Here is a 135961-nt window from a genome sequence, read left to right as displayed (position 1 = left end):
GAAACATTGAGGATCCTGGGATGGACCCCTATAACCGCAGGTCTGAAAAGGGGCTGTTGAGACTTCCATCGCAGCGGGCCGTGATGTGGTGGTTCGTGTTCCTCGTCTTCTCAGGCGCCACCGCGAAAAAAGAGTGAAACAGACGGGCGACAGAACGCGACCCAATGTTGACTGATCCGACGCCCCGTTCAAAAAGGAATATAGCGGTGATAGTGATTATTGACTCGTGCCCGGTCAACCATGTATACGAATGTATTTTAGCATGCTGGGATGCCAGTCCGTTCCGTCAGAATTGGGAGGGAACACCAAGATCTTACTGTAAGTGACAGGGGAAAACAGAAATCTAATTATCGAAAAACGTTTATTTCTTGGTTTACCGTCAAGTCGATTAACAATGCATATGCGGTTATCAATGCTTTGGGTCAGCTGTACTACCCATGCCCTCAGTTCAACAAAGGCAATGATGAAAACGATGACAATACTTCCAAAGTGAGATCGGTCCAGAAAGACATCAAAGAGAAAAGCCCAAGCTCGGAGATGAAGAAGAGAGATACATAATATGATGATTCGGAAAGGAGGCAAATCTCAATATTCGTCCATATTTGTAGCTTGGTTAAAAACACAAAATCCCCCGATTTACTCCCATTACCTGTGTCTCTTTCGGACGTCAAAGTCGGACCTCAAATTCTTTCGATGCTTACTATCAACCCGAATGGTCTTACTTGATGGAAGCATTGCCGGCGAACGGGTATCTTTTATTTTCTTTTTTTAAGCCAGACGCTGTTGAAGCTTTCATGGGTTTCATACCAATACCGTGTGCCGCCGGGTATCTCAATGTTTACTTATGGCCCACGAGGAGATGGAAAAAGCTATTAGGGGCCTACAGAATCACGAGAGAATCACCCTACCCCCTTGATAACCTTGTCTTACGTTATTGTGTCAACTATCTCGGCTAATCTTATCTGGAAGTCAGTATATCAGTGTCGTCGGATGAAGGATGGCAAGCCTTAAGGAACAATCCGAGTGCCTGGAGGTAGTTTCCAGTGTCAGTGTCCTCGTTATGACAGTACAAGGTGGTCGATTTATAGATACGCGGTTCCGATTTACAGCCCCAAGCTCAGCTTTAGTAACATAGAGTCCGTTGCCATGCTGAGCCTTAACATGGTGATTTCAATATATGGCGCTGTTAGCAATTGAGTAAGGAGCTTGCTCTCATCCTCATAAACAAAGACCTTTCTGGAAAACCACCGAGAAGCAACATCAACCGGCAAACAGTGCATGGCCCGCGCCATTTGCAGCTGGAGTGCATTCGGAGGTGAACGAAACTGGGCGCAGAGGTGTGTCTCCTCCATCTGTTCGTCAAGCCCTCAATGGCACAAATCCCAGCCCTGGAGTTTCTTTGCATGCAATGCGGCAGCAAGTGCAGTGGTTTGAAGTTCGCCACGCCGACTGCCCGGAAGGACGGAGCACGGCACTCTAGCGCCCGAGATAACCGGGCCCTCCAAGACGGAGACGGTCATCTCCACACTCTTTAGTCAGAAGCATCAGACCACACTCCCACCGACCTCCAACCGGGACTGGAAGCATTTCCGGAATCTCCATTCTGGTAGCACACCGCAATTGGAATAAGGGGGAAGAACACGCGTCCTCCCGATAGCCTTTCCGACAACGTGTGTGAGAGACAGAAATAGGGAGAAACACCCTGGTCTGAACGCGGCAACACATCACAACCACCACGTCATTGAAAAGCCCGAATACCCAAAAAGAATTCTTGCCGAAGGATCTGACGGTTGACCGAGATCCCAAGGCCTCACGGCCCGAGGATGGGTGGTTTCGGGTAAGCGTACGAAAAAGAGGGTGGCATACGGTGACCTAATAGCGCAGGGTGCTTTGTGTAGGATGTCTGAACCCGACGGAATATAGATGAGGAGGCGCCTGTCGCCCTTTGTCCGTACAGAACAGAGACTCAGCTCACAAGAGAGAGATCACCACATCTTCTGCGGGTATCTCGTGGTCATACTTGAGCAGGAAAACCCTCTTTCGGACGGAGTCGCAACAGTTGTCAAAGGCACTGCCGACCCGGAAAGCCACGACGTCGACCGAGATCGACAATCGTTTTCGAGTTTGGCAACGGGGGCGTGGGGTTATCAACGTCGTGGAGGGAAAATAGTCGAAGGATAGAGCAACAACGCTGTAAAAGACACGACGGGGACGGGGAGGCGAAGACATGAAAACGTCCACCTAGGCGAGTAAAGGCGAGACCTCGTTCTTGTCCAAAAAAACGTAGATCTTCGGCCAGAGCCCACCACCTCCACCATACAGGTCCGCGGAGGGAATCCTTTCGACAAGGAGGAATCTTCAAAGTATTTTCCAAGAACGTCATGAATAAAGATAAAAGAAGTGTAAGAAAGTGCCCTCCCACCTCGTGGGCCATCGTACGTTGGGGGGCGCGCATCTCCACACCACGTTTGCGGAACGCATAGGCCACAGCTGTGCCATGCCAAGCCGCCTCGCCCTTCTTCCCTTATTGGACGGCGGGACGTAAAGCCCCGCATCTGTCAACGACAGCAAGACCAAGAAGATGGGAGGAAAAGGCGGTATCGATAGAGTGTGGCTGCCTGCCTGCAGCTCGTGGCCATAGCAAGCCCTGTTCTGGGCGATCGATCACGTAGATGAACACGCTGTAAGCAAGCACGGGTGTTTGCGGGCAATATCTTAGGGGCCTGCTCTTGGGGGCCCATTGGTCTTGATGAGACTAGGACAGTATAGTACTTTTTTTGTTTTTATGAAGAATTAGATTACATGTCTCATGATGCAAGGCAAGGCAATACAAGTAAAGAGGATGTCCTCCTGTGCAGATGAGGCGGACACAGGAGGAAGAGGAGGGGGGGACTTTGGCAAAGGAAGAGAAACGGCCTCCACAATCGCTACATCTCCATTTCCGCGTGATCATTGCTGACTATGAAAAGGGTTTACAGAATGCCGCATTCGTGAAGAGAAGGTGGAAGGATGAAAGAGCAAAAAGGAAGAAGAGTCATAAGTCGTGAAAGAAGATGGAGAAAAGACCGTCATGCGCGTTAAACCTTTCCAGCAAGGTATAGGATGTTTTCCCTCACCGCATCCGTCACCTCTCCTTGTCCTGTATACACATAGGCGACGGTGTTGGGCCAGACCTCGGGATGGGGAAGTGGCAGATCGATAACGTCGCCCGCCGTAATATGACCAGAAACAATGAGAGCTGCCAACACTGGGAGTGAGGATCGGGCGTACTGGAGATCTGTGGATGGGTTGGGTGTTAGCCTTGGTCTCTGTGCTGCCGGGAAAGGAGAAGGCCGGCCTTGGAGGCTACGGCCAGAAAGGTCCAAGTCCGCAAACGTCCGTTCGGGATAAACTTAGGTGAGACATTACTTACGAATTGGCATAGTGGTAGCGCCTCGCGACGGGGCCACTCGGGCATCTCCAGATTTTAGCCCGCGGCTGTAAGGGAGTGGGTTGAGTGCTGCACTGCTAGACCTCCTTCGTGCGGCGCTTGGCCGAGGCGATGAGATCTTTGGTAGAGGTGAGGTCTTCAGAGATTGCAGAGAAGGCCGCCGCCTCTGGTCTACCGGGATAGAGCTTGGCAACGGGTCTGGGACAGTGGAGCGCAACTGCTCAATGTCGAAGGTGCGCTGGATGAGAAACGGCTTGCGTTCCAGGGCGCGAGGACGTACGCGAGCACGAATTGCCGTCTGGTGGGATGGTGTCGTCGGTGTAGGTGGCATGCTTGGGGGTGATGAGTCGCCAGTCGAGTTGTCCGAGTTCGTGCTGGCATCAGACTGCCGTCGGAGGGCCACTGCTTGGACAAAGACGTCGGAGGTTTTGGCATCTCCAAGATAAACGTGACCCCAAGCTCTGAGTTGTTCGAGATGAAGACGCTTCTCGGCGTCTTTTGATCTGGCGAAATAACTGGCTCCCGCTACTGACTGTCGTCGTTGTACTTCTTCGCCCAAGCCGGCGAGAAGCATAGATCGTGTCTCCGCTGCAAGCGTCTGTCTTCTGTTGCTGGCCGCGGGTGGTGATATGGGAGCTGCTGAAGGTGGAGGCCCCGGCCGGCGTGGACTCATGGGTCCGGCGGCCGAGTATCGCCTGGCATTGCTAGCCGAATGCTCCGCGAGAGGAGATAGGGGCCGTGGCCGAGTGGCAGACTTTGGCGGGCTAAGGTCGACACGTTGTGCTTGACGGATTCTGTGGCCGAGACGGTCGACCATGGCCCGCTCATGTTGTCTCATGGACCCATCGTTGGATGGGAATACTGGAGTAGGCAGACTTTTGGGTGAACGATCAGAAGGGCTGAAGTAGGAACTGGGGGCGGAAGGCCTGCCGGCTGAGCGAGGAAACCCGCCAATGTTATATTGAGAGCTCCATAGCGGATGGAGGCTGGGACGAGGGTGGTTGTCAACTGGGGTGGCCATTATGGTAGTCGTGGTATTGAAGTGAACACCACACAAACCTATGGCTCTTATCAAGGGTTTATGGAAACTATAAGGGGCCAGGCCAAACTTGGAGTAACAACGAATGGACCCAAGGATCGGGATGTGCAACCAAGCAAAAGGTATGGTATGTTGGAGATGGAAGCGAAAGTTTGCAGCCCTATAAGGATTTGATCAAGGGAGGTGGGCTTTCTTATGTCTGGATGGGGAGGGACAAGAGGGTAATTAATATTGAGATGAATGATAGGCTTGTTGTCTTGTCTGGATGTCTCTGGATTCTTCCAACCTGCTTTTTCCGCGCCTAAGAGAAAGACTTTTTGCGCCAACTGCCGGGATCGGGAAATGAAAGGATTGGTACACACGGCAGGCCTCTCAAAGAACAAAAGGACTTGACTAAAGATGCGAATGAGAAGGAAAAGGAGGGGGTCGACAGGATGTCGCCGACAGAGAGGAGGGTGTGAAAAAGAATGAGCCACGGCCTAGCAGGCGTCTCCTCCCCTCCTCCCCTTTGGTTTGCTAAATGGTGGATGGGAGTGTGATGAGAAATGTAGTCGTCGACGCTTATGCGACAATGGGCGGTTGCGGCCAACATGCATGCCCATGTCACTGTACGCGAGAACAAAGAAGGCGAGCTAGGCATGCGTGTGGGTTGCCAGAGCATACCCATGGGTGACGGAGGGCTTGAACTTGGGATTTCTGCAGAGGACCGCAGAAGAGAACAAAGGAAAGGCGGCTTGTCTGTGCCATGATTCGTCATGTTTCTGACCGCGCAACCTTGCATACGGTGTATCTCCTAGCATACCTTGAGGGCTGGGTGTACATTCGTCTGGGCTCGACGCAGAAGGACAGCCATTTCTCTTATGCCCTCTCTTATTGAAGAGTAATGAAAAACGGATTTACAAGTTCGGACCTGGTTGAACGGGAAGACAGGCAAGACATGAAGATAGAAAGAACGCAACACAACACTATTGGAGCTTGTGGGGTGCACTGGCACTTACACTCACACTCGCGCTTATTGGCCTTGGCGTGGCTGTATTCGTCAAGGTGACTGGATTTAGCCCTGTAGCTCTCTGTCGTGGACCTGTTCGAGCGTGTCGAAATGCTGTCTTCAGTTGCGGCAGTGAGGCCGAAGGCGAAGTGCGGAGGCGGAACATCAACGGCGTCGGTTGTGTCTTGGAGGATGTCTTGGACGTGTGCGGTCGTGATGGCGAATGGTGGAAACGGTGGAACAAGACAATGACAGGCAGCAATTAGGATTCCTGATCTTGATTCCTGGAGGGGCGAAAAAGAGCTGACAAACCAATGAACAGCTACCTAGAGAGATGGGGCAATGCCGGGGAGAGAGAGACAGAGACAGAGACATGGGTGAGTTTTCCCTGTGAGAATGGAAATGAGACAACAACAGGGGCACGGTGCCCGGAGTACACGCCAGGAATGTAAAAGTCTGTGACGTGTGTGCCTTTGGCGTTGCTTGGCTCCCAGCTGTCTTCAGAGCCTGTCCGGGGTCTCCTTTGAGGGGACGGAGGGTACGGAGGGTTCCACCGTCAGGTAGAGCTTCCTGTCCCCGTGTCTCCGAAGCTATCCTCGGGGTGGGTCCTCACGGTGCCGAGATACGAGCTTCTGATTGGGCAATCTGAATGACACCCCACCCCTTCGCTGTGTTTTCGATGGAGGAAGGGACCCTCGGGCATGGTATGGTGACCTGCTGCCGTCTGAAAAGCTAGGAGCTTGGACCACCTCCTCATGCTTCTGGCCAGAATTCATCGACTCGTTTTTTGGCGGGAACGACCGACGACGTTGCAATTGCAGCAAGGCGGAAGTTCAGAAAGACCACGTTATCGGAAGAGCAACAACGGGCTACTTGTTCTTTTCTCAGATCGTCGTCACAAGAACCGCTCATGCTCTTCAAAAACATCATCTTCTCTCAGGCCATGCTTTGAGCCTCCCCTTGTTTTTGCCAGAACCCAAGACCCCTTCCCTCTCTCTCTCTTCTTTGGCACACTCTTTTGAACCACCCTCACAAACATGTCCGACACTACAGGCACGAGCTACAAGAAGCTCAAGGAGGACTTTGTCTCCAACCTCTCCGGCGGCTCCGCTTCCGAGATCAACTACGTGACCGCAGTCGCTCCCGTGCGTAACTACTTCTTTGATCAAGAAACCCTGATCTACCCTCCTATACTCATCCCGACCTCCCTCCTACCCCCACGCGCGCGCATGCATCAGGACAAAGCAAGCTAACATGCACATTTCCCACCGCTTTAGGTCGCCGTCCTACTTTGGTCCATCCTCCAGTCCCGCCAATCCTTTTTTAAGCCATACAGCGTGCTTGGAGCTGCCGTCGATTACCTTCTCAACGTCACCGCCATTCTCCTCTCCACGACTCTCTACGCTTCCTCCCCTTGCTCCTGAGCGCACTCCTCCTAGCCCCCGCCGCCCTGGTCTACGCTTTCCCTCCCAACCTTGGTGCCCGTCGCAAGAAACCTGCCATACCCCCCAATGCGAAGTCCAAGGCCGGCGCCGCGGGGACCGTTGCGAGGCCGCTCTCGGTGTTGCCCGTCAAACCTTTCCTGACGCACTATCGTGGCAGCATGCTGGTCATCACCTGCATCGCCATCCTCGCCGTCGACTTCCGTCTCTTCCCCCGCCGCTTCGCCAAAGTCGAGACTTGGGGGACGTCGCTGATGGACATGGGCGTCGGCTCTTTCGTCTACAGTGCCGGCGTTGTTGCTGCTCGGCCCGTCTTGAAGGAGCGCGCCGAGGGTAAATCTACACCCCTGACGACGCGGCTGCTGCATTCGATGCGCCATTCTTTACCGCTACTTGTCCTGGGTGTCATTCGCCTGCTCAGCGTCAAGGGTCTCGACTACGCCGAGCATGTGTCCGAGTACGGTGTACACTGGAATTTCTTCTTCACACTGGGCTTGCTACCCCCTTTCGTAGCCATCTTCCAGTCCGCGCTCAAGATCGTACCCAGTTACGCCGCTCTTGCCATTATTCTCAGTGTGCTATATCAGGTCGCTCTCGAGAGCACGAACCTGAAGGCGTACATTCTGACCGCACCAAGGTTAGACCTGCTTTCCAAGAACCGAGAAGGCATCTTCAGCTTCTTCGGCTACTTGGCCATCTTCCTAGCTGGCCAAGACACAGGCATGTACGTCCTGCCTCGAAGCATCAACCCCAAGAGCGACAGCACTCCTTCCACACAGCGGAAGACGCTTCTCCTGACGATGGCGATATGGTCTGCCGTGTGGGCGGGGCTTTTCTTCCTAACCACAAGCTACAGCTATGGCGACGGCCTGAGTGTTTCGCGTCGTCTTGCCAACCTGCCCTACGTCCTTTGGACGGCAGCCTTCAACTCGACGCAGCTTTTGGCCTATGCGGTCGTGGATACTATCTTCTTCCCGGCGTCCTACAACGCTACCGATGCAAAGGCGGAGAAGGAGGCCCACGAGACAGCCACAAGCAGGCTCCTCCGCGCGTATAACCGCAATGGCTTATTCCTGTTCCTGATTGCCAACGTCCTGACTGGCCTGGTCAACATGACGGTGCCAACGCTACACGTTGGGCCGCTGGCGACCATGGGCATCCTGATCGGGTACAGCGGAACCGTTACGGGCATTGCCCTCGGCCTGGATGCGTACAACATCTCTATCAAGCTGTAAAGCACCTGAACATATCTAAATCTGTGTATATGCCAATCGATATCCCATTCTTGTGATCCGCGACCACCTGGTCAACAAAGACGAAAGAGCAGTAGCGGGAGAGTTTCTAGTATTGCGTCCCAGGGCCCTCCAGGAGCCCATCGTCTACATAAACCATGCATATTCGAAGGCAATAGCATAAATATGGACATGGTTTTGGGACTCACGTGTCAGCGACGCTTGGGGCAGACGGCACAGTCTCCTTGAATGATGACCTGGGTACCAGCAACAAACATTCAATGCTAACCCCAACAAATCCGGAGCGATACGTTACTGAATTGTACCTCGTTGGGAAACAGCTTCCATTTGGTCACGTACGACGGCCGTCCGTCGCAAAAGGAACTGTCCCCGAGGCTGATGTTGATTTTACAAATCAGCCTGCATGCCGGTTGTACGACTGCGGTGAGAGCTCATCAGGACATGAACAAAGATCCCACCCGCACAAACCTGGCCGACGTTGCTTCTTCCAAAGAACCAAAGATCGCATTCGAATTCGTCTAACGCTCGGTCCAACAAAGCCATCCACTCCACCGGGTTTGGAATCATTCTAGAAAGCAAGGCAGGACTGGGAAGGATGGACTAAGGACAACCAGGAAACACGAATGGCAGACCAGGTTCCCTGCCCAGTTCATCGGGAACACCGTTCGTCATCTCGCATGGCACAGACCGCGTACTCTCGCATAGTTGAGCGCGTCGGCTCTATATGTGCGTGCGTCTCCTCTACCTTGTGGCGCGGACGTAGATGCCCCGCAGAGGGACACAATGTCCGGATACGGTCCATGGACGATGAAATGTTTGCATGCCTACTGGGGTCGTCCCTGGAGTCCACGAGCTGGGCCGTCTCCATTGTATATTGATGTTGGACAACGTCTAATGGAAGACAAATGGGCGTGATTGGGGGTGGATAAAAACGCGTCGCGATTTTCGCGATTTTCTGGGACTGTCTAAGTGGGATCGCCCATATGGGTTGTCAAATGGGCCAGCATAAACATCTCCATCTCAGCCTTGTTAGTCGCAAGCCAACCAGCACATTCGGTTGTCGCCAGCGATACTCAGGCAGCCAGACGGCGATCCTTTCGAGTGAGGGGTCGTTACACTCGCCAAGATAAGCCCAGGGTCCAGCGGGCGATGAGCGACTATCATCGACGGCTCGGCCGGGTCAACAGCGAAACGTCGCATCGTCTGAAGGAAGGCTGGGATGATGTCACTGGATAACGCACGCCGCAGAGCCCAAGTGCCGAGCCTGGCTGGGTTGACCCGGGAAGATCTTCTCGATGGGGCAGCTCGCTTGATCCAGACCCGGGGAGACGAGTGTTAAGACTGTTTGATTTGATGATGGCGGTGACAGCCGGAATGGCCTGAACTGCACAGTTGGACACCATCAATGCGCTCCAATAGCCCGTGCTTTACAGGATTTGAGCAGCCTTGAGAGATGCGGCAGTGGATGCAACGGGACATGACTTGTGACCTGGCCATCGCACCACTTGATTCGCAAGTTGAGCCGGAGGGCTCTGAGTTGTCCATACTTTGAGCCCTGCGCCGGAGCAGGCTGACCCTTGTAGCACGCCGTGCGCCTCATCTCCGACATCAATGCTCGATCGACTTGACTTCCTTTCCCGGGCAGACTCTGCAGAGTCAACGACAGGCTCATCATTCTGGTCGTCTGCTATCAGTGTTGCTTTTGCGCGGGAGCAAATGGCCAAGGCATGCCGAGGCGCGACTTGAAAAAAGTACTCTCTTTTGAATCGTCAGCTCCGGGCATGCTCGAGCCAAGGTTGCATGCATCCACAACAAATGCCCGGCGTGGCGTTGGAACAGCCTAGGATGCGTCAAATAACAGGGTCGCAAAAGATGTCTCGTCTTACATAAGACCACCCATATAACGCCAGCTATAGCAGTAGATTGCTATGTTTCCCGCCAGTGGATCAGCGGATTCAAGACAGGCGAATGTTAAAAGTGTGACGGAGCCGTACGGGACGTGCAACACGGTATCACGGCCGCACGGATGGGACGATGGAAAGGCAAAGGAATGCAGCAGAGGTTAGTCGAGCGAATCAGGGATGCCAGAGAAGTTCGGCATGAAAGGAAGCGTTCGAAAAGAAAAAGAAAAAGGTCGAGGGATTTGTTGGAGACTTAGCTTGATGGCAAGTACGTGCGTACTTTCTCAGTAGTACAATAATTACCAGGTGACGCTTGGCAGACCATCCGGAGGAGTAAGATGAAGGCAACTCCATCATGGCAAGGGATGGTGCCTCAAGATCGGCCAATGTTGCGCGTAATTGAACCTCGCCTGATGTACAGTCTAGGCATTGAATCTGGCGCTTTAGTGCGCATAAGGCAGCCAAGATGAGATGGTGACAGAGCCGTCGAAATGGATGCGTGGGGAGGTCGGCAGCTGCACGACAGTTGCTGCGCAAACATGCGATCTGTTATTTGAAGGCGAGTGGTCGGCCGTCCGGTCTCGCAAACATTGGCTGCCAGCCAGTCAGGCTCTGGACGGTAATTGAAGAAATGCATACTGCCACGTCAATGCAGGGGACCTCGCTGCGGCCATGAGCGTGAGAACAAGCAAGCCTATGCCACTATGCCACAACAGACAGGACGACCCTGTTTTCGCATAATCGCGTCGTGGCTGGTGGAGTGCAGAGGAGACTCATCGGCTGCTGTGTTGTACGCGATTCACTGACTGGATGCGGCGTGCCTCCACCAATCCATCAACCGGTGACAGTCAGGATGGAAATGGATCGGACGAAATCCAAATTGTTGCGAACGGACGCTTGGGCAGGCTCTGGCGCTTGCAGCAACTGGTGCTTCTGATGATGATGATGACAAGCGAGAATGACAAGACCCCTGGACCATGTCCCCATCCTGGCCCCTGTCGCCTGAATGGCCAACGGACGAGCAGGGATGAGCGGCGTTTGTTTGAAGCTGACCCATTTGGATACAAAGGTAAATCGCGATGCGACTCTGTTGCTTCTACTCTTGCTGCTGCTGCTGCATGATCAGATGGCAGATATCCTCAATGCAGTTGGACGTGTGCCATAACCTTGAACTCTTCCATACTAGTCTCGCTAGCAATGAATCGTGGGGAGCTGTATTTCACGAGCTTGTGGGAGCCAGACCCATTTTCATTATGCATCGCATTACATTTCCGATGGTGTGCTGCACGGTAGGCTTGGAAGATGATGCGATGCTGCTGGATGACCCAGACTTTCACACCTCGAGATTCCACAGTTGACCAGTCCCAGGCGAGTTGTTTCTCCTTTCCTTGTCGTCATCAAGCAGGCTCTTGTCACACAAAGAAGGAGATGGTGACGAGAGAGCCAACGGGCGAGCGCCGGGAAGATTCGTTGCGTGGCCTGCGATGATCCTTGCTGGAAGGCCACCCGTTCTCGAAGGTTGAAGCACATGGGATCGGGCATGAAGTTGGATTTCCGCCGGGGCCTGTAGGGTGGGAACTGGTGAGTCTTCTCGGATGCGGTGGCCCGCCGCGTCGAGGCTTGATGCCGGTTCGCTTGACCGAGTTGACTTGGTGTCAAAAAGACTTTGCCGTCCTTTTTGCTGAGTTGGCGCCTTGGAAGACCGCGTCTAAGCTGTAAAGATCAAGCTCGAGGACAGGCTCGGACGCCGTTTGGGACGTTTGAGGCCGCATCCCGACGAAATAGAGGAACTGGGGAAGCTAGAGGGCCTGGCAGAAATTGAGTCGTGGAGACCGTGGGACGTGTGGTGAGGGAGATGACGAGAACAAATTTCTTGGAGGAAAAAGAAAAATGAATATTTCATCGACTGAGAAAACAGGTAGAATGAGGTAGTCTACCCGAGTAGTCGAGGCAGGAGTGCTAGCTAGTTTTGGGGCTTTCCGTATCTGCATCTCTCCTTCCTTCTCTCTCATCGCCATCCGCCTCCCCCGGTCGCTTCTATCCTGCCCTCCTTCCCTTCCATTTCCTTCTTGCCGGACACTTTCCTCCCATCTCTCCGCATCTTGCTCAAATCAACGACTGCCTTAGTCAACCGGGCTCGAAAGGTGGTTAGGATTGAATTCCAGAGGCTCCCTTCGACACTTACGAGCAGAACTCTCTCATTGTCGAACCCGAGGCATGCCAATCATCGGCGTCGAATAAATATAAGAAACCGCGCCAGCATCAGCCACAGCCACGTTTCCTTCGGTTGTTGTGCGACGCCGTCAGTCTTACACAAGTCACCTCCCAACTTACACAAGCTACTGCTTGGGCTGAGACCCGAGCTCAGACAAACCAGGTCGTAGCAAATTAGACTCGACAATTCCTACCTTCTGTGGACCTGAGTGGAAAACATTCATTGTTCGACTTGTCCATCACAAGCTGCCGCACCAGGCAGCCTGGCTTTTTTTCGTCCAGAACACCCGCTCGCCTGCCGATTCTCTCTCGTCTGTGACGAAAGGGAATATCAATCCATTCCGGACGCCAGTGCATCGAGGAAATTGTTCGAGAGGAGTAATCAATTATTAAATACCCTCGGGCGAGCAACACGAGCCAGGAGGATACGGAACCAAGCAATCGACCAAGCTGGATCGGACAACCCACCCACACCCTCCCTCCTCCCCTCCAAGGGAGAAAGGAAACAACAAGAGAAAGCTGCCCCCCCCCCTCCCTTTGCCTACGCCGCCCCTCCGAAAAGCCGTCGGTGGTGGTGCTTGGACAGCCGCAAAAGAAGATAATTTGAACGAGACGGCATCTCCCCATTCCTGATTGAGCAGTCTGAGCGGCAACGGTCAAATCTCTCAGTTGAAGCGGGAACACAGAGCCGATACCTTGTTACAGCGATACGGATCGAATGCAGCTTCCCCTGGTCTCCCTCTCCGAAGCTCAGCTCGACTCAATCTCACCTCACCTCACCTCCGCTACTCCTCGACGTCGTATCCTCGCCCTTTGAGCCCTTTGAGCTGCATATCCCGCTCCGAGTCTCTTGCAATCCTCCCACTTGCATGGCCGCCGGTGGATTGTCAGACTTGGCAGCAGCAGCAACGCTCCAACCTTTGAAGCAATCAACTACCCGTCGCAGTCGCGGTTGCATATCGCAGTAGTGGCAGCATTAGCGGATATCAGCGAGTATCTGGTACCTGCATCCGCTCCCAGGTTGCATGTACCGCAGCTGCTCCCTTTTCCCCGCTTTTCCCCCCCTTAGGCCCACGCACGTCTCCGCCTTCACTTTCTTTGGGCGGTACTTGCATTGCACCTCACCCCTGCAAGTACACGATACCCCCGAGGAGCTACCTTGGATTCGACCACGACGGGACCTGCTCTCTCCATCTGAGCAATTCATTCGCTCGCTCGCCCGCCCGCCCGCCCGCACGCCCTCTCACTCCAATCTCTCTCCCCTTCTCTGGCTCTGGGGCTCCCGCGCTCCGAGCTACTCTCTGCCTTGCTTTGCTGGGCTGCTCCTCGTCGCGATCCGCGTTGCGCTGTTCCAAATATCGGGCGTCCTGCAACCGGCTCGTCCCAAGTCTCATCTCGTCAATTTTACTCCAACGAGAACGCGGATAGTCTGACCGTTCCATTCGTTCTGCCTCCCTCTTTCTCCCTCGCCCAAAGCCAAGACAAGGGCTATTCCCAATCCCGCCTGTCTCACTCATTCTGGTCTGGCCGACTCCAATCGCCCTCCACATCTCGCCTCCCACTGCCTCTCGCTTCAAGTTGGGCCCTCACCCTCGCCTTATCCCACCCGTACCTGACCTTATAGGACGAAGTACCTCCTTCGTTGGTCGTCTGTGTCAGTGTGCCTTTGTGTTGTTTTTCCGACCGACGATCCAACTTCGCCCCGATAGTCTTGCCGCTAGCCTCGAACCCACGAAGGTAGAGACGCGCGCCATCGACAATTTTGCCCATCGACACAGGAGTCCAGACATAGACCAGGGTCCGCGCGCCCGTCCCTGTTGTCGCCGTTGTTATCCTGTATCGTGAGAGCCTTCTGCTACATGACCCAGGCCGGACGTCCTCAATTGGGCTGACAAAGGGGCTCCTGACAACATCTCGGCCTCCTGCCGCCAGATTCCGGCCAGCCTCCTCCCTTTGACCAGGGTTCACCTCACCGACACAGCTTTCCGCCGCCTCTACTCACACATACACACACACACACACTCTCTCTCTCTCTCTCTCTCTCTCTTCCTCCCCTCGCTCACTTATTCTACCTCCTGTCTGCAACCCCGTTTGGTTTCGGACGGTGTCAAGGACAAGGCAGAAACACAAGAGGGCACAGGTTCAAAGCTGCGTCGACTAGCCGCACAGCCGTTCACAACAGAGTGCGTGCGCTGCGCGACCACCCCTTGTCGCGTCTTTTCGCTGCAGCATTGACTCGAATCCCCTCCACCCCCAGGACGATCGTCGCCGACACCTTTCGTTTGGGTCAAGCTGCAATACCACAGTAAACAACAAATCGCAGCAGCCCTTGGCCAGGGAAGCAAACACAAGCGACCCCTTCCATCCGCACCATGAGATAGACTGGCCCAGTTCATTGGTACAGCAGACAGTCGACAACACGACCTACCCAAGGACCATAATACCTCCAATCGGGCTTGTCCGTCCCATCCCAATTCTGGACGAATTAATTCCTGCAGCTCAATAATTCCTGCGTCCTGAAACTTGGTGCCCAGCGAGCAACTTTCCTTCGCAGAAAAGGGAAATCTATCGCTTACGGATTCTTCCTTCGCTTCTCAAATCTCCGCCAGCAATCCAGCTAGCCAGCCTCCCTTGGCTCCTACTCAAAAAAAACGCACCAACATCGCAGACCGATATCTTAGCGATATCCGCGAAACAAAACACGCCAAACTAGGGCGACTCCCAGTCGGAACTCTATTTTCTGCGCGCTTGCGTTTCCAGTGTCGCAAGAGCATGTCCTCGGCCGCTTTGCAGCCTGCCCATCAATCACCAGTTTTAACATCACCGCCTTTACCTGCCGCCTCACCGAGCAGCCACCACTACACGTCGAACCACCCCTCCCCGACCCGCGAGGCGTACAATGCCAATCTGCAAAACAACTCTGCCTCTCCTGCATTGTCACAACGCCCCTCGAGTCGACCAAGCAGAACCGGCGCGTCTTTAAACAGTCCGCATCTAGTTTCGCCCATGACGTCCCGAGCTGCTCCCGCCAATCCCGTCGCTATTGCGCCTTCCTCCCCAGACTACCAGTCTTCTTCATCCGAACAACGCAAAAACATGCCTCCAATCGCCCCCCCTCGAACGTCTTCGACGAACTACTCGGGTGCAACGACCACCGCTACCACAAAAAGACGCGATCACGCTGTCGAGAAGGCGACTTCTTCACCGCGACGCGGTCAAGCAGATGGCACAAACGGCAACGCCGACTACACTTACTCAGACGACGGATCTGCCTCGCGTAGTAGACGATCACATCAGCAAATGGCACCTGATTCGCCTCACCGGTCGACTAGTAACCGACCCGGAAGCCAGCCAACCGTGATTCCTGTCCGATCACATGCACCACCCCAGACAACTGCATCTCCCAAGCAGCCCTCACGCGAAGCGAGTGAGGTTCTGAACAGGATGGTGGTCTCTCAGCCCGAAGTAGATGTCGCTCGCGAAAAGGAGCGACTAGCAGAGGCCCAACCTACTCACGTCGGGTCTTCACACGATGAGGCCGCACCACCCCCGACCATCGGCATGTCTGAGCACGACGATGGCAGACGAGGAGGCAGAAGCCGGCAAGACCACTCCGGGAAGCGCGAAAAGGTTGTCAGGTTCGGCGACTACATCCTCGGCAACACGATTGGCGAGGGCGAGTTTGGCAAAGTCAAACTTGGTTGGAAGAATGATGGCGGTGTGCAAGTAAGTGGACGACCCGCCCAACCCCTCTGCTGCAATTCTTGCTAACAAACCCGGAACAGGTCGCCATTAAGCTGATCAAGCGAGATAGTGTGGGCAACAACCCCTCTAGGTTGGCCAAGATTTACCGTGAGATCGCTATCCTTCGAGGCATTTCCCACCCCAACATTGTTCGCCTGCATGAAATGGTCGAAACCGAAAGGCATATTGGAATCATTCTCGAGTACGCTTCGGGAGGAGAACTGTTCGACTACATTTTGAACCACCGATATCTCAAGGACAACGCCGCGCGAAGACTCTTTGCCCAGCTTGTCTCCGGCGTCGGTTACTTGCACAAGAAGGGCATCGTCCATAGGGATCTCAAGTTGGAAAACCTGCTTTTGGACCGGAACCGCAACATCATCATTACCGACTTTGGCTTTGCCAACACATTTGACGCTGAGGAAGAACTTTCCGAAGAGGAGGAGCTGAATCTCGGCGACCGCGAGTTCGTCAAGAAGCTGGGTCTGGACAGGATCAAGACCAATGGCTCGAGGAAAGGCGACCTGATGCAGACTAGCTGTGGCAGTCCTTGTTATGCTGCTCCAGAACTTGTTGTCAGCGATTCCCTGTACACCGGCCGCAAGGTCGATGTATGGAGCTGCGGTGTGATTCTGGTGAGTATCTCATTCCGTGCACCGGTTTTCAGCAAACTAATTGGAACAGTATGCTATGCTGGCTGGCTACCTCCCTTTCGACGATGACCCGGCAAACCCAGAGGGCGACAACATCAACCTACTGTACAAATACATTGTCAACACACCCCTGACCTTCCCCGAATACGTAACTCCCCATGCACGCGATCTCCTCCGGAGAATATTGGTCCCCAACCCTAGGAAACGAGCGGATCTGTTTGAGGTGGCACGTCACAGCTGGCTGAGCGAGTACGCTCATGTCGTGGAGTTTATTACTAGTAGCACCACGACGCCGAGTGAGATCCAGCACACGACCGTACCTTCAGAGGACTTTGCGGAAGCACCCGGTATTGGACGTAGCGCATCGGTTCGCGAGGCGTCCAAGACGAAAGCCAGTGCCCCTACTTCGGTCGGAGGACTTGCGAGCAAGCATGCCAAGATTGATACGGATGCCGAGGCGGCCGCTATTGCGAAGCAGCACAAGGACAACAAGCGTCGTACCGTGCAGGTCGAGTATGTGGCCCCGACGACACAAACTCAAAGAGGAGAGGCCGCACCGCCAGTCAGCAAGTCGCGAGCGCGCTCGAACAGTCAAGGCCCAGTGGAGGTCGCGGATGGCCACACATCTCAGGAGAAGCCTCTTCCCAGAGACCCTCCCGTCTCGCGAGACTCGTACAGAGCTAGCCGGCAGAGCGCGCGCCCGCCAAGCTCCCATCGCAACACCGCGGCGCCACCTTCCAGGCCCACACGCGACACCCGTGCGACATCCGACAATGCGTTTGCATCCTCGACTCCAAGCGCGCCGGCGACCGGCAGACCTCAGACGGGGGGTTCGATGGCATCAGGTTCTATGGGACTGGGAGCTGGAAGCCGTGCATCATACGGTCAACCGATTCCCCCGGCCGTCGCAGGCACTAATGCTCACGGAAGGATCCAACAGCCCAGCTCCCAGGAGCCTCAGCCTATGGGGCGGCCCAGTGTCAGCGTGCCCTCGAAGTTTGCCCAGGTTGCCGGATTTACCCCAGAGCAGCAGGCCGCCCAGAGCCAAAGCCAGACCCAGACCCCGCCTCAGTCGAGCGACGGCAGGAGTCATGGACACAAACGTTCCAACACTATCGGCTCTCTGCTGGGTCGCAACGGGTCCATTTTCGGGGGTAAGAACCGCAACAAACGACCCGAGTCTCAGATCGCGGACAAGAGCCGTAAGTACCCTCCGGTCAGCATGCCGAACAACTTGCCGGCTGAAGGTCAGCCCCGCCCTTCGATAGACTCGAGGACGTCAAGACAATCCTTCTCCCGGAGTTTCGGAAAGAAGAGAAGCGGCAGCATTGCCGGTTCTCAGACTTCCCACGAAAAGCCAAACAGAAGGTTTTCATTGATCCCGCAGTCTTTCTCGTTGAGGGCCATCGGCATAGGCAGGGATTACGATCGGCCGCCGTCGGAGCCTCAGTCTCAGCCCGACCTGCCTATCCAAGACCCCCCAGAGGTTGACGAGCATGGACGATACGTGGATCAACGAGACCAGTCTCGGGATTATGATGTTGGCCACGATCAGGGTTACAGACAGCCTCCTGGGTCCAACTCGGCACCGCAACTCCAGCGCCAAGATTGGCAGAATCAGCAACAAGGCCACCACCAGCAGCAGCAGCACATGGGCCCAATTGGACAACCCAGCGCTGTGCCGGGCTACATGCAACAGGGTGCTGTTCTCAACACCGGTTCGGAATCGTCGTTCGAGAATGTCCAACAACAGAGAAGGCAGTCGAGCGCACCGTACCAAGGTGGTGGGTTTTCCGAGTCCCAAGACTATGACCGACAACAACAGTTCAACTCTTCCCGTGGGAATGGCCGGTCCGGTGTCTTGCAGAAGAACACTAAGAGATTCACGGACGCGGACTACGCCGGCCACCAGGGCAGCAGCGGGGCCGCCAAACGAGTCATGGATTTCTTCCGGAGGCGCGGCAAAGCGAGGGGCGGCGACGAGAGATAGGACACTCCCGATGCTTTTGACTGCTCACCACCCGTCATCTCGAGACCGAGGCCGTAGTGCGGTGCTCGGTCTTCTCAGATGAGCCTCTCTCCCGCTCGTCGAGTTGAGCGCTGAGATAACGGACACAATGCTTTTTTTACCCGCCCTCTTTCATTGCGAGGTTTGAGGTTATAATGTGTGAATACAAGCCAAGAGGAGACCAGGCTGGTCGCTTGGCATCATTGTCAGATGTTTATGGTTGTCTCAATCGCCTGCTGCATTGTTGGCGAACCGGCTTAGAATGGTGGAAGGAGTTTCTTTCGTGGGTTCTCTCTTCGCGTAATAGGGAAGCTTGTTGGTTTTATTGCGTCGGTTGACGACGGTTCATGGGAAGGGGGTTTTTTTCAATTTTTATTATTATTTTTGGTACAGACGGATTGGTTGTTTTTCTTGCCTCCCATACCGAGGCCTTTTTGTGGTTGGTTCAACCTGTCATTTCCCCTCTAATTTGATGGCATTACAGCAGCGGCCCAGGTTGCTTGCTGGCGGCGGCAAAGGCGTACTGAGGATACAGAAGAAGAAGAGGAAGAAGAAGAAGAAGAAGAAGACGAGGAAGCAGAATCAGAACGGACTTTTTGACTTGTGAAGCGCGTCGTGTAAGGCAGCATATTGTGTACAGAGTGAAGGCAGGCGACGGCCAGCCGTACTGGCTGGTGAGGGATTGTAGTGAATGGTATCAAACATAATGAGCTGTATCCAACGGCAAGGCAGCGAAGCAGCCCCTATGAGAATGAAGTCATGTTGTAATCATTTCCCTCCTCCAAGACAGCAAACAGGAAAGCAGTGCGAGGAGCCAAAGAGGTGCCCATCCGAGACCCTGATCGGATCAAATGCGCTGATGACGGGATGGCCCGCTGGATGTCTTGGCGGTGGCCAAGAGGACACCGATCCGTCAAAAGTCGGGATGCTTTTTTTTCTTTCTTTCTTTCTTTTCCTTGGTTCTCTGTTGCTGGACTCCATCCGCCACGTCCGAAAGCCATTGCGTCGCCTGCGCCCCGCGCCCCGCGCCCCCCCTCCCTCCTTGTATTCGTATTGTGGCTGAGCGTGGCGCGGTATTCGTAGTCGAGTCCGCACCAGGGAGCAAGCGAATCGCGAGCGCCGCCATGGAGCTTGACGTCACTTTCCGGCACGCGTACCGGCTTGGAAGTTTGTGGGAATCCCCCATTGGTAGGTATTCTGACTGTTTGCCCAGGCCATGTAGATTGATAATGCAAGGAACGTACTGCGCGCATCTGGCGATTTGCATGACCTACCTACCTAATGTAGTCTACATACCTAATGCGCTTGTTTGATGGAGGCCAGCAGACAGAGACAGAGACAGAGCAGGTTGAAGCTTTGAATTCCCGTATCCCTGCAATTCATGTCCCGTGGTGGTTTTGGGTGACGCATCTTTGAAGGTGCCCACTCACAGACTCGAGGGAACTTTGGAAAGAGGTTGTCAAGCAATGCATCTTTCTGAGGCCCCCCACCTCGCGAACCCAAGGGCTCACTCAGAAAGGGTGCCCAGACGGCTTTTTCGATTACTATTTTATTTTCTTTCGAGTCGCAGAAGTCGCAGACGTTGCAGAAGTTGTAATTAGGTTGTAGAAGCAAGGGGAACGAAACTAGCCGGATGGGAATTAAGTTGGATGGAATAGAGTGTTGCCGTGTTCAGGGGGGGAGAGGAGAGAGAGGAGGAAACCAAAGCAAGGCGGGAAACATTGTCTTCGGCCGGGAAAGCTTGGGAGACTTGGTAGTTTGGAGTCGTGGTTCCGTGCACACGTGCGCCCTGAGCGTACACTGCAGCGGACGGGACAGCGCGGTCATGACTCCGTCTCCGCGACCCCCTCCGCCCACCGCGGAGGTCGAGACTTCGCAAAAGGTGCGAATAGCCGGGCGGAATGCTACTCTGCTGCACAGCGTGCTGCAGCGCAAGAGGATCGTTTTCGCGTAGAGATGCCCGCAACACGTGTGGTATTTTCAGCGGTGTCAGGCCGGGGGGTGCGAGGGTGATCCCCGACCGATAAGCAGCGTGCCCCTGGGGAGTGCAGTTTCCGACTATGCCATTGTGGATTGCGATGTCTTCGTGAGTATTGACCCTTTTTATTCTTCTTCGATACCACGAGATGCTCGCTTTCGCCTTGGACGAGGCTTCTTACAGTTTTCCTCTCACGAGCAGAACAGAAACGAAAAAGAAAAAAAACGGGCAAAGGCATTGTCTGAAGAGGTTGCAAGGTTCTCGGAATCCGGTCTTGTTTCGAGATTTCTGTTCTCGCTGCGTTACGCCCATCATCTGGACTCGCCATCCTTGGCGATGCTTGGCGCACGTTGCGAGATTGGGGTCGGAAGGAAGATGAGGGCATATACCCGTTGCTCGCCGTTTTCTCTGTTTCTCAATGGACCGGAAGGTTTCGGGAGGGGGGGGGGGGGGGGGGGGGGGGGGGGGGGGGGGGGGGGGGGCACACTGCGCTCAGAAGCTCGGGCGGGTAGGGCGCTGGTGTAAGAGCCTGCTGCGCTTGGTTCTCTCGTCCGGTCGAAGCACCTTATTCCGGCCCATCGACCTTTTTCTCGGAGGAAGATGAGTTTCGAACAGTTCTGGTTTCCAGTTTTTGGGACGGTGGGCATCAATGTGGCGTAGGTTCATCTTCTCGCACGCATGGAGTTACCGCGGGCTGGTGCAAGAAAGATGGCTCGTCTTCGTCTCGGCCGCGCCCCGAGAGCGATGTTTGGACGGGGCGAAGTATACATGCACGATTTGTTTGTGGTGGCTCCCTGAGGCTCTGCTCGTGTGCCACGTCCGACCAGAGTGGAGGGAGAGTTTGTGAGGAAACCACACAGAGGGAAGGGAGGGATGAATGGGGGGTCACGGGGAGTACAGTACCTACATAGAATGGAAGGAATCCCATCCCACTTTCCGTCAAGCCAGTCTCCCCCTGCAGTGTAGGTTAATGCTTATTAGTGTCTGGGTCGCGTATCCACCGTGAGTGACTCTTCTGAGGCAGGGGTTGGTCGATTGACGAGACGGAGGACATTGAGGATGTTGCCGCTTTGGCAGTCGAGGCTCGAGGGGGGGAAGAGAGAGAGGGGGGCAGACGATATGGTAGACTGAATGGGCAAATCCCGAGGGCGGAGAGGCCTCTTCCCTTGCAGCGGATTGATGAGCTGTGATATCATATTTGCTGAGTTGGGGATCGTGTATGATGAAGAGGAGGAGGAGGAGGAGGATGATGATGATGATGATGATGAACGGGGGGGACGAGTGGCAGCAGCATATGTGTACAACCATGCATTAGATCCAGACCTTGTCGTACTCGGTATAGTATGGCGCCCGTCGACGTCTCTCGCGGGGCAGGATACCAAGACAGGAGAAGAGGTACGTACCGGTTTCCATGGCGAAAGCTTGGTGGGCTTGTTTGTGAACCCCCCCGGGTCCAGAACGCTGAGAAATGCTTGGCCAACCCGCCACGAACAGCTGTACGAGTACGTACGGTGTGCTCCATACTTGCGTGTTACGCTTTGTCCAACCGAATGACACCATTATGCCGCCCGCATTGCTGATTGCTGATCATCGGTTGTTCCAGCTTTCAGGGAAAAACAGGAGAAGCGTGGAAACAACAGCGGCCCCATCACTTGGTAAGAAGATACCGTAGGTAATGGAGAGAGTGAGACAGACGCACTGAGTGGAACCCGTCAGGAAGTGAGGCTAAGGGATGGAGAAACTGTGGGCGCAGCCATCAACCGCCTGAGGCACATGACCAGCGGCCACTTACTGGATTTGGCACTGAGCTTCGCCAGGGACCGGCGGCGGTTCATCCACTAGGACGTTTCGACGGTAGCGATTGGTTCCCGGGCATGCCAGGCGCGGCGACAGGGACTCCCTGCCGCCTTGTTTGTCGCGGCGCAGGCCCCAGCTTGTTTTGCGTATCTCTCTGTGTCTCTCTATCGCTCGTTCTCGGGGTGTAGTGTAGTGTAGTGTAGGGTAGGTAGGTAGGTAGGTATGTGCCTTACTCTCTCCTCTTTCCCTCGCCGCCGCCGCCGCCTCCGGTACGTACAGTGTACCTGTACGGTATGTGGCCGGTCGGCAGGGAAGGTGTTGGGACGGCGGGAACGGGGAAGCCTACCGCTGCAAGGTTAGGATAAGGTGTGCAGCAGACTCGTGCGCGTACGTCGTCCTGCCTCCCCCGGTCCGTGGTCTGCGACGTTGCCTTTACCTTATGCCCACCCATGTCTCCCTCTCCAAAGTACCTGCCTACTTGCCCTCTATCCCATGGCTTAGTCGAGCCTTTAAAGCATCCCTCATCTTCGTCGCGTCCGACCACAATTCCTTTTGGCCTTCTTTCTCTTTCCCCTTGTAGACCGCACTTCTTACTCTCCTCCCCGAAGCTAGTCTTCAACCCAGTTTTACCTCTCAACAACAACAACAACAACAACAACAACAACAAACACACTATCTCTCCCCCCTCAACCAAAGAGAACCCCCCGTCCATCGCCCTCCCACCGAGACACGAGTGTCCGGTTATCTATTTCGATGAAGAAAGCCTCCCCTGATCCCCCCAATATAGACAGCGTACGCTCTGGTGCACCCGGATCCGCGCATGGCGCCCCTCGCAGCCCCTCGAATCGATCCGACGACGCAGGTAGACCGACAGACATAATCACCGACCTCCCCCGCAACTTGTCCAGCAAGTCGTCCTCCTTCCTCGCGGCCCAGCGAGGTAACAACGCAACAACCTACACCACGGCTTCCACCGCCAGCAGAAATCATGGCGCCGCCAGCGGTGTCTCTCCCCATCACATCGCCGTCGCCGGCTCGTCTCTCGGCTACCCGGACGGCATCACCGACAAAACCAGCCCCCGCACCTTCGAGGATGTTGCCGCATCGAAGGAGGCTTCGCGGCAGGGGCCTCTCGTAGGCGACGGCGCCGTCTCCTCCCGGGAGACCAGTAACAAACCCTCCGATCAGAAGCCAAAGATACCCGTCTTCACCCGCTTCTACCTCACGTGCAAGATGATCCTGTTCCACAGCTGGGTCAACGTGCTCCTCGTCTTCGTGCCCATTGGCATCGTCGTCGAGGCCCTCCACCTCAACCCGGGCATCGTCTTCGCCATGAACGCCATCGCCATCATCCCCCTCGCCGGCCTGCTCAGCCACGCCACCGAGTCCGTCGCCAGCAAGCTCGGCGATACCATCGGCGCCCTCCTGAACGTGACCTTCGGCAATGCCGTTGAGTTGATTATCTTGTAAGTCTCTACCGCTCACCCGTCTTGACTTTCCCCTTTGTCAATCCTACCACAAGGATGGCGTTGGGGGAGCTCTGTTGAGGAGGGGCAAGATGCGGAAATTCTGGCGTGGCCCGCCTTGGCAACTGTCTTGGCCGTGTCGCACCCTGCATCTTGGCTTCGAATCCTCAGCCCTCAAATCTCTTGGCGCAGTCTTGGCTAATGCTTATTTCTGCAATCTAGCATGTATGTTACTACTGCCCCTCTGCGGGTGAGAAAGACGAGAAAGACGAGAGAAGTCGATTCACCAAGAAAAAAGACACTATCCCATCAATCGAGTCCCAAATCGTGCAGATGTTTCCTTCCTATCGTTGTCCTATCTTCATTGCCTAAGTTGTTTTTTTCAAGAGTAATAATTCGTTTCGGTATGACTGACATGGACATCTTTTTGTAACTATACAGCATCGCGCTTGTCAAGGTTAGTTCCCCCAACTCTCGGTTGACAAGGCACCCTCCGCTAATCTCCTAAACAGAATGAAATCCGCATCGTTCAGGCTTCCCTCCTCGGGTCCATCTTGGCCAACCTACTGCTCATTTTGGGCATGTCCTTTTTCCTCGGTGGCCTGCGCTTCCGTGAGCAGGTTAGTCCATGAATCTTGACGTTGCTTGCAATTTCGTACTGACGAGGGACGTTAGATTTACAACAGCACCGTCACCCAGATGAGTGCTTGTCTGCTCAGCTTGAGCGTCATCAGCTTGGTTTTGCCCGTATGCGCCTCGTCCGCCGACTGAATCTTTGCAGGCGCTAACAAGGTTGCAGACGGCATTCCACGCTTCTTTCCAGAACACTTTCAAGGCCGAAGACCAGACGCTGAAGATTAGCCGCGGTACCAGTGTGGTGAGCAGTTCACCTCGAGACGGTTTATCACAAGTTCTATGCTCATCATAAATAGATCCTCCTCCTGGTGTACATCTTGTACCTGCTCTTCCAGCTCAAGTCTCATGCCTACATGTATGAGTCCACTCCACAGCACATTGTGGACGCCGAGTCCGCACCAGGTCCGGCCATTGGCTTCTTCGACTCATCGAGTTCCGAAGACAGCTCGGATTCAGACATGGATTCGGACAGCTCGGGCAGCTCTGGCGGCACCGTCCGCAAGACAATGAGAAAGGTAATGCGCGCTGGTAGAAGGCGCAAGTCCAGTGTGGCCTCCGTCAACACAGACGGCCTCCCTAGAACCCGTACCCCTTCCGTTGGCACCTCTCACGGCTCCGAGGGGTCCGATAGCCGCCCCGCCATCCCCTGCTTCAATTCGGGCGGCAGTGACGAGGTTGTGGAGGAGAAGTCTCGCAAGCATCGCAAGCATCGAAAACGTCACCACAAGTACCACAAGAAGTCGAAGAAGAGCTCTCGCGGCGGCCTCGTCGACACCGACGATCACGAGCCCATTATCAGCGGACAGGCCGAAACCCCTCTTCAGACTGGTGAACCCCTGCGTTTTGACTTTGCAAACCAGGGTGTCGCACCTAAAGCTGAAGCTACCGACACCCCTCGCCCCAGCTCCCGCGCCAGACCCGCATCCGGCCTTCGCGGTTTATCTATCAAGAACTTCGCCCCGGCTGTCTTCACCGCGGGCTCCGATTCCCCATCCATGGCCCTCGCCCCCTCTGCCGGACCGGTTCCCCGCGTCCGCTTCGGCATCCGTCGCACCAACTCCCTGCCCGACCGCCTCAACCAGTATGGCGGTAACGTTCGCGCCCCCGGTGGTATGTTTCCGGCACAGATCCCCGTGGCCACGGTCAACATCGGCCTCGGCGTCAATGACAAGGTCGTTGACAACGATCACCTGTCCCGCACTGCCGCCATTCTCCTACTGCTCTTCTCCACCGCCCTCGTTGCCGTCTGTGCCGAGTTCCTTGTCGGCTCCATCAACGAGGTCGTTGAGACCAGCCCTCTCGGCGAGATCTTCATCGGTCTCATCATCCTCCCCATTGTCGGCAACGCTGCTGAGCACGTTACGGCCGTCACTGTCGCCATGAAGAACAAGATGGATCTCGCCATTGGTGTCGCTGTCGGCAGCTCCATCCAAATCGCCCTCTTCATCACCCCAATCGTCGTCATCATCGGCTGGGCCCTGGACCGTGACATGTCACTGTACTTCACCCTCTTCGAGACCGTCTGTCTCTTCGTCTCGACCTTCATCGTCAACTTCTTGGTTCTCGACGGAAGGAGTAACTACCTCGAGGGTGCGTTATTGTGCGCGACCTACATCATCATCGCCGTGGTGGCCTTCTTCTATCCCAACTCGAACGAGGCCAGCTCCATGGGCGCTTAAGCCTGTAGGATATGGTTAGGTGTTTTGGCTCTCTGATTGAGCCGGTTGTGTGGTTTATGGGGAAGTGGTTGTTGGTGAAGGGCAACTTACGAAGCTTCATGACTCTTTTCACTTCTACTTGGCTGTCTCGGCATCCACGTGTCGGACGGCTCTTTTGAACAGGGGACGGTTTAGGTTTGGGGGGTTCTTATTCTTCACAAAAGTTTGCAGCAATTCTGCCAAGCTTTGCAACGGCAGTAACGATAGTGGCAATTTTTCGTTTCACAGCGACCATAGTCCATTCAATGCCGAATATACATTTACTTTTCTCCATCAAAAGTGCAAACTCCCACACTACCTGTGACCATCATATTTGTCTCGACAGCTCAGTCGTCTGTCTAGCAATACTGGTACTATTGCGAAATCTACATTTATGAGCGTATCGGCGCTTTCTAAACCCCATACGGTTCGTGAGCAGGGCCCTCTAATAGCATCTTTTGGCGAGGTCTTTTGCTAAAAGTTGTTGCGTCAGCATAGTCAGGAATTTCCATCCTCACGTCATCGAAACGGCCTAGCGCCAACCGTAACTGGATGGATATGCTCATGTAGTTTGATCGTTTTGCCTGACACGTAAGCGGTCAATCTTCGAAGTAGTGTTCGCAAGAGTGATGGCAAGTTGTGCCCTTCCTCTCTGGCCGTTTGACCGCGCGCGAACGGTCGAGCCGTCCCGGGGGCATGTGCGAGCGACTGTTTCGCGGTCTGGCTTCAGCGTCTGGAAGGTTCTGTACTGTACTGGAACCTGGCCCAGCCGTGGACTCGCTGGGCGGGAGTTTAGGCTGGTCGGGACCAGTGTGCCCAGCATTGCCCGGATGGGCGATCAGCGTGGCGACCATTGGGATCACTCTCGCGGCAGGAATCGATCGGGACTATTCATACTGTCTGTTCGGTGAAGTCAAGTTGCCTTCCCACCAGGCCATGTAGGATGTCCATTGGGTACCAGTCAGACTCGAGCAGCGGATTACAACTACCGAGGCCTGATTAACCGAGACCTTTGAGGAGCTTTCACGCGGTGCTTCTCGGTGAGATTGATGTTGGAGATTTTGGCCCACCCGGTAAGCTTAAACGTTAGCTGCGCCGACCTCCCCACCAGTTCCCGCCCGGTTTAGCCGGTGATGTTCAGGGTAGGCGATCCGGTGGGCGGCCTCCCCGAAGCAGTGGCGGTGGCTGGTGTCTTTGTCCTGGACGCGAGGGATTAGCATAGCCGTTGGTTACACAATTCCTTCCCCAAACGAGTTTCAAGGGTGATAACACTGGTTGCCTTCAGCGACCTTGGCGAGATACTCGCACATTCACCTTGCAGCATGACAACCAGAAAACAGCACAAATGCTGAAGCACCAAAGCTGCTTGCATGTCGTACCTTCGTACATTTCCTGTTGCTGTGGGGAGCTGCATTGCTCTGCGGGGCAGCCAACCTCCAAGCTGAGCAAAAAGCGGGGCATCTTACCTATTGCGGACAGCTTCACAATCGTTCCCTCATGACCGGTCCAGTCTAGTTAGTGTCTGCCTTGAATCACTCAGCACCAACCTATACGACACAGCCACCCTCGCTTCTTCATATGACGCCTCAGTCGCCCCTAAACTGTATCATCGCTGCACCCCATCATCATTTGCGACGCTGAACGACTTCGACTTTTCCCCCCCTCAGTATCTCGCCCATTTGGCCACCCCTAGTCGCCTTAATTCCAAGCGTTTCGGATCCTAAAGCTGCGTCCTCAAGCTCGAGCTCTATTTTGACGTCAAGGCGTCCACCCCCACAGCATTGATTCCGACCCAGCGTTCCGCGACTCGTTAGCCACTTCTGACACTAGACGAACTGCATAAATCTCTTCCGAGAGCCTCAAACCTTTTCTTCTTCTCAAGATGTGTTTCGGCAGCAAGGCCGACAAGGATGATAGTCCTGCCCCACGTCCCGCGCAACGACCTCCCTCAGACCAGCAGCAGGACAGTAAGATGAGCAGCAATCAGCAACCTCAGTACGCGCCGCCGGCTGGTCCACCTCCGGGTCAGAGTTCGGCTGGTAACTATGGCCCTCCCTCCGGCCCGCCCCCCAGTCAGTCATATGCATCTCCGAGCGGCCCGCCACCGGGTCGGAGTGACGACTTCGCGCCTCCTCCCGGCCCTCCCCCGGCACATGGAGGATACGCTCCGCCGCCAGGACCTCCTCCCTCTCACCAGCAGAGCGATTTTGCATCGCCGCCAGGCCCTCCCCCTGCTCACAATGACTACACGGCTCCTCCACCGGGTCCGCCGCCATCGGATTCGAAGCCAAAGCACGACTGGGAGGCTGCGGTTCCAGACACGACTCTCTTCCCGCCGCCGCCCGCCTTCTTCAGCGGTTTTGATCGTTCGCCCGCGAACAACTCTACGGAACAGGAAGCCGAGGCGGGTGAGGCGTGGGTCAGCCAGTACCCTCTCGTCCAGCCCATCGACCTGGACCCCACCGCCTTGGAAGCCCTGCGCACTCACAGAATATGGCTGCTCCAGCCTCAAGGGTTCCGCGGAACAATGAGCCAGCCGGTTTCGGGCAAGTGGGAGGTCGCTACACAGAGAAACGCCCCGGATAGCACCATCATCGGGTTCCCGCCTCTCTACTCGGTCAAGACGCACTCCCCTCACGCCACGGGCCGTCCCTTCAAAATCTACTACGAAGTCAAGGTCCGCGGTTCGGCGAGAGAAGTCGACCTCGCCCTTGGCTTTACCGCACTTCCCTACCCCAATTTCCGACTTCCAGGATGGCACCGCGGCAGTCTCGCAGTCCACGGTGATGATGGACACAAGTACATCAATGACAGGTGGGGCGGCAAGACTTTTACGGACCCCTTTCGCCCCGGCGAGACGCTCGGTATTGGCATGTCCTTCACGGCCCAGGGTGGCAGCATGAGCGTCGACATCTTCTTCACCCGAGACGGCAGACTTGTTGGTAGCTGGAACCTCCACGAGGAGAGTGACGCCGAGCAGGACCTACCAGTCACTGGACTCGAGGGATACCACGACTTGAGCTGCGCCATTGGCACATTCCAGAAGAATGAGTACGATATCATCTTTGACCCGAACTTGTGGAAGTACAGGCCGTGAAGACATTGGTGGCTGTCTGAAGAATGGGGATGCTAGATACCGCAGCTCTAGGCTGCATGGGGAAACACATTTGATACCTCTCCTATTGTCATTTATACTCGGCTCTTACAATTAGCTATATCTTGGCCTTTATGTCCTTCTCCTCCCACCATGGATACGCACTGGGCGCGTCTTTCCCCATTGTTGCCTCGAAGCGAGGCGCCCGCTTCTGCATGAAACTTTCCATGCCCTCCTTACTGTCTTTGCCGCCGAACAAGTCAAAAAAGATTTTACTCTCCAGCAAGTGCGCTTCCTCGGGCGATTGAGGTGATCGCAAAATCATGTCCCGCATGACCTTGACGGCAACTGTGCTTACGTTCGCCGCAACGTCTTCCGCAATGGCGAGTGCTCGCGGCAGTACCTGCTCCGGCGCAACAATCTCGCTGAACAAGTTCCGTAGCAACGGACTGTCGGCCGGGTACACGGCGCCAGTCGTGACGAGATGCAGCGCAGGCCCCGCGCCGATGAGGCGAGGCAGGTAAAAGGACGAGCAAGCCTCCATGTTGAAACCCCTCCGCCCGAACACGAAGCCGACCTTTGCGGTCTTGGACACGACCCTGATGGAAGCAGGCAGCGTCATCGTGATGCCCACGCCGACCGCCGACCCGTTGATGGCAGCGACGACGGGCTTGCTGCAGTTGTGCATCGCCAGCGCCACGACGCCGCCCGTGTCGCGGTGCTCATCGCGGGTGCCCGGGAGGCTGACGGGCTGGTGGAGATCCATGCCGGCGCAGAAGGTGCGGTTCTCCGGGTCCGAGCCCGTGAGGACGATGCACTTGACGCGCGGGTCGCCGGAGAGTAGGGTATAGGCGCGGGCGAGAGAGGAGGCCATTGTGTCGGTGAAGGCATTGCGGGCGGAGGGGCGGTCGAGGGTCAGGACGATCACGGGGGTCGGCGTGGGCGAGGAGGGGGGGTGATGGGAGAGGCGGATTTGGGGAGGGTGAGGGTGTTGTAGCTTTCTGGGAGGTTGGACATGGTGATGGCCTGGGAAGTGCAGTTGAGTCGGAAATCTTTGGAACCACGAGCCGCTGTGTTCAGAAACACGGCAATTTTATCAAGCTTGGTGACAGAAGTTGCAAATTCGATGATGAGGCGTGACGATTACATGAAATTGAGATATACTTTCTTTTGATCGAAGCTTGAGGTTGGAGATGGAGGGGGAAACACGCCAACAACCGGATACCGAGGTCCGGCATGGTAATTAATGAACGCCACTTGGCCATGGAGCCCAGGCTTGTTTTTGACATTCACAACTTCCACGAGTCGAAAGCACAATGCTGGATGCAAACCATACAGACGGCCACAGAGGAGCTGCCTCTGCTCGTAGAATGCGTTTGTGTCAGCAGATCCTCACTTGAACCACCGAGGGTACCGTACTCTGAGGTCGCACTACGGGACTCCTGGAGCTGGGAGGAGTTTGAAAATGCCAGATTCAGTTGGCATGAATGTCGTGCAACTCTAAAATTTAGTGACTGAAGAGGATTTCATCGTGGATTGATTGGTATCGACAAGATATGACCTCAATGCAGCTGCCCAGCCATACAAGTGACCACCGAAGCTCACCGGCTTCACCTCGATAAGACCACGATAACAGGACAGTCCCCGCGCGACCGTGTGGACCATCTTGGCACAGTACGGCTGACCCAACCAACCACTTGCGCAACCTCGAGTCCCCACGATCCTCGACCCGAAACGCATTTGACGCCGATGCGCAGGTGTATTGCACATGAAAGAGCATGGTCTATGATTGGGACGCCCACGAGAAGCTATGTTTCCAGCTGTACATCAACGAGAAGAAGTCCCTCGAGGACATAATGGATTACCTCAAAATCCATCATAACTTCGCCCCTTGGTAAGTCATGCCAGAGAAGTTCTCGGGTCCCCCCCATCTCGTTCCTCCGCACTCCTTGGTTCTCTCGCCGGCCGGACCATCCGATCCACCCACCAAGCTTTCCTTCACCACTCGGGGGGAAAAAAAAGAAAAGGAATCTGGGGAAGGGCATCCTGGGCTAATCACGATGACGTATGCAGCAAACGAGCCTTCCAAACACAGTTCCGCAAATGGGACTTCCCTTCGAAACAGAACCCCGCCTACAAGAACGACCGCCTCGTCGCCCGCGTCAAGGAGCTATGGGAGCGCAACCTGTCACAAAAGGAGATGCTGGCAGTCTTGAAGGAGGATGGGTTTGACATCAAGAAGCGCGAGCTGATCCGTGTGAGGACCAAGAACCGATGGCTGTTGAAGGCCGCCAACGGCGAGCGGCCGAGGGACTCGCCCGATCCCGGCTCGCAGCCCCCACTGATGACGGACGATTCTTTCGAGAGCCGGGACAACGGCCAACGGCTTTCGAGTGGGGCAGGGAATATAACTCCGGATACCTTGACAGACCACGAGCTGCTTGGGACTCTGCCGAACGAGGTCGGCACTGCCTGGGACCAGGACAACAACAGGAGGAAGAGGCGCCGACTAAAGGCTTGGGGGGCTGCATCACAAGATGCGCCTGTCGCCCCGCGATTCCCTTCCGAAACCACCCTCGACGAGGCCAAAGCCATCCTCAGCCTGGCCAACGACGTCTATCGACAGGTGCGGACCACATTCGCGCGGCTCTGCGAAGAGTCGAATATTGTCAAGAAGACACTCGCGGGCCCCGATAGATGGGAAGCCGCCAAGAACCGCCTGATCCAAGAAATACCGCAGCTCCAAGCTGTGATGTGGCAGTCTAGTGACAACCACGAGTCCAAGGTGTTGGCGCTCGATGTCATCTGTACCGACATCACAAAGCGAGTGCGGACGCTGGATAAGCGCATCACTCTGGCAGAGGCGAAGAACATTATCGGGATCAACCCCGAGGAGGCCAGAGACCTCCGCGCTGCGTTTGATCAGATCCTGAGAGACGAGGGCCTCAGCTCCATATCGGAAGCTGGGTCTGCACAGTGGAACGACCTCAAAAGGAGGTGGGAGGACCGGTCAGACCTCATCCGGCGCATTCTCGCCCTCGGGGCCGGCGATCCTGCTTACGCTGAAAAGGTGCGAGCATTGGATCTCATCGCCCGGGATGTGATGAAGCGGTTGAGGGACGACATTTCGAGAAGGGACCAGCCGAGGAAACGGAGTCCCGCAAAAGGGGCCCGGCCGAACGGTAACGAGGCTCAACATGAACTGGACGTGCAGGCGGTTCAGACCACACAACCAGAAATGGTCAATGGTCTACAGCACCAGGCTGACTTGGGCGGCCAGTACGGCAACGCTGGCCAGGTATCGTCCATGGGAATGGTGCCCAGTTCGGGAGACAGTCAAGCCCAGATGATGATGCCCGTCGCCATGCAACCCCAGGCCGCTGCTGACCCGATGGGCCACTCTGCTGCACGGGTCTTGTCTTCCGCGCTTCTCGGGCAGGCGAACATGGCGCTCGAGTCGCATCTGGGCTCCTCTCTCCTGCTGGCCGCCAACGCACAAGGGGCCTTCGTTGACCAGCAGTACGCGCAGCAGTTCACAGCCGCGCAGCCCGTGTTCCATACACCGGCACACACGAGCGTGGCGGTTTACCTCAGGCTGCACCCGTCGTCTACCTTTGTGGTGAACGCGAACCTTTGGATCGCGACGCTGAGCTCGCACTCGGTGCAGGAGCTGCGGCACGTAGCGGCTAGCAAGTTCCCGGGGTCCATTTGTCTACGGGTCGAGGGCGTGCTCAGGGACGGGAAAGGCGGGGAGATGCCTTTGCAGATCGATCAGGACCCAGAGCTGGCGGCTTACGTAGCGCACCTGCAAGGCGCTACTCCGACCTTCAACGTGCAGCTCGTTCCCGGGTGGAAGGCTGGTTGAGGAATTTGCATCTACAGCGCGGTGGACGCTCAGTCGAACCGCATGCTACAACGACGACCGTAACACATGGAGAAGAACTCCGTTGAACTGCAATATGGGCAGTTTACGCCATGTAAGCGGGGGTATGGCCGGAAGTCGTTGGACGACCACGTCGGCAACTTAATCAGAGCCGAGACTAATTCAAACAAACAAATCCGTGACCGAGACCCAATCAATGCATCTCTGTTATCTTGACATGTCGCTCAAAGCAAGGATGCCCGCTCCGTGATCACGCCATCCGACTAGTTCACCAACCCTCAGCCTCGAAGCGGACGCGAGGGAAGAGTAAGCCACGGTGGTATGGAGTCCCACCGGCCGGAATGGACGGCGGGGGCCCATAGATTCCCCGCTTCAGGGCCGGCCAATCCTTATCCCCGACGTATTTGCAGGGTGCTCCTACTGCAGGCCGTAGCATGGATTCCATTTCACCATCTGAGCTCCAGAAGTGCTAAGACGGACGCAGCTCCACCCAGCTACAAATAATCTTTCCCCGACGTCTACTTGTCACCGCACCCTCCTCGCGATCATCCCCTTCCCCAGAGCTCCCCGACCTCGGATGGCTTGAAGCTGCCTCGCACTTTTCGATCAATTCGATAGCTTCAACCACTCCTCCCACCTAACCCGCACCCCGCTCCATTCGCTACCGAGTCGAACGAGCGCAATGGCGCACATCAGAGCGCGAGCTCCCCAGGCGGCTCTACAGGGCCTGAGAGCCGCGAGCCCGGCACCGCGGCGGCAATGCCTCGCCCTCGCCGGGAGCGCACGGCACATGTCGAGCGACCGCAAGCCCGCGACGAATGAGGACAAGCAAGGCCGATCGTTCCAGGGCCAGATTGTCGGCAGCATCACCCAACGTCTGGCACGAGAGAAGGCGGAGCGAGAGAGGTTCGCTGCTGAGCGGGAGAAGACGGGCAGCAGCAGGAACCTTGCCTACACCTTTGGTGAGTTGTGAGCCCTCCGACCTGGAACTGCTCAATTGGGCGTCAAGCAGCAGCAGTAGCAGCTAATGTCTTTGTGCGCCGGCAGTGCTACTCACCACGATGGGTGTCTCGTACTACCTCGGCACCCTCGTCCCCCCGAGCCCCAGCGAAAACTCGACACTGCCGCTGGCCAAGACGATCGCGCCGGTACACAAGCTGAACAAGGAGAACCTCGAGGCCGCCTGGGCCGACTTTGTCAGCATCGTTGGCGAGGAGCACGTCAGCACGATACCCACAGACATCGAGCTCCACGCCAACTCGGAGTGGTCGTCGCACTCGGCCAAGCCCAACGAGCGGCCCTTCTGCGTCGTCTTCCCCAGCTCCACCGAGGAGGTCTCGGAGATCATGAAGATCTGCCACCAGCGGCGCATCCCCGTCGTCGGCTACAGCGGCGGCACCAGTCTCGAGGGCCACTTCACCCCCACCCGCGGCGGCATCTCCATCGACTTTGGTCGCATGAACAAGGTCCTCCAGTTGCACCAGGAGGATCTCGACGTCGTCGTGCAGCCCGCCGTCGGATGGGAGTCGCTCAACGACCAGCTCGCGCAGACGGGGCTCTTCTTCCCGCCCGACCCGGGCCCAGGCGCCATGATCGGTGGCATGATCGGCACGGGCTGCAGCGGCACCAACGCCTACCGCTACGGCACCATGCGCGAGTGGGTTCTTAGTCTGACCGTCGTGCTGGCTGACGGCACCGTCATCAAGACGCGCCAGCGCCCGCGCAAGAGCTCCGCCGGCTACGACCTCACCAAGCTTTTCATCGGCTCCGAGGGCACGCTGGGCCTCGTCACTGAGGCCACCCTCAAGGTCACGACGAAGCCCCTGTTCACCTCGGTCGCCGTCTCGGCGTTCCCGACGATCCGCGACGCGGCCAACTGCGTCGCCAAGGTGGTCGCCGCAGGCATCCCGGTGGCGGCCGTCGAGATCCTCGACGACTTGCAGATGCAGTGCATCAACAAGGCCGAGATGACGAGCAAGGCGTGGGCCGAGGCGCCGACGCTCTTCTTCAAGTTTGGCGGCACGGAGACGGGCGTCAAGGAACAGGTGGCGCTGGTGAAGCAGCTGGCGGCCAAGGCCGGCAGCAAGACGTTCGACTTCGCCAAGAGCGAGGCGGAGCAGCAGGAGCTCTGGAGCGCGCGGAAGGAGGCGTTGTGGAGCACCATGGCCGTCAAGCGCGAGGGCGACCACGTTTGGACGGGCGACGTCGCGGTGCCGATGAGCCGGCTGCCGGACATCATCGAGGAGACGAAGGAGGCCATGGCCAAGAGCGGGCTGTTTGGCACCATTGTCGGACACGTTGGTGACGGCAACTTCCACACGATCCTGCTTTACAACGACAAGGAGCGCAAGCGGGCCGAGCACTTGGTGCACAACATGGTCAAGAGGGCCGTCGAGATGGAGGGCACTGTCACGGTACGTTGGTCTTTATCCGAGGTGGGCCGAGCGGTTCCGATGCTGACTTAAACAGGGCGAACACGGCGTTGGTCTCGTCAAGCGAGACTATCTCCCCCACGAACTCGGCGAGTCGACAGTCGACACCATGAGACAGGTACGTTGCCAGAGGATTCCGTAAAACCGATCTCGGACGCTAACGCTAGGTGCTCCTCAGATCAAGAAGGCCCTCGACCCCCTCTGCCTGCTCAACTGCGATAAGGTCGTCAGAGTCCAGCAGCCCAAGGCCGGCGAGGTGGGCGAGTGGTAAGTGGCGCGGTGCAGTGCGGCATAGACTCAGCAAGAGGGGTCGGATAATGTCTACATGCGTGGCTTGGTGTAGGATCAGGGGTGGTCATCCACAGAGCTAGTTGGCGTCGTTGCTCCTTGTGTACATATATATCTTCCTGCTGCGTCGGTCTGGCTGGCGCACAATGACAACATCCATTCAAAGTTGACGCAATTGGTCATTTGCGCAGAGTTCTCCCTCTTTTCTACTGCTCGAAGTCGGTCGATAATATTAGCAGAGTGAGCCTGAAGCAGGCTAGCCAGGCGTGGCATATTCTTGAATCAAAGGGTGTGCGATGTGACAACATGGAGAGACGGTAGTAGGAAGACTCTGCCTCGCCTACTCGACCGGAAGCTTAACAACGCTGGCTTCGACTCTGTATAGGGTGATGCACAAGACGGAAGACTCCCCGGGTGGAATTCTCGGCAGAAATGACAAGCAAGACCTGAGGAAATAAAACAACGAGAGTTGACATCAAGAATTGGATTGCCATGCGAAAGCTGCAGCGATGGAAAAAAAAAAGCAAAAGATGAAAGGGACGAGACTCGAACTCGCGCGGGTTGCCCCACCAGGAAACAGATGTTAAGCTGACCTTAACCTGGCGCCATAACCAACTCGGCCACCCTTCCTATTTGATGTAAGACCTCCCCGGGAAAACCTCTTATATACCTAACTCACCACTTTTGATTATGTCCACAAAGTGGTGTCTTGCTAGATCTTCTTTTCCTTTTCACGAAAATGTCCATTTTCCAGATTTTATAATTTGTCCCGAACGATGCGATGGTCTCGAGTTACATAAAGATCAGTCAATCCTTGCCTGGGATCATCTGTAGTGAAATCTTGATGTGCACAGCTTGGCTAATCCTCAGCATCCCCAAAGCCTCCTAGAGCTCTTGGATGTTTGTAGTATTCAACACTAGTGACGTCCCTGTCAAGGGCAAAGGGCGCAAGAGGGACTGGAGCTCTTGGAGTGTCTAGTACGCGGCAGCTAACTGCTTTCCACCGATCAAAGTGTAACGAATTTTGACAACCTTGAAAGTGTGCAAGTGATGTGTTACAAAGGCGTGCATTTCCCTGGCCTTTCTTGGCCGATGCCTCAATCTCGACCTTACAATTACACTTGGACTTCGCGGTTCAAGGGGGAGTGAACTTGCAGATAGCAATGTTGTTTCAAAGGATCCGCTATAGTGACCACAGGATATCAAAATAGTCGTTCTACAATACGGTAGTGTGTCGTAGACTTCTACAGCTTCTTTTTTGAGAAACGGGAGTGTGGTGGTGCGCTCGGTATCTACATGTGACGTCCCACACCTCCTGATGCACGACTCTGATTTAATTGCTTAGTCGTCGATACCACCCCATTCTCCTCCATCGCCCCCGTCTACCCTCTTGGCATGCCTCATCCTCTGCTTGCTCGCCGCGGTGGCTCCCTGTCTATTCGTCTCCTTACGTCTGTCCCACTTGCTCTGAGACGAAATCATAGCAGCTCCGTGGCTGCGTCTAGCCTCGACACCTTTCTCCTTCAGTATCTTCTTGTCCGCCTTGCTCACGTTCGGCAGGGCGTCGAGAAGCCACTTCTGGACATTTGCCTCCTCGCCCGTCTTGCCGGCCTGCTTCTCGCTGGCGGCGATGACGTTGGCGACGCTCTTGACAAAGGGAATATCGTCCGTCGTGTAGAATGTGACGGCGACACCGCCTTCACGGCCCGCGCGACCTGTCCGGCCCGCGCGGTGGACGTAGGCGGCGCTGGACCCGGGGACGTCGTAGTTCACGACACCGTTGACACCCGCGAAATCCACACCGCGGGCAAGCACATCCGTCGTGATGAGAATCCAGACCTCGCCGGCGCGGAAGCGGCGCATAATGTCTGCGCGGGCCCTGTCTGTAAGGCCGCTGTGCAGTGCGGCGATTCTGGTGGGGCCGCCGGCCGCAAGAGGGATGTCGTACTTCAGCTCCTCTTCGAGGGCTGTCGCACGCTCGATGGTCTGGGTGAAGACCAGGAAGGGTGGTCGCAGCGGCGGGCCGGAGTCGTCTCCTGCTGTGGGGTGGAGGAGCTGGCGCAGACCCAAGAGCTTTCCCTTTTCTGTTGCCGTGTAGACCAGCTTGTGGGTGACATTGGGGACGGCTGTGTCCTTCAGGCCGACCACCAAACGGATCAGGGGCTTGGACTCTGGCCTCGCTGACTGCGCCTCGGTGACCAGAGTCTCGATGTTGGAGCCAAAGGTTGCAGACCAGAAGGTGGTCCTCAGCTCAGGGTTGGGGCATGCGGACCAGATGGCCATGGTCTGTTCGCGGAAAAGAGGGTCCAGGAGCACGTCGGCCTCGTCGAGAATCAACGACGTTACCGTCGGAAGCTTGCGGTTCGTGTTTGGCGACCCCGACGTGAGGAAATTAAAGAAAAGCGCCGGCGTTGTGACGAGGATGTCAACCTTTACGACAGACTTTGTTCTGGCGGGCTCCGTCTCGCTGTCCTCGTCGTCATCGTCAGACTTTTCGCTGTTTTCCTCCTCTTCGTCCTCGCTCTGAGGCTTCTCTTCCTCCTCAACGGCCACACGCATGCCCTTCTTCATGCCGGCAACCTTGATGCCGGAGTCTTGAGCCAACTTGCGTCCCTCGTTGACGATCTGGAAGACAAGCTCCCTCGTCGGCGCAATAATGATCGCGGATAGGTCGTGTTGGTCCTTGTCCTCAGCAGACGCCCTCTTGTGCATAATCGAGTTGATCGCGGGGATCAAGAAGCTGATTGTCTTTCCACTGCCTGTCGGCGCAACGGCAAGAAAGTCGACGCCCTTGGAGACGTCTCCAAGCTCTTTCCTGTTGGGGACCTCCTTCAAAGCGAGCTTTGGTTGCAAAAGCAGCGGCAAGGCGCCCAGCTGCACCTCGGTCGGCACCTTGTATCCCTGGTGTGCCAGGTTGTCCGCCAGCAGCGGCGCGATGCCGTAATTCGTCCGAAGCTCACGGAAAGTGGTCAGAGGCTGCGGGTGCAGCTGGTTCGTCTCCTTCTCGACCTCGACGGCAACCTTCTTCTTCTTGCTCTTGGTGACCTTGGACGGCTTCTTGTGACGCTCGGAGAGTAGGGTGAGCTTCAATCGGTGGGAGCGGAGGATTTGTCGGCACTCGTCTTCGGGGAGCAGCTTCGGCTTGACGGCGGGCGCCGGCGCGGCATTCTTCTCTTTCGCGGCTGCCTCCTTGGCCTTGTCTGCTTCCTTAGAGGGCTCGGGCTTGGGGGCGAAAAAGTCGACCTCGGGCAGCTGCTCCTCTTCCTTCTCTTCGACTTCTTCCTTGCCGCGCTTCCTCTTGTGGCCCCGCGCAGACGGCACCTCGTCATGGAAGAGTTGAGGGTTCGTCCGGTTGCCGGCGGACGGCAGGTTCGCTGCCGACTTGTTTGCGCCCTTGGCACCCTTGGGGGCTGCTTGATGCCGCGTGACAAAACTTTGAGGATATCCATGGTTGGTCGTGCAGTGCTTTTCTCAAGTGAAAGTCTCAAAGGCCTTTACTGGAAAATGCGATGGGCATGGAAATTTTAATGTGGAGAAGCGAACAGTGTCCGCACAGTCTGCTTTCTGTGCGGGGTCACAGCATCTACTAGGACTAGGTATGTAAGTTCCTACCTCTATTCTGCTTCCCAGCATCATGCCAAATCAGTCTCCCAGTGCTATCAACCTCTATACAACTCTTGGAACCATTCTGAAAAGATACAAAAATGCGTCGTTTGTTTAGGTTTCTTGTATTTGCTTGGCCAAATAGGTGCGTCTTAAACGCCATGCTAATTGTTGCTGTGTCTGTTAGCCCGGATGTATCAATAAGCAAGTCTGAGGCGGGCGTTTAACATTCACCAGGCGCGCGCCTTATGTTTCTTGCCATCAATACATACAGGATACTAAGTTTGAAGCGAGACTGGAAAACGAGAAATGGAAGTCTGTAGGTCAGAGGACCACGACCGTGCTAACACTTGCGAGCCAGCTTACACGCGCCAGTCTCACCTACGCGTGTAGTTGGCTCCTCCATCTAGGCCTGCAAGGTTAAGTTGAAGATGAAAGCGGACTAAAGGAAGGTATTTAGGACAGCGATACTATGTGAAAGTGCCCTTTTCATGATGTGATTCCAATGCAAACTTGATGTTCACTGTCATCGGGTTTGCTTGTGAAATCATTCGATGGTCATTGAGCTCGTTCCGGACACTTAGGCATAGAAGCGACTCGGCCCCTAATATGCGTCTGGAGGAATGTACAGTATCAGCAGTCGACATGCCGAGATGAAGCCATTTTTTTGACATTGGTCTTGTGATGTAGTTCCTCAGCTGGAATCCCAGACCGACTCTTCCCCAACACCGCTCCTATCACTCGCGCCACTCTCATTCACTCTCCGTCCACGATAATGCCTCTTCCGCTTTCTCGTCCCCGTATCCTCGGCTCTCCAGCCCTTCCTAGCCCGGATAGGCTTCAAGAAACCGTCGACGTGCACCGCACCGGACATCTCGTCCTCACTCTCCACGTCGCCCACCTCTACGGCCTGTCCCGGATGAACCCTCGCCACGTGCCGCTGCAAGTTTGCCCTTCTGCCAAACCCTTCCGCAGCACGCTGACACCCTGCTACGGGACAGAAGAAAAGACCAACGGAGGATGTACGTGATGTGCTGCGGCCCCGACTCGGCGCGCGAGAGCCCCTTCCGCGAGCTGCATCGGAGTCACTCGGCGGGACGCTGTCCCGCGCAAGGCTGCTCTGTCTAGACATAATACGGCGCCGCAATACAGGTCTTTCAACCTCGGAATCCGAACTGGAAACCGAAGGAGCGTGGCGGCGGTTACCAGGGAGATAGCGAGTCCTCTGGGGCTTCGGTCCCTTAGAAGCCGGCCCCTCGAGGAGCGTCTGCATCTCCATCCCCTGACCGAACAGATCCGCGCACCGCTGCGCCGCTCTGGCTACGACTTCAGGCTTAAAACCCGCAAGGGAGGCCGCGCCGATGACATCGCTCCAGTCCCTCAGCCCCCAGTTCCCGAGCATTGTCTCCCTAGCTTTGATCTTAGCTTCAACCCGGGCCTCGGGGGGCAGATCCCGCTTCTTGCGCGGCGACCTAGACCGCGATGTCTCCGCCTTCGCCTCCTGCTTCTCCCTTTCGCCGTCATTGTCCTCCTCGTCCGACGAGAACGGGATGCGCTTCTTCTGCTCCCTCGCAACGCGGATCTTCATCTCCTTCTCGGTCTCCCCCGGCAGCGGAAGCAACGCCTTCTTGGGCCTGCCTCGTCTTTCCGTAGCATTTCTCTCTGGCTCGGGCGTTCGCGGCGCTTTGCTGCGTGGAGCACCCTTCTTCTTACGCCTAGTAGCAGACGACGCGCGCGACACCGCCGACGATACACTGACTCCGTCTGAGGCATCTGAGGCGTCACCATCGGTGGCGGAAGCGGATGAGTCGGTCATGTAGCTCAGTCCGGCGAGTCTGGAATTGTGCAGCGCGGTGAGGGTATTGTCGAGTGTAGAGAGGATGTGGCGGACGGATGGGCGGAGGAGGTTTGCTGAGAGGTCGTCGTTGGCGGATACGACTGGCTCATAGGTCTTGGCCCGCTTTGGTTTCCCCGTGTCTTCTTCGGGCTCTGCTTTGGTGTTTTCTTCATCCGAGGGCGCGTCCTCGTTGTCGGATGAGACGTCGGAATGGGCAGATGGAGAAGACGACGCCCCCGTGGTCTCGTGCGCCGATTCATCGTGAGTTCTGGCAGCTTTCGTCTCATGATATTTCCGTTGCCGGCGTTGAAATCGCTCCTTGGCCTGTCGCAGAATTGTGGCGGTGATTTCTTCTTCCAAGACGGTGCTGGGCAGTTGCTCTCTCCTGGAGCGAACGGTGAAGTCATCGTCCTCATCATGGGTCTCCTTCAAGAAATCGTCGCCCGGTACAGTCCTCGGGTTCATCGGCCATGCCGTCCAAAGATTCGGCGGGCGCCACTCGCCGCTGTCGACAATTTCTTCTAGCGGTGTTTCGGCGTCCTAGATGATAAAGTTAGTAACGCGGGTGGTGCGTGTCTTGCCGGCGGTACTACTCACCTCTGCGTCGGGTTCTGCCGTTGCTGACGGCCGCATAGGGCGATGTTTCAACGCAAATGCGTTGTAAAGATGCACTGATAAGTCACGATTCTGCAGCTGTCCCATGGAGCGATACAGGAGCCGTTCCTCCTGCGTGTAGGTATACCATGTTGACCTCTTGCCCCTCCAACGATTGGGCCTGGTCTCATACAACTCTTCCGAGTCGACTGAGCGGATCTCATCGGTGTCGAGGTCCCACGATTCCTCGTTCGCTGTCATGGCTCAATAAAAATTCCTGGATTCGTCCAGAAGTCCAAAAGGTCAATACCTGCAAGACAACCTGTTGACACCGCCAGGCAAATGAAAATGAAAAGGGTATTGAGTGTGTAAAAGGCAGTCGTTTTCAGTGGGTTAGAGTGAGGTGAAGAGGGAAGAAAAATCGGACCCGCCCACATTACACCGAAACTCACCTCAAGTCAAGCAGCTTACATGTCACGCAGGACTTAACCAGCACATCACAATGGACTTCAACGAGCTCCCGAGTTTTTTACGTCTCAAAGTGTCTCAAGTATGTATTTCTTTTCCCAACACCACAATTATGGTATAACAAACGCCCTACTACAGTCTAGAAAACACATAACAACAAGCTTTTATCTTATTTTTACGCCTTGGCCTTCTTGTTGAGCTGCTTCTCCAGCCTTCTCCTCTTGGCCCGGAGCTTCTCGTCCTCGGCGCTCTTCTTGTTATTAGTGTACTGCATCTGCTCAAACAGCTTTCTCTTCTTCTTGCTGAGCATGCCCTTGGCCCGCTCGATATCCTCGGCCTCCTCGGCCATCTTCTTGGCATGCGCCTTGCGTGCCGCCTCCTTCTTCGTCTTGGGCTTGGTCTCCTTCGCCTTGACGGCACCGCCGGTAAGCTCGGCCTCGAGCTCGCGCTGGCGCTGTGCCTCCTCGTCGTCCTCGGACTCGGCCTCTTCCTCATCGGCAGAGACGCCACCGAAGTCGGAACCTTCGCCATCCTCCTCCTCATCTTCGTCTTCGGAACCGGCAACGTCCATGTCGCCAGCGTCCGCCTCGTCGACGTCCATCTCGCCGTCGCTCTCGGCAAGAGCTTCGCCCTCGGTCTCCTGCTCCTCGAGAGGCACGGTGGGGTCGTACGCGCCCTGGACTTGCCTGACGAAGGGGCTGAGATGGGGAGGGAGCTGCGCGCCGGGGGCGTACTGGTCCGGCTGCTTCAGCTCCTCATCGTTGACACTGTCCCAGACCCATTGGGGCTGGATGTATATCCGGCCAGGGATGCGCTGGTTAGGCGCCAGCTTCTGGGATGTCTGGTTGTCCTCGCCATCGCCTCCCTCGTCGTTTGCGGCGTACACCTGGGGACGGTCGACAATCTGGTGGGTGATGGAGGGGTCGCGCTCATCGGTGGTGAAGGCACCCTCGCCGAGAACGGCATCCCAACCGATGCGCTTGCAGCCGAACGACCGCAAGAGGAACTCAAGAGGTTGTCTAGGAGTCTCACGGGAAAGGAAAAATGTGCAGTTGCTGAACAGCTTGGCTCTGTCCGAGCTGGAGTGCTCAGGCTGGGGGAGAACGTCACCGCCAGGCGCAACAGGCTCAAACTTGTCAATAGCGTTCGTAGCCTCCTCCGTAGATTCGGTCTGCTCTTCCGTCGTGTTCTCTTCCTCGTTGGCGTCGGAGCCCTTGAGCTTCTTGAGAACCTTGTCAACCGCGGCCTGCGTCTTGGGGTCGACCTTGTGCTGGGCCTCGCCGTTGGTGATCTGCTTCTTCTCCTCGGGTGCGGCGAGGTTCTGGCCCTCGAGGGTGAAGGCAGCGAGCTCGGCAGATTGGTTGTCCTTGTTCTGGTCGAACTTGGGCGGGTACTTGAGGCCGAGACCGGTGTACAGGCGGAAGTTGATGAAGCCCAACAAGGTCATGTAGAACTCGACAAAAGTGCCCATGATGCGGAAGTCGACATCGCCAACGACCCTCTGGTTGAACTTGTAAGGTACCAGCCACAACACATCCTCGCCGTGAATGTTTGCCTGGTAGTAAATGCCCTTGATCGAAAGGAAAGACTTGGTGACGCTCTGCGACACGATCAGGTAGTGCTGGAACTCGAGGCACAACCGTTCGCAGCGCGCAATCATCTTGGCGGGAACGGAAGAGGTCGAGGGAAGGTTGGCGAACAGGAACAGCATGGACAGGCAGTCGTCAAGGTCTCTCACAGCATCGACGAAGGTCGGGTATCGCTCTCTGATGACGTGGTCGAGGGTGTATCTCGGCTTGCCGGTCTCCTCAGGCCGGGCGGCGTTCTTCTCCAAACGCTTCGCATCGCCAACGTCTCCGCGGCCGAGGGCGCGCGAAATCTTCTTCTCGAGGGCCTTTTGGTCGCGGAATTTTAGCAGAAGCGGCTCGTGCAGGAGGTACTGGATGTCCTTGGCGTAGTAAAAGGTCGTTGAGGCGGTCGAGGACTTGGAGACCTTCTTCTTGCTGCGCGGCTCACGGGGGTAGATTCCCTTCCAGATGCAGAGCTTGCGGAAGTCGGGCAGGCTGATTTGCAGCTTGCGAATGGCCTGGTTTCTGGTGACATAGTTCTTGGCCGCTCCAGCCTGTCCTTTCTTCTTGATCTTGCCCATCTTTGCGAATTGGCGTGGTGGTGTTGCGTCGAAAGTTGACGGGGGGAAAGGGTGTGTTGGGCGGGTTTAGAAGCTATCAAGAACTTCTGACCGTGGCGGGGCACCGCTCTCGACTTTCTCTCAGAACTTTTTTTCCATTGAAATTTTCTGCCAGCGGTTGACCGCCCAAGCGTCTTCCAGGATAGGACTAGTTGGATTTGATAGGGCTGCTGATTGGTCGCTCTTATCTAATCAGTGGAATGGCTCCAGCTCCAGGGGTTCAACCCACTAAAAGCAGGGCGACTGCGCTGAAAGAATGGCCGCCATTCGTTGGAACCGCTTCCCGACCCCAGCGGACCTACGCCCCGGTCCAGCCAGGTGTCATCCACCTCAAGTCACCCCCGTCCTTACCTTAATCATCCCGACTCCCGCCCGAGCTGCAACGACCCGCGAACCTCAAGCTCCGCGATCCCGCACGTCGACATCCTGCGATTCCTTGGCCCGCCCTCTGTCTCGCTTCTGCTTTCCTCCTCCTACTCCGGGCCATGGACTGAAATATGACCGGCGGTACAATGACTCAGGGAGGCAACAAGACGGGCGTCTACGCCGCTGCCGCGGCGCTGCGTCTACTGCTCTTCGTTGCGTTCCCCGGTCTGCCTGACCTGCTGACTGGCCGCGTCGAGATCTCGACCCCTGTGACAAGCTTCAAGCGACGTAAGCCTCAACACATCCCGATTGGAACCGACTTTGCTAACGACAGGAATGATGTGCAGTGCAAGAAGGTCTCTTCCTCTACAACCACAATGTGTCTCCGTACGACGGCGGCGTCTACCACCAGGCGCCCCTCTTCCTCCCGCTCTTCTCCCTCCTCCCCGACATGAAGTCGCTCCCGATCTTCACATTTCTCCTGTATATCCTCGTCGACATCCTGAGCGCAGATGCGCTCTCTCGAATTGCCGACTCAGGTGAGGCTGAGTCCTCGCGCCTCTTCACCTCCCCGCGTCGCGGCAAGAGGTGGAGTGGCATCGTCGTCGCATCACTGTGAGCTTGCCCCCTTGTTCAACCTCCACGCTGAGGCTCTTCTGACGCCTTCTATAGTTTCCTCTTCAACCCGTTCACGATAGCAACATGCATTGGCCGCTCGACTTCCGTCTTCTCAACATGCGCCATCCTCCACGCCGTCGCGAAAGGCATCTCCGGCGCCTCCCTCGGCGCAATGGTCGCCCTCTCGTTCGCGACCTACCTCTCGATGTACCCTCTCCTCCTTCTGCCGCCGCTCGTACTCCTCGCATACGACCGCCAGGACCCCTCCCGTCGCATCGCATCAACCACGCGCTTCGCTCTCACGAACGTCACCGTCGTGGCCGCTGTACTCGCTGCCCTGTTCCTCATGTCTTTCCTCCTCACCGGCGGCTCTTGGGAGTTCCTCTCGAGTACCTACGGCGCCCAGGTCACGCTCAACGACCTGACACCCAACGTGGGACTGTGGTGGTACTTCTTTGTGGAAATGTTCGACTCGTTCCGCCCTTTCTTCCTCGCCGTCTTCTGGCTCCACCTCTCGAGCTACGTCGGGCCCCTGACCATTCGCATCCGCTCCCAGCCGTTGGTCGTCATAACCCTTCTGCTTGGCATCTTTTCCATCTTCAAGCCGTACCCGTCGATCGCCGATACGAGCCTGTTCTTGGCGATGCTCTCGCTCTTCCGCCACATCTTCCCCCTCATGCGCTACACGTTCGTTGGCGCCGCGACCATCATGTACGCCTCGTTCCTTGGACCCGCGTTCTATCACCTGTGGATCTACGCTGGCAGCGGCAACGCCAACTTCTTCTACGCCATTACCCTCGTGTGGAGTCTGGGCCAGAGCTTGCTCGTCAGCGACCTGACGTTTGCGGTGCTGCGTGACGAATGGGAAGTCGACCGGCCTGAAATGGTTGGAAAGGAGATCCGGCAGATCTAAAGGGTCTGACCAGGCACTTTGTCGCTTATACACGGCGCTTAAAAATATTGCGAGGTCAGCAATAACCCGGCATGGGGGGGTTTCTGTATCAGATGTCGGCAGCATAAAACGGTAGCATGGGGTATGATGGATGGTTAATGTAAACCAAGATAATTGAAACAGTATTGTACAGACTCTATCGTTGTTCTTTTGTGCCTTTTTCCATGCCTTCTATGGGTGATTACAGAGTTGCGAGCGTTCTGCGCATAGCTTTGCGAAACTTCATTCCGCAACGGCCTTCTTTCAAGGCCCTGTTTGGTACCTGACCAAGTTTGTCTCTTCAGTCACCAACTACACTCAATGCGAATGCCTCATCCTCTAGTCGACAGCCAGTTCAGACTCAACCACTCTGTGCTCCGTACCGAAGCCCCCGCCCCATCCAGCAGACGGACTTGCCTGCGGCGCTGGATCCGCAAGTCCCAGCGAGAAGTCTAGCATGGCACCCAGATCACCGAACTTGTTTAGGCCTCTCTTCTCCGCCATCCAAGTCTGCGTCCGCATACCCCAGGGCGGGAGACTGCGATACGTCCATACCCCATACGCGATCGCGGTGCCGGCCGCCAACACCCCACCAGCGAGAGCAAGCGTCCTCCGGTCCGCGACACCCTTCGCCTTCGCCTCTGCACGCCGCCGCCACTCGTGAACGTACGCCTCGCCCAGGTTCGGTGTCGCCTGCACAACGTTGTCGAGGAAGCGGGCCGCCGTGCGGAGAGCCGACGAGGGTGCCGCAACCCAGGGCAGGGCGCCGGGGCTCGTGAGGCACTCGTCACGGAGGTCTGCGGCCATGGCGCTCAGGTGCGGGAACTTCTTTGCGAGAATCGTACGGAGCCAGGACTGGGGAAGCTCGACCTCTTGGATGAGAGCAAGGTACCCGACGACAAGGCAGTCGAGAGACGTCGCCACCTCGCCACCGAAGAAGCGCTTCTTCTCCCCCGGCGTCTCCTCGCCTCGGGCGCGAAGCTCCTCCAGCGGCGAGAGGGCGTCGACGGTCATGGCATGCAGCCTGATCCCTCGGGCGGTGCCGACCTTCATCTCCTCCAGCACGCTCTTCCTGCTCGAGACAGGAAGATGCTTCATCGCGCGGTCCAGCGCGCTGCCCTGCGCATCACCTCCCGACTCCTCATCCTCGGCGCCCAGCGATTCGAGCCCGAGGTGCGCGCACCGCGCCACGGCCTGGTTACGGAGCATGACGGGGACGGTCCAACTCAGGGGGAACCCGAGGAGGTGGCTCAGTGCAGGTCGGGTGACGGCGGCCCAGTTCTCGTGGGTACCATAGAGAGCGGCGTCGAGGAGGGGCGCGAGCTGGGCGTCGACGTAGGCGCCGTAGGCGAGGGTGTCTGCGCGCTGCGAGGCAGTGAGGCGCGAGTCCAGATCCAGGTCCCATGAGGGGGAGTGCGGGGAGAGGGAGGCGAGATGAGATGCGATAGCGGCGTAGCCCGTGACGCATACGCCGTTAGCATGGAGGGCCGGGAGGCGGTCTGGTGGGCGATGTTAGTGAGGCTACATTGTTACGTGGTATTTCTTTGTGAGTCAACGTGACTCTTTGTCGAGTTCTTTGTGATGAGTCGCCATGATGGCACGTAGTCGCGTGGGAACCATGCAACGGCGAGCCTCGACGTAGAAGGGGTGGGCGTTGTAAAGAAAGGGGGCAAACAGTCGGTGTAAGTGTGAGTATGAGGGCATGTAGACTTACTTGATGAGTCGACGGCAGGGTCATTGGTTGGGATCAGGCGCCATTGGGAACTTGGGAGGGCAGTGTGGAGGTATGCGATAGCGGCAAGGCACTCGGCGTCGACCGAGGGAAGACCGAAGGCAGGCCCCCAGACGTGGAGCTCCAGGACGTCCATTCCGTATGTGTGTGTGAGCGTGTGAGCGTGTGTGTGAGTGTGAAAGCGAGTGACAAGTGGACTTCACCGCCAGCAGGCGCGGGCGTATGATTCCAAGGTACTCTATTCACTCAGGCGTTGGTCTCCTCTCACTCCTGGACCCTGATCGACTGTGTCTTAGCGCAAGGGATTGCTGGAGAATGACGGACTGAGGCGCCTGCCTGCCGATGACTCACCAGTTTCAACGCACGTCACGTCTGGAACGAAAAGCCCTCGAGATCGGGAAGGCAGCAATACCGCAGGATACAGTTTAGGACGCTGGTGCGCAATACGTCGTCGTTCTGGGGGTGAGGAAAACGGACACCCCTGCATTTCTTTGAAAGCTCCAGCGGCGCGAAGATCCCGCCCAGGCTTGTAACGGACGTCACTACGACCTCGGCGCGGGCTCACGTGAAGATAAGCGAGTGGCCGATAAGGCTTACCTAAGGCACCCCGTTCACACCCAGCTGAAGTCGCAGCCCCAGCCACCCACGCTCGCCACGCACCGCCCCACTTTGGCAACGGCGTTTCCTCTTTTCGGACAGAATCGACGACCCCTGACGATCCGGTTCAAGACTCCAAACACGCCGCCTCGAGCAGATCACGAAAGTCTCTCGACTCGGCTTCGACCACAGCCAGTCGACCGCAAAAGAGATGGCAACGCCCCCGGCGAGACGCACCAGACTGGGTTCAGTCGCGCCGCCCACACGCGGCGGCCCCAGGCTAACGGCTGCAGTCCTCCTCCCCTCCCCTGAGGCATGCTTGGAGACGGCATCGTCCAAGAGGGAGACGGTCTCGTTGACCCGCCGTGCCGACGCCGACGACGATGAGCCGCGTGCAGGAGAGTTCGCCACCGCTAAGGCAGGTACGCGACACCGAACCCGCCAATCCGCTGCAACCGAACGTTGGGGGTCTTTGGAGCGCATTGGAATCCGGCGCAATCTAATTTCGTCTGAATTTCCGACGCATCAGAAACATTGCGGTCTGGGAAACGGGATTGACAAGATCGACGTGTACCCGTTGGGTTGGTGACTGGGACAAGAAAGAGCATGAACTGAAAACGCAACAGAATGATTGACCTCCACCGGAGGCCCCCTTGTTTCAAGCAGATTCAAACAGTTCGTTGGGGGCTCGTCAAGTGGGGGAGAGGTTACGGTTCAAAGGTCCTTTCGAATCCCATCAATCCACTACAGCCGCGGGAGAATGTGATACACGGCGTCCATTTCTGGCCGTTCGTGGGGTAAAACGGTGTCACGTTGATGAAAGGGGAAAGACGTGATCCATTGTCCTCTCTTTACGTGACGTGACGTGCTGCGCCGAGAGTTCCCTGCGCATACAAGAGTGTATATCTGCCCACGTACATGGTCTCTCCCTACCCTAACCCAGCATAGCTTAAACCGTCCCGTCCACTCGCGACGAATCGTTGTCGTACCTGAATTAATATAGATTTCTCAGATCGCCGAGGACACGATTAATTGCGGGCAATAAGGAGGATGCCGAGAAAGGGGCGGTTTCTGTTTCTCCTACTACGTACGTCCTCTGGGAATAACCTCGACCGAGTTGTGGCGGTGGAGAGCGACGTTACCGCACCACGTTCACGAAGAAATCCGCCCCTCCCCCCACGGCGGGCTTCGTTTCCCCTGCGCCGTCTTCCGCGCCGGTGCTGTGCCACGTCTCTCTCTGTCGCTTTTCTCCCTTGGTAGCCAATTTCGATCCCTTGGAACCACGGACGTCGAGCTGAACGGTAGCACTCGTCTTTGATTACACAGTCATGCTAAGCCGCCTCTAGTCCGTAGACGAGGCGCACGTCTCCTATGCGACGTAATGAGGAAGGGAGGGACCCTTAGACGATGGCGTCGGAATCCCGTCCAGCCCCCGTCCGTCAACGACGTTTGCAAGCCGCCTTTCACTTTGAATTTTTATTTTATTTTTAAGGAAAATTAGGGGTCCGACATTCCACACCCCGTGCCGTAGCTGCGTGTCTTTGACCGCCCCCTCTCCTTTTCGCATGCATCTTGGAACCTCTCAGCCTCGTTGCATTCCAATGCCTCTTCACTGCGCAATACGGGGGGTGGGAAAAAGGGGTCCTGAGAGTTTCTTCAACAAAACCTTCAGCGTATCCCGCACGCCCAACCAGACTAGGCCCGGACAGCTCGTGGTCCCCCTCTCCGGGAATGTTTGCGCAAAAACCGTAGTCCGCGAAGCTTCTCTCTTGCAGTGCCGAGTGGACAGCCAGCGCACCAGAATAATTACAGCTCAATGGCACCCTCGCAATCGGGCTCGAATGGCCTCACGCCCGACCATTGTAGACGTTGTGACACGGCCTTTGTACTCTGATGCCCCGCGTCCATCCCATCACAGAATAACTCGCCCTGCGAAGAAAAGAGAAGGAAAAAAAGAAAAAAAAACCACCCCCCCAAAGCCACACCCTCCCCCGTTTTCGCCGCAACGCCCTAAGGCATGTGTAAGTCCTGCGTCCTCACTTAGGCGAGATGAGCATGGCAGGAAACCAGCTCACGCCGCCGCACACGAACAATTTACTTTCCTATTCCTCCCTCCCTCCCTCCCCCTCTCGACAAACACAACAGACGACCGGGCCGGGTCACAATCTCTGTCGGGCCTCAGCTCGTCGTGCGGGCAGACTAAGGCAACGCCTGGCAGCCCTGACCTGCCGCTCGCGCTCGCGCGCGCGCGCCTTACCCGCACATCTTTCCTCTCTGGCGGGCTGCCGCTGTCCCACCCCCTTCGACATCCCTAGCAGAGGAGGGGAGGGGAGGGGAGAGAGGGGGGTAAATCATGAAATCACCACGCAGAGAGGAGAAAGCGGGTAGAGGGACGGAAGATCTCAAGAAGATCTCTCCCACCCACCCTCCCCCTCCCCCTCGATTCTTGTCCTCCTTCGGTATCGATCTTCCCACACTGTCGGCGTGTCTCGCAGTGTACAAGACTGGCCGCCGTAGACGCCGGATCGCCTCGGTCGAAGGTGGCCAAGGGAGGAGGAGGGTGTGAATTTTTGTGTGTGACGAGATGCTGATGCGCCAACTCTGTAACAGTCGAGTGATTTCCCCGTTCTGATCATAATTTTGGCGGATGAGGACCCCCCCCCCAAATGAGGGCCAAACCAAGCATGGCCCTTTTCCACCGGCCTGCCTTCCCCCGCGAGTGTTTCTCCTCTACCTCCGTCTCCCTCTCTCCATGTCCGAGTGAGGATGCGGCTGCTGATCGGGCTGGGTCGGTTATGCGTGGCCTAGTGGGACTGCGGTAGGTGGTATCAGTAGGCAGGTGGGCAGTGGCCGGTCGGTGCAACCGGTGGCCGCCGTACCGTAGCATTTGACAACGCAAACAAACCTGGACGGGCCACACCCACCGGCACGACCCTGGCCTTGCTCTGCCCTGCTTGGCCCTCCCTCCTTGGAAGGGTGGTGGTCGGAATAGGCGGATGGACGGCGTCTCTCGGATTGGGAGATCGGCTAAACCAGCCCCGCGCTGCTGCGGCTTGTACGGGTAACGGGTAACCCAGGGTGAAGGGAGGGAAGGGAAAGGCCGCTCGGAAATCTGGAGACGGAATGTCGTGCGCAGATGGGATGGTTACACGCGCCATGCTGTCTCATACCAAGAGGGGGGCCCATGAGGGGGAGATGGATAGAGAAAGAGCTCTAGTGTTCATGTCATGGCCTTACATGGCCGGTACCGAGGTTTCGAAAGACTAGGAGGACAGGCGCTGCAGGCATAGTCAGTAAGGGCGAGTTGCAGTCACGCGGGCGAATGAGGATCAAGCGTTGTGTGTGGATGAATTATTTGTGTTTTGGTATTATAACTTTCATCTGGATTTCGGTCCTATGCTGGGACTATTGCCCAACAGACGGAACCCCTTGCGAATGAAGAAAAGACTCCTTTGTCCCCTGTCAACTTTTCAGATGTATCCCAGTTGCTGGTTTCTTGCTCCTAAAGACAATCGCTCATGAAGAAAAAAAAAACTTTCCGTCGAATCCATCCGTCTCTCTGAGAAAGGGAAGGGGGGTATCGGCGACGACAAAGTGAGAAATGGAAAAAAGAGGGAGTGAAATCTCCCCCGACAATGCTCCGTTCTAATGATACATGGTGGGTGACGAAGTAGTGGTTTGTGTGGATGCGTGATGGTAGACGTTGAAGTTGTGTTCCTGGGTCCCGTAATGATGCTTTGCTCGTTGCGTTTTGATAGGTCATGGATTAAAAGATGGTTTCTGGTTGGTTTGTTGAATAGCCCACTTCGGAGTCGAGGTGGTGACGAACGAGGGATGGTAGTTTTACAAGGTAGTAAGTCGATGGAATATTGCAAAAGAGTGTCTTGCAATCAGGGACGAAGCCAAGCGGGTTGTGTGGGTTGTTGCGTGTTCTCGGCGTAGCGTGCAGGAGCCCAGCTCTTGGAGACGCGGGCCGGCACGAAAGCAGGGAAAGGGAGGAAAGCGGGTTGGTAGCAGGCCCGTTGCGAAGACCGCCCGGAAGCGACTCGCAACCCCGACGATGGAGAGATGGTTTGAAGTTTGCCCGGTTCTCTAGAAGAGCGGTTGCATTGACCCGGGTTGGCGAAGGCGGCTGAGAGTTGGGAAATTCATCCGTCTCCCAAAGTGGTGTGGGTGGGTGGTGTGGGTGAGATGCATGCATGGCCAAGCTATGGGAGGCGCGGATGGCGTGCATATTCGAAGGCCGTAAAGTTCCATGCGGGCTGCCAGAACAGGCCGACGAGGCGTTGTTGATTGCTCGGTTGCTGAGGTGGGCTGGTCGTGTCGCATTCGTTCGCAATTGATACTCTGGGAACTGTTGGATGTGTTTTGTCCAGTTCGTCCGTATTTGGTTCGACTGCGAAGCGAAGACACCGAGGCAGCTCCAATCGTGGGTAGTGGCGGGTTCTCTCAACTCATGGCCTCGAGGAGCCACGAGTTTCGAAAGACAAGGCAGGCGGGTTCGTCATTGTCGGTTTGTTGCTGTTGGCCCGTCACTCTTAACCCCGGGTGGGCAGAGGAGGAAGAGGGCGCTGAGGCGGAGGGCCGGGGCAGGGAGGCAGCTGCGAGGGGCGCTGGGCAGGCATGGTGACGAAGTCGAAGTTTGTGGAGGAAGCCAGTTTGACGGTATTGAGACAGCTGTGAAGAGCTGTCTAGAAGCTATGAAGCTGTTGTGGTGAAGGTGGTGATGGTTGAGAGAAGGCTTGGTGTAAGAGAGCCTTGGAGTAGTAGTGGTAGTAATTGTTGTGGGTGGTGAGCCGTTGGGATTGTAGACAAAGAATCTAGAGATGGATGAGGGCGTGAGAGGTATATGTAACCAAACGGTCGTGAGCTAGAATAGTCTTATGAGTTGGTTGGTGATGGTGATGGTGATCTGGTCGAGAGTCGTAGGCAGTCAATACTAGGGGGGAGTCGGGTGCCTTATGTATCTACGAATGCGGCCATGGGAGGACATTTCGGCTGGCGGTGCCTGTTTGCAGAGCTCGCTGTCCGAGACTCTGCAATTTTGGAACAGCCAGAAACCTTGCAAGGGTGTTAGCCCAGCTCGACCTTGGATCGGGCACTGGCGTCTCTCTTGGAAGGGGGGGGGAGGGGTGCAGAGACCCAGAGGGGGTGAGAAGGGGAGTGCGTGTTCGTGGGAGAGAGCGAGCGAGTCCAGGGGTAAAGAGGAGGGGTGTGGGCGGGCTGTGTAGGGGTGGTGGTAAAGTGAAGGTGAAGAAAGGAATGTTGCTTATGGGGGGGAAGGGAAATGCGTCGGGGACGAGTACGTCAGTACTTTGACCCCTTGTACCTGACGCTGCCAATGCCAAAATTAAAGCTTGCCCTGGACGAGCGTCCGTCTGGTGTTGGCAGACGGTGGTGTGGAGAACCGTACGACGTGGGAGGCGTGAACGGTGTGCGTACGATACGTGTGGTGTGGTCCAAACGGTAGCCTCGGTGTGTGTGTGTGTGTGTGGGATGATGGACTGGTACATAGCATGGGTGGAATGGAGGGGTTTTCCGTTTAGCGCATGGCAGTCCGTCCGCGCACTTTCCCATCTTTCATCTCGCAAGGAAAAGGGCAAAAAGGGAAAGAATGGTGGTCGGCCGGGACGGTGGGGATCATCTCAGGCACTAGCGCCTGACCAGACTACGTACCGTTTCGCCCTCCCTCCGGCCCCCCTTTTCTAACGGTCGAACCCCCCCCCCCCTTCCCCGTCGACGTCTCTCGTCTCATCTCCCCATCACCGTCTCCGTCCCCGTCCCTCCACGTCCTTCGTCTCGCCTCCCTTCACTTCTTTGCCCTGGCGGTGACGCATCGCCAGAGTCACCGTGGGGCCTGACCGCCGCAGCGCAAGGAAATGAAACAAGCATGCGGACAGGGGCCGGCCTGCTGGGAGCATGCGCTGCCCCTGTCACGCCAGCCCAGCGCTTGGCGGGCTGCGCTCGCAACCCACCGTATCCACCCACCGCGCTTTTGTTGTTGATGATTCCCAGAACGGAGACGGAGACAGAGACGGTGAGATTGGCTGTTGCCCGCTCATCCACGCTGCCCGCACAAGGCAGCTCAGCCCAGGCAACTCACCTCACCCAGACCAGACTACCGTAAGGCAGGGGATAGGGGGGGGCTACAGAGTCCACTACCTAGGTACACTGCGGATTACTGTACGCACTAGCACCGACGCCAAAGGGAGAGGGAAAAAAAAAAGGAGACAGAATTCGGCACCTCCGTCTCTGCCAGTGCCATCCCTGCCTCTCGTTCCTGTTACGGTTCAATCTCAAACCGTCAGGGAAATTGCAACGCTCACCGCTCAGGCATGCGCACTCTATTGTAGTACGATGTACGAAGTATACCAGTGACAACCACACATCGCAACACGTAAGTCGGTCGTCGCACACATGCGGCGCACAGAATACTGTGGAAAATCCCCCGAAGCTCCTTCGCTGCCTCTCCCACTCTTCAGACGACACCTAATCAACCGGTTACAGGCACACAATAAAGTTGCGACTTGCGCAATTTTGAGTTGACGACAACGAGAGCCTCTTTTTTTCCTTTCCTTTTCCTATTTTTTCCCCTTCTACTTTTCTCTTCGAGGCTCGTTCCTCCGGTGTAGTCACCGAGAGTGAACCCTGTTCCCTTGTTCTCCTACGCAGTGCTCGTCTCAAGTCCCCCTGTGTCTCCAAAGCGGCTCTTTGTCCTGTATCAAACTGACATGGAAACTTTCCGTCTCTTTGAACCCTCCCTTCGCGGACAAACATATGGCGAAGCCGTCCAACGAGCCGCCGAGGGACTTAGCCTGCCCGTTTTACCTCCGATTACGTCCGTAGATCCCACGGCTCTTTCTCGTCCCTTTCTGCGCGGCGATTTTTTGACTCTCACCAAACAATCGCATACGTCGTCCATCGGGCTTTCTCGCTCGGCATGACGTACGCGCTAACCTGCAACTGCTGCGCATTTTGCGTCGTCGAAGCTGAGAACAAAAAAAGACCAACATTGCATGCGCGCCGCAGTACAGGCAGGCAAGTAAGTAAGCAACCAAACAAGCAACGTCGGCGCGCATGTGCTTGCTTGCTTGCTTACTTACTGCATATGGCGGGGACCAGCAACTCCGTCGACGTCTGCCTTGGACACAGCCCGAAAATAAGATTCTTCAGGGGCTTTCTTCTTTGCGCGTTGCTGCAGCCGCATCTAGCCTCGCTGTCGCTGTCGCATCCAAACCCACCGCAGCATACATCGTACCTACGTAGTACACCATGCGCGAATGCCTGATCTTGCGGCAGTACTATCGCACACTGCCCCCCTTGGAAGAGCTTACCTTACCTCATCGGATAATAGCGCTGCCTGGAGCTGTCTACCTCGTTTTAGCCGTGATCACGGAAATCCGAAGAAGGACAGCTGACAGCCCGACAGGGCAGGGGGAGGGTGGACATCCGGAGTCGACAGATCATCATCAAATTAGAAACCCATCTGTCATCACTCTCATCAGCGCTTCAAGGGGTTCAGCCAGCGGGGACTCCATTCGAAATCGGCCATCTTGCAGCACGACTGACAGGGCATGCATGGGCCACGGGTCAAGGGGAAGCGAGGGCTCACTCTCACTCCTTCTACTATGTAGTCTGTGTTGTTGTGGTTGTTGTTGTTGCTGCCCTTGTCGCCGCCAGAATGGGGCGACGGTGAAGCGAGCGAGCCGAAGTCGCTCGCCTGTTGCGACGACCCGCTTCGTCGCTCGTTGGGCATGGAGAAATTGCATCTGTCGCTCAACATCGTGGAACGGGGCCCCCCAAGGACTCCCAACCCCCGGTCGGCTTCATGCATGGAAGCTCTCATGGAACGATTGTGGAAAAACTTGGACTGCCTCTTTAGATTCCACAGTCTCCATATGCCAATTTCCCAATTTCCCACACTTCTCCATCTCTCAGCCAGCCTGGTCGAAACCGTCTCCCTTTTGCCAGCCATCCCAGCCAGCCCCGGCTAGTCAGGGGTTTGGCTGATTGGCTTGGACCACGGAAAACTTTTACGGACCCCAGAGCTCTGGCGGTCACGATGCCGAGTGCGACTTCACTAATTATGTCAGAATACATGTGCAAACTTTTTTTTCCTTCCCTTTCCCTGATTGCACGGCCGGGACCGGCATATAGTGTGTATCTCTTGCCAATTTGCGAGCAAAAACTCTATGTCATGACTAACGACCCGACCGCCCGTATGCTTAATCTCACCTTCAGCCTTGTCACACCGTTCCGTCAACAAAGTCACCGAGACGGCGGGAATGGCGAGCGGACCCCTAAAATGTCATGGCCTCTCATGAGATAGATCCCGGCCTCTGTGCTCTCGGACACTTTTTTTTTTCCTCCCTTCGTGCTTCGCTCCAAAATGCCATCTGGGGTCATCCATCCACAGTCGCGGGCCTTCGGTCCCCCAACTCCGTCTACGGATATATCGTCGACAAACCCTAAAGACTTGGACGCGCCGCGTACCCGTAGTTGTGCGATTCCCCGAAGAGGTTATCCCTGCGAACCCAACCCAAAGCCAAGGTCACCGTTCCCTCTGCGGTGCGACGACGATAGTTTTCTGCCTCACCGCTCCTGCTACACTGCAACCCACGCCGCGCATAGCCTTTTTGTCGACGGAATTCGCACTCTATTTGAAAAAGCTTGGTTCGCGCGGCCGAACCATGCTGCCGTGCGTGACATGACCCGTGAACCGGCCTTGATGCTTTTCTCCTGACTCCGTCTCGTACACTGCACTACACTACAGTCCGGCGCGCCAGGAGGTTAGTAATCGACGGAGATTACCATCTTCAGAAACTGTCCCTTGCGCCCGGCCTCCGTTCAGCCCTGGACCCTGGAAGAAGAAAAGGAAAAAAGGTGACAATAGAGAGAGAGTTCGGGTCGCACTACTGCATGTTAACAATCAACAAGAACCAGAACGCCGGACAGCGGGAAAAGAAACGGGGGTTAGCATAGACGTTGCAAAAAGCAAATGACTAGGGGGTCTCATAGACTAGAAACTCCAAGTCGTTGTCGTCAGCGTTTTGGTGATGGCTGTCCCTGCTGATAAGAAAAGAATGGCACGAAGAAAAGGAAATGCCAGAATTCCAGCCTGCTGGGTCGAAACGCCATCAACAAGAGCCGTGTGTAACGTCGCTAGAGTCCCCAAACGGAGGCGCGCGGCGTTGGGTTGTCGTTGTCTATAGACAATTGGACAATAACGGCCTTGTCTTCAGCCTCCCATTCTCGGTACTCTGCGCTCCCGCTCCCAGACACTGGGCCTGGAACCATTGCCAACCCATTGCCAGCCAGACAGGGGTCTCTGTTTCTATGGTCTTGTCTTCACCGGTGATCACTGTCTCTGCATCTTATTCTGGACCGGTGAGCTGTCCAGCCACTCAGCTTCAGCTCTCCCATTGCTTTTTTTGTTTCTCTCGCGCGTTCTTGTTACCCTTTCCGCGCAGCCTCTCCGAACATCAGCATCATCACCATGGACGGGAAGGGAGCTGAATGCCGGGGTCGCAATCTTGACGCTATTCTTGTCTGTCGGTGCTTCCTTTTTGGGTCCGCTTGGATCGATACTGCATGTCTGGGACGAAACCCGATCTATTGGCGCGAAATACCGGCGATGCCAATCTCGCTATTCAGCCCTTTCCAAAGCCGCGGCGCAGTACAGGCGCCTCCCCCCCTCCCCCTTCTCGTCAACCCACCGTTTCGATGCCACCGTATCAGGGGTTCACTCCCCTCAATGGCTGGTAGCGAGACCAAGGCAGTCAAGTCAGATCAAGAATCATCAAGCCTAGGGACTAGTGTACCTAGGCCCCCTCCCCCCCCTCTCCACACCGACCCGAGTCCTCACCGTAATGTGCACATCATCACCACCTCAAGATGGCTCCCTAGGGGCCTCAAGGGCCATAAATCCAATTCCGACCCTTGCCAATGTGCGCGCGCACCGCGCGTTCAAGCCCCCCGTCCGCCCAGGCATGCAAGTCGAGGTCAGCTGGCCCTACTACTGTACCCTACCCATGGGTAGAAGTAGAAAGCACACATCGATTATCTGTACACCACCTATCTGTCTCACTATCCAGGCGTCAGGAAGAAGAAACACAAGTGCTTTTCTGGGGGACCGCATGCCCCCCAACCAGGGAAACCTGCAGGCTCGCTCGCATCAGCGCAGCAAGCACGGGGCGGGATGATGATCACACGCCCCCATCTGTGACTCTTTCCAACCCATGGCGGGCCGTAATCACTTCGTCGCAGCCTGGCAGCAGCATCAGAAGGGGGGGGGGGAAGCATCTCTCGTTGCCATGTTGGCGTACGTCGCTCGCCCACGTTGTTTCTCACCACATCCCGTCGCCCGTATCCGGCCACCTGGATAAGGACCGAAGCTGCCAGGCGCCGGTACCGATGCTTACGCTGATGACTGCTGACGGGATCTAATAGCTCCCGGACCCCTGCGACCGTAATCCCTGGAGCGTAAGACTCACCTCTTACACGGGCCCCCAAAGCGGAGAGACGCACTCGGGTACCGTAACACCGTCATTTCCCTACCGTCGCCGCATGTCTCCTGGACTCGTTCGTACTGTAGTGTAATTAACCCAGCAGCACCACTACCACCAGCAGCATTCAACAGCTCTTCCTCGGTGGCGGAGCAGCTGGCAGCTAATCAACACGCCCAGGGATCCGTAAAGGCTTGCTGCAAGCTCCAAAAACACCACGCCTCGGTCAGCAAACATGCCACCATAGGCTGGCAATCCTTTCCCCCCGAGGTCGATGGCTTCTCCTCTGGCTCTTCTCTAACGCAAGCCCCCTTACCAGATCTACGGATCCGCGGCTGCCCATCGTGTGATGATCAGAGGCTTGCGGTAACGAGAGGCCAGCGCGACACCGTTCAAAAGCCTCCCCCCCAGGCCAGTGGGTCGTACAACGGTATTGGGAAAGGAACGTGCTTCTGGGGAGGGAATAGCATCTACTATAGAGCCAGCGGAATGGTTATGGCTGACTTGGGGGAGGCAGCGCCCTCGCGACAGTTTCTCGATGCGTGCAAGCTCCGACCCGTCCAGGACGAAGCCACACCCAAAACCAAGCGGGCCACGACAAAGACTCGCCCCTCTTCCCCGACTGTTGGGACGGTGGCTGACTGAGCCGTCTGCTGCGATGGAGATTGCCGTGAGACTAGCTGGGCAACAACACCTGCTGGGTTGACAGTGTAACAAGACACCAATCCGTCTTGGCCTCATGTGGTATTGAGCAGCCATTGGTATCTTTGCACACTCTTGAACACAAGCACACAAGGCCGAAGAAACCTGGCGTGCGTCTGCCAATCTGACTTTGACGCTACGGCGAGCCCAAAACGAGCCGACACATGCGCCCTTGGTCACGAATGTCGGTCCGCACCATCGCGGAACAACCACCCATTGGACAACGCCTGGCAACGACGTTCCATCTGGGGCCTAGGTCGGCGACGTAGTGAGACTCTCTGGGTGGCTTTTTCATGTCACCGACCTGTCATCAATGACGAGACATGCAAATCCACCACACCAAGGGAGGACACCAAGTGAAGTCTCTTTCGCCATCGTCGATAACGACCGCCCCCGGAACTCCCCAGCGTTCATGCCCGTAGTGGGTGGTGATGGTGGAGGACGACGCAACGCCAGACGGCTGGCCGTAGCCTGCGTTTGTTGATGATCGTTGCCCATCCGGTAAGGTGTAATTTTTTTATCGAGGGGGCATTTCTTCCCACACACACACACACCCAACATCGGTCCAACCACGCCCCGTGCGAACCGCGAACGCGGCCGGATACGAGAACAATGGCGCTCTGTTCTGTTCTGCCCGTCCCATGCCTCCGGGACCGCCCCGCCGTGTGTCTTGGGCGGGCGAAGCACGGAGGCTTGGGGAGGGGCTTGAGTTACAGTCAGAAGCTTATGTGTAGCCGATCCCTTGCCCAACCCGGATATCAGTCCATCCTCGTGTGTGCAACCTGCGGGCTGACACACCCTCCACCACCACCACATGCTACCATGGTTCCGAATCTAAAAGTTCCTATTCATGGCCACTGCTGCTGCTGCTGCTGATGCTGCCTGGCGATATGCTGTGTCACCGCCACCGTCAGCAACAGCGCAGCAGATTGCTGACGCCAACGCTCGACGACGACGACGAAGACGGCGAGATGGAGGTGCGGAGCGGGACAAGCCAGTACCCAGTGCAGCAGGTCAGGTTCCCGGTTGATGAATGATAACAACGTTTCCACCGTGGTGGTGTGCGGGCGAGACAAAACGTCCATTCCTACCAGGCACTCCCGCGATTACGGCGGACCAATCCGTCCGCGGGTGCATACAGACACACACGGCCACGCGGAAATGTACAAGTTCTCGAGGTTCCTCCCCCCCTCCTCCATTCTGCCCGCGACACCGTTTTCCCATGATGCGAGGAATGAGGGGGCCGCTAGAGCACGTCAGGCGGCGCACTGATTGGCCCGGTGTCATCCAACCAACCGCCGTCACCACTCCTCCCTCCCTCTCTCCAACGAGAGAGAGTCTGTGATGACACATGGGAGCGCTGCATGGAGATCCTCTCCCATGCAGCCTTATCCTCCAACTTGGGGCCGGCGGGCTGCCATGATGGATGGGGCCGTTCATGGTTGCGGCCAAGTGGAACGAGGCGCGCACGCCCAGCCTGTACACCGAGCCAGTCACGGCCGACGCATTCCGGCGGGAACCCTTTTGCAAAAAACGTTCCCAACATGGCGATGACGACTCGCAAGCGTCGTCCGCCGCCAAGGATTTTGCCCGCGGCCACGTTGATTGCCATTTTTGATGGCCAAACAATCCACATCCACATGCACCGAAGGAAAAAAAAAGCCCACACACACCCGGGCCCGCTCCGTCGCCGCCTTAAACCACGGGCAAATGAAAGCGGCGGAAAAAACCAAGATGAAAATGAGGTGCTCCATCGAACGAGCAAGAAAGAAAAAAAAGTTGTGTACGCTAGAACAAAGTCCTGGCTTTCCGCGGTCGCTGACGAACCGAACGAGGACGGGGCCTCCTCGTCGTTGTCGTCTGGGATCCGGTGCCGAGCACACCGAAAGTCCCCTCTGCCCCTCCGTTCCCCTCCACCCCGACAAGCAACAGGGCCGGGAAACGTTCACAAAGGCGGTCAGGTCGCAAACCCGGCCTTGCTTGCTTGTCCCACGGCCAAGCCTGGCAACTCTGCTGCCGTTGGATGGGGCCTCTTTTGTGATGAGTGTGACTCACAATGAGCTGGCGGTCTACAGGTAGTGTACAATACAGATTCCCGTTTCCCATCCCCCCTCGCGACCGGGCCACAGACCCAATGGCAAACCCCCGGGAGCCCGGTGCTGTTTTGTGTGTCCCACTCTTCGGGCTTTTTTTCCCTTCCAATTTTCTCCAGAGACAACAAAAGTCTTCATGTGGTGAACCAATGCCCAACCCGGCCCCCAAGGCTGAGGTTGTTTGTGAGACGCGCCCGCCGCCCCATTGTGCAAGTCGCGCACCGCATGTTCGTCCCCCCCCCCCCCGGACGGAGCCCTGGATTTTTCTTCAGTCGGGTACGCCTACATTCTTAGCTCGCGCAGCTGGGCAGCAGGCCGCAGGCGGAGGGGGCGGCTCTAGAGACGCTACATGCTACATGGTATGTATGTTTGCATCATGTCAACGTCGCGAACACACGAGAGGCCCGTAATCCGAAATCCGCCCTTTCGGTGAGACTGTGTGGAAGACAGAAAGACAGACAGAGAGAGAGGGTCCCTCATCCAAACTCGTGCGCCGGTGTCGTGTAGCGAGGTGTCCCCACGAGGACCATCAGGCGACATTGTCACAAAATTGGAAACCCGACACTTGACACATGTCTGCTCTCATCTTTGGAGCCCGCCCCTCCCCTCCCCCCAGTCCAAGCGCGGAGGATGGAGTCGACGAGAATATCCCCATAGGTACTATTACGAAGTATTCAATGCCGTGAAGCAAGCACCTCGGAGAGAAAACGTCTAGAAAGAGCGGAGCCCCCCCGGCAATGGAAGCATACCGAAGGTGACCCAGTTCTTCCCCTTGAATTCCTTCGTTTAAACGGCGTTGTGGGCTCGCGCCACACGGTGTATCATGGTATGGGGTGCGCGCGAGGCTGGGGTATCGCTGTCGGGCCTCACGAGCCGCAAGGGCAGAAAACCAGAGAACGGCTCCCATCCCCCCCCCTTTGCGCTCGGTCAGCGCGAGATGACATGAGGCGAAGATCAGACCGAAACCATTCAGTCGGGAAATTTCTCATTCCGCACGCTGAACCGTGCAGTCGACCCGCCCCGCGCACGAGAGAGAGAGAGAGAGAGAGAATTTCCTCACCGCGGGTTGTCTCCATCGATAAAAGACTGGCGGTAATGCCCCATACGCAAGAGCCTCATCCATCAACCCCCCTCCCCTCCCGGTCGTCGTGTTGGGGGAATGGGAGTGCGGTCTGGAAAAAGAAGCACCACCATTCGCTTCGTGTTAGCCTTAGCATCCCATCCCATTCTGTTGGGTCAGCCAGCCCGCCCCCGTAGCGCTACGATCTGATGCCCTGCAGTGCCTCCGCTCCCAGACCGTTCATCTGCCCTTGTCGTCGCAGACGCAGAGGCGTTCCTGCTCATTTCGGCGCCGCCGTCTGGGTTCCCACGTACACGGTATCGCCAATCAACGGCCAGAAGAACCTTGGAAGGGGGCGAGAAAGAAAGAGAGAGAGAGAGATCTCCCCCCAAAGCTTGGCACCAGCCTCCAGCCTCTGGGTCTGAGGCGAGCGGATGGACGGCAAGCGGTGAGAGAAAAGCAAGGCGGCGTAATGAGATGGCCCCCCCCCCCCTCCTCCGTTTGATACAAGGTGCGCGCACCTTCACCGACTTCTAGAAGGCCAACGCGAACCCATGACACGGCGACCTCACCGTTGGTCGCGATCCCCAATTAAGCTTCGCTAGATTCGCTCGTGTGCCGTTCGGCCCCTGAGAAGCTGTCAACCCAAAAAAAGAGCCCGCCCACATCGTCATACCGCGCCTTTGGCATACGAAGGCGCGTGTTAGCGTCAGGGTCCAGTGACATTCGGTCCTAATTTCCCCCTCTCCCCTCAGGCGCAGCAAGCAGCGTCGTGTTGAAGCCCGCCCCTTAGCGCTCAGTCGTCTCCTTTCGTGGCTGAGCGGGAACCCAATGCCAGTGGAAAACTTATTTCTCTTTAACAAGAGAAGACTATTCGCCACCGGAAAGGGGCAAGTGCCGTCGTCGAGTGACCCGCGGCGTCGACTTCTCGTATCGTGATGGACAGGCACGCACGTACACATCGACGATATCGACGAGCAGAGGCACCGGATATCCATGACGCCGCGACGCGCCAAGAAAGGGCGCCTCGTAAAATAAAAATAAAAAAAGGTTCTTCAATTTGCCCTCTTGACACAAGCGTACCGCGGCGCCGGGGAACAACGCCGTCCAAACCCACACAGAGGAGCTGCCGCGGCTCCTAGGTCCCGTCCAGCTTTTGTTTCGTGCCTCGTGTCTTGAGCAGCTCTGCATCTGCGTGCCCTTGGCGGTTTGGCTTGTCTTGGCCTTTTTCCCTCCAGTCGCGTCCTTGCCCGCGTCACTGATTCGTCGCTGCTGTTGGCCTCGACGCTGCGGCGTTTTGTTTCGTTTTGTCCGTTGCACGACGGCGCGGCCCCCTTTTCCCCTTTCCCTCTTTTCGTCTGATGTCTTTGCCCGAATCTTCTCAAATGGTCCGCCGGGTCGAGGCACCCGCGGATCGCCATTGGCCGGCTTCCTCCCCCTTCTTTCGAGACGCGTCCACACGGCTTCCAGGCTTCGGCGGCGCTACAGAAATAGCACGGAACATGTGTGTGTATATGTGTGTGGCTTGGACACGCTGAGGGAGAACCTCTGACGCGCAACACTGACACTCTTGTCACATCGCGTTCCTCGACGACGCCAGGTATTTTCGGTGCAGAGGGCGTGCGCGCGGTGCGTGTCTGCCGATTCTTGCTCCGTCACCCGGTACAGAGTCACCTTCGGCATGTTCGGTGCAGCAACAGAAAGAATGGGTAGAGGGCTGGCTTCGCCACCCCAGGGCCACGCGCGTCTCCGTTTCTGCTTTGCAACCTCATTGGAGCTAACCCTCGATTCTCTCCGTCTTCGAGGTCGCGTTGGCCCCTTCAGACGCCGTTGCTGTTCCTGAGTCCGCCTGCCCTGTCCCTGTCGAGAGCCCGTCCAATTTTGTCCAATTTTGTCCGGGAACCACCAAAACGCCAACGTGACTCGCTGGGCCATGATGAATCCCGCTTTGGAAATAGGCTTTTACAGGGCCAGGAGAAAAGTCTGGCAAAGTTCCAAGGCAGAATCTCAACATTTGCCCCCATCCAAAGTTCCCTCCCATCAGAATGGGATCCGCTCACAATCTGCCCTCCGGACCCAGCAGTCTGTTACCAACCAGCAAGCCGGGTCCGGATCACAAACGCTTGTTGAGCACCTGCAGAAAGCGGGTCTCCCCCCCATACGTTCGGCCTTCGTCCACGGCAGAGGACCAATCTCCTACGAAAAGGTTTTGTAGTACTACCGGTATGTAGGTCAAAGGTATGCAACAGCATCGTCATCCGGCCCCACGACGCAGCGTCGATCGCTTTTGTCAGCAGGCCTGTGGGGCCCCCCGGACGGGCAACCACCGTACACCGAGTGCCGGAACCCGGTCAGAGTTTCATTGTCTCGTAAACAGAATTTGGGTGCCAAACGAGCCTTGGATCCAGGATGAAGTAGGTAGGACGCTCTTGGGGGGGCGGCGGCCGTGTGCCACGCTTCCTTCTGCAGATGCAGCGTCGCATCCAACGCGTCCCGTGACAGATCCAATGGGCCGGTACCATGGACCAAAAAAAGTTGGAAATTCTTCCTGCAGCTTCCCGTGTCGCGGTGAAGCTGGTGTTGCTTCATGATACGCCTGCCGTGTGTGAAACGAGGGGGCGTGGCTGCAATATCTTGACCATCTTGGCTCCCTTCTCATTCTGCAAATGCTCTCTAACTCCCATATACCGACACGATAGAGGGAGCGCGAGCCGGACGAGGCTAGAATGCACGCATTCGCTAGCCGGGCAATGAATTTGCCCAGTTTGTCGAGCCTCGTTCAGGAACCAGAGACAGAGCCAGGAACAAAGGCCCCGTGTTTCAGACGCCTTGCTATAGCTACCCCTCGATCCCGGCGATAATCCGCGATCATCGACATCAACGGACTTACAGAAGAAAAGAAAAAACCGGTCCGCGTCTCCTGTCTCGCGCCCTCTAGCGCCCATGAGAGTTTTTTGCTTCCTCTTGTCACCTTGGCTGGCGACACGGGAAACGGCGCCTGACTCGGTTGTAGGTTCAAAGAGCTCTCCGCCAGTTCGGCCGAACCCTCGGCATCCACGGCATCGTAGCATCGGAGCTAAGTTTGGCACTTTGCTTTTTTCCCCCTCACGACGGATGGAACTGTGTGACATCTGCTCGACGTCGTGAGCCTGTCATTCGAGCCTCAGAGTCCTGTCACAATCTCTCCGTGTCCCCGAATGGCCCCTCGGGCGGGCTGGTGAGATTGGCGCAATCCCAGGAAAAGCTGTTGCCTTGGAGAACATCCCTGTTTCGCATCCTTGTCCCCTGCCGATGACTAACCAAGGAAAAAGCTGTTGGAAAACAAAAGGGCTGGGTGTTGGTTCTGAGAGTTCGGAGAGGGGTGTCGCACATCTGCCAGAAAGCCCCATCATCTGATGGATGATTCCATCACAAACCCTGTTTTCACGCGGCGCACTTGTTTTGCTCGGCTTTTCGGTTGGCTTCCTTGGTTTCGACGCCGTCCAACCCTTCCGCTCGTAGTGAGAGGGCGCCGTCGGGAAACGCGTAGCTCGGCTTCCCTTCTGGGTGCCAAGGTGACGTCTTGTGAACATGATCACGATCCGCCTCCCCATTCGCCCAGCCGTGCACACCGCTAGGTCGTCCTGCAGGCCGAACCGGGATACGGAATCGCGGTTTGTTTGAGATGCTGGACCAGGTGCAAATCCCCCCTTACACTACGACCCAGCATGCCAGCCAGGCGTGTCAAAGATCGAGCTTCCCCAGATTTCCCTGGGCCTCGTACCGTATTCAATCCCAGACGGTGCCCAAACGTGGACGGGACGCCGATTGACAATCTGGGAAATGGTACTCTGTATTGCCCTGGTTGGAGCCCAGTGGTTCGTGGTGTAGGCATTGATGAACAAACGACGGGGCAAAATAAAGACGGCCCCCAATATGGCTGCTGCGCAGACAAAACATTGGCATGTCTCAACGCCTCGGAATATGCCTTTGATTGACTGTCGATTTTCTGGTAGCAGAGGAGCTGACGATCGAGATTGTCCTTCTCGAATGACGACGACGCTCACGTCCGAGACGGTTCAACCGATGATTCGCACTTCAGTGCATCCGGTGCAAGATACCTAACTTCTCGTATCGCAGTCAGGACGAACCTGCGACAAGGGCTGTTCAGGCGACGAGTATCAAGAGAGGCACGACACAAATGGTTCGAGTGGCTACCGCGCTTGATGCAGCTGATGTCTTTATCGGCCTGGGCACACGAAAACGAACGCAACAACCCTTGCCCGTACAGCAGCCCTATAGCAGGCCCAGGAGAACGACGAACCCATCTCGGATCCCCGTGCCATCCTGATCTGCTTCAGCTGGGCAGAGGGGAGCTTGGAGATGTGGCCGTGGTTGCGGCGCTCCCCGCCGAACGCATGATCCAAAAAGGGAAAACGCCTTGCCCACGCCATTTCCTGCAGGTCCCAGCAGCTTCGGTTAGGCTTACGTGCTACACATGGCGTTTTTAAAGTGTACGCCGTGGTACCCTCGTCTCAATCTGCAGGAAGTCCCGTCGGGCAATTACCGCAAAGGATATGTTGCATCAATATTTGGGCGCAAGCGAGGTAGGGCAGCCTCGTTGCACGGCGCATGCAGGTGTTCCGTCATAGGTCATGCTGCGTGCGGCTGGCGCGCTCGTAACAGCCTCCTCCTCCTCTTGTTGCGGCTTTTCACAATGGCGGAATCGTCGCTCGGGTGAGGCCACCGATAAGAATCCCGGAGTGCTACGGATTTGCCTAACCTGCTCTTGCATCGCACGGCGGAAGGGAAGTCGCGGCAGCCTACTTCATCGACTGCGTGACCGTGGTACGCATCTCACGGGGTCCTCAGCTCATACAAACTGCGCGGCTCGACTTGGCCGAGTGCCCGTTCGGCCCCCGGTGCGCTCGCACCCTGCGATTGTTTCGTTGACGTTCGTTGACGTGTCTCTGCCATTATCGCCGCTTGTCTTCTTCGCCGGCCGAACAAAGGTCACTCACTCGCTCACTCACTGGTTGGTAGATTGGCCAAGTCAGCCTCGGCAGGCTCGGCATCGTCCGTCTCTCGAGAGACACTCGTTGTGTAGCCAATAAAAAGAACGGCATCTGAAACATGCTCCCTTCCTCGCTCCGCAGTGACACGAATGCAACGAATGCGACGCAAGCCCCCTCCCCCAAGAGATGACAAAGTGCAAGTGAGTGAGAGCACAACATCCAACACGCCTGCGCCCCACGTCCGAGCTCAGAAACCCGCGTCCACTGGGTTGGTCAGCCGCCGTATTTCCACGTGGTGTCTTGCAAGGGGCGGCTGAAGAGCATCGACCACCCCTGACGATCACACCACCACTTCCAACAGGGGTTTATCGAGTGATTGCCACGCCCGGACCCCCAAAGGACAGAGAGAAACCTGATGGGCGGCAACGTTGCTCAATACCTAGGTTACACACTGCTTTCTGTTCACGGTAGCAACGAGTAAGACAGATGCGTGGCCGAAGCCTGATGTCTACGTTGCCTAGCGCAGATAGTTGCTGATCAGCTGAGCTTGGTACCGTTAGGACAGCTTTCTGCTTCAGAGATCAGCAGTCACTACTGCAGGTACTGAGAGTGGCGAGGGCCAATGTGTTGTTGTTATACCGTTTGGATTTCCGTCCCATTTCGCGTTAGTCGTGTTCGCTTCCCGAGACACTGTACTCGGCCCCTTGATGCTATTTCAATTTCCTCGCTGACCGCGACAACGGACACAACGCAGAGGACGTATGGGGGCTCGGCGTACCTGGAGTTCTGATGCGGCCTTCCCCCGATAGAGTTGCCACCTAATTTCTCCGTAATGAGGACACCGTCGCCCCCCTCTACCTCATACGTGGCTGCCGTGGTCGCCGCTCGTGGTGGGCCCACCTCCGCGTCCCGCCGTCACAAAGTCCGCCGGCCGCGCATACCGAAGAGAAAGGCATTCCCGGGGGGAAAGCCTCTGTCCGACGCTTCCATTTTAGGCAAAACGTTGAGAAGGTTGCTCATTGTCTTAATCCCGGCTGTCAAGGAACATCTGAGACGAGAACCCCAAGGAAATGGTCTGCATCAAGTGTCCGCACGTCCCGTCAAAACGGTGGCTCTTTACGGACATTCACAACGGTTTCATCCGGTCATTGGCTGTCGACAGGCTTGTGCTGCCCTGTTCGTGCGTGCGGGAGGCGAGCACAACCCGGCTGGGTGGGGGTTCAAACGGTTGGTCGACTAGTACAGACAGGCACTGCATCTTGACTCTTTGAGAAGAGCCTAAATCGTACGCCATGGGACCCTCGGTTTCGGGCATGTCGGGCTCTGGTGCGCCAATGGCTCGATAGAATGCATGTCGTGCTATCACTGCTTGCACACGATCGTTCACACCCTCTTCAGACGCGCAGCCCAGGATAGCGGGCGGTCATGTGGACTGGAGCCTGGGGTCGCATTCTGACGGAGGATTTGCTTTGCCTTGCTGACGCCAATAGTTCAATCAATTCTAAACTGGCACCTCGGCGGCGGGGTAGCGGGGAAAGACAACCCACGTTATCACCGGCCCACGCTTGACGAAGCTCTAGGCTCGCTCTACTGTTATCGAACAACCTATAATGTTGGTCAGCGTGAGATGCCGTACCATCCACGGCTGTACTTCCGTCCCGGTAGGGGTTGGCAAGCATATTGTCCGACAACCCGGATTCCAGAGGCAGAGTCATAGCCGTAATGTCATCCGACCACCGCAATCGTGTCGTCAGAGGCACTTAGTAAATCGTCCGACTACGAGTCTGTGCTGGGCGGCTCGGACGGGAAACTAGCGTGCTTCGGCCTGTCAACGAAGTCAGCCCGTGAGTTGTGATCGGCCGAATCAACTCTGGTTAGACTGTCGTTATCATGACTCCTAAGCCACTAGACCCGCAGAGTTGATGGTGTGCAGCATTTCCGTCAACCAGCTCGCCGACGGTCTTCGGTGTCGCTGTGGAGCTTGGTAAACGTTCTCAAGCAAGCGGGTTCTAGTACTTTGTCGAAATGTATCTTTACAAGTCCAAGTTATTGTACGTGAGACCAGCCTTCCATCGCGTGTTTGGCAGGGTTGGCATCAATGTTTCCGTCCAGGAATTGGAGGCAAATAACATCCTTGCCTAAGCATCCCACTTGAACATATCCCACGCCCAGGCTCTTGGTAGACCGCTCAGAGCGACGCGTCTGTCACAGTAGCCTGCCAAAAGGTTACTTTTGAGACGGCCGACCCGCGTTTAATGGCATGTGTCATGTAGTCAAAAGCTACCATGTCCATGGTTGTCCCCCGTCCGGTAACCTCGGTCAACAGTTGATGACAACAACAGCTCAAAGACCTGAGCATGGTGGCGACTGCGACACGATGCGCTCGATGCCGACGTTGTATCTACGATCTCGTGCTCACCTGAACGCCCTCATCGTCGATGTCGTAACGGTGAGGCAGATATAATAAGCCGGTCGGTGGCGCCAAGGGAAATGTGCGACAGTCAAGAAGAGGGGTTTATGGAGGCGAAAGTTCAAAATTGGCGCAGACGCCAACTGATGTTGGTAATTCCAGTGGTTTGGGAGCTTCGTAAAGCTAACTTTGACTTGGCGGGGAAATCTAGTCTGAGTCGTGACATCGTAAGCACCCCAGCATAAGCAACAAGCCTCAAGGCCAGGCCAACGTCTGCGAACCATATTGGGTTCCAGTGGGCTAGTTTCAGTTGTCGCCGGTCTAGTCGAGTATAGTTGACCGTGCGTTGTCAACAACTACTGCCCATGGCTCTTTAGGTCGACACTACGGCACCATGCCGCGGTAGAGCACTGGGAACCCGGGACACTCCCGGTAGACTGAACGGCGATTACAAGTGAGCCATGCCCCCCCCCCCCCCCCCCGGTTCAGGATCCCGGAGCATCCCTACGAGGCGGCGCGGGCGGTGTCAGCGACAGTCCGATGATAAAGTTCAGGTTGATCATGCCATTCCCCAGCACCATCCATGGCCCGGCCTGTTTTCGAGCTCGGAAGCACGTGTCTTGGCCTTGATTCTTGAACCATTTGGTTTTCTTCAAGGGCAACTAGCGGGGTCTTCACGAAACAGCCGCGTATTCTTGCTGCACTCCCCAGATCTCGATCTGTGATAGGGAGGACGTCTCGCGATCGTGGCACGTCTATTAGGAAGACTTGGCTAGTTGAGGCACACGAAACAATAGGCGGAGAATAGCTCCATGTCCGGTCCTCGATAGCCCAGTATATGCGATGCATCCCAACAAATAACAGAGGTGTCAAAGTTCGATCTGATGTGACCTGTCATCATGCCACCGCGTAACCATGCCGGTGAGAAGCATAAGCCCCGCCATGTGATTTGCCTGGTATAGCTTCAACTTCCTTGCTTTGGCCACTGCTCACTTGCGCCTCAAGCTGCGTCCTCCTCGGCGCCAGGGTTAGGCATCTGGGTAGAGCTGATCCAGTTCTCCATGCTGGCTTGGCCAGCAGGTTGCTTGGCGTTTCCAGATCCGATCGTAGCTGCCAATCTTAGCCCTTGGCGTTTCTTGACGACGAGGCAGAGTACACGACCATAGATGGCAAAACCTTCGTATGAAACGTCCATGGCCATCTTCTTCTTGTCATCGTCGTCTTGCTCGACGTCAGACCCGGTCCCCTGCTTCTTGATGCGCTTAGAGGGCGGGAAAACATCGTCCTCGGAATCTATCTCGATTGCCGAGGCCTCGGCAGCGGCGTCATCATCCAAAGGCATTTCGTAATCAGCGTCAGTCTCGCGAGGTTCCCCGCGTTGCCTCTTTGACCGCCGAGGCCGACTTGTTTCATCGACGGCGGGGATCCGGGATAGCCCGCCGGAGTCTTCTTCAGATTCACTCTCCTCCCGAATATGCGCCGTCGCACCGGAGCCTCCGGCTTCTATGTCCAGGTCGATGGGCGCATCATTCGTTTCACTGATCAGCTTATTAGAGTTGGACTGCAACTTGCTGGTCGCTTTGTCGCGGAAATGCTTGTGCTTAGTGAGCAGTGAGTGGCGTGTACTCGTCTCGGTCAGGAACATTGACACCTCAAACTCGTCTAGTTCATGTTGTGATCAGCCAACTCTATTCAGTTCAACAAGAAGTCCAGACCGGGCAGGTTGCGACAGTGAAGGGTGGGTTGGGTTATGCGGTAGTGACAGTGAGTAAGTATGCGAAATAACATGACTCACCTTGAACGACGACATCCTTGATACTCTTCTTCTTGGAGCTCTTCTTTTTGGTACGTTCCCTCTCCTGCTCCTCGCGTAGTTTTGGCAGTACCAGAGGACGGACACTTTCAATGACCTTGGGCAATATGGGATTCCGGGGATTTAGAAGCCAGCTCTGTGCCAAAGCCGGGTTGTCGAGATATATGCGACATTCGAGCACGGAATACTTGGTGATCCTCAGATATCGACGGAGAGGCGCCATGTTGGGGTGCTCCCTAGAATCCGGGTTACAGTAAGGCGTGGAGTGTGCTTCAAGATCAGACGCGGTTATTGGGAGGGCTCTCGGTGAGCAGGTAGGTTTCTGTCAAGACGTTGCAGGGTTAACGTGACGTCGCCGAGTCATACGTGATGGTCGAGAAATAAGACCTCTGGAGATGATTCGGACCGAGGAAGGCGAATTGTCGAAGTCAACGTTGAGGATGAGAGGTTATGATGTATCTGTAAGGAAGTTGTGGTTGTTGGGTAGGTAGGTGAGTGAGTGAGTTGAGTGAGTGAAGCTTAAGTTGTGACGTCGAGTAAGAGTGCCCCACTAGGCCGATGTACCTTTTCCGGGCCCATCTGCAAGCAATTGCGGCTGGGGTAGGGATGTGTACTTTGGGCGCCTTGCCAGCTGATACCTAAGGTGGTGACTGGGTGGTCTTCCTCTCCTTTTGGGGTTGCCCGTGCGGTTGCTCATGCGGGCCGCTGCACGCTGCAACAACCTACATACCTAGGTAGCAGGCACTCACAGCGGGCGCACGACCTCAGGCACACTGCAATTCAATTGACAGACACGACCCCCCACTTAAATTTTGTCGGGATCGCGTTGCCCACCTCCGATCGTGTCGTTTTGAGTTGTAGCCGTCGAGAGCTCAGCATCCCCAAACACCAAGTGCGCACTGCGGCTTACACCACCTCCCCGCGCCTTTCCTTCCGCAGTGATGCTTACAAAGCGATCATGTCGAAGTCATGGGCATCGACACTGAGGTTACCCAAATCCACCTTTCCGTAAGCCCTGACCCCGTCCGGCCGTCCGACCTCCGTCCCGGCCTCAGCTGACCCGTGACCCGGCTTGTCCCAGACCACGCCCGCTCTCACAGTTCCGTGCCGAATACTTGCGCCGATCAGCCGACGACTTTTACAAATGGCAACTGTCCAACGACAAGAGGCCCGAGTTCACCCTGCATGACGGCCCTCCGTACGCCAACGGAGGCCTTCACGTTGGCCATGCATTGAACAAGATCCTGAAGGACATGATCAATCGGGTGAAGGTCCAACAAGGTTGGAGACGCCCAGCTGCGTTGGTATCCATCAGCGGACTGACACCGTTCCTGTAGGCTACCGTATACGTTACAGGCCCGGCTGGGATTGCCATGGTCTTCCCATCGAGATGAAGGCCGTCGGCACCTCCGGCGGCAAGGACATGACTGCTACCGAGATTCGCAAGGCTGCTAGGCAGCTCGCATCCGCTACCGTGCTGGAGCAGATGGACGGCTTCCGTTCATATGGCGTCATGGCCGACTGGGATGCACGATGGACGACCATGGATCCCGACTTCGAGGTCAGACAGTTGCGTTTGTTCCAGCAGATGGTCCGGCGAGGTCTCATTTACCGCAAGAGCAAGCCCGTATATTGGTCGCCGTCGTCGAGAACCGCCTTGGCGGAAGCGGAGTTGGAGTACAATGAGAACCATATTTCAACGGCGGCCTATGTGAGATATCCCATCATCGGCAGTCCGTCGTTGGGCGATTTCTCCGGCCAGCTCTATGCCATTGTCTGGACCACCACCCCCTGGACCCTCCCAGCGAACAGGGCCATTGCTGTCCACGAGGATCTCGATTACGCCATCATATCTGTCAACGGAAGCGCCTATCTCACTGCGGTCAGCCGATTGGAGGCAGTAAAGGCCCTCTTCATGGAGGAGGAGCCCCGCGTCGTTGTGGCATCCATCAAAGGCTCTGAACTAAAGGGACTGAAGTACCACAACAGACTCCAGGGAGCACAATCCGCCCCGCAGCCCGTTATCCATGCGGACTTCGTGTCTGCAGCTTCCGGAACTGGTCTCGTTCATATCGCTCCCGGTCATGGTTTCGAGGACTACGAGGCGTGTGCAGAACTCGGCATTGACGCTTTCGCGCCCATAGATGATGAGGGAAACTTCACCCGGGAAGCTTTCCCTGATGCCCCCGAAAAGCTGACCGAGGCTTCCTCCATTCTCAAGGGTGGCAGCAAGGCTGTTCTCGCTCTGATTGAAGACGATGTATTGAACGCCGCAAAGTACAAGCACAAGTACCCTTACGATTGGCGGACGAAGCAGCCCGTTGTCATGAGGTCCACGGCCCAATGGTTTGCTGATGTTGATAGCATCAAAGACGATGCCATCAACGCACTGAAAGAGGTCAAATTCGTGCCGGCTTCTGGGCGCAATCGCCTCGAGAGCTTCGTCGTTGGCCGCAGCGAGTGGTGCATCTCGCGCCAGCGTGCTTGGGGCGTGCCTATTCCTGCTCTGTACAATGCTGATGGAGACGCCGTGGTGACGGAGGAATCCGTTGATCACATCATCTCCGTCATCCAGCAGCGCGGCATCGATGCGTGGTTCTCTGATGCCCCTGACGAACCTGCCTGGGTCGCTCCATCCCTCAAGGGGCAATACCGCCGCGGCACTGATACCATGGATGTCTGGTTTGACAGCGGCAGCAGTTGGACTGAAAGCAATGGCCCAGCCGACGTCTACCTCGAAGGATCGGACCAACATCGTGGCTGGTTTCAGTCTAGTCTCTTGTCGTATGTCGCCGCCCAAAGAGCTGAGAGTGACGGGGCAGCTCAGGTGCAGCCCAAGTCTCCGTTCAAGACACTGATCACCCACGGTTTCACCTTGGACCAAGCTGGCAAAAAGATGTCAAAGTCAATTGGAAACACCATCACGCCTACCCAGATCATGGATGGCACCTTGTTGCCACCGATTAAGGTCAGAGGCAAGGCCAAGGTGGCCGGTGCCGGTCCCACATATGAGGCTCTGGGTCCAGACGCGCTCCGTCTTTGGGCAGCCAGCTCCGAATATACCAAAGACGTTGCCATTGGCCAAACAGTCCTAAAGTCCGTTCATACAATGATGGTCAAGTACCGCACCATCATCAAGATGCTGACCGGCTCGATGCACGAGTCAGCCCGCACCGCCCCGACGACAACCCTTGACCACATCGCTCTCGTCCAGCTCAAGGACGTCACGGAGGAGGTCAACAAGGCATTCGCCGCACACGAGTTTTACAAGGCTTTCAACGCCTTGAACCGCTGGGTTGCCAACGACTTGTCGGCCTTTTATCTGGAGGCAATGAAAGATCGCCTCTATTGTGGCGATGGTGGCGGCGTCTTGGAGCCCATCTTCTTGGGCTTCCTCCGGATGCTGTCGCCCATGACCCCTCTTCTGGTTGAGGAAGCATGGGACCATCGTCCCGAGTACATGAAGGCTGACAAATCTCTCCTTCACCCTCTGTACACCCCCCATGACGCCCCAGCCCACGACCGAGCCCCTTCGACCATCGGAGAGGCGTCCCTCCGCAAAGACCTTCCAGTCCTCATGTCTGTTTCCAGCGCTGTAAAGGCAGCTCTTGAAAAGGGCCGCTTGGCCAAGGTCCTCGGCTCTTCGCTGCAGTCGTCGGTCATCGTGACTACCGAGGACCAGGCGGTTGCCGGCGTTTTGAGCAAGTACGGTGACGAGTTGGAGGCCATGTTCGTCGTGTCGTCCGTGGAGACGAACACGGACGTTCCGTCTGAGAGCGAGTGGCGCTACGATGAGGTGTTTGAAGTCAACGGCGCAAAGGGAACTGTCTCGGTTCTGCCCCCAAGGGGCACAAGTGCTCTCGCTGCTGGCGGTACATCGCGCCGAAGGAGGACGCCTTGTGCGGTCGTTGTGAGGATGTCGTGTCGACCTTGTAAGAATAGATGGGCTCGTGTATAGATATGTGCAATAGATCAAGAAAGATACCCCTCACGGTCATATCAAGGTTCTTGGACAATCTACTTACAGGCTGAAAGTGTCATGGAGCAAAGTTCCCTCCGATTTACCTTCCATGTTAATCCAGCCTCATTGCTGCTATTGAGGAAACCTGAATGGTCTCTACCTTGAGGTAACTGTTTTTATGAATGAGTTCGTCGCATGATACAATCTTAGGCGTCACACGAAGTTTAGTGGAGAGTCCCGGGACTTGAAGTTCTATACTTCAGCCTTTTGGACTACTGCCGAAAACGGGGTTGTATACACAATTTGTCCTCAAGCTTTTTTTTTATTTTAATTTTTTATGTATTTTTTTCATCCGGAAAGGCGTATCTTATGGTTACACCGCACCGCTTGCTCAATATCTCGTACTGATCACACAACCGGGAATGACGGGCAGGTGCTCTAGGCTGAGACTGTGCCAGGCGGAGCTGAAATTCCGGTCACCGAACCCCCCCCCCCCCCCCTCCGGCGGGAAGGATGTAGCTAGCCTTTATGGCTATTTCTGCCTATGGGACTTCAGATATTTCATAACCGACTGACTTCCAACCGCTGACGTGACCCATTATCGGAAAGCAGGCCAGCAACGAAAATTGAAGGGTCCACATATTTGTCGGGAGAGATGGCGGCATTTAGCAAGCGACTGATTGAAGCACCCAAACCGTTTGAATTTCAACTCCTATCCCAAGGTTGCCCGCTAATCATTCTTTTACAAGATTTCCACACCTTACTTTTGAAGAGGCTGGCCCATGCCGCCGTACGTAATCATCTTCGTAACCTGGTACTCGGAAATACCGTACATGGAGCCTTCCCTTCCGAAGCCGGACTCCTTGACACCTCCGAACGGTGCAGCGGGATCCGAGATGAGACCCGTGTTGACGCCGACCATGCCGACCTCGAGGTGCTCCGCCACGCGGTGCACGCGCTGGATGTCGCGAGAGAAGAAGTAACCCGCCAATCCGACGTTGGTGGCGTTGGCCAGCTTCACCACCTCCTCCTCGGTCTTGAAGGAGAAGAGGCCGGCGACGGGGCCGAAGGTCTCCTCGCTCGACATGGCCATCTCCTTGGTCATGCCCGTAATGACGGTCGGCTCGTAAAAGTTGGACCCCAGCTTCGAGATCTTGTTTCCGCCGACGACAACCTTGCCGCCCTTGTTCTCGGCGTCGCGGATGTGGGCATCGACCTTGTCAATGGCGCGGTCGTGAATGAGCGGGCCGTGGGTGATGCCCTCCTCGAAGCCGTTTCCGACCTTGAACTCCCGGACCTTGGCGGCGAACTTTTCGGCAAACTCGTCGTAGATGCCGCTCTGGACGTAGATGCGGTTGGCGCAGACGCAGGTCTGGCCCGAGGAGCGGAACTTGGAGGCGATGGCGCCGGCGACCGCCAAGTCGACGTCGGCGTCGTCGAAGACGATGAAGGGGGCGTTGCCGCCCAGCTCCATGGAGAGCTTCTTGAGGGTGCCGGAGCACTGCTTCATGAGGAGCTTGCCGACGTTGGTGGAGCCGGTGAAGGATATCTTCTTGACGGTCGAGTTGGTGGTAAGGGCCTCGCCGACCTCGGGGGTATTGTCGAGGGCGGTGATGATGTTGACGACACCCTTGGGGACGCCGGCGCGGTGGCCCAGCTCGGCGATGGCGAGCGAGGTGAAGGGGGTCTCGCCGGGGGCCTTGCAGACGACCGTGCAGCCGGTGGCGAGGGCGGGGCCGATCTTGCGGGTGATCATGGCGGCGGGGAAGTTCCATCTGCACCACGTCAGTCTCATGTTCCATCACGCAGCTTCCAGCTAAAGAACACACGGTGTGATGAGGCCGCAGACGCCGACGGGTTCCTTGATGGTCCACACGCGGTTTCCGGGCACGGAGGACGGGATGGTGTCGCCGTAGATACGGGGCGCTTCTTCACTGAACCACTCAAAGAAGTTGGCGGCGTAGGTGACCTCCCCCTTGGCATCAGCGAGGGGCTTGCCGTTCTCCCAGGTGATGAGGGTCGTCAGGTCTTCGGCGTTCTCCATCAGGAGGTCGTACCACTTGCGCAGCAGCTTGGAGCGCTCACGGCCGGTCTTGGTGCGGAAGGTCTCGAAGGCCGTGGCGGCCGCGGCGATGGCGGCATCCGTGTCGGCCTTGGCGAACTCGGGGCATGACGCGATCTTCTCGCCGGTGGCCGGGTCTACTGGTAGTGAGCATTCGGACTGCCGATGAGAGCCATGAGATCCGGTTGGGCCTACCGGTTACATCAAAGGTCTTGCCAGACTTGGCCTTGACCCATTCGCCGTTGACGTAGCATACATCCTGCTTTAGCAATGACGGGTCTTTGAGCTAAGGGGGTGTGTGTGAGTGAGCTGCATGGCCTGCCGATGGGATCGCGGGGTATTTACCTTGGGAACCATGGTGGAGGCGGCTCTGAGGGTAAATGGGATGAACGGTGTCCGAACAGATCGGAACAAGGTTCTCGGTACAAATCGTGACGCCGGGGCGACTGCTTTTTGTAATGTGATGGGCATAGTGGAGAGTCGAAGTGGGAGGAGGGTTGAGAAGAACAAGTAGTAGAAGAAGAAGCTCTTAGCTCGTCGCTGCTGGAGCTGTGGAAATGCGGGGGAGGGGCCGTGTGATGTTTGGATGGAGCTACGCTTCACACTTTGGTGTTGGGTTATTGGATGCGCTCAAACGCTTCCGTGTCACCGACGGGCTAGTAGAAGACAATGGAGGGTGCAGAAACGCGATCCGGGACAGTTTGCGCTGTCGGCGTTGTCGAGGCTCTGCAATGGCAAATATCGTGATCCTATCGTTGATTTGTCTAAAGCGACAACGGAGACGAGAGCGCTTCAGGACCGCGCGCATCCGGGTGACGTTCGATGACGTCCCCCCCACTTTCCCAACCGGCCCGGTTGGGTTCACCGCAAACCGGCACTGAGTGGTATCAGTCTGTGCTAAGATAACGCTTACTGCCGCGGCGGGGTCTCTAACAGATAACCTTTCTTCAGTCACGGCCCGGCAACGAGAAGCAGCTCAAGTGCCATTGGGTTTTTCTATCGAGCTGTTCCCTGGCGTGGCAGAGTCCACTGGAGCTATGAGAGTGCGTTCCCTTCCCTTCCCTGCCTAACAACCTCTAGCTTTCATCACACTTCATCACACTTCAGCTAACTCACTCTGAGCAACTATTCCACCTAGATGCATCACATTCAATTAGCGTCTGCTCGTTCATGACGAGCCGGACATCGCATCAGACAGGCCAATATACAGTTTCTACCTCAATATTGGACGCAGGATGACGCTAGATGCCCCCTGTCGTGCCCGGCTCTAGTGTAGGCCTCCTTCAGGTGTTCGTCTGATACCCAAACAGCCTTGCGCATCTGGGAACTTTCGCACATGAGTCTTGTTTGTTCTCCCATAGGCTGTCCTTTGCGGCACATCACAACCTCATCCGGCCCTGATCCCCCCCCCCCCTTATTTTTCCCATCACCTTGGCCATGAAAATGGGCATAGATTTCCCCGACCCCTTGGAGATACCCCCAGACGCACTCGCAGGCCAAGCTTTTTATCCCAAGACTCGTGTTGCCGCTTTCCGCGTTGATCTTGTCCGTTTTGATACCTTTACCGACCTGCATGCCGTCATGGTCGTAAGGCGCCTGCCTTGCGCGGTCACCCGCCTCCTCGTATTCCCTGCTGCAGCACGACAGTGAAAAACAATAAACAGCTTCAATCCCCGCGTTGGCACCGTTGCCGACGCGGGGAAGCTTATTGTCACCTCATACCGTCCTCGTACCGATACTAGCAACTCCGCCATCATGTCGGTCGCTATTCGGTCCCTTGGTTCTGTCCTCAGCGATGAGCTTCATTGCTTGTTCACCACCTTCTCCCCCTCTTACAACGCGATGGCGTGGGCTACGTTTCTCTCGCAGGCTTTGCTTACCGTCACCATAGCGGGCGACATCACTCCCAAAGCCGTCCCCGGGCCCGAGAAGGCTAGTGCTGTGTTTGATGCTTTCGTGAGCTTCTCCCTCGAGTTCGCCTTTTTTCCGGACTTCGCTGGTAAGCCTTGCACCTAGGATCAAGTGCCGTACATCGTGGCCCTGACCGTGTATGCTAGGAAACACCTCGGCGCCGAACAAGTTTTCGGACAATCTGCTTGCGAACTTGGGTAACTTGCAAGGCGTTCGTCCCTATATCCGAGTAGGAGGAAACACTCAGGACTACGCCCTATACAACGAGACGCTTCCGTTCGCTGTCAACGGCACCTACGACTTTGCAAGATCGAGGGACTACCCGACCACCATCCATATTGGCCCTTCTTTTTTCGAATCCTACGGCACGTTTGCAGACACCAAGTTCGCCCACGGCTTCAACCTCGGCCTGGGCGCCAATCGCTCCGAAGGATGGGAAACGCTGAAAGCCACCGTGCCGTTGGCATGCAAAGCCATTGGCAAGGATAAGCTCGATGTCTGGGAGTACGGAAACGAGCCAGACCTCTTCTCCACCTCAGCCCAAGGTCCCGTGCGACCCCCGTCGTGGAATGAATCCATCTACGTCGAGCAGTGGCTCAACGGGACGCGCGAGATTGCCAACATCATCGCAGAAGCGTGTCCTGATTTCCCCAAGCCGGTCTTCATGGCGCCATGCAACGCGGGAACAGCCAACAGGCTTCGTGCCCCTGCGCAATGGGCTGCTGGGTTGAACACTGACAAAAACGTCGCCATGTTCTCTACCCATAACTACATTAGCGGCGCCGAGAGCCCCGGGGTCACCCTTCAGGGAACTCTGATGAACCACACTCGAACCGTGCAGTCCGTCCAGTCACACGTGATAGAATACACCAACATGACGGATCGCTTTGACGATGTCCCGCCGCACATCCTGGGAGAGCACAATTCGCTCTATAACCAAGGCAAGCCGGGACTGTCCAACTCCTTCGGAGCTGCCCTTTGGGGCGTTGACTTCAACCTCTATGCCGCCTCACAGGGAATCAAGCGCAACCACATGCACATGGGGACTGACTATAGGGTTCGCCCACCTCCTGTACCCGTCGTGAAACGACTTTGAAGCTGATGATTTATAGTATCAAAGCTGGCAGCCCGTCGACACGAATACAACGGCCATCGGCACCAAGGCACCATACTATGGCAACATTGCCATCGCCGCCTTCCTTGCGCCGCCCCAAACCCCAGGCCCTGTTTCCGTCGCGAACATCCCGCTTGACGAGGACGACGAGCAGTCCGCCGCCTACGCGGCCTACCACGGCGACACACTCGCCCGTCTCCTTGTCGTCAACCTCCACGCATACAACTCAACCATCAACGGTACGGGAACCACCCCGAATCCAAACCCCAAAAGCCGCAATATTTTCGCGTACAGCTTCGAAGTGCCATGGAACACGGGCCTCGCGAACGTGCGGCGGCTGTACGCAAACGGGAGTGATGCGATTACGGGTATCACATGGGATGGGTGGAGTTACAACTACGAACTCAACGAGGGGAAGCCCGTCAAGCTGGACAATGTGACAGTGGGGGAGTATGCCTTGGTTGAAGGAGGCCGGGTGACGTTTACCGCCTCGGCAAGCGAGGCTGTTATCGTTAGTCCCGAGGGTGGATGTAGAAAGCGTTCTTAGGCGCGATGGGCACTTTGATATGCCTTTGTTGAAACGTACACGCATTTAAAAGAGATGTGGCATATTTCTCTGAACCTCCGCATGACGCAACTTTGTAGCAGACGATCTCTGCCTCAGTAGATAATGGGTACGGGTTTCCTGTATCAAAATACCCCCGAAAAGCCGACTACAAGAACCAGTCATTGTGCGACAGAAATACACCTTCAGGGCGGCCCCTCCAAGATATCAATCAACTCCCTAACCGTGGCAACTCACATGTCACGCTCACACAGCACCATTCAATCCCCCCTTTTGCCGAAACTGCCTCTCAACCTCCTCCGCAAACTCCCCAATCGTCCCGAACCGCCACTCAAACCCAACATCCCCCCTCAACCTCTCCAGATCCCCGCCGACGCCTCGCCCCGCCTTCGTCTCGCCGCCCCTCGAGATCCAAACGCTCCGGAACCCAAGCTCCTTGGCCGGCACATGGTCCGCCGTCAGGCTCCGCGCGACGTGCAGCAGCTCCCCGCTGTCGCGGTCGGCGCCGAGCTCGTCCCGGGCCCGCGCAAAGAGGTACGCAAAGTTGGCGTGCGCGGGCTTGTAGCTCCCAATCTCCTCGGCCGTGTAGACGCCGTCGAACGCGACGGGGCGCAGGCGGCCCAGCGTCGCGGTGATATTGGCCCGGTCAATGTTGGACAGGATGATGAGCTTGTAGTGCCGCTTCAGGACCTCGAGCCCCGGGACGGTGTCCTGAAACGGCGGCCACGTCCCGGGGAGGGATCCGAACCGCTCCGCCTCCTCCGGCGAGACGTCGACGCCCACCTCGGCCGCCAGCGCCGAGAAGGAGCGCGATAGGTTCAGGTCGTACCGCAGACCGGGCTCGGAGACCTGCAGCGCGGAGGAGAGGTCGTCGAGGCGCTTCGCCAGGAGGCCCGGGCCAGTTGCGTGGTGGCTGGAGGGCGGGAGGCGGGAGAGGATGGGGCGGAGGCCGGATTGGATGCCGGATTCCCAGTCGATGAGGGTGCCGTAGCAGTCGAAGGAGAGGGCTTTGAAGGTGGTCAGGTCTGGATAGGACATTGTTAAAGAAGAAGGGGGGTTGGGGTGATATATAGACGGGGTGTAAGTAGGGGCAGGAGGCTCTGGAGCTGTGTGGTTTAAGCGAGGTAGATGTAAGTTGGACTTGCAGATGAACAGAAACCAAAGACTTTAGGTATTTATACGTTTGCCGGATAGTTTGCGGGTGGTGCCTGTGTTGACATCCTCAAGGGCGTGGATGACGAGCGGGGAGATCGCCGATGAGGAGCCAACAGAGTGCATGGTGAGTGGTGTCATCCGGCCGTCGTGTATCCAAAGCCATAGAGCTCGATCAAGGCGTGAACAACAAAAAAAGTCCAAATAAACAAGCCGGGGGCGACGAACGAGTAGTAGAAACAGTTTGAATTTGAAACATCCTCAGAAAAAAGAAGTCAAGGGTATCAAGAATACCAGTAAGCCTACACCCAAAAAGACACCTGCCAAACCAAGCCCAATACCCCAGGCCATAATCGCCATTTGTACAGTCCAACCAAAGAATACTCTGTCAACTCCAAAGACCCCAATCCTTTTCAAAATTCACACACGCTACTATCACTCTCTAGTTCAACCTAGGGCTCTTCCTGCGAGGTCCCAGACTCGACGAAAATGACGAGGGCGGGACGTTCTCCCGCCCCTCAATCGGGAGCAGGCTGCTCTGCTTGCGGCCCTTAGGCACGTGCCTTGTCGAGCTGCGCTTGCTAAAGAGTAGCGGGGCCGTGGTCTCGTTAATGGACATCATGCTGACCGACGGGTCGTAGCCGAGGCTGCCGGTGGTGTTGGGGTTCACTTCGCGAAGGCTCATGTTAAAAGGGGGCATTTCCGAAATCATGCTGAGGGTCGACATACGAGTCGACGCGCGCGCCAGCGGTGAGCGAGGCATGTCGTTGTCGAGGTCCGGGAAGACCATCGATTCAGATCCCAGCTTGGTGGGTGTGGCTCCGTCGCTGAGCTCGGCGAGGAGAGCGTCGTGGGCCTCGGTCCGGGGAAGGTCGGTCGGGTATTGGTACTGAACCTTCATAGGGGTCTCTCCCGTCGGGCGGTACTCCTGGATGGTCGTAGATTCGATGTCCTCACGCAGGGCAGTCAACGGCTTCGACAGCTGCTCAGCCAACGGGTCCAGACCCTGCTGCATCTCTTCGGTCTCAGTCTCCATCTCTTCGCCCAGGTCCTTGACGCGATCAAAAGTCGTCTTGAAATGGCTCGAAATGTTATCGAAAGACTTCTCCACGGTCGATGACAAGCCCTGCATTGATTCGCCATGTCGCTCGTGGTGAGAGGCGTTCTCGGAACGAGCACGAGTAACGAAGTCATCCAATGCCTCCATCTGTACATCGAGGTCCTTCAGCTGCTCGTCCACGACACGAACAGTCTCGGCGTGAACGGACTTGGTAGTTGCTTGGATGGCAGTGCTGTGTTCCTCGGCGGTCTGGTAATGGTTAGTATGTTTCAAAGAGGCAGTGAGTGGTTGTTGTTGACTTACGCTCCAGTCATCCTTCAACTTGTTCTTCATCGCATCACGGGACTTGGCCACGTCGTCAAGGAGTTGCCCCTCTTTGGCATCCCAGGTCTCCATGTCCTCAGAGTACTGAGCCACGTTGCCTTGCAATGAGACATTCGAGTCCAAGACGCTCTTCTGCAGCTGTGCGGTCTTCTCGGCCAGTCTAGTCTCCTGAATTTCCGCCTGGGCATGGATGAGAGTGGTGATCTGGGCCAACAGATTCTGTCGATCCTGGGCCGCCTGCTTCCTCTCCTCGTCTAGAACTTGCTGCATCTGTGCTGAGATGTTCTCGTTTTGCTTGACAATCGTATCGGTTGCGCTCTGGAGCTGTTGTCTGAGTCTATCAGACTCACTTCGCTGTTCCGTGATGTGCGTCATGAGATCCTCAAAGATGCCCTTGAACTCCTTGCCCAAGGAGCTGTAGGAGGTGTGCAGCTGTGCGCGCATGTGTTAGCTGTGAAAGCCTATGGGTAAAAGTCCGAATCCCTTACCTGGTTGTGGAAAGTGTCGAGCTCGCTAAGGACATCGGCAGCGATACGCTCTGCGGCAGCAGCAATGGCTTGAAGGCTCTCCCCAACTTGCTGCTTGACGGTGTCGCGAACGACCTTGATCTCCTCAAGAACGTCGTCCATCTCATCCTTGGACTTCTCCTTCTGCTCCAGAAGCTCTCGGCGTGAGGCAGCAAACGATTCTAACTGCTCGTCGAGGAGCTTCTGCGTCGAGGACAGCTTCTGGAGCTCCTCACTGACAAAAGAGTTCATGCGCTCGGAAATACCCGAGATGCTCTGCCGCTGCTTGCTCTGGAAACTCTGCACTCGCTGCTCCACCAGATTTGTTACTTCGGTCACTTCAGCTTGCGCAGTGCCCCAAGCACTCCGGTTAATGGACTGAAGGTCCGACTTCCGTTTGTTCTTGGCTCGGAGGCCATCCACATCGTGCACTGTCTTCTGCAGGGTGGCAATCAGCTCGCCGCCGACCTCAGCCAGCTTCTCCTCAGTTTCCTGATGAGCCTTGCGGAGGTGCGTCTCCTCGGCAAGACTCCTTCTCGTCGCCTTGAGGACGAGTTCAGTCTGCTCAAGGACACCTTGAGTCTCGTCGAGCTCCGCCTTGGTGCCTTCATGGTCCTTTCGCAACCCCATGAAGCTAGACGTCAGAGCAAACAGCTCCTGGACTTTGTTCTTCAGGTTGCCCTCGAGAGTTTCCATTTTCGCTGCTTGTTCTTCCATGACGATGCGTCGCGATTCGCTCTGGGCCGTCATTTCTTCGTACGATTCGTTGGAGAGGTAAACGCCGTTGCGCTGTCGAGTCGTAATCAGCTCGCTTTTGAGCCTTTCGATTTCAGTCGCAAAGTCCCTAAGAAGCATCCTCTTGTTGATCATAGCGTTAAGTTGCGGCTTGTTGCGGATGTTCTTCGCTCTAAAGGCATAGTCGAGCGTCGAAATAGTTTCCTCCAGGTTGCTCTTCGCGGGTGAGATGGTGGCGATGATGCATGTTTTCGTCTGACCTCCAAGAGAATCTTGCAGCAATCGGGTGAGCTTCGACTCTCTGTAAGGGATGTGTTGGCTCTTGTCGACCAGAGCGTTGATGACTCGGCCGAGCGTCAGAAGACTCTTGTTGATCAGGCCAGCCTCGGCGGCTCGCTTGTTCTCGGCACCGGATCGTTGAATGTTTTCACTACCGGCCAAATCGACCAGGTTGAGCTTGCCTGCGCTGACATAGTCCTCGCCACCATCCTCGCCCTTCTTTCGGACGTACGCGGTCACGGTGAAGACGGTGTGACTTCGACTACTGAGATCGTTGCACTTGGTCGCCGCAACCTGGCGCTTCAAGCTTCCATCCTGAAGAACCTTGATGCCCTCGCCGGCGTTCCTGATGTGTCTCTCCTCCATTCCCTGCACTACTGTAGTCGCGTGCCTTCTTGATGTGTCGTCGAAAATCTTGAGCTTGGGGCCTTCTTCGACAGAGATCAGATCGCGCAACTCTTCGTTGTAAAGTTCGATAAAGGAGCACTTGACGCAGCTCTCGGTATCGTCGACTTCGAGTTTGTTGAAGAGAGCATGAAGGGCTCTGGGGATGATACCAGCGCCGTCGGAGAGGAGGCCTAGGGTTTCTGTCATGTCTCCGGACATTGTGTACGTCTTGCCGGTGCCGGTCTGGCCATAGGCGAAAATGGTGCAGTTGAAGCCAGCGAGCATCTGTATCGTGTCAGCGGGACAGTAGCGAGCAAAGCCAAATGGCAAGACGAACCTCGTCCAAGATGGGTTTGACGACATCGTCAAAAACCATGGTCTGGTCGGCCGCGGCAGAGAAGACGCGGTCAAAGTTGTATGTCTTGTTGCTCAGAGCATTGGGGCCAAGCTTCAGCTCGACATTCTTGCCCTTCGCGCCATCGGCCTGAACGACGACGGCGCTGTTCTCGCGTACTTCGCGGTCGTTGCGGCCTCTGCATCTGACGACAACGTTGATGTTGGTCTCCTGGCCCGGCGTCTCAAAGTCATATTCGCGCTCCTTGCGCTTCGTCGCGTTCGTAGCGACGGACGCGACAGACTCTGCGGGTGAGGCGGCGCGCTCTACGCCCTTGGATGGGGCGTGTTGGTACCGCAAGTTCGAGGTCCGGGTTCCCGGGCGCACGCTCGCGCGAGCCGCGGCGCCGGTGCGCAGGTTCGACGAGGTCGGCCTCGTCAGCTCCCGTCTGGAGCTCATGTTTTGGGGTGTTTGGTGTGAGTAGTCGCGTCGGTGATAAAACAGTAAGAGGCGGAACGCAGCGATATCAAATCATCCAAAAGGTCAAAGGTCCTACCAAAAACCGTAGGCGTGTGTTGTGTGTGTTGCTTGTGTTGAATGTTTGATATACGGTGTGAGGCATGATACTGGGACCCGACAGGTTGTGTGTTGACAAAGTGCTAGGGTCGGTAAATAGAGCATGCGCGCTAAGTGGAGTCCAGCTCTGTGGTTGGTCAACGGTATCTCCCGTCACCCGGGCAACAGCCCCGCTGGCCCCTTCTGCTTGCCTGTTTTCCTGGCTGTTTTGGTTTGGCCCCTCACCGAGCGTTAGTGGGTCACTCACCGAAACACGGCCCTCAATACGAAAGTCGATCTATCAAAGGTGGGAATTGGCTGGCAAAAGGGAATTGTAGGCTGTTCGAGACGCTAATACTCTCAAATCAACTGGCTGACCGGTCCCACTATTCGTGTACTGTATTGTGGATACGACTAAAGAGAGACGCTTGCTGCTCTGCCGGACCTACGTCTTGAAGACATCGATACCCGCCGTGAGACTCATTCCTCGCCAGCTTCACTGTCTGCACTCCGCTCCATAACATCGAGCCCTATTCGCAGAAGTGTACCTGGCCATATAGTTCCATTAGCACGCTTCATCTCAAAGTCAGCAACGATGCTGAACCCCAGCTTTTCGTAGAATCTATTGTCTGTTAGCACTCCAGCGTTGGGTATCCTACCCTTCCCAGCTCTGAGTACTTACTCGACCAGCTTCCTCCCATTCCCCGCCCAAGCATCAACGTAGAGCACCTTCATCTTCTTTTCAAGTCCGTAGTCCTTTGCTTTCCTCACAAGCGCCTCCCCGGCTCCCTTGCGGTGATGGCCTGTCCTAAAATCCGTGACCAAGACATCGAGATACACAAACCCCTCATTTCCCTGCAACTCGGTGCGGATGGCATCGACGTGGAACTGAGACTTGACATGCCCAGGTAGCCAGTTCTCGCGAACAAACGCTACTCCGACCGAGAGCATGCGTGTCCCATCATCGGCGGTCCAGTAGCGGGGACCGGGAGGCTTCGTGGTGCTGTTCGGGAGAGGTATCGCCGACGGCTCGACGCCAACATCCGCGATGAAGATGCGCAAGGCATCTCCCTCGCCCGTAGTCCGGTACCTCTCCGATTTTCTGATGTCCTCGGCCGTTTCCTCCATGAACCCTTCTGTCTCACTGAAGAGCCGAGATCCCCACATTCCACCGCTGCCGATCGCTTCGAGATACGAGATCGTCGAGTCGAACGCTTCCACGATAAAAGTGTCGTCATGTGGGAGAACTCCTCCCTCTCTAAGCCGCAGCTTCGCCATTGTTAAATATCGAGAATAAAATAATGTGCCCTATGTATTACGTGGTCTTGAGATGTTCAGGATGAAGGATGCGACGACAGCGAATGCGCATACCATAGCCGAGAGGTTCCAACAGAGCACTGCGCCGCTTCCGCTTAGCAAGCTTGGAGACTATACTCTTTAGCCCGGCCCGGTCACACAATATACCCCGGCTCCGTATGACTGCACAGCAACAATGGTAGTATACTCGAAGCAAACGACACCACTTGACTCACGACCTGTAAACAACAATCAGTGGAATATGTTGAGACCTCAGACAGCAAGGTGCTCATTATGCAATTTTTGGCGAGGCTCGAGAAAGGGTAGACTCGACTCAAAGTTTCGCTTGCTGATGTATTGCTACGATAACGATTCCTTTAGCCAAGGACTAATTGACCCCTATGGTCGAGAGCTGAATGGGGCAGGCATACAGTATAACTAGGTAGCTTTTTTCGGTCTCAACTTCAAGATGGCACAACCTACTGGGCAGTTCAAAATGATGCTGCCTTGACCTCCATCCCTTTTACAAGCCCGCTGGAGTCAAAAGACCGTACGGCAGCTTGATTCAAATCAGCTTCCTCGCGAGGCCCAGAGCATCAGATCAGGTGGACAGGCTGATGAGAGGTTAGGATGAACCTACTGTCAGCTAGCTCGAACTTTTTGCAGCTGAGTGCCGAGTGAGACGGCTAACGGCTGTAATGACGATCTGTGAATACCGACAGCAGGTTATGAGACGACCAGGTAAAGAAGAAACTGACGAATGATCAGTGGTCAAGGACTTCAGAGATATTAATCCTTAGAAGCAGTTTGCCGTGACTACTTCATAGCCACTCACCATGTTCGTCAATGAAATAAACGCCTTTTCGGCCAAAGACCAACCTAAGCCGCGCAACTCAGCTCCCCCGCTTAGATGTTGGTCATAATGAGCCATGGAATAGGTCGGATCATAGGAAAGAAGGACGGCTGGCTTACTGCTGTGGTGTTGCTGATGAATACCGGGTTCGCCGTACGGGCCATGGCCTCCAGAGACAGCGGCAGCATCTTCTGCCGACCTCGATAGCAGCCATCACATCCATGATCCTCGCTTTACTCAAGGAGTACCAGGCACAACCCATAAAAGGTCTCTCGAGATCGTAAACGTCCCTGAGTCGTTGGGCATGAATGTGGAACCGTGGGTCCAAGCTGCTCATGCTTGCGGGTTCAGGGGGCTGTCTCCGTCGTGCTTTTCGGGCTCAACGGTTACTGCCAAGCCATGAGTTCTTGCAAGGAAAGGCGTCAATGATTTCCTATGAAAGATTGAAAAGCAAATTCGCTACTGATATTATGGAGATCGTGTTAGTTGGGAGACATGGCCGCCTTCCGCTACCCGTGATCGTCCAAAGGGTGCCCAAAGACTTGCATACGGCCGTGTGAAATAGTCTCATGGCATTCAGCAATGCACTCATACTGGAACAAACTGTGACAAGTCTTGGCCTTGTGAGCGAAGCGGGTATCGCGCGGCAGCTACAGCTGAGGGTTGTTCGAGAAGTTGCATCAGAACCCCGACAGAACTGCAACATGATCGGTCTTAGCCTGGATCAGCAATGCGAGCCCCGTCCAAGTAGCATCAGTGCTTTGCAAGGCGAACCTGGAGTCCAAGCTGCCTTATCCGATCATGCACTAAAGACTGCTGATTTCAAGCATTCCCGCATAACCTGGCATGGTGACCTTGGGCTGTCTTGGACTGTGCTGTGAAGTGAGTGATTTATCTGCTTGAGGAAGCCCCAATCGCATCTCCCTTGCCGCTAGGTTGGAACGTTTTCTTCCATTGGTATCTGAAAACGGCTCTTGATAAATAGTCAGGTTCGGTGCCTGGAGGAGGTCATCTCTGTGCGCAACCGCACGGTTGGTCGACACAGATGCCTTGAAACTGCTAGCCGATGCCGGCACTGACCAGTACATCCTGTAGGCAGGTTCAAGTGATTGAATCCAGGCGGTTTTCTCGAGTATTCAGAAACAGCTGGAACTTGTTTAGCAAGCAGACCCGACGGTCGTGTTCACCAAGTTGTTGATGTAGAGATTCAAAGGTCTGGCATCATTGACTTTCATTTTCGAATAGGGCAGTCTGAAGTTGCGATTAAAAAAGAAGACAGGCCCAATGCCTAGGAGGAGATGTGCTGGTGAGTCTTTTCTTTCCTTTGAATGCTGCATGGCCAGGACGAGCGCAACGCGGATGTATACCCCTTTGTGAGCATGAAAGCTGCCCCTCTTCGGCGACGCCGCTGCCGTCTGCAAGTTCCGATGTTATCGCCTGAACTATCATGGCGAAGAATCTGCATAGAAGCATTCAAACGCTTCATTGTGTGACCAATGCTTGGGGCTCGAAGCTTTACTAGCCGATATTAGCGGTGGATATCATATGTTGTCACAAAGGCACAGTCTCTCGTTCGCCACTCTGCCGCTGCAGGGCTCAATCCGTGAGAAGCGTCTGTGTTGATCAGCCATTGCTATCACATTCACCTCAGATGATATCCAATCTTACACGTCTGTATAGAATTGCAGCGTCGCCGTTCCGAGATAGAATGGACATACCTAACGAATATTAGCAGGGACTGACAGAGGGGCAACGCTGCAAGTAAGCGCTTCAAGCCTAAGAGACTCTTTAGTCCAGCCCGGTTCCAAGAGGCACAGGAAATTCAATTGAAGTAAAGAGCATCATGAAAAGGGCGCGACATTCCTGGTGGGAAGCCGAAGACGAGATACGAGTGACGGAACAGCTGGGCAAACGAGATGCCGACGGTATCCTCATGACATTAGCCTGAGGAAGCAAGATCCAAAGGCGAGATCTACCAAAATAGGGATGTCGACGGTATGCTTCTTCAACGGGCTGCGCCAGCAGGAAGGCCAAGACACTACTCGAGACAACGGCAGCGACGGTAGGACGTCGGGTGTGATGTTGATGAATCTGTGTGATGATAGGTTGAAATGGTGGTCTGTGATGTGGTCCAGGCGACATCTTGAGTACTTGAGGGAAATGTGCGACATCTGTCCAGGCGGTAGCATCTCCGAAGAAGCCGTAAAGGAGGGTTGATGAAATGGACTTGATGGAATTAAAGGCGCGAGAACTATCTAGTGGTGGTGGTGGTGGTCCATCCTTGTAAATTGGCAAACTAGACTAACAGGAATAAGTGAAACGGAATCGAGAGTTCGTCGAATAGCGGTCTGTGGGTATCAAGCCTTGGGGAATCTCCGTGCTCCACTTCAGGCGAGAGGGAGTGAATGCCAGACGGAGCTCGCAGTTTGCCGGCTGAGGCACATTTGACACAGACAGAAGGGGAAGGTAGGCTCCATGCGGAGACGAGAACGAAGTCAATGAAGAACCCGGAAATTGTGTGAGAGGATGCTTTGCGTTAACGTATCCGATGTCGCGTGTCTCGTCTCTTAACAGCAACCATGGCTGTTGGCCTCTGTCGTCGTTGGAGGTGTGCAGAGAGTGTTAATGAGTGCCGAGAGGTACCGACAGAACCTTGAAAGATGTGGGGAAGACATAACATTGCGAACGCAGCAGCGCCAAACGCAATTTCGCATCCGTCGGAAAGGTATATAGTATTTATTAATATCTGAGATGGCCTTGCCTCATTGGCTTGGCCGATGTTATGGATGCGCCCCCCGCCGTCCATCTCAGCCCCAAGACTGAGGCATCTGTGGGGTCGATGTAAAGGAAGTGAGATGCCTGACCTGGATGAAGCATTCTATGCGTAGTTCACCTGCTCAGAGTAATTGCCTTGCTGCCTTATCTTCACTTCACTTTCCCATACTTCCGATCCAGACTGCTGTGTTTTACAATGAGAAAGTTCCGGCGCAGTTCCTTCCCCCCCCCCCCCGTTCTGCTCCTGCACTCTGAGCTGGGTTGTCGACTGATAAGATAAGAGCTTCGGGGCCTGACATGGCAGGTGGGGCCAAAGGTACATGGTTACTCCCACCGCCCCCCAATGATTGGCAGCTACAGCCCCGTCTGCCCCAGGTGCTGTGTAGTGTATCTCTGCTAGCCGAATGACGTCTCATTCCGACCCCACGCCCCGCTAATCCGTTGTCGCTGTTCAAGCATCACATGAACCCCTCTGTCGGACCCGTGGACAACAATCAGTTTCAACGTGCGCTTTACTGCCTGTACCGCTGCCTCTCGGAGTTCTCTCCTCCAAGCCATCATCAATATCCCTCTTTGTAGAAATCAGTACACAGGCACTTGTAGAAACATCGCACGCTTCCTTCTGCTCCAACATACAAAGCAGTTCCTGCGACGACGCCGCCCTGAACACCTCGCGGACCCCGCGCTGAGCTCCGATCGCATTTCGCTGATCATGTCGCTTTTCACCGCGCAACTGCACCCAGGACGAGCTCTAGGATTTCTCGGTTTGCATGAAATCTGTCTGCCAGAGGACACTCGGACGCTAACTCTATTGCTTTTCGCCTAGTTCTCGGAGCATCCTTGCATGATGTCTTGACGCGACTGAAGGCCGAGCCGCAACGCTTTCCACAACTCGATCTCGTCTACTCCCGAGAACTGCCCGTCGAGCAGCCGGTGACCCTAAGCCTTCCTGCAAATGGCATACGCCTACGATTCGATGGCCCAGAGCAGCGTTTGCGCCTGATAGAGATTGTCGACTTCACAAAGAACCATGTCACGTTTAAGGACCGCGATCTTGTCAAGCCCGCCAACTCGCAGGGGCCGCCGTCGTCGCCTGTCCCCGGAGAATCCAGCTCCGGTCCAACCTTCCGACAGATCTACCACAGGTTGCTCGGACCAACATATGGTGGAGAGTTCATACCACCAACGCCCGACGCCCCCGATAACCTGGGTAATTACATACTTTCATATCCCGGTGTTGCCTTTACCTTCCGATTAGCCGAATCGGCATACTCCCCTAGCAAGGACGTCGTGTCGCTTCTGTCTTCCGCGGCAAGCCAAGTGCCCACATCCATGGCTGTTTTCAGCGGAGATTCGTGGGCCCAAGCCCGAGAGAGCCTTTGGACCGAAATTCTTCCAAGTGTCAAGACGGTACCTGTTCTTCCAAGAGGGAAAGACGTGGTTCCTGACGAAATATCGCTGGTCAAGATTCACGGGGGTGGAAAGCTTCAACTGTTCCGGAAGTGGACTAATTCTTCGATCTGGATCATCCTGGGAGAGACTAGTCCGCAAGAGTTGATTGCGGAGCTTGGTCCTCCCAACGCTACATATCGGAAGAACGACCAGAGAATGACAATACACAAGCTTCGGACGGCCAGTCACAGCAGGGCTCGTTCAAGCGGCGCCGACTTGCATAGGCCAGACGATCTGACCGATACCGACCAGTCGTCTGCGAACACTGGCTCAGATGATTCTAATGATGAAGCAGTCGAAGAAGACATTGCCGGAAATGTTTCGGGGGAATGTTTCTACAATTACTTCTATCTAGGTTTTGATGTGTTGGTCTCAACACCTTCGCCGCCGTCGAGACCACCGCCGGCGCAGCACGAGTCCCAGATACCGCCTAGTAAGCCTATCAAGTCGGAATCTCCTGACCGTCTGGTTGCTACAAAGTTGGTTCTCCATGGCAACGTGCCCGGCTCGTACGAGTTCAACAGGCACCGCCGTTGCCGCTGGGAAGTCAGTTATCTTGACGATGGTTCCCCTGGTGCGGCAGCAAACTCGGAGACAAAATTCACTGAGATCAAGGACAGACTGAATGAACGGTGGAACAGCGCGTACCCTGAAGGCGACTCCAAAGCTCCCCAAAGAGGCATGGTTCTCAATCGGGGCTGGGGGGATAGTCCCGGCAGCAGCTGTGAATTCCTTGGAGGTTGGGAGGACAGCGGCGCCAAGAGACTTGATGGCAGTGACGACTCAACCACTACTCTATTTGGATTCCCCGGTCTCGTGTTTGAGGTGCTGAAGAACGATCATGTCAACACGGTGACTGTGTTTTAGGTTTGAATTGGGCACTAAACCTGCGATCAGGTGTTATGGCGATCCTGCGAGCAGATTCGTTGCGATCATGGCCGGGAAGACGAGGCTAGACGATGGCTGCGATATCCCTACAAGCGAGCTGGCTCATGCTCAAATCCAGATGCATCTTCAGACACCACCACTTCCCTTTAGCCTCGTTCTTACGCTTGTCCGCCAACTCAACATGGAACAGCTATGACGTGGCCGCTGCCAGATTCCTCATTTACGAGGCTTCTTCACCATCCACTTGCAATAGTCCATCTGATTTTGCATTCATGCAAGACAGAGATGGGATAATTCAGCTTTGTCCTCGCTTTACTTGTCGGTCTGACTCGGATTATGTTTCGGGAGCCAAGGGCATTGCCACCAGCACCTACCATGTTGTAAAGCTCCAGCAGCTCCGAGCAGGCCGTCCGTGTCGAACACCTCCAATACGGCATCGAAAACAATAAATAATACAGCTCGAAGCCTCTGGGATTCCCGGGACAGCATAGAACAGTTACCCTTCGAATACCCAGAGATACCCCAAAGATACCCCAGATACCCCTCCCCTCCATTTCGGTTTATTCACAATGAAGACTCCTCCAGCAGCTCAGAACGCCAAGCAGAATGCTCTGGCCCTCAAGCGATACCTTCCCCGCAAGCTCAGGGAAGCTGCTGAGGACGAGGCCGCGGTGGAGAAGGGAGTTGGACACGACTTGACCATCTACAGCTTCGATCGCCCTAACGGCCAGTACGGATACACGCCTTTCTCGATCCAGTTGCGCCTCCGTCTTCGCCACGCCGGCATCCAGCACAAGGACCGTGCTGCCAACATCTTCCAGGCCCCCAAGTACCGAGTGCCTTACGTGAAGCTTGCGGATTCGGACGAGCTCGTCGGTGAGGCGCAGTTCGTCATCAAGCGCCTGGTGCAGACCGGCAAGCTGCAGGATCTCAACAAGGAGCTTTCTCCTGCCGACCAGGCCAAGGATGCTTGCATCCGAGCTATGCTCGAGGACCGCGCTTATTTCCTTGTCGTAAGAAGCTGCCTGGCGTAACACCACGAACTCTGGAGCGGACTGCTAACAGCATGCTTTTAGCTGTACGAGAGATGGCGCGGCCAGTACGAGATGATGTGGCACGACGGTCCCTTTGCCCACTTTGTTTGGGGCGCGAAGCAGATCTCCACCCAGGCTGCCCGCGGCTACGTCAACTCGCAGCTGTGGTTCCAGGGCGTCGGCCGTTACAACGACGAGGAGGTCAAGGCCTTCGCTTCCGAAGTTATCATGTCTCTCAACGGCTTCTGCGAGACCTCGCTGTCGAAGCTGAGTCTCGACTCGCGAGAGTCTCGGGAGCCTTTCTGGATCCTCGGCGGCCAGCGCCCATCTGAGGCCGACTTCATCGTCTACGGCAACCTAGCCACCATCTTGGGCACCACTGTGTAAGTGACTCGCTCCTCATACTTGATGTTGAACAACAGCCATCGACGCGAGCTTTGCTGACGAAACGGACACAGGAACCCGGTCCACGCCGCCCTCATCCGCGAGAAGCCCGCCCTGGTTGAGTATGTTGGCCGTATCCATGAGCGTTACTTCGCAGAGTACAAGTCTCCTGTTCACTCTTGAGTTGGTTAGGGTGAGATACCCCGATACCCCACGTCACCCAACCAAAGGATGCTGTTGCTCTTTGTTGTTGGTTACGGGCCCGCAAGCACACGGATCAGGGCTCTGCGTTTGACTTTTGCATGATTTTTCTTTGGCTGTACAGAAGGCAGATGGATGCTGGGAAAGGAGGGGCGATTTTGGTACCGCACCCCGTTAGGAGCGTACAAAAATACCTAACTCGAGTTTTCTTATCTTTCCTAGAGCGTAATTACCTGTTTCTTTTAAGCCTCTACGCCCATCGGCGATGTGTGCCTGTCCCGCCCTAACACGAAACTTCAACGAGCCTACCCCGTGTGATTTGCATAAACTGTAGCAATGGTGACAATCGACGAACGAAGCGGGCTGCACTTCTGGGCGTCTGATGAATGCGTTCGCCAAGCTGCAAGTGAGGATGTCAAGCATCGGTCCAGACCAGGGAGATCCTTTCAGATACAGTGGCGGTCTGATGCATAGAGTTAGCGCGAATCGAAGGCCCCATTTACTTGCCGGCTTAGCGCGCTCAACGCTCTCGCAAACCTGAAAGCCGTGGCTGGGAACCTTGCAACGTTGTAAGAAGACCTGCGGGACAAAGAGCTTTTTGTCTGCTGGGCCGTTGGTCCGCCCCACCGTGGCCCCCGACTCGGCCGCTGCCATTCGCCCAGAGATACCACAGCTCCGGGGCCTAGGATATTCCGCTCCGTCGATTGCCGAATCGGGTGGGGTCATCCCTCTCGTCAATGTGGGGGCAGCGGGTGGAGCTGGTAGCGCGTTCGGCTGCGACGCCACGGCAGAGCTACCATCTGGACTTGGGCGATGGGAAGGACCACTAAGCTGGTTGGGAATCTTGGGAACTGTCCGTGTGTTTGCTGCCGCTGCCGCTGGCGTCGACTGAACGGACTACAGTACCACCACGATCCTGGGCAGCGAGATCGACACCATCCATCCTATGCTCAGCTGGCACATGTCAATGCCCTGTTTCGGCTCGGACGAATCAGCGCCATCACCTCCAAAATCTTCGTCACCTTTCGTCCCTTCACATGGGGTATCCGTACTTGGCTTTCTGAACTGTCTTGCACCCTCCCACAACCCCCTTACGTCGAAACGGCGGGCCATGAAAGTTGCGACCTGTTAACGTTCTGTACCTTACTTTTGCCCTCGCCAACACCAACACCGCCTTTCTCCGTGCGTGCACTGCCGACGACTGGCCGAGAGAGCAACACCGACAGCGACCACGATCACGACTCCGACTCCGACTCCGGCCTGGTGAACATCGAGACCTAGCGACGGCCATGCGAGCGTCTCCGTCGCTATGACGGAGAAGGATGCCGCCCAGCAACGTGCCGTTCTCACGAGGAAGCTGAGCCCACACTCCATGTCTGGCGATAGGGGAAGTAGTAGCAGGGGTAGCTACGAGACAGGCGAGTCGAGCGCCACGGGTAGTATCCTCAACGACACAACGCTTTTGCCGTCGCCCGACGAGTCGAGCGGCCGCCGTCCACTTTCATCGAGCCCCCGAGATGCGGAATATACGAATGGATACCATGGGAAGGATGCAAGGAAACAACGGGCACCTAGGCATCGCTCTAACGGGGCCTTCCTACTACAAGACGCCATTCGGAACGACGAGGATTCCGATGGGGATCAAGGGCCTCGCCTGCGGCACGTACGTAACCTTCCGCCCAGCCGCAGGACAAAAGACCATGGGAGAGCGCCGGACAAGTCAGGATCCAGCGCTGGTCGTGAGGCCGGGCTCGGACTCGCAGGGCTGGATAGTCCGCCCAGGGGAAACGGGGACACCTCGCCAACGCGCGCTACACACGACTTGACCATCAGAAAACGAGATACGGCAAAAGTCAGACCCCTTTCAGGAACGAGCTTTACACCGGTCGCAAACCCGTCGCTTGACATCGACTCTGCGCAGATTGTAAACATGGCCTTGAACTTGAGCGAATCAAGGAGACAGGTATCGCGGAGGATAGCGCCACCCCAGGCAGTCCCGACCCTGGCACAACTCCCAGACGGCACGACGGGCGCCAACCTCAAAAACCATTTACAACAACAGAGAAGAATATCGCGAACGAGGTCCCCGGGGCCTGACAAGGCACTGACACCGCGACTCCCATCTACCGGGATCTTGAGCAGCCCACTGCAGGCGACATTCGATATGAGTCGCGAGGGAACCTTTCGTAATCACTTCACTGCGTCGACCTTGGCACGAGCGCAAAAGGCAAAGGAGCATTTAGAACTCATGGCCCAATACCGGCGTCTCTTGGAGCTAGTGCCACCTATACAGCCACACCATCACAGCCGCCCGACAACCGCTAGCCCGCCGACGTCCTCAGGAGGTGTTACTAGAATCCCGACCTACGGCAGCTCTGACGGTAGTGTGCGGCTTGGGCGGCCGTACAACCCATTACAGTACATCCGAAACAGGAAGGTTCGGGCCCGAGAGCGCAAGGCCATTGACGGGGAGGGTCAGGGGTTTGGAGACATTGTGAAGGTTGCCGACTGGGTCGATGAGGTGGCCAAATGGGCCGCCACAGGTCAAACGAGCGCAGATGGCTGTATACTTCCGCCTTTTGCAGACGCAGATGCCTCAGAGCGACAGAATGCTCTTCAGCTGGCGGCGAACGCCAACAAGCCACGAAGGCCAAGGCTTGACTGGATTGTAGACGCAGCGGACCTGCTGGCTGATGCGTACTGGTTAGAGCAGGACCATCACAAGCAGTTGATCGAAGACCGCCACTGGCGGCGCATATTTCCTAAGGACGTCGACGTTCACAGACCTCTGTCAAGGCAAGACGAGGACTACGGAAGCGAATCTGGGCAAACGCCAGGGCACAGAGAGAACGAAGAGTTATGGCCAGCAATCGATCCCAGGACCAGCAACCCGAAACTCGCCAAGTCGGATACGGACCACTCTACAGGTAGTGCTCGGGAGCGTGCTCGCCAGAAGCTGCATGATCTCACAGGGCATCATCACCATCGTCACAGCAACTCGATGCATAGTCATCACGACTGGCGGCATGGCAAGACGTCCTCGGATCTATCAGACAGCGAGAACGACGGAAAGCTAAAGAAGGAGAGGAGGAGCCGAACGGGTACACTCACCAGCAGTCACCAAGACATCCTAGAGAAGCAGATGCTCGAGATGATTGCCAAGGAGGCGAGAGATAACGCCCCCAAGAAGCCAGACGGATCGGGTTACGTGACGCCAGAGCGAAACGCCGGGGCTAGATCGCACCCGCAATCTCGACAGCATAGCCGAAAGGCGTCGATTGTGGAGGTCAGCGAGTCTGACGAAAGGAAGAGTAAGGACAAGCCTCGCTTCACCCCGTTGCACCTTCAGCGCCCGACGAGGTCCAGCCTAGAAATTCCGATGCCGGCCAGGAGAAGCTCCTTCGAGATTGACTCGTCACTACCGAACTCTCCCGACGGGGCAGCCCGCGGGGATCCCTTGATCCCGGCATTTGGTGGAGATCTGTCAGCCGAATCTAGCCGTGCTAATTCTCCAACTCGAAACCCGTTCTCGAAGGTCAGGCAGATCTTCCGCGAGCGCAGCAAGGAACGAATCGGCGACCGCATTTCGGAAGAGAAGTCAAGCGCCGAGGACCTGCCCGGCGCCCCTAGAACACCGTTCGAGGCCTCGCCGGAATCGTCTGGGGAACGGAGGTCGACAGACAGGCGAGGGTCATCCAGAAGCCCCTCTCGTAAGGTTACACAACGTCAGACAGGCGAGAGCCACAAGTCTCATCGCAGTGTTACAAGCATCAAGCTGCGCAGCGACGAGCCTGGTGTCCGAGGCATCTTCAAAGGAGCCCGTATTGACAATGTCATTCGCGGTGGAGTATCAAAGCTCGGTGACTTGATCTGGCGTAAGGAGTCGGATATTGGTGATGGCCCGTCCGAAACGGAGGGCACGACGACGGACGAGTCGGACACAGAACAGAGGGGCAGAAGAAGAGGCGAGACACAACTCTCAAGAACCGCCTCCATTAGGAGCCAAGAAATGCGCCAGCAGAGCGCCAGGACGTACTTGGACGTTATGCCGACCTTTGACTATACTTCTCATGAGAAGTTGAGGCACACGGAAAGCGCGCCAGCAGATTTGCCTGACAATTCACCACCATCGGCGAGCCGTAAGTCGCCTCGTTTTGATAGGCTCAAGCCGCCACGTATCGACATCATGAGCGCATCGCCAACCTCGTCACACGGCTCAGGCAAACGATTGTCAGACGTCTCTGAAATCGAACCGTTGTCTGGCGGGCGCATTACGGGCGTGAAGCAGGCGGACAAGCGCCTCAACTCCATCATCACCATGCCACCCTTTATACCTGACGGACGGCCTGGATCTGCATCCAACCGCAGCCGTCATTGGTCGATCTCGGATCATAGCCCGGCACCGGAACGAGCTCCGATGTCGAAGCGGGAAGTTGCCCGTCTCCGCGCACTGGTCTTGAGCTCTGGTATTAAGGCCATGGAGATTACACGTCGTGCCAACGAGCCCCATCTTGTGTTTGCGGACCGGCAAACGCCGTCGCAGAACGACTTCCAAGTCGCCAACGTCTTTTGGCCCGAGATTGCGAAACTCAGTCCCGATCCTAACAGCTTGCGCAACAAAGCTGTCCCTCAGACGGAGCTGTACCAGCTCGCCGCTAAGACCCTCGGCAACTCTATCCAGTGCTCCGGCCAAGAATGGCAAAAGACGGCCGACCTCTTCGTGTCGGACACTGTGCCCGCCTTGTACTGTCGGGTTGAAGATGTCCGCCGCCGCGTCGCCACTGACCTGTCAGCCATGACGCGCGCAGCAGCCGACGAGGCCGACGAGACAAGTCGCGATCTTACGCTGGGTCAGAGGCTGAAGATCAAGCACACGCTCGATGTCATTGAGAAGATGCTGCGACGGCGTAGACGTAGGTTCCGCTGGGTCCGTCGCGCCATGTGGCTCGCCGTCGAGTGGGTGCTCGTGGGCTTCATGTGGTACGTATGGTTTGTCGTCATGATCCTGCGGGTGTTTTGGGGTGTCGGGCAAGGGGTCGTGGGGGCGGTGAAGTGGCTGTTGTGGTTGTGAGCGAGCCTACATCGTCTGTGTCCCTCCATCTCCTCCCTCCCCTACGGCCGACATCTCCTTGGTTCTGTTTTCTTTCCGGATTTCCTTTGTTACTACTATCGTCTCCGTTCATCATTAGCACTGTCATTACGATGCATAGCAGACGGAGCAGAGATCGCATGCGCCTGGGACGCGTGGATCGGCATAATGCGGCTTCAACATGTCCTTTTCCCTTTCTTTTTCTTGAATACAACATTGGGGAGCTAGGACAACCAAAAAGCGGAGGTGGAAGCGGTTGCAGACTCGGGGGGGAGATTTGAGAGGAGGGAGAGAGAGGTGATGATACCCGAAGGAGAAGAGGGAGGGAGGGATCCCTTTCCACCCGTCGACTTGTTGGAGTCGACCTATTTCTTATTTCAATCGTTCGCCTTAACTCTCGAGTGTCAAGTGCGCAAGCCCTTTTTTCTTTTCTTGTCCTCCCTTGACGCACACGCGTTGGAGCTTGGAAGCACGGCGTCTGCAGGGAGGGCTTTTATTCGACAGTACGAATTAGGCGCGGATACATACATACTATAATGACACATACCTACCTATTTTCTCCACTTCAGGGTTGCCGTTTGGTGTGTCGGTGATCTTGGAGACATGGCACAAACTCGCGTGGTTGAGGGATTATTCTGTGTGATGTGTACCAGATCCAAACAAGTATAAGCTTCATTCACATCGAGGCCGGGTTGACTGGGGGTGACTGTGTCGGGAAAGAAGCGCCGTAAGCGGACCCCGACCTTGAGCAAGAGACTTTGCTCGTTGGGATTCAAACATCAGGCAAGGGACGGGCGGAATGAACCGGAAGAAAAGTAGTGTATTATTCAGTTTTAAGCAAGGCCTTACTTTTGCAACATCTAACCCATGCCACTGCCTATGGAAAACCACCCTACTCGATATCGGAGAAGGGAATCAAGGTTTCTGTATGACCTCCTGACGGATGCGATACCGAGCGCACCGTTCGTATAGACGGTGCGGCAAGAATCTTTTCGGGAAATCGTGCTCAACACAAGAAAAGTGACGACTGTGAAATTATGCGCGCCCCCCTGCTTCGATCTAGAAGAGGAAAGGGAAAACGGGACTGCGATAGCCGCCCTTATTCGATTCTCTTCTTGCCCTCCTCGGCGTTGGAATATCTCGCGGTGCTGAGGCCGCGCTCGTGGCGGGCGACGAAGGAGCCCAAGACGGTATCTTTGCGGGCCTTGGTCATGTGCTCGGCGTAGCCCTCGTTGGCCCACGGTCTGGGATTGAGCTTGGGCCAGTTAACCTGTAGATTGTGTTAGCTGACGAGTCTCGACCTTGGAAGCACAGATGTCACTTACGTAGAGCATGCCGTGGCTGAAGATGAAGCTGGCGGACCAGACGGCGACAGCAAGCCAGAAGAGGATGAAGACGCGGATGGTGACGACGGCCTCGGTCTTGGAGAAGAGACCGACGAGGACGAGGAAGATGGAGAAGGCGAGGAGGTAGGGGACGGATTGGATGAGGATGGGCCGGCGGTCGGCGAAGACGAGGGAGCCGCCAATGTTGGCGCTGCCCGGCATGTAGACGCCGAGGAAAAGGTCGTACGAGTCCTGGCGGGGACCGTCGAAGAAGTTGTTCTTGAAGTAGCGGGTGATGCCGATGCGGGCATCCTGGAGGGCTCCCACCTTTGTGCGGTTGCCCGTGCGGGTGACATCGGTTTTCATGGCACCGGTGCCCGAGTAAGAGCAGGAGACGACGTCGGCGTTGTCGGCCCACAGGTTGCGGAACATGTGCTCAAAGGCCGGGTCCTCATCGCGGAAGGAGGAGCCGCGGCTCATCAGGCCCATCTCCTCAAAGATGCGGTCCAGCATGTGGCGGGCGAACATGGACTGGACGACGTTGGTGCGATCCAGGCAGTCCATGCAGTTCGTGCGCATGACGCTGGTCTGGAAACTGCGCGGCTCCAGACGGCCGTCGTTAGTCCCGGGCATGTCGACGGCGCGGAAGTAGCCCTGCGCATTCAGAGCGTCCTGGAGCTTCTCGACAAGGGCGTAAGCGCGGTGCATCTTCATGCCCTTGGTCTCGTGGTGGTAGTCAAAGTAAATGTAGTGCAGGCGGTCGAACTCGACGGCGCGCTTCTCGGGCTGGATGACAGTGAACTTCTCTTCGGTGATGCGGTCACCCTCGGTCCGTTCCTTGGGCGACGAGACGAGCTTCTCAACCATCTGCTCGTACGAGTTCTTGACGCGCTGCTCACGACCCTTCTGGTTCACAAGGTTGATAAGGTAGTTGTCGCCGTAGATACGGATCTGCTCCTCGAAGTGCGCCTTCGCAGCGGGGAGGGCGCTGTCGATGCCGCGGATCTGCAGCTTGGGGACGTAGCGCAGGCTGTTGATCTCGGCCCAGTAGGTGGGCACACTGCCGCGGGTCTGGACGTAGGACATGATCTGCACCTCCTTGCCGTCGGCGCCGTACTTGCCGCTCTGCATGTCGCTGCTGCCGGCGAAGCCGCCCATGCCGCTGCCCGAGTCGTTGAAGATGGTGATCTGTTCCGTCTCGTTGTAGTTGGCGGCGTGACCCTCGTCGTCGACGCCTCGGGTGAAGTACCTGGTGCCGCCGCGGTGTCTCGATCTGCGGGAGATGAGGGTAACGGTGACGGGGGTTCCCTTAAAGGTCGTCGGGCGGATCTCAAGCATGCCGAAGATGACGGGTAGGATGAAGGCATCGACGCCGGGCTGGGGTCCGACGTGACCTCTTGCGCCCTTCGTTCGGAAGTCGATCAGGTCTGACTGGATGAAGCGGTTGAAGAAGAAGCGGTCATCGGTGCGCTGCCAGAGCGGGAGGGAGGTGTCGGCCGAGGCCTGGCGCTGGAAGGAGTTTGTGAGGTCGAGGGAGTAGGAGAAGTACATGGGGCCGTTCTTCATGAAGGTGTCGAGCAGGCCGATAAAGGTATCCTCGTCGGGGTCTCGGATCTGGCGCTCGCGCATTGGAAGGATCTCGGTGGTGACGACCTTGTAGACCATGTGGCCCTTGAGGCGGCCGACGGGCTGGGCCTTGGTGATGACAATGACATATTTGTCTGGATGGGAGCAGGGAAGGTCAGCGCAGCTCTCGTGGGGATTGGGGAAAAACTCGGGGTGGAGGGGTGATGGAGGGGTTCTTACCAAGCCTCAGCTGGATGATACCCAAGATTCCGGCGATGCTAGATACCCGGGACACTCTCTTGCCCTGGCCAGCATCGCCCAGGCGCAGGTCTCCAGTCGGCCGGTCGATGACTAGGGCAGGGGCATCGGGCGACGAGGGAGAAGTGAAGACGTAGGAATCGGGGGCGACCTTGACATTAATGTCGCGATAAGGCAGAGTCGGTGCCATGGTGACGACGGTCGCAACGGGGGTGCTTCGAAGGGGAGGTAAGATGGTGTTGAGTAGAAGATGAAGAAGAAGCAAGGGCTGGAAGGACAAGGCAGAACAAGAAAAAAGGGAGCGAAAGAACTGCGGGGGAAGTGTGAGCGAAGTGAGGCCTTGATGTCCTTCTTGGTATTGTCGTGCAGCAGGGAATGGGAATGTCGTCGGCAGTCGCAAAGGGCACAGCTGCACAGCCCAGAGAGGCTTGAGGACAGCTTGAGGCTTTGGTTGGTTGCAAGAGGTGGTGAACCCCAATAAAAAATGGCTGTCGTCACTTTGCCGTCGCAAGCACAAGCTGGGCACTCTGGGGACCCTCGAGTTCAGATTCCAGGTTCCACACGGGAAACGAACAGCACAGGCCTCCGTCACTATGTTCTGTGCCAATGCCCTGTGCTGTGCTGTGCTGTGCTGTGCTGTGCTGTGCTGTGCTGTGTGTGTGCTGCTGCACTGGAAGTGGACTGCTGCACGAACTGGGTCGTCGGGACTGGAACTCCGGCGTTGTTTGCTTGTGAAAGAGGGACAGGGGGGGGACACTGGAGCACAGACTACTCGAGGGAGCTTTCAGCCAATAAGGGGGCAGAAAAGAGATGGGTTACATAAGGCAAGCAGGGCAGCTCGCTCTTCCCCCTCTGCAGCACTGGCGCAGGTTCATGTCACTGACGCCGGGCTCCGAGATACGTACCATCCATAGTACTGTACTCTGTATCTTACGGTGTATTGTATCTTTGATGGATGATGGAGGAACAGCACGGCAGCTCTCCAAGCCCAAGGAGCGCTTAGGTAAACAGCCACCCCCTGTCAGCTAATCAGCGCAGAGCATTTGGCCCGACCGACGGGACGTTGAGGTCAGAAGTCATCGGGGTCACAGGTGGCCCCGTCCGTCCCTGCACACCTGACAGCCCGACCCAGTCCAGCAGCAGGTCTTCTGGCGGCTCGGCTCTAGTACACAGAAGGCAAGTAAAGTGTCCATGCAGCGTTTCCAGCAGCAAACAGGACCCCCGTTTCATTGCCATTGCCTCCCTCTTTCTCTTCCTCTTCCCCCGAAGAAGGCCTGACGTGTGCATGGTCGTCGGCCCCCCAGCCATTCATCATCGAGCTTCCTCACTGGCAACCTAACCCACCCACCCCCAAGACCCCAAAGAACCCAAGGCAGTCACATTATTTCCAGGACCCGATTTACTACTACTTTGTACCTGCCATCCATCAAACTCCCTCCCGCTGCTTCCCACCTTACATTCCACCCGTGCCGACCTCAGACTCGCCCCTCCTGCCGCGCAACCCACGATCCGATCCTGATCCACGACTGCTGCCGCTGCTTTTCGCGATCTCGATTTGCATCCTGCTCGCTTCGCATCTCCACCAAACCTGATTCCCTCCCGTTTCGACAACCTTTTCCGGAGGTGACCGACTCGATTCCCATCCGGCGACATTCGATAGAGCCGCCCCAAAGTGACTTCTGTCTCTCTCGTCCGTCTGCTAGGATCGCCCAACACTGGCCGTTCCACATCCGCCCGCTTCTCCCAACGCATCCTTCACATCACGCAAAATGGCAGCTCGAGGCCCTGGCGCTCCTGGTGCTCGTGGAATGAACACGCGCTTCGCGCAGTTCAAGCTCGTCTTGCTAGGTAGGTTCCCTCCCGCCCGTGCTCTCAACGTGGAGATGGCTGACGGCGATGATGCATAGGCGAGTCCGCTGTTGGAAAGGTATTTATCCGGAGCTCAAGAGGATGCTGCCCGTCATACTAACGTGTCTTTCAGAGTTCGATCGTGCTGCGATTCGTCAAGGTACGTTGTCGGTGCATGCCATCGTCCAACCCCAGAAAAACAGTCTGCTAACGTTGATTCAACCACAGGACCAGTTTGACTCTTACCGCGAATCGACCATCGGCGCCGCCTTCTTGACGCAGACCATCTCTCTCGACGAGAGCACCACAGTCAAGTTCGAGATCTGGGACACGGCCGGACAGGAGCGTTACAAGTCGCTCGCCCCCATGTACTATCGCAACGCTAACTGCGCCGTCGTCGTTTACGACATCACCCAATCCGTACGTTGTGCCATGTCCATAAACATTTGCTCAACATGCTAACAGTGTTGAAGGCATCCCTGGATAAGGCCAAGGCCTGGGTCAAGGAGCTGCAGAGACAAGCGAACGAGAACATCATCATTGCCCTTGCCGGCAACAAGCTGGACTTGGTCAACGAGCAGCCCGATAAGCGAGCCGTTTCTACGGCAGACGCCGAGGCCTACGCCCGCGAGGCCGGCCTCCTGTTCTTCGAGACATCAGCGAAGACGGCCGAGAACGTCAAGGAGCTCTTCACTGCCATTGCCAAGAAGCTGCCGCTCGACCAGGCTGGCCCTAGGCATGCCCGGCCCGGCCAGCGACAGGGCGTGAGCCTGCAGCCCGAGACCCCTGGAAGCAACGTCAGCGGGCCTTGCAGCTGCTAGATGAGGCCGACGCGAAGCAACTATCGTATTATCAATCGAGCCTAGAGAACCGGCGGACAATGGGGCGGATTTTCTTCGTCGAGACGAGGCAGGCTCCCGTTGGCAGATTGCTCAAGGCGACCCGCCAGCCAAGCACTGAACAGACACAAGCACGTACATGACGGCGTTTGGGCTGGACGGGGTCGGACAGCGTTGTCGCGCAACCTACAACCGAAGAAAGGGTATGCCAGGCCCAGCTTTTTAATATCAACAGTACGTTATTTCGAGAGTGTGATTTTTACATTTCGTGTCTTCATTGCGCTGGTCATTCGGTTGCGGCAACTCGGGTGTAGGGACAGTCCTGGAATAAGACGGTGTACGGGAAACGGACGGATTCACTTTATTGGGGAAAGCATCCTGCAGCATTTTTCTGATGTACAGTATGCGGTAGAGGCAACTGTTTCTCAAGGATGTGTTGTATACAACTTTTTCGTTCCACAGATGGCAGTTGACTTTGTTTGTGAGTTTGATCAGGAGCAAAGAGGTATGGCGAGGTGCACGATATTTTCACCAGTCGGGTCAGCGGAGAGCTGAGATGGATGAAGAGCAGGGTGACGTAGTATGCCCTGCGTTCATCCGCTAGATGCCGTGGTGCTCGTGTTAGTAAAGAGCAAAGAAACACACACAGAATGGATGGGATTCCGAGAGGAGAACGTTGTCTATGTCCTAGAGTAGAGAATCCGAACATCATCGCTCTTTCTTTCCATACGAGCCTGAATCGTGCCGACCAGCCATTGACAGCACCGAAAATGACAGCTGTTGGTGAGGTGAGTGTGCCCAGTGAACTAGTTGAGTGACGTGAGGCGTGACCCATCCCGGTTCCTGCCGCTCGGTGCTCGCGGCGGACCAGCGCGGCTGGAGAGCTCGCTCAGTTTTAGCCGAACTTTTCCCTGAGCTTTTTTGTGCCTGGCTTCCATCACTTACCTCGACCAAAAACACCTCGACTTCATTCCCCCCAATTACGCCTTGTCGGCCCATCGCATCCCCTCATGTTGCGAACGTCGATTCGATCCGTGAGGGTGCTCGGCCACAGGCCTGCGGCGGCCGTTGTTGGCCGCCAATGGCAGGTGGCTGCCGCCCGCCGGAGACACTTTGCCGACGACAAGAAGCCTGACCCGTCCAGACCAGCTGCCCTGCCGACTACAGAGACCATCACCGCGGAGAAGAGCGCCGTCCCCGAGGTCCGACCTGTCGAGTCGACGATCCCGAAGGAGGACGTTCCTCTCACACCCCCGACCCCGAACGTCACCGTTCCCGAGACAGAGGCTGCCGCACCTCCGCCGCAGTCGCCCGCAGATGTCGCCCCGAAAAAGAAGGGCTTCTTCCGCCGACTAAGGAACCTCGTCTTGACCCTTGCCATCCTCGGTGCCATCGGTTTCGGCGGCGGTGTCTGGTACTCGCGTATCAATGACAGCTTCCACGACTTCTTCACCGAGTATGTTCCCTTTGGCGAGCAAGCCGTCCTCTACTTCGAGGAGGCCGACTTCCGCAAGCGGTTCCCCAATATCTCGAACAAGCTCAAGGGAAGAGACACCGGCGGCCAGGTCAAGATCCCCGCCCAGAGCGGCGCGTCTTGGAGAGTCGCTGACAACGGCGAGCCCGCCGGTCGCCAGTCAAGCGCTATCGACAAGGGCGCCGCTAAGGTCGTCGCTGTCAAGGAGGAGCAGAACAAGCCGGTCGAGAAGCCCAAGGCGGCGCCAGAGCCTCCCAAGCCCGCGCCAGAGCCTGTCAAGGCGACTGTCAAGGAGACCAAGCCTGCTGCGCCCAAGGAGGACCCGACTGGTTTCAAGGCCCCGAGGTCAACGAGCCGTCGCGATTCCCTCCCATTGCCCCGATCGACGCCCTGAAGATCGAGGACGCGACGGAGCCGGTTGTCCAGGACCTCGTTCACATGCTCAACGACATCATCACCGTCATCAACGCCGACAAGGCCCACGGTCGCTACTCTCCCACTATCGACAAGGCCAAGGGCGAGCTGAGCAAGGTTGGTAGCAAGATCAAGGCCATCAAGTCCTCGGTCGAGAAGAAGGCTGCTGCTGAGGTCGAGGCCAAGGTTGCCGACTTCGACAAGGCCGCCAACGACCTGATTGCCCGCGTCGAGTCCGCCATGGTTGTCCAAGAGACGCAGTGGAGAAAGGAGTTCGAGGACGAGATGAAGAAGGTCAAGGAGAGCTACGACGAGCGCGTCAAGCTTCTGTTGGAGCGCGAGAAGCAGCTTAATGAGGAGCGTCTCAACAACCAACTGCTGGAGCAGGCGCTGGCCCTGAAGAAGGAGTTCGTCTCCGAGGTCCAGAACCACGTCGAATCTGAGCGCGAGGGCCGCCTCAGCAAGCTGGACAAGCTGTCCGCTGCCGTCGCTGACCTCGAGAAGCTCACCACCGGCTGGAACGAGGTCGTTGACACCAACCTCCGCACTCAGCAGCTCCACGTCGCTGTTGATGCTGTTCGCGCCAGCCTCGAGAACGCCACGCACCCCAAGCCCTTTACCCGCGAGCTGGTCGCCCTCAAGGAGATTGCTGCCGAGGACCCTGTCGTCAACGCCGCCATCGCCTCCATCAACCCCTCTGCCTACCAGCGTGGTCTTTCCAACGCCGCACAGCTCATTGACAGATTCCGGATAGTCGCCAACGAGGTTCGCAAGGCCTCTCTTCTCCCCGAAGAGGCCGGCGTTGCCAGCCACGCTTCTAGCTACCTCCTCAGCAAAGTCATGTTCAAGAAGCAGGGCCTGGCCGACGGCGATGACGTTGAGAGCATCTTGACGCGCACCCAGACTCTCTTGGAGGAAGGCAACCTGGACGCCGCTGCCCGCGAGATGAACGGTCTCCAGGGTTGGGCGAAGACTCTGAGCAGAGACTGGCTCGGCGAAGTGAGGAAGGTTCTTGAGGTTCAGCAAGCCCTTGACGTGAGTATCCCCCTCGACTTTGATGCACCCGACACTAGTGACTAACGATTATCCCAGGTCATTGCGGCAGAAGCGCGCCTGCAGAGTCTCAAGGTAGAATAATGGACGGAAACTATTTCTTTTGTCTAGTTGGTGGGCTCCGGAGATGCTTAGAGAGAGCCTAGACCTCTGGTCTGTGTAAGACATAGCCATAGACTTGAATCAAGGCAGTGTATTTTATCAACTGTCGGTGCTTATGTGATGTATACATACGCTCAGGGGCGAAGCCGCTGATAAGGTTCTTCCACGTCACCATGCTGCCACTGAATAATTGAGATGAAACGGTCAATGCCGTCCCCAAAAATTCGACTGCAGCACAAGTGTAGGGCCACACATAAGAGGTCATGTTACTAAGGGAAGCCGTGAAAATCTCCCGGGACCAGCGCCGAGCCCAGGCCGTCGACCGGCTCAAGTTCCGAAGCCACCCGCATATAACCCCACCGACCGGCGCACGCAGCAGCTGCACTGCACCCCCCCCGACATTTCGCCAAACTCCAAGGGAGCTCCGAACCCCCCCTCCCCTTCCAGGACCGCGTCCGCTCCGCGGAAAGAAAAAACGTCCTTGATGCATCATGCGTCTCGTCGCGTATTGCGCCTCAGCAGCACCCTCTTTTTCCGTCCGCGATTCTTGATCTGCCGCACGATGGCCACCGCCGGGCGGACATACAACGTCAGTGGTCACCTATTTTGCTGGGCACTTCCAACGGGCGCTGGCGCTCGTGCTTCCTCGGCTGCTACTCCGACGTCGGAGAGGAGGATACTGCCCCGCGGCCGCAACGCTGCAGCTGTCGATGTGACGGCCGATGGGAATTGAAGAAGGCCTGGAGCTGACAGTTTATGCTGTGTACAGGATGCCGTCGACGCACTGAACACGCTGCAGACGCCCTTCGCCGTCATCGAGGCGAGGCGCAAGGCGGGGGTTCGACCTGATGAAGCTTCGGTCAAGGAGATGCGCGCATACCTCGCGCGCCTTGGGTACTCGGTGCGAACACGCACTCTCTCTACAGGTCTCTGGACATGGCGAACCCGGCTAACGTCTCCCCAATGACACCCAGATCTCCGACCTCGACAGCCTCAACGTGATCCACGTCGCCGGCACAAAGGGCAAAGGCAGCACCTGCGCCTTCACCGACTCGATCCTCGCGCGCCACCGCGCCGCCTCCCCCTCGTCCGTCCCGCACAAGGTCGGCCTGCTCATCTCGCCGCACCTCATCGCCGTGCGTGAGCGCATCCGCATCAACGGCGCGCCCATCTCCGAGGCGCTCTTCGCGCGGTACTTCTTCGAGGTCTGGGACCGGCTGGGCGAGAGCAAGGCCGAGGAGGCGGCCGTGGCGCTGGGCACGCGGCCCATCTACTCGCGGTACCTGACGCTCGTGAGCTTCCACGCATTCCTGCAGGAGGGGTGCGACGTCGCGATCCTCGAGACGGGGATCGGCGGGGAGTACGACGCGACGAACCTCGTCGGGAGACCGTTGGCGACGGGGATCACGACGCTGGGGATTGACCACGTCTTTGCGCTCGGAGACACGGTCGGGAAGATTGCGTGGCACAAGGCTGGAATCATGAAGACGGGGAGCAAGGCGTTCACGGTCGAGCAGGTGCCCGAGGCGCAGGCCGTGTTGGAGGAGAGGGCGAGAGAGAAGGGCGTGGATATGGAGACTGTGGGCATTGACCCGCGGCTCAGAAACGTCCAGATCCGACCAGACGCGGCGTTCCAGAAAAGAAACGCGAGCCTGGCGATCCGTCTCGCAGAGACGGCGCTGGAGAAGATTGACCCCGCGGGGTTCCGGCGCGATGCGGAGAAGTTGCCGCGGGATTTCGTCGAGGGGCTCGAGACCGTCGTCTGGCGCGGGCGGTGCGAGGTCAAGGACGAGGAACGAGTCGTGTGGCACGTCGACGGGGCGCACACGACGGACAGTCTGCGGATGGCGGCGCGGTGGTTCGTCGACGAGACGGAAGCCAGGGGCAGAAAGGGGCCCAGGGCGTTGGTATTCAACCAGCAGGGCCGGACGGAGGCGATTGACTTCCTCGACGGGGTGTACAACGCCATCAAGAGGGAGGACGGGAGCGCGTTCGAGACGGTTGTGTTTTGTACAAACGTCACGTATGCCCAGACGGGGTACAAGCGGGGTGAGTTTGCGGTTGCCCCCTTTTTTTTCCGTCCTAGGGAAAAGGGAGAACATCTTGTAAGACGACAGTTTACTGACGAGCGGCAGACTTTGTCAACCACCAGTACGACGCCAAGGCCATCGAGGCCATGACGGTGCAGAGGCAGTTCGCGGAGCGGTGGTCGAAGCTGGACCCCAAAGCCGACGTGCGTGTCATCCCGACCATCGAGGAGGCGCTGAACCACGTCCGCGGCGTGAGCGAGGGCGTCGCTGAAGGCGAGAGCGTGCAGGCCTTTGTGACGGGAAGTCTGCATCTTGTGGGCGGCGCGCTGGGGATCTTGGAAGGTGCGGATGCGCTATAGAATTGCTGTACTGCACGCTCGAACGAGAAACATAAAACACGAATGGTATAGAACGGGGTACGGGTATACAGGGGCGCATGTCCATACGGATTCAACTCTAGAGCTTTGCTATTTGCCCTTTGGCATCCTTTATTTTATAATAGACCTTCCGGCTCCAACAGGCCGATGACGTTGCCGACGAGGTACATGCTCCCCGTGACGAGAACCCTGGTTTTGGGTGTCGTGGTGTTTTGCGCGGCGGCGGTGGCGTCCATGGCGCTTTTCATCTCTGTCAGGTCCTTGCATACCAGGGCATCGGCGGTGGGATACGCCTCCTTGAACGCCGCCGCGCACTTCTCCTGGACAGTGAGGTCCACGTCCTCTGCAATCCTGGTCTTGTCGTTCCTCGTGAAGATGACGGTGCTTAGTCTAGACTCGAGGTCCACGCCCGCGGCTTTCATCTCCTTCAGGAGGCCCAGGAGGAGCTCCGAGGCGTCCCGCTCTTGCTGGTTGAAAACGAGCACGAACTTGGAGTCCGCATCCGCAGCGACGGGCGATATCCAGCGCGCCACCTCGGCCAGACTATCGGTGTTGTGCGCGCCGTCGAGGTACCAAGATACGTTGCCCCGCTCCATGACCTCGTGCCGGCCCCGCAACGTCGCCTCCCGCAGTCCCGCGATGATCGGCTCCGGCACATCCCGCAGCTTGTGCTCCTCTGTCCCCGTCTCCCGGCCCTCGAGGACGCGCAAGTGATGCCTCGCAGCAAGCGCGGCGAGGGCCTGGTTCCTCTTTTGGAAGTCTCCGCCGGGCAGCTTCGCGCCCGGCACGCCCCCCCACGCCGTGACCTCTTCGTCGGCGACCTCCACCAGGTTCGCCCCGATTTCCCGCGCCCGCGTGTGGAGGACCTCCATCACGCCGGGCTGCTCATCGAGGCGCCTCGTGAAGGTCGTGACGCCGGGCTTCATGATGCCGGCCTTGTGCCACGCAATCTTCTCGGGCGTGTCGCCGAGCATGGCGACGTGGTCGATGCCGAGCTGGGTGATGACGCCCGTCGTGACGGCCGCGGGCGGGATGGCGTTGGTTGCGTCGTACTCGCCGCCGATGCCGCACTCCACGACGACGGAGCGCACGCCCTCCTTGAGGAAGATGTGCAGCGCGAGGAGGGTGAGGAAGCGGAAGTAGAAGGGCTTGGAGCCGGCTTCGATGCCAAGGGCCTCGTCGGCGGGGGCGGCGGAGAGCAGGTCCCAGAGCTCGAAGAAGGAGGCCGCGAAGAGGACCTGGGATACGGGGCGGCCGTCGACGGCGATGCGCTCGCGCGGGGTGACGAGGTGGGGGGAGGTGTAGGTCCCCACGCGGCCGGACTGGGAAGAGGAGAGGAGGGCGGAGGTTGTCAGGGTTGTGACGGAGCCTTTGCCTTTTGTGCCGGCGATATGGATGTAGGAGAGGGAGGAGAGGCGCTGGGGGGTTAAGGACGCGCGGAGGAGCCAGGCGCGCATCTCGGGGAGGGCGAGGAGGTTCGGGTCGGAGGCCGGGGGTTTCGGGGCGGCATTTTGGGGCTTGGCGTCCTGGGGTTTGCCGAAGAGGGCGTGGATTTTGAGGTTGGGGATGAGGGTGTTTAGGAGGTTGAGGGCGTCGGTGTACGTCCGTGACGCGGGCGTGGATGAAGACATTGTAGTGATGAACCGGACGGCCGGGACGGAGACGGGTGGTTGCTTGGCGAAGTGAGTTGAGGCTGAGGCTTGTCGAAGGAAGAAGAGCCTCATGAGTGGGATGGTGGGACGGAGGGCGGCTACGAGGTTGAAAAAAGCATCCTGAAGCACGGTCGAGAGTTTGGCGTGGAACCTTCGACAGTGAGTGAGTTTGGCGACTGAGATGAGGCTGAGATTAGGTTGTGAGAGAAGCTTCGAGGTGAGTTCCACTTGAGATGAGGTTCTCCAAGGGAGCATTGAAGACTCCACTCTTCCCGGTTTGCCATCAATCTTGGCTTCTATCTTCACTAAGCATGTAATGGCCGGTGTGCTTCGTTCATCCACATTGCTGGTTTGAAGCCACAGGTACTATGTTTTGGTCTGCAAATACAGACCTGGTTTCCCGTCTAAAGCTCTGGTGGACATCTTTGGGGCACCGCGCGCAACGGCCGTGTTTCCGGGGAGCCAGGATCCAATTGGCATCCAAACTTATTATCAGATAGATGATTACAACACAACACTGTCCACAACACACCTGAGTCCCTCAACTGAGACTCACCAAGAGACGAACAACCAAAGAGCCGGCAATTCATCCGCTCGATCAACTCGATTGGCAGGTCAGTCCGATTGCGGGAACGATGATGACAAGCATTTTTGGCACACTAACATGAGCCACTTGATGCGGGGAACACCAAAGCTCGGCGCGGGGGACTTCCTTGCATCGCATCCCGCCGCAATGCGCCAGCAGTCTGGCGTCAGTACGTATCGCCATTCGATCTGGGCGTTAGTAGGTAGCATTCCATCCAGGTCAAGCCGCATATGGTGCTGGCGTCGCAGCAAGGCCGTAAATACGACGGCTCTCAGCTGCCTTTGCGTCTAGTTGATTACCAAGCCGTCGGTTTCGTGGTCTCTAGCAACCACAGCTGTCTCATGGGATACGACGAGGCACCGGCAGATTACGAAGAATACAAGTGTACAAGCTCCTCTCGCGCTTTCGATGTCCGAGTTCGTGCTCGCGTATATCGCCCGGCTCAATAGTACCACAGGCGATGGACCGGACGGCTTACACGAGCCAGGATGAACTGCTCCGGCTAGTCTTACTTACAGAGACAAACAAAGTTCGCCATACCTAGTCATGACATGGAAACGTTTACATGAAAAAAAAAAAAAAAAAAGTGCCGGCTCGCGCGCCGAGCCCTTTGATTTAAGTCCGAGGTCGCATATGCGCCAGTCTCCCACGTTCCAACGAGGGTCCCAAACAATGAACCAACGCAGCAAAAGTTTTGCCGATTCGGCAACACGGCAACGCCAATTTCGACCTCGCCAGTTCATGAGCTGCCCGATCCCAAACGCAGAGACACGGGGCCACAACCCCGGTCCAGGCTACGGGCTGCCACACGCTCACACACACCGTCTTTAGCTCACTCGGGACCACTCGGTATGACACCCACTTTTCCCGATGCTCGCAATGGGACCGGGGTCAGGTTGGGGCGCCTGTGGAGGTGTTGTCATCGACTTTGTCACGCAAATCTGTTGCGCGTACCTGCTCTTTTAGTCGATTTTTTTTTCTCTCCTTTTCTTCCTTCGCGACGGCTATGACGGCAGGAGGTCTCGTTGTAATTGTAATATCCGTTCCTTCCTCCTATCTACTGTTTGCTGGGTAACCCTCAACTATCACTTGTCGCTTTGTGGTGTAGCGAATTTTTCCATCCTCTGATTCCGACTTTGGGGCTCATCTGATCAAGCTGAATGTTCTCATCTCACTGATTGTTACACCTCACCATCTCCAATGAATCATTGGTGTCAGGGTCATTAACAAAAGACTTTGACCTCTTGACATTCACCGACTCAATTATATAGCGAACTCTATCAGGCACACCCAGACCAGCCCCGATGACAGCCAAGGACCTGCGCGAGGTCCACGACGACGAAAAAGTCGATGACGTCGAGCGCGTCGCCGGCTCGCAGACCGAACGCGGCTCGATCACAACCAGCACCGACTCGGTAACCATCCACGGCCCTCATGGCGGCGCCGACGATGTGACGGCCAGAGAGGCCAAGTCGGGTGTCATGTCCAACGACGCCACCGCCGCAACATCGTTGGGTGACACGGCCGCCGAGACAAAAGTGGCGTCCGGCGACGACGCGCAAGGACCCCGTCCTCCCACCGGCGCTGATGACAACGACCCGGAATCCGGCCGCACGAAGCTCGAGACCCTGCTCATTGTGCTCTCACTCTGCGCGGCTCTGTTCCTGGCGGCGCTGGACGTCACAATCATCACCACCGCCGTGCCCACCATCGCCGAGGAGTTTAACAGCAACATCGGCTACATCTGGATTGGTAGCGCGTATCTCCTCGCCAACGCCGCCTTCGTGCCGACATGGGGCAAGATTTCCGACATCTGGGGCCGAAAGCCCGTGCTCTTGTCCGCCGTCGGTGTGTTCTGGATTGGATCGTTGATATGCGGGTTGTCTACGAGCATGGGGTAAGATTCCTGGTTACACCGAGTACCTACTTTAGCACTAACAACTCGCTCCAGGATGCTGATTGGAGCCCGTGCGATCCAGGGTATTGGCGGTGGTGGCATCATCGTCCTCGTCAACATCTGCATCAGCGACCTCTTCTCCATGCGCCAGCGCGGCGTCTACTTTGGCGTCATGGGCATGGTCTGGGCCGTGGCCTCGGCCGTCGGGCCCGTCATGGGCGGCGTCTTCACGAGCAAGGTGACGTGGCGCTGGTGCTTCTACATCAACCTGCCCATCTCGGGCGTCGGCATCGTCGTGCTCTTCTTCGTCCTCAAGCTGCACAACCCGCGCACGCCCGCCCTCGAGGGCCTCAAGGCCATTGACTGGATCGGCACCCTCACCATCATCGGCGGCACCATCATGTTCCTGTTCGGCCTCGAGTTTGGCGGTGTGAGCTACCCGTGGAGCTCGCCGACGGTCATCTGTCTCATCGTCTTTGGGATCGTGACGATTGGCCTCTTTGCCGTTAACGAGTGGAAGTACGCAAAGTACCCCGTCATCCCGATGCACCTGTTCAAGAGCTGGTCCAATGTGGCGGCTTTCGCGACGGCCTTCTGTCACGCCTTCGCCTTCATCTCCGGAAGCTACTGGCTGCCCCTCTACTTCCAGGGCGTGCAGGGTGTCTCCTCCCTTCTTTCGGGAGTCTACCTCCTCCCCTACGTGCTCTCCCTCTCCCTCATGTCCGCCGTCGCCGGCGTCCTGATCCGCAAGACGGGCAATTACCTCTACCTCATCATCGGAGGCATGTTCGTCTCCACGCTCGGCTTCGGCCTCTTCTACGACCTCCCGCTGGACCGCAACTTTACCAAGATCATTCTCTACCAGATCGTCGCCGGCCTGGGCATCGGCCCAAACTTCCAGTCGCCCTTGATCGCTGTGCAGACCTCGGTCGAGCCGCGCGACATCGCGGCGGCGACGTCGGCTTTTGGCTTCGTCCGACAGATGGGAACGTCCATCTCGGTCGTTATTGGTGGCGTCGTTTTTAACAATGAGATGCAGAAGCAGTACCCCCGGCTGAGGGAGCAGCTGGGGCCGGACCTGGCGAACATGCTCTCCGGCTCGAGCGCCGCATCGAGCGTCGGCATAGTGGCAGATCTGCAGGGTGAACAGGGGCAGATTGCGCGCGGGGCATATCTGACGAGTCTGAGGACGATGTACATCGTCTATGTTGCGTTTGCAGGGCTGGGTCTTGTTATGAGTCTGTTCATCAGACAGAAACAGTTGAGCAAGAAGCATACGGAGCATAAGACGGGGCTGAAGACGCTTCGGAGCCGAACAGGTCGGTAGTCGGGCGCTGGGGTCTTGTGTTACTGGTTGGATTCATTGCATGGCATAGAGCATAAGCATAGGCGTCTTTTTCGACCGCAGCGAGCATTGGGCTGATACCCAAAATGGATGCATTCTCCTCTTTCTGGATCTGGGCCGCTGGCACCGCAGCATTAACCCCGTACTTTTGTCATGCGGCACCCCTTTGAATGTATCTGACCATGAGTTGCAGAGAGGCTCAACTGCCTTCACATTCAGGCTAAACGGATGAAGTCCATTCCACGTGGAGTATCAAGCCTGGGGCTGGCGGTTATATCGTTTTTAGAGCTAGATTTTGAGTTACAGACTTTCTTTGAGCTTCCGCTCATCCGGGGTGACGGGGAAGGTTGCAGCGAGCACTCAACACGGCAACGGAGACTAGCAGGCGGGCGCCGGTCGTGGCGTCCGGGGAAAGGGACGGGGTTGGGCCAGTGTTATCTGCACTGCGCTTTTGGTTGAGATGTTTGGTCAGAGGCCGGGGTCGAACCGCTGAACTTACTACCTAACCAGGACGGCGTGTATCGTCTTTTCATAGCGGTCGGCTTTAACTATTCAATATGGGGGCAGCTTCCGCTGAGCTTAATTGGCGGAATCACGGGTATCCACACATGGAGAAAACTTCCGGTTCGAGGTCCGGAGGTATGGGGTCATCGGTCCGTGATTCAATCGTAATCCCGATTGATCGAGGTATGGGCTTTGCCCCCAAACTCCCGCTTGCGCATTTGAGAAACTTTGGCCAAACAATCACAAAGTCAGCATTAAATTCAGAAGAGACCGGGCCTGCATTTCTTGGAACGGCGTATGTTAATAAAGCCAATTCAATACCAAATAGCTCGGGGCCAATGTTGTTGATCCCTAGACTAGAGAGAGATTTGGCCACATCGTGCCCTCGAGGGATGCGGATAACTTCAAAATGGATGGGGTCGCAGCCACTAGCCTACCCTCCGCCGGAATCAATACGTCCGCTGCCTTCATCAGCAACTCATCGTAACGTTGTCGTACGTATAAAACCCATAGCATTTCCAGTCCGCAACATTGCTGTCCGTTCTACCACCAAGTAGTACTATCCATCCGTACGACGCTCCTGTAGCACAAATACCAAAATGCGTCTCTCCACCCTCTTCGCCGCTGCCGTGGCCGGCCTCAGCTCCCTCGCGAGTGCCGCCTCCCTCCAGCAGGTGACCTCCTTTGGCGCCAACCCCTCGGGGGCTAAGATGTACATCTACGTCCCGGACCGCGTCGCCACGAACCCGGCCATCATCGTTGCGATCCACTACTGCTCCGGCACGGCGAATGCGTACTACACCGGCACCCCCTACAAGGGATACGCCGACACCTACGGGTTGATCGTGATCTACCCGGAGTCGCCGTACAGCGGAACTTGCTGGGACGTGAGCTCGCCGGCGACGCTGACGCACAACGGCGGCGGGAACAGCAACGCCATTGCCAACATGGTGACCTATACGCTTGATAAGTACAATGGAGACCGGAGCAAGGTGTTTGTGACGGGAACATCATCGGGCGCCATGATGACGGTAAGTCTAAATCGGGTTGTGTGGGAATGGGCCAGGAAACTCCGTGGAGGGCAAGCACCTGGCCGTGCAGAAGAAGAAAATGCTAACAGAGGTACAGAACGTCATGGCAGCAACCTACCCCGAGCTCTTCGCTGCCGGCATTGCCTACTCGGGTGTGCCCGCGGGTTGCTTCTACACCGGCACCGTCAACGGCTGGAACTCGACCTGCAGCCAGGGCAACTCTATCGCGACGCAGCAGGCCTGGGCGCAGACCGCGCTCAACATGTATCCCGGATACACGGGATCCAGGCCGCGCATGCAGATCTACCACGGCAGCGCCGACACGACGCTGTACCCGCGAAACTGGAACGAGACCATCAAGCAATGGACGGGCGTGTTCGGGTACAGCCTCACGGCGCAGCAGACGCTGCCGGGCACACCGAGTGGACAGTACACCAAGTACATCTACGGGCCAAACTTGGAGGGGATTTACGGGGCAGGCGTTGGGCATAGCGTGCCGGTCATGGGGGCGGAGGATCTGAAGTGGTTCGGGATCACGGTAAGCTTTTCCTTCATCATGTGTCCGTGTTTGCGATACGGTGGACTGACTCCGGCTAGGGCGGCTCAACACAACCCGGGACGACAACGCAGAGCTCTGCGCCGCCCCCGGCGACTTCGACCGCAAGCCCGCCTCCGACCGGAGGATGCACGGTGGCTAGATGGGGGCAGTGCGGCGGGAGCGGGTGGAGCGGGTGCACCACTTGTGCAAGCCCGTATACGTGCCAGGCTTCAAACCAGTGGTACTCTCAATGTTTGTGAAGCGATGGTTCAATTCGCTGGTGCCGCAAAGCGTTCCCGACTGCCAAAGCCGAGGACATGGATCCTGGCCGGGCCGCTGTCCGAGCATTCGATCCGTGTTTCCGGTCGACCGGGCTTTTCATGCCGAGATTTACCGGAGCTTGGTCTCATTTGTCCGCCGACCTCTTTAGTTGAATTTATTATGAGGGCATTAGTGTCCAGAATCGGCTCTTCTATAACTCTTGTCCCTTTGCCAGTGGAACTCACCCAACATCGTGTCAGAACAAGCATTGGTAGAAGCTGGTACGTTACAGCTCCTTTCATTCTCGGCCACGAGGCCCATGTTCATAACAGATATATCCAGTGACAACCACGAAAGACTATGATATGATGGGCTGTTATGGTCGAAGTCCCGCGTGGATGACTCGGGCCAAAAATGCTAGCCACTTTTTGGCGATGTTCTTGAGACACGCTTTCCGGCAAGTAGCAGCAATATAGGCAACACTCCAAACGTAAGAGTAACATGTAATCAGACTGCCAGTTTTCAGTCAAAGACTCATGTTCAGAGCCAAAAGACTTGGCTCGTGAATTCAAGCTCTATTTCCCATCGTGATGTAATCAAAATATGCTGCTCCGCTTTGTGATATTTTCCCCCTTTTTCTAAATTCAGAAACCACCCGTGTACACTCTGACTAGCTGCTCAATCTCGTGTCCTACCCTCAAGGCCTCACTCCGGCTGGTCCGTGAGACTATCAAGAAAAAGGCGATAAAGTTGCCAAATACCATACCGGTCCTAGGATCAGGAACTATTTGCCCCTCGGCCATTAGATTCGCGCATTGGACGACATGGGCACGCAAATGCTCTGCTTGATCTATGACGGCAGAGCAGACATCACCCGACTGGTAAATGCCGCCCTTCTGGGCGGAGACCACCAGTAGCTGCATATGGTATTGGGCCCCTCCTAAAAAGGGCTGGGACAGTGTCACGATGCGATTTCTGTCTGCCAAGGCGTGCAGGACCGCCAGGCTGTAGTATGAGACGCCATACGTGTGTTCTGTAGCATTTATCTCGAACCAGCCTGGCTGGCGAGGGTTTATCTCGAGGAGGAAAACATCCTCTGGCTTCGCTGTTGACGTCGTCGCCGTGTTGCGTCGTAAGTCGACGAAGCCGTTGGACCCGGAGGCACTATTATCCGTGGCGTAATGGCTGCTCGAGTTGCGAAGCCTAGCCTCAATGTGCAGAATGCCGTCTCGGAAGCCGGCGGAAAGAACCAGCTCGTGCAGTCGCTGTTGAAGAGCCTCCAGCTCGCAGGGCGCGAGAGCCGACGGTAGCATGTTCCCCGTCTCGACAAAGTTAGGCACGGGGCCTGACTCGACCTTGGCTTTGCCGTCGTCGTAGTCCCCGGGGCTGGGAAAGTCGTCGTTCGCCTCGAAAAAGACAATCTCGCCGTTCACCAGCACCATATTGGCGTCAACCTCAGGGCCATCAACGTAGGTCTCGATGACAATGTCGTGGCCGTGCCAGGCGGTGAAGGCGTCTTGCCACAGCATGGCGACTCTGATCCGCAGCTGCTGCTCGTCTGCCACCTTCCAGACGCCCTCGGACGACCAGCCTTTACTGGGCTTGACGATGAGGGGATACAGGATCCGCGGCCCTTCCTCGACGAGGAGCTTCTCCAAATCGGCGACCGACCGGACGAGGCGACAGAAGACGTTGGCGTCGAGTTGGCGTGTTTGGAATTTGTTCTGCGCCAGGCCGATCGACTCCGGGGACGACGTCGGAAGCCCCAGCAACGTAGCCGCGTGAGAGACAATGGTCAACAGGTGCTCGTCGAGTGTCATGATGCCATCGAAAGATTTGCCATTATAGCTTGCGTTCTGCTTTTGGGCCACCGCCTCCGTGATGCGCCTGGCCATACTGGCGTCTGGTGTCATGTCGAACGGCACAAACTCTTCGCGAAGATGAGCATATGAGTCAGAAGCAATCCACTGATTTGGCTCGTCCAACACGACAAGACCAACGTTCAACGAGGCAGCCGCGATAGCAAAGCCCTGAAATTTGAATTGGGACGCCCCGCCAATGAATACCAGCCGCTTCCGGGTTATGGGTTTGGGTGAGAGCCAGTCAAAAGACAGGCGCTTGACCAATTCCTCGTTGACCGCTGTCGAGTTGTCCCCAGTAGAAGATGAGGACACCACAATGGCGCCGTAGCAGCGATGAAGCAGATCAGTAAGTTTCATGGACTCGTAGGCCTCGACAGAGCACCCTTGAACATGCTGCCCTGGCGCAATGAAGCCTCGCACGTCGGCAACATTCAGGCAGTCAACCATGCGCCGTTCAAGGAAATCGGACTGAACAATATGGCCAGACTGCACTGGGAGGAGGACCTTGACTAGGCTTGAGCCTCCGCGGGCTTTGTCCAGAAGGAACTGCCGGGCAGCACATGGCGGCGTAGAGTCGTCGACTGAGTGCTCGAGGGCGTCTTGCAATATGCCAGTGAGATCAACATTGACCACGAGGGTGCTGGTCTCTTTCGCTAAGTTGTCGGTACTCCAAGACCATGTGTCAACCGTTGTGTAATGCATCTCTGTTTGTTTCGTTAATTGTATTAGTCTTACATATTCCAACCTCTACGGTGTTCAAGGAATCCATCACATACCCATGTTTGATGTTCTAGGGCACTCGAATCAATGTTTTTACTAGCTCCTGCTAGGTCTGATTGTGAGAACGGTTTGTGTGTATAACTTAGAGCCGCGTAGAATCTGAGAGACGGGAACGCGTTCTCCAGTCACTCTTCGATGAAACAAATTTGGCCGAGGGACTTCTGTCTTGAGAGTCATCGTTCATCGAAAGACGAGGCCAATGATATTACATAAGTTACTTAAGATTACCCAAAACGAGAGGCACCCAAGTATTTTCTGCATGCCCCATATCTTGCCGGCTTAGTACTCCGTACCCATGGTCAGTCCTTGGTCCTTGGTGAATGTAGAGCCCCAAGTAAGTACACTATTCAATAGTCCCTACCAGGATGTTAAAGCAAACGCGATACGAATACGCACCAGCCTGCCGACCGAAGCGGGTCACACGTCGTCACTTGCATCAGCCCCTCGCGATGAGGATTCCAAAGGGATGCTAGATGCAAGCTGACCAACAAGTAAAGATAACAACGAGAACAAACTGACCAATGAAAATTCGCACAAATTTTCTCCGGTGCTTTGGGACCTGCCTATTAGTCATCAGCATGACTCGCGATGCGTTTGGCCTGTTAAGCACAACTCATATTGAGAACAACAACGTTAAGAGCGGTTGGTGCAAATCCATTTCCTTACCGTAGATTCGATTATGTCGTGATCCGATAAGTCAGACTCCTGCTTCCCTTGCGCATGATAGTAGTCAGTATGGAGTCAAGTCAGGCTAACAGTTCGTTCCGAGGGCGAATATGTATCTTGGTGCGAGACCATTATGGGCTTTGCAACTCGAACAACTGTGACTTACTGAGCTGGTCAGGTTGGATGGATGCTACCTTTGTCAACGGCCATATAAATCGTGGTGGTAACTTTCGGGATGCCATTAAATTGAACTCGCTGCAGACTCTCAACGCATTATAGAGATGAGTGTCAGCCTGGCAGCTCTAGGAGCATCCGCTGGGCATTTGAAGCCACTCGAAGAATCAACACCCGACCGACAAAAAAGGATGTAAAATCCGCAATGGCTCGCTCGTGTTTATCGCCGTTGCTAATAAGCCTCAACCGAGCGACTGTCATTATACTCTCCCCAATATCTCTTTTGTAGACCGCTACGTCGACAGGTCACGGACATTACGAATTGCTATTGTCAATGCCAGTGTTTCCAGCATCATTGCTGGAGCCTTCGTTCCAGCTAAAGTTCCTAGTACTAAACCAACTATCTTTGGGTAAATTCTGAAGTAATAAATGTAACTCATTAATTGCTTACATCCAGACCACTGAAATGGGGAGAAATGAGGCACCTGATTTGAGAACATCTACCTTTGATGTCCGCTGTGATGTTTCAGGACCCATATATCAGACATCGTTAAGGTAAACATATAGTGGTTTAAAAAAATTGCCCAAGGTCTAGAGTTCCAAAACTACAAGACAGGAACAGTGCACAAGTATGGAGTGTGCAAGCACCTGAGGCTCTCTCACGAAGCCAATAACCTTATTGTATATGACAGCGAATAGACAGGCCGACTTGTCAAGGTCGGTAACTTGTAGAACAAAAAGTAAATATTGTGTTCACAGGGCATTCTTTATTCTCACGGCCAATAGACGGTATGTGGAATGCCTGGAAGCTGTCTGCCCAGGAATCAAAAACTTCAAGCGACTAACTCGTTACACATCGGACTGGGACCCAACTTTGGACTTGACCGGGAAAACATTAGCGGTCGTGAGGAATGGAGCAACCAATATTCAATTAGTACTTCACACCCGGAAGAGAATTGCTAGTTTCGACTATTATGCTCACAACAAGACTTGGATCGCTGAATCCTATGGAGTAGACTCAGCCACGGTTCAATCCATTCTAATATCTTAGGAGACTAGGGACTCGTGGAAGGACATCAACACCTACCTCAAGTATCTAGACGGGGTTGAGTACAACTCCGAGAGTGTTTTCATCGGTCAGCTTAAAGACCCAAGAACAACAACGAGGCACGCGAAGCACAAACTACTTAATGTTTTAGGGTTTAAAGACTTGCTCCTTGTACATGCGCAATTCCTACAACCGGACTTTCTATTGACTTAGTAACACTAGTGACTTGATAGATTTAGGTCTAGGACCTCTGTCCACCGTATCCGTAAGGGCCCTTAATCCGACTGAGTAACAGAAAACGATTCTAGTAAAACAGTTACCTGTCGATCAGTATACCGAGACATTGGTCTCCCAGGGCTGTGTTGGCCGGTTTGACTGCTTGTCTCTGCTTCCCTCAAATTATGATACTGAGCGTAGTTTCGGTTTCGCTACTCCTGAACTCCCAGATCTCTTATTCATCCAAGAACCTAATGGTGAGGGCCGATTGGGTACAGTGCCTCACAATGTAGAAGCACAGATCACTCACTTCAGCAAGGTAATCAGAAAGACGAGTCGAGATAAGACTAATACAATTCACCCAGCTTAAAACATACCGCCGAAGACTTCATGCAGTATTCCGACGCCTCCTGGAGAGAATCGGTGCTCTCGATGTGCAGCTTATGGTACAATAGCGGAAGATTTGGCTTACGGATACTTGGACTTTAGTCCGGAAGTGCGTCGCTTGGATCCATCATCGTAGACGACTCCGGATGGAAGGACTGGAAAGATGAGTATCTGGCAGACACGGAACATCGATTGCTGTGGTGCTTCGTCAACGATTATACCAAAGTAGAGTTGGATCCTTATCAAGACATCACGTCTTATCTAGTTGACCTAGCTAGTATCGATCTAAAGAAGCTTATGAGGGGGTGGTGGACTATTCCTTAGATTGAATCACAAAGTGAAACGGAACACGCATCCTTACAGAAAGACAAGAAACAAACAATCTATATGATGTGAAAAGAACCCGCCCTCTGGGCTACAGGCGTTTCCAAAATCTGAAAGGTTTCTGCAATACATGGGACAAACCCGGATGATACTTCATATAAGTCGATTGACGCGTGTAGGGGCTGTCTTGTCTAGTTGCCTGGAGTGTTCCCAGCATTACTTTGGTGTTACGATCAGATATCTGAGTGGTGTTTTATAATGACAGGTGGCTAAGGTCGATATTCAATAACAGTAGGGCAAGTCTTATTGGGTCTGTTGGTGTCTGGTGATCAACTAAACACTTTACGACGTGGGTTAGCTCGTACAGCTTGAAAATAGAAGGATAATCTAAGCGTCACTAATGGTAGAGTGAATCAGCAAGTTCATTGCTGAAGAGCTATAGAAGGTGTTTTATTTATCTGGAATGAACGTCCTATTTCCTATGGTCATGATGCTGGGACCGATCCTCCTGTAGCCGGTCCTGACCTTGGGACAGCTTATCAGTTGTCGCTCCTTTCTTATCTTTAAGTGACCTTCCCTAGTTCTTCCGTTTCGAGGGGTGTCTGATTGTCTGATGTGTTCCCGTGTTCCCCCGCATATATCTTGTCCTATAGCCGCCAGATTCCTGTGGAGCGGCACAGGTTATGTTATTCTTGTCGAGTCGTAACATTTGGGATGTTACAATGATCGCAGATGATATGATGTAGGTGGAGCTCACAGCCTTAATTGGGTCGTAATAATAGAGTCCTTGTTTACCGCCGACACTCCGGTCTTAGGCTTGCAGCTTCCTCACCTCATGGTCGTATTTAGCTCCGACCAAGAATTGGGTGAATGAATAGCTCATGTATGACACCATCAGAAGCCCAATGGCGATAGATAAAAAGTTGGCGAATAGCGGCAGGGTTATCGCCGCAAGGTATTGCGTGATAGCGGAGAGACATCGCGCATTGGATGCTTGGCAGATCCTGGTCGACCAATCCTCTTGCAACATGGCGCCAGTAACTTCAATTCATTGCATCCTTTGATAACGACATCTTAGAACTCCACTGTGCCCTTCGATGTGAAGTTTGTCTTATAAGTTTTAGTCGCTACTGTCGACCTTTGAGGTTTCTTGTAGGGTGTCTTCGAAGCAACGTACAGAGAAGTGGCTATTGTTTTTAGACATACGGGAATGAGAAGTTCACTTTGCATTGTCGCACTATCAATTACCTAGTCATGACCGAGGAGAAGGGGGTTCGCCCTCAAGTTATGAGCCCATCCAAGGGTAAAACCGTTACGGAGAAGAACGCCGACGTGACGCTACGATTGCTCGAACAACATGGCGACGACTTCGGGCCGCTTACGCCTGAGTTGGAGAAGAAGATCCGCAGAAAGCTTTATCTTCGCGTCATGACTCTGTTGTCCGCAATCAACATTATGTTGTTTGTAAGTTCACATGAGAAACCTCTGTCTCAACTCTTCATCCTCGACAAAACTCAGTCCACTTACATGTGTGCTTGTCAAAGGTCGATAAGTCAACGCTCGGCTATGCCGCCATCCTAGGCCTCTTTGAGGAGACCGGTATCAGACAAGCCCAGTACAACAATCTGAACACAATGTTCTACGTCGGTATGAAACTCCTTGTAGTGTAAAGACTGTTTGCATCGACCAGTACTAACCAGTTTTCCTGTCCTTCCAGGATATCTGGCATTCCAATGGCCCGGTCACTACCTCATGCAAAAACTACCTTTCGGCAAGTACGTCTCCATAACCATCTTCGCCTGGTCCGTAATCATCTTTTTGCACTGCGTCGCAACCCGCTACGCCGGCCTTGTCGTGATGCGCCTCGCTCTCGGCGCTGCGGAAGCCGTCATCGTGCCCGCGATGGAGATTACAATCGGAATGTTTTTCAACCGCCACGAGCAGTCCTTCCTGCAGCCCGTGCTCTGGATCACCTGCCAGGCAGCCCCCGTGGTGACGGGCTTCCTCTCCTACGGCCTACTCTGGACTACCGGTCCCGTCCTCCCCTGGAAGCTGCTCCACGTCGTCACGGGCGGTCTCACGCTTCTCCTGGCGGTCTGGGTGTGGTTCGATTACCCCAGCAACCCGGCTGAGGCGCGCTTCCTTACACTCGAAGAGAAGGTGCAGGTCATCCGACGCGTGCATCAAGCGCAGCAAAGCTCGATCGAGCAGAAGCAGTTCAAGAAGGAGCAATTCGTGGAGACGATGAAGGACCCCGTGTCGTGGCTGTTCGCGTTGCAGTCTTTCACACTGATGTATTCGAACAACCTGAACTACGGACAGAAGAACCTTATCACTACGTCCATCGGTATCAAGCCGCTCGGGTCTACCCTTGTCGCTGCGGCTGGAGGCGGTTTCGGCATGGCTTGCTGCGTCGTCGCTACATTTGCCCTGCGCAGGTGGCCAAAGAATCTGGCTCTGCACGGGACGGTGTGGTGTCTTCCCGCTGTAGCGGGTGGTATTGCCATGGTCACAATCAACTGGGAATCCAAAATCGCTCTTTTGGGATCGCTTATCTTGGCTGCCAGCACATATGGCGTGACCTACATTATCGCGTTGGGCTGGACGACATCGACGGCGGCAGGGTACACCAAGAAGCTGACGCGGAACGTCATGTTTATGCTAGGCTACAGCGTCGGCAATCTCGTGTCGCCGCAGATTTGGGTGTCGAGTAACGGGCCGCGGTTCTACGGCGCATGGTCATCAATGATCACGGTCAGTTGGGTGGGCACGCCGCTCATCCTTTGGATTATCCGTTTCATCCTTTCGCGTAGGAATGCAGAAAGGTTGGAGTACATTGCTAACCTGAGTGATGACGAGCGGGAAGGGTGGGTTGAGCAGGTGGATGAAAATGGCGAGGTTATCAAGGTCAAGGTCGACATCGCTGTATTAGACCTGACGGACTTGCAAAACAAACAGTTCATTTACCCCCTGTAAAAAAGATCGTTGGGGACACTATGAGGGATCCTTGGAAGGAGATGGAAGATGAGGAGCTTTTCATAACCTTACTATAAAAAGTGAAGACACGATTCATCGTTGCTGCTAGATGATCTGATCATTCGCAAAATGTCGCGTTATTTCCTCAGTTCCCGTGAATGTACAGTGGGGACCCAAAAGTATCCGAACAGACCACAGTGCACACCTAAAACCTATACTTTCTATAAGTACAAATAAGCCTTGTATTAGCTCTTAAAAGTAAACCAAAAATGTAATAAGTAACACTTAGATATATATTATATTATCTACTTGTTACTTGTTTTCTTTTTTGAATAGCTAACGTACATGCATAGCAAGTGGCCCATCATAGCAAGTGGCCCACTTCCTCCTTCCTCCTCAAACTTCAACTTTATATCAATTTTATTCTACGTATAATAATAAGTTCTTCTTTAAATAAAAGTTATATTATCCTTATAATTAAAGCTATTAAAAAAGACCTAAAACTATCTATATAAAAAATAACTTCTATTTATAATATTCTAAAAATAATACTTTAATACTAATACGTTAAATAATTACTATATTATAAGACTTATATAAAATTAATAAAGATAACTAAACTAAAAAAAATAGTAATTCTTAAATAAGTTATTAACTTAATTAATTAAGGATTTTTACTATAACTTAATAATATATAAAATATAGCTAATTATTTTTTTAATAAATATAATATAATATATATTAGACTTTAATAAGTAGAGAACTTTATATAATATTAACTATAACTAAAGATATATTTTTAATATAAAATTAATTATTAAAAAGACTAAGAATTAAGAAGTAAAATTCTTATAATTCTTATATATAAATCTCTTTATAACTCTATAACTAAAAGTCCTATAAATATATAGTTATCTTTTCTAGACTCTTCTTGAAAAATAACCTATAAAAGTATATATTACTATATATAACTATACTAATATAAACTACTACAAACTAATATAGTCTATTATATATAAACGCATATACTTCTAAGCATTACATATACTAACGCTTATACTTGTCTATAGGCATATATAGGCATATATATATATATACAAAAAACATATAAGTACCTCTTAGCACTTAAATATACGCTTAGATATACGCTTAGATACTATATATATCTAAAAGACTTTCTATATAACTAAGAGATATTCCCTCTACTTAGACAGTTTTAGAAAAACAATAAAGAATAACAATACCTTAACGTTTAATATATATATACCTTTTCTGTCTACCTTTATTCTTCTCTACTTTTCCTTATAACTATTATAAATAACCCCTGTTATTCTTACTGGTTATAAGCCTAGCTCAGTAGAGAAGACAACTCTTATATCTTTACCTTATACCTCTATTTTATACAACAAAAATTCAACCTTGCCAGGGGACATACCACATTAGCTAAGGGAATTTTAAGGAATACAGCTCTAAGGCAGCTACACCTCACACCCAGCAGTCCATATTCAGCAGAATAGAGAGACCAGCTTACCGGGCAAGCACTACACCTATCGCTATATTTTACGCCACTACAGCTCCAGGCAAATCACAATCCTACCTTACCAGTTGAAGGTTATTTCTAGTCTATATCCAACAAAGACTATATACCTTAAGCTAGAATTAAACCCAAGAGCTCTAATTAAGTTACCAATTCAATTAGTTAATCTAGAGGATAGCTAAACCACTAGACTAACTACTCTACCGTCTAGTAAAAGCTTCTTCAATTAAAGGCCTATATATATCTTTAACCCAAAACAACCACATAATACCATACTATTAATAACAACATTATAACAACCCAACCACTTTTAAGGCCTATTTTTCAAGACAAATTCAACAGTACTATCAGAATACCAATATCTCTCTCTAATCAACCAAAATCAACTAAAATCCTTATATTTTAATTAAATTTAAACTAAATTAATACTATAAAAAAAATCTATATATTACACCTTTCTAGTAGCCTTAACTATAATGTTTAGGTAACTAGATTTAAGGCTTTACTTATTAGTAAAGATATTAACTTTAGTCTTATAACCCCTCTAACTACACCTTCTTAACAAAAAAGTAATATAAAAGTATTAGCTTTTATAAAGCTATTTTATAAGGATTCCTTTTTAAAGGTTATAAAAGACTCTATAATAGAATATAAGGCCTAAAAGAAACTAAAAGATCTATATAAACCTACTAGTTTTACTAATAAATATTTTACTTATAAAAAGTTCTTTAATATCTTCTTAGAATCCTTTAGATCTATAAAAGAATACCTTAATAAGATAAAAGAGCTTATAAATAACTTATCTTTTAAAGATATAGGTTTACTAAAATAAGTTATTATAGCTTAAGTATTAAATAGTTTAGATAATAGTTATAAAGGTTTTATAACTAATATAACCTAAGCCCTTAAAAAGAATACAAATTCCTATACTATAAAATCCCTTTTTATAAATCTTATAAATAAAGCAAAAAAAAAAAGTTCTTCTATAGTATTATATACTTTTACCTTTAAAAAAGAAATTAAAAAGCCTTAAAAAAAGACAAAAAGTATTTACTATATATACTATAAGTTAAAAAACCATATAGTTAAAGACTATAACTTCCTATATCCTATTAAGGCCCTTAAAGGCTAGAAAAATAAGGATAATACTAAGAAAAAAGTCCTAAGGTAATAAAAGACTAATATAAAGAGAAATAAGCTCTATAAGGCCTAAAAGGCCTTAATAGCTAAAAAAGCTATAATAAAGAAAAAAGATTCTAAAGAATTAGATAAATTAGACACAAAAAATACATATATTATAGTTATAAATAATATAGTTATAGATAACCCTTAATAAGAAAAAAAGAGTAAAATAAACTTAGATTTTAAAGATATAAGTTATATAACCTCTTTTATAATAACTATAACTAATAATAAAATAAGTAATATAAATAAACCTATATATATAACTAGGAATAATAAATATATTATATTCTACTTAGATACTACTACTACTATTAATATTATAAGTAATAAATCCCTATTTATAAAAACTACCTATATAAACAGGTATATTAACTAAAGAGATATAAAAAAAAAGAAAATCTCTCTACAAAAAGATATAGTAATTTCTTTTTTTAATAATAATAATATATATATCCTTAAAGACTATTATTATATACTTAAAATAAATATTAATCTTCTAAGTCAAAATAGACTAAGAAGACTTAAAATAGCCTCCCTTTTCTAGAATACAAAGGTATTTTTAATAAATATAAATAATAAAAGAACCCTTTATAAAAAAGAAATAAAAGATAATTTATATTACCTAAATATAAAAGTTTTAAATAAAAAGGATCTTAATAACTATAAAGAATATATAAATACTATAAATATAAGAAGAAAACTTTATAAATATAAGAAGGTTATATATAATAAAGAGATTAATAACTATAAAAAGTAGCATAATAGACTAAGACACATAAATAGAAAAGTCTTAATATAACTTAAAGATAATACAAATATAACTAATAATATAATAGAAGAAGACTATACTTATAATACCTATATAAAAGTAAACTTTACTACTAAAGTTAATAAGTATTCTAATAACTATAATAAGAATTATAAATATATAGAAAAAGTCTCTTCTAATCTCTGTAGACCTATAACACCTTCTACCTATAATAAATATTAATGGTTTATTATCTTCTTAGAAAGAAAATCTAGACTTATATCTATAAAACTACTTAGAACTAAAGAAGCAGAAGAAGTTAATACTGCTGTTCTAGAATATATAAATAAGAATAATATAAATAAGAATAAGATAAAAGACTTTAATACAAATAGCAGTCTAGAATTTAATAATAATACTATAAACTATACCTATATAATTAAAGAAATAAATTATAATATAAAAGTACCTTATACTTATAAGCCTAATAGTATAATAGAAAGAGTAATAAGGACTATAACTAATAAAATAAGAGCTATACTTTTACAAGCAAATTTACTTTTATATCTATAAAAAGAAGCTACTTTAACAGCAGTAGATCTATATAATATAACCCCTTATAAAGCTCTTAACTATAAGACCCCTTATAAAATAAGTAATAATATAAAGCCTAATATTAATAATATAGTAACTTTTAGATCTATATATTACTATAAGAATAAGGATCCTAAGATAAAAAAGCTAAATAATAAAGCTATAAAAGCTATAGTACTTAACTATAGAAATAATATATATAAAGTATATAATTTTCAAAAGAAAACTTCCTTTTAGACTAGAGATATAGTTATTCTAGAAAATCAGTTTATACCTTCTACTATTAATAATAATAATATAAATATAAATAATAAAGAAAATAGTAGTAATAATAAGATATCCCTATGTAACTATAAAAGTAGAAAGAAAGACTTAAATCCTAGAGGTATAAATATAAAGCTAATAAATAATAATAATATAACAAATAAAAATAATTATAATAATCACAATTATAATAATTATAATAATCATAATAATAATAATAATAATAAATCCAAGATAATAGTAGAAATTCCTAAGCAAAATAATAATAAGCTTAAAGACTATAAATAAGTAGCAGACCAAGAAAACGCTTTATATACTATAAAAAACTACCCTATAATTAAACCAATACTTTCCACTATAAATAATCAAAATAATAAGATAAATAGGTTTAATAAAGCTATATATATCCTTACTATAACAACAGATAAAGACCCTACTACCTATAAAAAGGCTATAATTTCTACTTCTAGAGATAAATAGATTTAAGCAATGGTTTTAAAGGTTAATAACTTACATAATATATATACTTAAATAATACTTCCTTTACCTAAAGGAATTAAGCCCTTAGAAGAAAGATAAGTATATAAATTAAAAACAGATATAAATAATAACCTATTAAAATATAAAGCTAGGTGGGTAGTATAAGGTTTTAATCAATATATAGGTATTGATTATCTAGAAACCTTTAGTATTACCTGTAAACCTAAGAATTATAGAGCTATATTTATAATAGGAATAAAGCTAGGCTGGTTTTTTAGGCAATTTAATATCTCTAATGCCTTCTACTATACTAATATAGATAAAGAAATATAGGTAAAATTACCTACAGGTTTTTTTTATAACTATAAAACAAATACTTTAGAATATATAGATAATATAATAGAAAAAGCTTTATATTATAAGCTTAAAAAGGCCTTATATAGTCTAAAACAGAGCCCTAGACTTTGGTATAAGTGGTTAAGATCTATAATTATAAAACTAGGCTTTAAAGAATCCTTTTATGATGAAGGTATCTTTATAGCTAATAATAATAATATAAGAGCTATAATAGCTTGTTATGTAGACGATATAATAATAGTAGCTTTTATAAATAAAGATATAGAATATTTCTATAATAATATAAATAAAGATTTATAGATACAAGACTTAGGAATTCCATATACGTTTTTAGGGAACAAAATATGTATAGATAAAGCAAACAAGATCTTATATATTTATTAAACTAAATATATAAATAAAATACTAGAAAAGTATAATAAAAAGGATACTTATCCTTATAATATGCTTATAAATCCTGCTATTAAGCTTAGGAAAAATATAAGGTAAGCAACAAAAGAAGAAATAACTTAATATCAACAAGAGATAGGATCTCTACTCTTCTTAAGTCTTAAGACTAGGCCAGATATAACATATCCAGTAAATATATGTGCTTGTTATATAAGTAACCTATCTAAAGAGCATTTTATTGCGCTTAATAGGATATAGGGATATATAAATAAATATTTTAATCTAGGATTAATATATAACTGTAATATTAATTTATAGTTAGTTATATTTTCAGACTTTAATTAGGCTAGAGACTTAGACGATAGAATGTCTACTACTGGATATATAAGTACCCTAGGGTACTATAATATAATAAGCTGGAATAGTATAAAACAGAAGACTGTTGCTTTATCTACTTGTGAAGCTGAATATATGGCTTTATGTGAAGCTATAAAGGAATCTATATACCTATATAACTCTTTTTCCTATATATATAATAACTTAGGGTTAAATATAACGTTAAATAAGCCTATTATTTTAATAGATAACGAGGCAGCATAACGTATAACAGAAAACCCAGAGCTTTATAAGAAATCTAAACATATAGATATAAGATATTACTTTTCTAGATAAGCTGTCTATAATAATCAAGTCTCTTTATATCATATCTATACAAAGAATAATATAGTAGATATATTTACTAAATCTATTAATAAAGAAGTATTTAAATACTTTATAGAGACTATAAATCTTAATAAAAAGGGGTTTTTACCTAAAGAAACTATAGATAATAAAGAAATACTTTCTAAAAAGAAAGTAATATAGCTTAAATACTAAGGTTTCCCTTTTATAAAATTTTTTTTTCCTTTAAAGGTTTTTGACTATAACTATAACTATAACTATTTTTCTTATAATTTTCTTTATATAAGGTTTTATAAGTTTTTATATAAGTAAGTTATATTTATAACTTAGATATAACTTAAGGAGGAAACTAAGAATTAAGAAGTAAAATTCTTATAATTCTTATATATAAATCTCTTTATAACTCTATAACTAAAAGTCCTATAAATATATAGTTATTTTTTCTAGATTCTTCTTGAAAAATAACCTATAAAAGTATATATTACTATATATAACTATACTAATGCAAACTACTGCAAACTAATACAGTCTACTGCATATAAACGCATATACTTCTAAGTATTATATATGCCGGCGCTTATGCTTATCTATAGGCATATACGGGCATATATATATATATACGAGAAACTATAAGTACCTCTCAGCGCTTAGATATACGCTTAGATATACACTTAGATACTATACGTATCTAAGGGACTTTCTATATAACTAAGAGATATCCCCTCTACTTAGACAGTTTTATATGAATAATGTAAGATATAACGAAACCTTAACGGTTAATATATATATACCTTTTCTATCTACCTTTATTCTTCTCTACT

General features: G+C 54.4%; 33 protein-coding genes and 1 non-coding gene across 34 annotated transcripts; 18 read left to right on the top strand and 16 right to left on the bottom strand.

The window, feature by feature from the left end:
* Positions 1 to 3077: 3077 nt before the first annotated feature.
* ColSpa_03263 (uncharacterized protein) lies at positions 3078 to 3422 on the bottom strand (the record flags this gene model as incomplete). Its single annotated transcript, XM_049269475.1, has 2 exons — positions 3078 to 3277; positions 3413 to 3422. 2 exons carry the CDS (start codon positions 3420 to 3422, stop codon positions 3078 to 3080), a joined length of 210 nt encoding a protein of 69 aa, XP_049125432.1.
* Positions 3423 to 6494: 3072 nt separating this feature from the next.
* ColSpa_03262 (GPI-anchored wall transfer protein 1) lies at positions 6495 to 8134 on the top strand (the record flags this gene model as incomplete). Its single annotated transcript, XM_049269474.1, has 2 exons — positions 6495 to 6602; positions 6794 to 8134. The coding sequence occupies 2 exons, from the start codon at positions 6495 to 6497 to the stop codon at positions 8132 to 8134; spliced, it is 1449 nt and encodes a 482-aa protein (XP_049125431.1).
* A 7577-nt stretch (positions 8135 to 15711) lies between these two features.
* ColSpa_03261 (serine/threonine-protein kinase ksp1) lies at positions 15712 to 18654 on the top strand (the record flags this gene model as incomplete). The annotated part of the gene is made up of 3 exons (XM_049269473.1): positions 15712 to 15993; positions 16053 to 16646; positions 16696 to 18654. 3 exons carry the CDS (start codon positions 15712 to 15714, stop codon positions 18652 to 18654), a joined length of 2835 nt encoding a protein of 944 aa, XP_049125430.1.
* A 4546-nt stretch (positions 18655 to 23200) lies between these two features.
* Positions 23201 to 23917, top strand: ColSpa_03260 (vacuolar calcium ion transporter; the record flags this gene model as incomplete). The annotated part of the gene is made up of 1 exon (XM_049269472.1): positions 23201 to 23917. One exon carries the CDS (start codon positions 23201 to 23203, stop codon positions 23915 to 23917), a length of 717 nt encoding a protein of 238 aa, XP_049125429.1.
* Positions 23918 to 24494: 577 nt separating this feature from the next.
* Positions 24495 to 26228, top strand: ColSpa_03259 (vacuolar calcium ion transporter; the record flags this gene model as incomplete). The annotated part of the gene is made up of 3 exons (XM_049269471.1): positions 24495 to 24533; positions 24713 to 24790; positions 25677 to 26228. The coding sequence occupies 3 exons, from the start codon at positions 24495 to 24497 to the stop codon at positions 26226 to 26228; spliced, it is 669 nt and encodes a 222-aa protein (XP_049125428.1).
* Positions 26229 to 28128: 1900 nt separating this feature from the next.
* On the top strand, positions 28129 to 29343 carry ColSpa_03258 (uncharacterized protein; the record flags this gene model as incomplete). The annotated part of the gene is made up of 1 exon (XM_049269470.1): positions 28129 to 29343. The coding sequence occupies one exon, from the start codon at positions 28129 to 28131 to the stop codon at positions 29341 to 29343; it is 1215 nt and encodes a 404-aa protein (XP_049125427.1).
* Positions 29344 to 29458: 115 nt separating this feature from the next.
* Positions 29459 to 30214, bottom strand: ColSpa_03257 (3-hydroxypropionyl-coenzyme A dehydratase; the record flags this gene model as incomplete). Its single annotated transcript, XM_049269469.1, has 1 exon — positions 29459 to 30214. One exon carries the CDS (start codon positions 30212 to 30214, stop codon positions 29459 to 29461), a length of 756 nt encoding a protein of 251 aa, XP_049125426.1.
* Positions 30215 to 33905: 3691 nt separating this feature from the next.
* ColSpa_03256 (uncharacterized protein) lies at positions 33906 to 34196 on the top strand (the record flags this gene model as incomplete). The annotated part of the gene is made up of 1 exon (XM_049269468.1): positions 33906 to 34196. The coding sequence occupies one exon, from the start codon at positions 33906 to 33908 to the stop codon at positions 34194 to 34196; it is 291 nt and encodes a 96-aa protein (XP_049125425.1).
* An 88-nt stretch (positions 34197 to 34284) lies between these two features.
* Positions 34285 to 35926, top strand: ColSpa_03255 (D-lactate dehydrogenase [cytochrome], mitochondrial; the record flags this gene model as incomplete). Its single annotated transcript, XM_049269467.1, has 3 exons — positions 34285 to 35637; positions 35693 to 35773; positions 35834 to 35926. The coding sequence occupies 3 exons, from the start codon at positions 34285 to 34287 to the stop codon at positions 35924 to 35926; spliced, it is 1527 nt and encodes a 508-aa protein (XP_049125424.1).
* A 548-nt stretch (positions 35927 to 36474) lies between these two features.
* Positions 36475 to 36573, bottom strand: ColSpa_tRNA_088. Its single transcript is given in 2 exon segments — positions 36475 to 36518; positions 36536 to 36573. It is a non-coding gene; the product is annotated as a tRNA-Leu (tRNA).
* Positions 36574 to 40240: 3667 nt separating this feature from the next.
* Positions 40241 to 42238, bottom strand: ColSpa_03254 (uncharacterized protein; the record flags this gene model as incomplete). Its single annotated transcript, XM_049269466.1, has 2 exons — positions 40241 to 41923; positions 41981 to 42238. The coding sequence occupies 2 exons, from the start codon at positions 42236 to 42238 to the stop codon at positions 40241 to 40243; spliced, it is 1941 nt and encodes a 646-aa protein (XP_049125423.1).
* A 382-nt stretch (positions 42239 to 42620) lies between these two features.
* On the bottom strand, positions 42621 to 44594 carry ColSpa_03253 (pescadillo protein; the record flags this gene model as incomplete). Its single annotated transcript, XM_049269465.1, has 1 exon — positions 42621 to 44594. The coding sequence occupies one exon, from the start codon at positions 44592 to 44594 to the stop codon at positions 42621 to 42623; it is 1974 nt and encodes a 657-aa protein (XP_049125422.1).
* A 536-nt stretch (positions 44595 to 45130) lies between these two features.
* ColSpa_03252 (phosphatidylinositol glycan anchor biosynthesis class U protein) lies at positions 45131 to 46530 on the top strand (the record flags this gene model as incomplete). Its single annotated transcript, XM_049269464.1, has 3 exons — positions 45131 to 45287; positions 45347 to 45614; positions 45672 to 46530. 3 exons carry the CDS (start codon positions 45131 to 45133, stop codon positions 46528 to 46530), a joined length of 1284 nt encoding a protein of 427 aa, XP_049125421.1.
* A 357-nt stretch (positions 46531 to 46887) lies between these two features.
* ColSpa_03251 (metaxin-like protein) lies at positions 46888 to 48141 on the bottom strand (the record flags this gene model as incomplete). Its single annotated transcript, XM_049269463.1, has 2 exons — positions 46888 to 48047; positions 48105 to 48141. 2 exons carry the CDS (start codon positions 48139 to 48141, stop codon positions 46888 to 46890), a joined length of 1197 nt encoding a protein of 398 aa, XP_049125420.1.
* Positions 48142 to 56378: 8237 nt separating this feature from the next.
* On the bottom strand, positions 56379 to 56633 carry ColSpa_03250 (uncharacterized protein; the record flags this gene model as incomplete). The annotated part of the gene is made up of 1 exon (XM_049269462.1): positions 56379 to 56633. One exon carries the CDS (start codon positions 56631 to 56633, stop codon positions 56379 to 56381), a length of 255 nt encoding a protein of 84 aa, XP_049125419.1.
* Positions 56634 to 61330: 4697 nt separating this feature from the next.
* Positions 61331 to 61696, bottom strand: ColSpa_03249 (uncharacterized protein; the record flags this gene model as incomplete). Its single annotated transcript, XM_049269461.1, has 1 exon — positions 61331 to 61696. One exon carries the CDS (start codon positions 61694 to 61696, stop codon positions 61331 to 61333), a length of 366 nt encoding a protein of 121 aa, XP_049125418.1.
* A 9945-nt stretch (positions 61697 to 71641) lies between these two features.
* On the bottom strand, positions 71642 to 72677 carry ColSpa_03248 (uncharacterized protein; the record flags this gene model as incomplete). The annotated part of the gene is made up of 2 exons (XM_049269460.1): positions 71642 to 72303; positions 72437 to 72677. 2 exons carry the CDS (start codon positions 72675 to 72677, stop codon positions 71642 to 71644), a joined length of 903 nt encoding a protein of 300 aa, XP_049125417.1.
* A 746-nt stretch (positions 72678 to 73423) lies between these two features.
* On the top strand, positions 73424 to 76412 carry ColSpa_03247 (isoleucine--tRNA ligase; the record flags this gene model as incomplete). Its single annotated transcript, XM_049269459.1, has 3 exons — positions 73424 to 73462; positions 73555 to 73735; positions 73792 to 76412. 3 exons carry the CDS (start codon positions 73424 to 73426, stop codon positions 76410 to 76412), a joined length of 2841 nt encoding a protein of 946 aa, XP_049125416.1.
* A 763-nt stretch (positions 76413 to 77175) lies between these two features.
* On the bottom strand, positions 77176 to 78834 carry ColSpa_03246 (glutarate-semialdehyde dehydrogenase DavD; the record flags this gene model as incomplete). The annotated part of the gene is made up of 4 exons (XM_049269458.1): positions 77176 to 78190; positions 78245 to 78614; positions 78673 to 78763; positions 78823 to 78834. 4 exons carry the CDS (start codon positions 78832 to 78834, stop codon positions 77176 to 77178), a joined length of 1488 nt encoding a protein of 495 aa, XP_049125415.1.
* A 1398-nt stretch (positions 78835 to 80232) lies between these two features.
* On the top strand, positions 80233 to 82049 carry ColSpa_03245 (beta-glucuronidase; the record flags this gene model as incomplete). The annotated part of the gene is made up of 3 exons (XM_049269457.1): positions 80233 to 80476; positions 80535 to 81445; positions 81501 to 82049. 3 exons carry the CDS (start codon positions 80233 to 80235, stop codon positions 82047 to 82049), a joined length of 1704 nt encoding a protein of 567 aa, XP_049125414.1.
* A 264-nt stretch (positions 82050 to 82313) lies between these two features.
* Positions 82314 to 83105, bottom strand: ColSpa_03244 (uncharacterized protein; the record flags this gene model as incomplete). Its single annotated transcript, XM_049269456.1, has 1 exon — positions 82314 to 83105. The coding sequence occupies one exon, from the start codon at positions 83103 to 83105 to the stop codon at positions 82314 to 82316; it is 792 nt and encodes a 263-aa protein (XP_049125413.1).
* A 556-nt stretch (positions 83106 to 83661) lies between these two features.
* Positions 83662 to 87303, bottom strand: ColSpa_03243 (kinesin-like protein bimC; the record flags this gene model as incomplete). Its single annotated transcript, XM_049269455.1, has 4 exons — positions 83662 to 84528; positions 84583 to 85035; positions 85092 to 86795; positions 86848 to 87303. 4 exons carry the CDS (start codon positions 87301 to 87303, stop codon positions 83662 to 83664), a joined length of 3480 nt encoding a protein of 1159 aa, XP_049125412.1.
* A 576-nt stretch (positions 87304 to 87879) lies between these two features.
* On the bottom strand, positions 87880 to 88677 carry ColSpa_03242 (uncharacterized protein; the record flags this gene model as incomplete). Its single annotated transcript, XM_049269454.1, has 2 exons — positions 87880 to 88021; positions 88082 to 88677. 2 exons carry the CDS (start codon positions 88675 to 88677, stop codon positions 87880 to 87882), a joined length of 738 nt encoding a protein of 245 aa, XP_049125411.1.
* A 4358-nt stretch (positions 88678 to 93035) lies between these two features.
* ColSpa_03241 (UPF0187 protein) lies at positions 93036 to 94642 on the top strand (the record flags this gene model as incomplete). The annotated part of the gene is made up of 2 exons (XM_049269453.1): positions 93036 to 93087; positions 93150 to 94642. 2 exons carry the CDS (start codon positions 93036 to 93038, stop codon positions 94640 to 94642), a joined length of 1545 nt encoding a protein of 514 aa, XP_049125410.1.
* Positions 94643 to 95232: 590 nt separating this feature from the next.
* Positions 95233 to 96264, top strand: ColSpa_03240 (failed axon connections protein; the record flags this gene model as incomplete). The annotated part of the gene is made up of 3 exons (XM_049269452.1): positions 95233 to 95676; positions 95740 to 96080; positions 96156 to 96264. The coding sequence occupies 3 exons, from the start codon at positions 95233 to 95235 to the stop codon at positions 96262 to 96264; spliced, it is 894 nt and encodes a 297-aa protein (XP_049125409.1).
* A 1327-nt stretch (positions 96265 to 97591) lies between these two features.
* ColSpa_03239 (uncharacterized protein) lies at positions 97592 to 101353 on the top strand (the record flags this gene model as incomplete). Its single annotated transcript, XM_049269451.1, has 1 exon — positions 97592 to 101353. One exon carries the CDS (start codon positions 97592 to 97594, stop codon positions 101351 to 101353), a length of 3762 nt encoding a protein of 1253 aa, XP_049125408.1.
* A 1117-nt stretch (positions 101354 to 102470) lies between these two features.
* ColSpa_03238 (phosphoinositide phosphatase sac1) lies at positions 102471 to 104710 on the bottom strand (the record flags this gene model as incomplete). Its single annotated transcript, XM_049269450.1, has 3 exons — positions 102471 to 102641; positions 102697 to 104417; positions 104503 to 104710. The coding sequence occupies 3 exons, from the start codon at positions 104708 to 104710 to the stop codon at positions 102471 to 102473; spliced, it is 2100 nt and encodes a 699-aa protein (XP_049125407.1).
* Positions 104711 to 106289: 1579 nt separating this feature from the next.
* On the top strand, positions 106290 to 107189 carry ColSpa_03237 (GTP-binding protein ypt5; the record flags this gene model as incomplete). Its single annotated transcript, XM_049269449.1, has 5 exons — positions 106290 to 106368; positions 106428 to 106447; positions 106502 to 106528; positions 106597 to 106788; positions 106842 to 107189. 5 exons carry the CDS (start codon positions 106290 to 106292, stop codon positions 107187 to 107189), a joined length of 666 nt encoding a protein of 221 aa, XP_049125406.1.
* Positions 107190 to 110812: 3623 nt separating this feature from the next.
* On the top strand, positions 110813 to 112639 carry ColSpa_03236 (folylpolyglutamate synthase; the record flags this gene model as incomplete). Its single annotated transcript, XM_049269448.1, has 4 exons — positions 110813 to 110962; positions 111020 to 111151; positions 111225 to 112299; positions 112386 to 112639. 4 exons carry the CDS (start codon positions 110813 to 110815, stop codon positions 112637 to 112639), a joined length of 1611 nt encoding a protein of 536 aa, XP_049125405.1.
* A 134-nt stretch (positions 112640 to 112773) lies between these two features.
* ColSpa_03235 (folylpolyglutamate synthase) lies at positions 112774 to 114288 on the bottom strand (the record flags this gene model as incomplete). The annotated part of the gene is made up of 1 exon (XM_049269447.1): positions 112774 to 114288. One exon carries the CDS (start codon positions 114286 to 114288, stop codon positions 112774 to 112776), a length of 1515 nt encoding a protein of 504 aa, XP_049125404.1.
* A 1911-nt stretch (positions 114289 to 116199) lies between these two features.
* ColSpa_03234 (efflux pump dotC) lies at positions 116200 to 118119 on the top strand (the record flags this gene model as incomplete). The annotated part of the gene is made up of 2 exons (XM_049269446.1): positions 116200 to 116792; positions 116847 to 118119. The coding sequence occupies 2 exons, from the start codon at positions 116200 to 116202 to the stop codon at positions 118117 to 118119; spliced, it is 1866 nt and encodes a 621-aa protein (XP_049125403.1).
* Positions 118120 to 119240: 1121 nt separating this feature from the next.
* Positions 119241 to 120470, top strand: ColSpa_03233 (putative acetylxylan esterase A; the record flags this gene model as incomplete). Its single annotated transcript, XM_049269445.1, has 3 exons — positions 119241 to 119672; positions 119770 to 120210; positions 120270 to 120470. 3 exons carry the CDS (start codon positions 119241 to 119243, stop codon positions 120468 to 120470), a joined length of 1074 nt encoding a protein of 357 aa, XP_049125402.1.
* Positions 120471 to 121115: 645 nt separating this feature from the next.
* Positions 121116 to 123113, bottom strand: ColSpa_03232 (fumipyrrole biosynthesis protein C; the record flags this gene model as incomplete). Its single annotated transcript, XM_049269444.1, has 2 exons — positions 121116 to 123037; positions 123110 to 123113. The coding sequence occupies 2 exons, from the start codon at positions 123111 to 123113 to the stop codon at positions 121116 to 121118; spliced, it is 1926 nt and encodes a 641-aa protein (XP_049125401.1).
* A 4069-nt stretch (positions 123114 to 127182) lies between these two features.
* On the top strand, positions 127183 to 128904 carry ColSpa_03231 (putative transporter SEO1; the record flags this gene model as incomplete). Its single annotated transcript, XM_049269443.1, has 3 exons — positions 127183 to 127392; positions 127473 to 127575; positions 127646 to 128904. The coding sequence occupies 3 exons, from the start codon at positions 127183 to 127185 to the stop codon at positions 128902 to 128904; spliced, it is 1572 nt and encodes a 523-aa protein (XP_049125400.1).
* Positions 128905 to 135961: the final 7057 nt, after the last annotated feature.

Source organism: Colletotrichum spaethianum, assembly GCF_022836535.1.
Source record: "Colletotrichum spaethianum MAFF 239500 DNA, contig06, whole genome shotgun sequence".
Classification (NCBI taxonomy): Eukaryota; Fungi; Ascomycota; class Sordariomycetes; order Glomerellales; family Glomerellaceae; genus Colletotrichum; species Colletotrichum spaethianum.
Note: the sequence above shows the minus strand (reverse complement) of the source record. Positions and strands in the feature narration are given on the sequence as shown.